The 143,842-nt window shown below is 35.4% G+C and overlaps 11 protein-coding genes and 1 long non-coding RNA gene across 17 annotated transcripts; 6 read left to right on the top strand and 6 right to left on the bottom strand.

The window, feature by feature from the left end:
• The first annotated feature begins 5,692 nt into the window (after nt 1-5,692).
• LOC130747543 (ubiquitin-NEDD8-like protein RUB2) lies at nt 5,693-9,962 on the top strand. Its single transcript, XM_057600513.1, has 3 exons — nt 5,693-5,941; nt 7,849-8,108; nt 9,674-9,962. Exons 1-3 carry the CDS (start codon nt 5,849-5,851, stop codon nt 9,783-9,785), a joined length of 465 nt encoding a protein of 154 aa, XP_057456496.1. The 5' UTR covers nt 5,693-5,848; the 3' UTR covers nt 9,786-9,962.
• A 29,065-nt stretch (nt 9,963-39,027) lies between these two features.
• LOC130749470 (transcription factor MYB63) lies at nt 39,028-41,987 on the top strand. Its single transcript, XM_057602839.1, has 3 exons — nt 39,028-39,324; nt 40,744-40,873; nt 40,959-41,987. Exons 1-3 carry the CDS (start codon nt 39,186-39,188, stop codon nt 41,785-41,787), a joined length of 1,098 nt encoding a protein of 365 aa, XP_057458822.1. The 5' UTR covers nt 39,028-39,185; the 3' UTR covers nt 41,788-41,987.
• A 4,666-nt stretch (nt 41,988-46,653) lies between these two features.
• LOC130748252 (putative Peroxidase 48) lies at nt 46,654-49,507 on the bottom strand. The gene is made up of 4 exons (XM_057601436.1): nt 49,084-49,507; nt 48,425-48,619; nt 47,464-47,629; nt 46,654-47,357 (listed from the first exon to the last, which is right to left on the bottom strand). Exons 1-4 carry the CDS (start codon nt 49,417-49,419, stop codon nt 46,864-46,866), a joined length of 1,191 nt encoding a protein of 396 aa, XP_057457419.1. The 5' UTR covers nt 49,420-49,507; the 3' UTR covers nt 46,654-46,863.
• Nucleotides 49,508-52,420: 2,913 nt separating this feature from the next.
• On the top strand, nt 52,421-55,661 carry LOC130743693 (uncharacterized). Its single transcript, XM_057595924.1, has one exon. It carries the CDS (start codon nt 52,503-52,505, stop codon nt 55,659-55,661), a length of 3,159 nt encoding a protein of 1,052 aa, XP_057451907.1. The 5' UTR covers nt 52,421-52,502.
• A 9,889-nt stretch (nt 55,662-65,550) lies between these two features.
• On the bottom strand, nt 65,551-71,133 carry LOC130749174 (putative Peroxidase 48). Of its 3 annotated transcripts, XM_057602483.1 has the most exons (4): nt 67,420-67,723; nt 66,921-67,091; nt 65,976-66,153; nt 65,551-65,871 (listed from the first exon to the last, which is right to left on the bottom strand). In XM_057602483.1, exons 1-4 carry the CDS (start codon nt 67,645-67,647, stop codon nt 65,576-65,578), a joined length of 873 nt encoding a protein of 290 aa, XP_057458466.1. In that variant the 5' UTR covers nt 67,648-67,723; the 3' UTR covers nt 65,551-65,575. The 3 variants fall into 3 exon arrangements, 1 of the variants encoding a protein (XP_057458466.1); XR_009022871.1 differs by lacking the exon at nt 67,420-67,723 and adding an exon at nt 70,506-71,132 and having other exon boundaries at nt 65,976-67,091; XR_009022870.1 differs by lacking the exons at nt 65,551-65,871; nt 65,976-66,153; nt 66,921-67,091; nt 67,420-67,723 and adding exons at nt 69,587-69,867; nt 70,506-71,133.
• A 631-nt stretch (nt 71,134-71,764) lies between these two features.
• Nucleotides 71,765-76,593, top strand: LOC130743343 (uncharacterized). 3 transcript variants are annotated; one of them, XM_057595551.1, is made up of 4 exons: nt 71,765-72,527; nt 72,613-74,577; nt 74,662-74,737; nt 76,016-76,593. In XM_057595551.1, exons 2-4 carry the CDS (start codon nt 74,416-74,418, stop codon nt 76,585-76,587), a joined length of 810 nt encoding a protein of 269 aa, XP_057451534.1. In that variant the 5' UTR covers nt 71,765-72,527; nt 72,613-74,415; the 3' UTR covers nt 76,588-76,593. The 3 variants fall into 3 exon arrangements, with proteins under 3 accessions (XP_057451534.1, XP_057451533.1, XP_057451535.1); XM_057595552.1 differs by having other exon boundaries at nt 71,774-74,577; nt 76,016-76,092; nt 76,192-76,593; XM_057595550.1 differs by having other exon boundaries at nt 71,765-74,577.
• A 2,272-nt stretch (nt 76,594-78,865) lies between these two features.
• On the bottom strand, nt 78,866-81,648 carry LOC130748233 (uncharacterized). Its single transcript, XM_057601411.1, has 5 exons — nt 81,282-81,648; nt 81,112-81,165; nt 80,705-80,857; nt 79,321-79,474; nt 78,866-79,191 (listed from the first exon to the last, which is right to left on the bottom strand). Exons 1-5 carry the CDS (start codon nt 81,555-81,557, stop codon nt 78,971-78,973), a joined length of 858 nt encoding a protein of 285 aa, XP_057457394.1. The 5' UTR covers nt 81,558-81,648; the 3' UTR covers nt 78,866-78,970.
• Nucleotides 81,649-82,799: 1,151 nt separating this feature from the next.
• LOC130748234 (peroxidase 66-like) lies at nt 82,800-85,610 on the top strand. Its single transcript, XM_057601412.1, has 4 exons — nt 82,800-83,194; nt 83,666-83,806; nt 84,957-85,134; nt 85,259-85,610. The coding sequence occupies exons 1-4, from the start codon at nt 82,889-82,891 to the stop codon at nt 85,465-85,467; spliced, it is 834 nt and encodes a 277-aa protein (XP_057457395.1). The 5' UTR covers nt 82,800-82,888; the 3' UTR covers nt 85,468-85,610.
• A 756-nt stretch (nt 85,611-86,366) lies between these two features.
• On the bottom strand, nt 86,367-89,476 carry LOC130749438 (transcription termination factor MTEF1, chloroplastic). The gene is made up of 2 exons (XM_057602792.1): nt 89,127-89,476; nt 86,367-87,300 (listed from the first exon to the last, which is right to left on the bottom strand). Exons 1-2 carry the CDS (start codon nt 89,304-89,306, stop codon nt 86,437-86,439), a joined length of 1,044 nt encoding a protein of 347 aa, XP_057458775.1. The 5' UTR covers nt 89,307-89,476; the 3' UTR covers nt 86,367-86,436.
• A 1,502-nt stretch (nt 89,477-90,978) lies between these two features.
• LOC130749131 (style cell-cycle inhibitor 1-A) lies at nt 90,979-93,764 on the top strand. The gene is made up of 4 exons (XM_057602427.1): nt 90,979-91,134; nt 91,384-91,500; nt 92,808-92,863; nt 93,399-93,764. Exons 1-4 carry the CDS (start codon nt 91,077-91,079, stop codon nt 93,624-93,626), a joined length of 459 nt encoding a protein of 152 aa, XP_057458410.1. The 5' UTR covers nt 90,979-91,076; the 3' UTR covers nt 93,627-93,764.
• Nucleotides 93,765-103,965: 10,201 nt separating this feature from the next.
• LOC130742483 (uncharacterized) lies at nt 103,966-107,290 on the bottom strand. The gene is made up of 3 exons (XR_009021166.1): nt 107,042-107,290; nt 105,971-106,048; nt 103,966-104,703 (listed from the first exon to the last, which is right to left on the bottom strand). It is a non-coding gene; the product is annotated as an uncharacterized LOC130742483 (long non-coding RNA).
• Nucleotides 107,291-110,255: 2,965 nt separating this feature from the next.
• LOC130745177 (proteasome subunit alpha type-2-A-like) lies at nt 110,256-125,402 on the bottom strand. 2 transcript variants are annotated; one of them, XM_057597325.1, is made up of 12 exons: nt 125,296-125,402; nt 125,150-125,209; nt 124,960-125,036; nt 123,659-123,723; nt 116,694-116,740; nt 116,057-116,132; nt 115,257-115,324; nt 112,536-112,605; nt 112,104-112,189; nt 111,269-111,331; nt 110,694-110,759; nt 110,256-110,562 (listed from the first exon to the last, which is right to left on the bottom strand). In XM_057597325.1, the coding sequence occupies exons 2-12, from the start codon at nt 125,188-125,190 to the stop codon at nt 110,514-110,516; spliced, it is 708 nt and encodes a 235-aa protein (XP_057453308.1). In that variant the 5' UTR covers nt 125,191-125,209; nt 125,296-125,402; the 3' UTR covers nt 110,256-110,513. The 2 variants fall into 2 exon arrangements, with proteins under 2 accessions (XP_057453308.1, XP_057453307.1); XM_057597324.1 differs by lacking the exon at nt 125,296-125,402 and having other exon boundaries at nt 125,150-125,289.
• Nucleotides 125,403-143,842: the final 18,440 nt, after the last annotated feature.

The following is a 143,842-nucleotide window of genomic DNA, read 5'->3' as shown; positions in this document are numbered from 1 at the left end:
AGCCTTCCACCGCCGCCGCCGTTCACGGTTCGCTCTTCTTCTTCTCCAAAGCCTTCCACCGCCGCCGCCGTTCACGGTTCGCTCTTCTTCTTCTCCAAAGCCTTCCGCCGCCGCCGCCGTGTAAGCCCGTCGCCGCCGTTCATGGTTTGCTCTTCTTCTTCTTCGTGGTTAGCTTCTTCTCCTTTCTTGGTGATTTGATGCGTGCGTGCGTGTGCTATCTGCAGACCAAAATCCAATTTTGAAAGACCCTGTTTCTATTTTCTTCTTCTCCACCACGTTTCCTGTTTCTATTTTAATATCTTTCTCTATTTCAGAACCTCAACGAGAGAGAAGAAGAGAAGGTGTAAAAAGGGGAAGATAAGTAACTGATGGGAAAAAAGATTGGAATTGATTCCCATCTATGACCTGATTCCTTTCTTTCTTTTAAATTCTTTTTCTAAACATATGGAAACCGTTTTTGTTTGGCCTGCGAAAAAAAAAATCTTTCTCTATTTCAGTATTTTGTTTTGTTTTCATTAGTTCTTTTTTTTTTGACTTGTATAGTTGTATTGCTTAGCTGCTGTATTATGTGAAGTTTGTCATGTATTATGTGAAGTTTGACAGTTTGATTTCTAATGAACCTGTATTGTAGATGTATCTTTCTCTATTTCAGTGAAATTTTCAATTGTGAGGTCTTGTATAGTTGTATTGTGATATTTTGTTATGGTATTTTGATTTTTTTTTATTATCAACCGAGTCAAACGGTTCAACCAGTGACCCAGTGGTTGAATCATTGACTCATTGACCCAGTGCCTCGACCGAGTCGATCACCGGTCCGAGTCTGATAACACTGGCTAGGAGTTACGAGACATATGAGTTGGGTAGGGGGAGGTACAGAGTTTGATTCATGGCGGGTGCAATTTATCTTTCCGATGTATAAAAAATAAATGTAATTTTGGTCTTTTTTGTCGGACAAACAACAATATATATTATTATTTAACAAGCCAGTACTTTAAAAAAAAAAAACAAGCCAGAGATAAAACATTAAAGAGGCTTATTAATTGGATTTGGTTAGTGAAACATAGCTTAGTTCATTTGCTTATTTTGGGCTTTGCAAGTTGACCCATTTAGACCATCTTAGATAGCAAAAAAAAAAAGAGATCAGGTCCAGTTTTGTTTAAAAAAATAGGTTTAATATAGCTGATTAATCTTTAAAAAAAAGCTAATTAATCATGTTTTCCAGTAATGATCACAATGAATCCCTTTTAAAAAAATAAAACGATGAATCTCTTTTCGGTCAACTTAATAATGATGAATCATTCACAGTGCTTTGGTCAATATGCTGGCCCATTTTGACATACCTCATTGTTCAGAAAATTCAGAAAATCAATCACCTAAATTTCATTCCCATCTATGAAAAATAGCTTTACCTTCTTCCATAAAAAAGTTCGTATGAATTCATCAACAGTTGAATTGGGCTAAAATTTGATATGTTATTCTAGACTCATTGATCTTCAACTTGACTGGTTGGATCATCAAAAAGATATCTTAGCTATGAGAACTATCCCATGCAAGACGCAACAAAATCGCTAAAATTCAACATGTGGACCAAAAACCACTAAAACACATATATATTCTAAAAATATCCTAAGAAAAGTAAGAATACCGATAATGCATGATCAAAGACTAAAATATCTTTAAAATATAAAAATATGCTCATCAACCACACAAACTTCATGAAAAAGTCTTTGCTCTTATAATAAAAAAAAACTTCATGAAAAAGAAACATAAAAACTATCCTCAAACCCGAGTCATAAGCTATTTTGATGAAGCACATATGACGATTATTAAATTCTAGATGTTGCATTAATGAGAAGGAGAAGAGGATCATCTAGGGAGATGATGATGCCGTGAAATATTCTAAGTATGAAAAGGAAAATAGGTAGAGATAGGCATTAGTATTGAAGTAGGATAACTAAGCATGAAAATGGAATCTTGGCATATTTTCTTGCATAAGAGATAAAAGAGTCAATTACTAAATAAGGTTTGTTCCCGACGATAGTACTTAGACATACATGTGTTGTTTTAATCTTTATGATGTGAAGTATTCATCTGGTTAAATGATATATGAACTTGTGATTGATGCAAGTCCAAAAAGACTAACTTGGTAAGAGTTGTACCTATGAGAAGTTAATGATGATAAAGGAAGTATAATGGGGAGATGATTGCAAAAATGATCTATTTGATGCTGATGCATCATTATATTGGGAGGAATAAGGAGTAGAGACGGTCACCCGGTGTGGGACACCGCGATACTTGGGGTGGTGATTATAAGACTTACAGGAATCCCAATGTCCAGATAATAATGTGGGAATGATTATTTGTATCTATATTGTCCTAACATGAGAGATGAAAGGTATTCATGTTCAATAAATATTTTCTTCAAAGCTACCAAAATACATTAATTAAGGGCAGCAGTGAGAAGTTAGGTGCCCACCAGGGTGGGCAACTTTTTTTTGGTCCACCGGTGCACTAGGGGTGTATTCAACTTTATATAAGGGTATTTTTGAAGTTACCCTTTCTTCCTTCTTTTGGATCTCTCTGACCTGGTACCACTATCACTCTGCCTCTCCTCCTCTCTGTTCCTCTTCAAACCCACAATCTTCAACCTCTAGACAGTCCCTGCGCCACCAACCCACCCTTCGACTACAGTCCATTGCAGCTCCACTTGAGTTCCAAAGCTTCGAACTCTGAATCTCCAATTAATAGGTCCTTTTTGGGTTTCAACTAAAGAAGATTAAATATTTCTTCTCCCTTGTTCTTGTTTCTGGGTTTTTAATTTTTAAGGCTAAGATCACACAATTTCTAGCGAAGACCAGATTCAGATTTGGGACTCGATTTGGATCAGGGATTCACACGTTGTCCGCAACAGATGACTCGATCTGGGGAATAAACCCAGTAACCAAAAATACGTTCATTCTCAACAAAACAACAAAGAATATTGAAAGATCAAGAAATTTAATGGCAAATGTTTTTCCCTTTTTTGTGACTGTGACCAATTTGATTTCAAATTCAATTTTTCCACCGACCCACCCAAACCAAATGCTTATCTTCTGCCTCTTTCCTCCTCCTCCTCCTTCCTCCACCAAATGCTTCTCCTCTGCCTCAGCGACGTCGTACTATTCCTCTGCATCTGCATCCGGTCTATGTGAACCGGTTGGATGAAGGTTCGCGGGTTGGAGATTTGGGCGGATTTGGGTCGGGTCTGTTGCAGAACCCTGTGCTGGTGGCGCTTGAGAAGAGAAAGGGGTGACTGTGAGTCCTTGGCGGCTCTGAGGAAGATTCTCACTCCAAAACATTCTTGCCCCCGTGTATAGTAATTTTTTCTTACAAACATCTGAAACTTTCATTGAAACAGAAAGGACACAATGTATGATTGAATACAGAGATGCTCTGAGGAAGATTCTCACTCCAAAACATAAGATAGTGGTGTGTAGCTAATTTCGCTAAATTATGAGCAACATAATTAGCCCCTCGAAGCACATGAGAAAAAATAACACAACCAAAATCCCTAGCTAAGACCAAGATGTCATCAATTAGACTTGCAAAATTATAATACGCTTGCGCCAGAAAAGCCCGCACTCAAAATAGAAAAAAAAAAGCATCCAAGGCACATTAGCATGACGTACTTCTCCTGTTAGAACCGGAGTTTGAAACCAAACTTCGCCTCAGGAGGATAAATGGGGCGATTCAGGTGAGATCCAATGTAGATCCATCTTCAACACCTCCATTGATGACCTTAATGATACGAACACTATCCGACTCGACAATTAAGCTTCCAAGACTCCAATTCTTAGCAAGCACCATGCCATTCTTTATGGCCAAAGCTTCTGCAAACTCCACACCCAAATAAACATTGTCCATATCCACCCCTGCAGCAATAAGCTCTCCCTTCTCGTCCTAATTAAATAAAAAATAATGAAAAAAATTAATATAAAACGTAATGAAAACAGTGTTATCAAATATCCGCCATGCTGCTACCATGACAGTTTCTCATGACAGTTTTTTGCTTTCCGCAATAATCGATATCTCACCATATGACCACAATATGCCGTCAAATTCCGCTATATCCCACTATATTCCGCCATTATTTGTCATGTATGGCGGGATTTTAACTTTTCGCCATAACCTGTCATCTACAATTAACAACACTGAATGAAAAACATAAAATAAGATATGAAACTCTAAGATATGATAAAAATATTGGGTAAATAGCCAACTTGGTCCTTGAATGTGTTCACCGACTTCAACTTCGTCCCTAAACTTTAAAAATGACGCTCGTGGTCCCTGAATGTGCCAAATCTTCCTCATCAGTAGTCCCTGGGTTAGAAAAAGCTCACGGCCGATAACGGAAGTGTGACATGGCTTTTTTTTAGAGCTGACGTGGAAATTAATAAGTTTTCCCCCAAAAATGAAATTGTCAAATTGGTCCCTTCTCAATCTTCTTCTTCTTCCTCTCAACCCTACCTTCAAAATCAGAAATTAAACACCATTGAAGCCCCACCAAGCACCACCACCACCACCACCAAATCCCCCCCTCACCCAACACCACTACCACCACCGAAACCCTCTTCCACCACCACCTTAAAACCACCATTGATTTTTGTTGTTCTTGATTCCCTCCCTTTCTTTCTCAATGCAAATTGTTTTCCGTGAAATGTGTATTCTCCATTTGCAATTGCAGTTCCATAACCTAATATTCTGATGTGTTTATTCTCTTATGCAGTAATCCACCAAATCCCCCATCTCACCCAACACCACCACCACCACCTCAAAACCACTTTGTCTTTGAAAAATTACCAAAAAAAATTGTTTTTTAGCTTTTTTATCAATTACCCATAACATATATCAGGGAAAAGGCGCCATTTTGGAGCAATTTATTCTCCGTCGGTGGGGTCTTGAAGCAATTTTGTATTTCCATGCAGCTTCGGTGGTTACCTTAAATTCTCCTTAATAATTGGGGGTGGATGGTTCCACTTTGTCCTGTGGAATTTGCATTTTTAGATGTTGTGCTTTGACCTCAATTGTCTGCTGTGAACAGGTTGCGAGCAATGTGAGCTCGGAGATCTTTGTGAGTAATGTAATTTTTTATGTAATTTTCCAGAGAAAAAGTAGTTTTGAGGTGGTGGTGGTGGAAGAGGGTTTCGGTGGTGGTGGTGGTGGTGGTGGTGCTTGGTGGGGCTTCAATGGTGTTTAATTTCTGATTTTGAAGGTACGGTTGAGAGGAAGAAGAAGAAGATTGAGCAGGGACCAATTTGATAATTTCATTTTTGGGGGAAAACTTATTAATTTCCACGTCAGCTCTGCCTTAAAAAAAAAAGCCATGACACACTTCCGTTAACGACCGTGAGCTTTTTTTAATCCAGGGACTATTGATGAGGGAGACTTAGCACATCCAGGGACCACGAGCGTCATTTTTAAAGTTTAGGGACGAAGTTGAAGTCGGTGGATACATTCAGAGACCAAGTTGGCTATTTACCCTAAAAATATTACAAGATTTACTCTGTTTATCATAATGATTTGAATTAAAAGATGACATTTCGATTCCCTTCTCAAGAAAAATTTGGGCCCCTACTAACATTGCAACCAATCCAATCCAATCGTTTTATTTTTTTCATCAAATCAAGCACATATACTATCTTTTTCCCAATATTCCAAAACCCCACATATACATAGCTTAAAACTTACAACCAACACACACTCATCACTTTCAATCACTCTTTCGCTTTTCCCCCTTCTCTCTCTCTCGCTCTCGCGCTCTTGCAATTCCAACAAGGGTCAGAAGAAGGGTTCGAAGAAGAAGAAGAAGATGCAGATCTTTGTGAAGACTTTGACTGGAAAGACCATCACCCTCGAGGTTGAGAGCAGCGACACCATCGACAACGTCAAGGCCAAGATCCAGGTTCTCTGATTTTATTTTTCAATTCAATTTTGCAAAATTAAACTGTGTTGATTTCATCGAGTTAGGGTTTGCGAGTTGATTGATTTTCTTGGTTTGTGTTGTTTGATCATGCAATTATAGGGATTATAGGTTAACAATTGAGTTATATGTTATAGGGCACAGAGAGGGTTAGGGTTAATTTATTTTGAAGAAAAAATTATTTGTTTTGGTTTTTGTTAGGATATAATTTGAAAAATTGAGGGATTAGTTCTCAAAAATAAGTTGTAAACCCTATCATCCATTATGTGCCCATAAAAGAAAAAGCTTTATGTGAGTGGTGTTGATCGAACGGTTCCATTGTAGAGGATAAAGTGTAACTAACTATAATGGTTGATTGAAAAATCACTGATTTAAGTTAATAAAATTTCAGTTATTTAACAGTTGGATGTTTGGTTTTCGGTTCAAAACAACATTTGGTACCTCGTAAATCGGAAACATGATTTCCGATGCACAATCACCCAACGGAATGCCCTTTGTTGGATTGGGCGAAAGTACTTTCACATTCACGAAACGGAAATCCAAACAGGTGTAATACACTTTGTAGCTCCTTAATCCTCACTTCCTTACTTTAGGGTATCAAATTCTAGCTGGATAGTTATAGTTTAGTGCCTTTGGTCTCTTAGTATGTTTTAAATTGTGGTCGCGACACAGACACACAGTTGTGTCACGGTTCTTCTTATTACGGAAAATTGTGAACGAATGTGGCTGTCGCAACTGAAATCCGGTCATGTTACAGCATCCGAAACCTCCAAAATCTTGATGTTGTGGCAACCACAATCGTGGACCTTGGTTTAGAATCACGGTCTCTCAATCCCAAGTTTAGTATTAATAGATGTGAAAATGTAAAAGATTATGAGTCAAAAACATCGATCTTAACTGTTTTTAGCTTATGAATATGAAAATAAGTCCGAAAGTTTATGTGTGATTCAAAATCTCTTTTATTAAGTTCATTCTAAGTGTATTGAAGTACTATTCAGTGTTGTCAAATCGCGATCGCGGACCATCGCGGTGAGCCAACAATCCACTATTTCGGCCGCTATTTAGCAGCCAATAGCAGGAATAACGCGCTATAGTGGGCAATAGCGGTGTCGCGATTAGCCAAAAATCAGCTACGCTATAGCGGCGTAGCCGCTATTTGATAACACTGGGACTATTTAAGCGCTTATTGCAATAGATAGGGCCAAACAAATTGAAATGAAGCTCTTTCAAGTGGGCCCTTTATCTGTTTTATATGATATGATGCCTGCTGAGTTGGTGTATAAATGATTGTATAATTTGTAATTTGCATAGTTAATTTGTAAGGATGTTTTTCAGAAAAGGAACTACTTCCCAAAATATTGGCTAAAACAAGCACGTGAAATTTAAAATAAAATAAAAGTATACTTTATGGGACAGGGGTGTTTAGCACAACAATATTTATGTAATTAAGGTTGTTAAATTGTTGTGTTTTTGTTCTAGGAATTACTCTTTAGATATAGAGCATGTTGTGGGCCAATCATAGTTCTAGTGTTTGTGGTTTCTCAATCCTAGATTAGTTGAACAGATTTGAAAGCTGAAAGGTAATGATGGTAGCTAGTTGATAAATTATTGTTATAAAAAAAGCTATCATTACATGAGACGATTGTAGCTTTTGCCAATGTATCTTATGAAAATAAGCCAGAAACAGCTTATGTGGGTTTTGAGAGCTGTTTTACTAAGCTTATTCTAACTGAAATCAAAATACTTTGTTAGCGGTTATTTCAATAAATAGGTCAAAACCTATTCATAGTGATAGCGTTTGAACATAACATTTGAAATTTTGTTCCATTTTTGGTGCATGTAACTTACATCAGTATTTTCTAACAATTACCAGTGGAATGTGTTTGTAGGACAAGGAAGGCATCCCTCCGGATCAGCAAAGGTTGATTTTTGCCGGTAAGCAGCTGGAAGATGGCCGCACTCTTGCTGATTATAACATACAAAAGGAATCGACTCTTCATTCGGTCTTGAGGCTCAGGGGAGGAACTATGATTAAAGTCAAGACTCTAACTGGGAAAGAAATTGAAATTGACATTGAGCCAACTGATACAATTGACCGGATCAAGGAACGTGTTGAAGAAAAAGAGGGAATTCCACCTGTGCAGCAGAGGTTTTTATCTTTTGTTTTTCAACTATGCTTATTGGGCTTGGCTAATTCGTTGCTAAATGATTTAACTCTTATATGACAATGTGCACATCTCTTTTTAGTTACAAAAACTTGTGTTTCTGATCTCATACTTGAATGTTTCTGTCCCTCTTTTTTGTTATACATATAGATAGAGAAGATACATGCTTGTAGATATCATTGATTCATCTCTTGGCTTGTTCTAAACCTTCCTTGTCTAGGGCTTTGCTTAATGGTCATGTGGTGATCCTGTAAACTACATTAACATGTAACATTGTCCTTTATAAAGGGATAAATTTTGTCGGTACAAAATGCAATTTTTAACTTCATGAAAATTTAGTTTCAGAAGATTTTTTCTCTTTTCTACTTTTTTCTCTCCCCATTATTTATTTATTTATTTATTTCTATTCACACACTGTAATTCATCTTGTACTAAATACCTTTGTTGTCAAGAAACAAGATTGCAATCTTAATCGGACGATCTTACATGCTCAGTGCCTCCTCTGATTGCAGTGACCGGCAATGATGATCAGCAACTGGTTTTGACGACCCTTTGTCTGTATCTGTATTTCTAGTCCCGCCCTCATCTTTTCTGTTTCTGTCTCTCAACTGTTGTTCTTCCTTCATTTGTCTCAGTTTCCTTTGTCTCAACTCTTCATCTCTCTATCTATAACACTCAATCATCGTAACTATTTACCGTCTGTCTTTGCCTCCCTGCCTATTGTGTGTTCTTATATCCCCCCCGCTAAATCTCTCTGTCTATTATTGATTTTGGGATGGGCACTGAATTCATGGCAAAACTATACTTTTTTTCTTTATCCTCATTTTTAATTTCATTATAAAATATAAAATAGTTATTAAGATATAATACAATAACTATAAAATAAAGATCTAAATAATTAAATTCTTTATTTCATAACAGATATTAGTTAGCATATATTTTATTTTGAAATATATTTTTATTTTAGTAGGATCTAATGATTTTATTTTCGATCCTCTGATTTACTATCTTTCACCCGCTCCTGGTTCTGAGATCTTAATCTTGATAAAATTGCTAATTAAGAAGCTCACTTTCATGACCTTGTTATAAACTCATATATCACTTGGTTTTTGTTTTGTAAATACTCTGTAAGTACTGTCATTGCTGGATACTATGTCGATGTAAACATATGATCTTGAGATATGTTTGTAATGTTTATACATATTCATTCCTTAGTTGCTGCACCATTTGAGTGAAGTACATATTTTGCTTCTTGTCATTGATATGTTGATACTAGTTCCTTTGAATTGCATTTTCATACTGAAATTGTTAATGTTGGATCTTGTGAACAATGCTCAATTGCTTATGCTGCTTGCCCTTGTCTTTAATTTACCTGATATTGAAGAAAGATCGTGAAATTTTATTCACTTGCTTATCGATTGAAGTGTTTGTCTTGTTTCAGATGATAATCCTTTTATTTTTCTTCCATTGTTACTGTTTCTGAAAATTGAGAGTTTTTTGTATTCTGTTGGAAACATCACAATCTTACAATTCTTTCCACTTGCTTCAGGCTCATATACGCTGGTAAACAGCTTGCTGATGACAAAACTGCTAAAGAGTACAACATTGAGGGTGGTTCTGTACTTCACTTAGTGCTTGCATTGAGGGGTGGTAGTTATTAAAATTAGTTTTTCAGGCATGGTCTTGATAAATGCCTGACTCGCATCTGAACTTTAAGACATGAAAGAAAGTTATATACTGCTCTGTCTCTGAAGACATCATTGGTCTTTTATGTGCTTGGATTTTGTAATTTTAAGGCTACTATTGGGGTTAAATATCTTGAACTTGTATGCTTTTAATCCGGAAGTTCGTTTTTATATTGAATTTTCTAAACCAAAAATTCATTAGCAATAGTTTGGGAACATTGGTGATTAAACTCTCATGCTTCTCTAGGGAGCGGTCTGACCATGAAACAGTCCTGTCATAATATCATTCCAAAGTAATTGGCTAGGTTTTGATGCCATTTTGGTTAAGGTCGTTTTACTAACAACGCTGTATTGCCTGGTACTCAAACGCTGATGGGTATCTTCTCTACCATTTCTTAATTCTGAAAAACCAGATGTACTTTGTGTCATCTCTTGTGTTGCGCTATCTTTGTGGTTGTCTCTATGGTAAAGGGAGGGCAAGGAAGGCTAATGTTATCGGAGGGTTTAAGTCATTTTGGGTTGGTTCATGGATTGTTACTGGATAGGGTCATTGAGATGATTTTATTGTTTATCAAGTTATATTTATTGTTTGGATGCAGCATGTTGAGGCCCATGTCCATGTAGTGTCTTGTTTAAATTTACCATTTTTTTTTTGAGGGGCAAATTACCATTTCAGTTTGGTTCATGCTTTGACAAAAAAAGGAAGGGTTAATGATGTCCATTTGTATGGACCAATTTTGTTGGTTCTATTTGAATATTATTCTTAGCCATTTTGTTTTTTTTTAAAGCAAAAGATATATTAATAGATAGAATGTTGAGAAACAACCCCTCTTAACATGGGTATAGTATAGCCAAACAAGTGGCAAAAACCCAACCACTAACGTAAAAAACCCCACAAAGACCTCAAATCAAACCCCACAAACAACATCATGCTTAAAAGCCAACCAAAAATCTAAATAAAAGAATATGTTGTGGGCTCGTTGGACTTATATGACTATTTTGGGTGTTAAATTTTGCACTCAAGCAACTAAGTTAACACCCTACTTTAAAATTGTAATTGTCCAAAATACTCCTGAAATTAAGTACATTTCGGAATTTGTAATCTCGGAATCCTTGTTGAAATGCACTTTGGGAATTTAAATCTCGGAACTTTCTAGGTTCTATATCCTGAAAGCTTTCGGATTCTAACTCCCGGAACTAAAATTCAACATTCAATCTTTTTTGTGTTCCAAGATTAATTTATATCTCTGAAAATTTCGCGTTCTAATTCCCGGAAGCTTAAAGGGGTTGAAGAAGATGAAGAGTGACGTGAGAAGTTAGAAGTGGAAATGAGGTTTTGAAGTGGAGAGTTTTATGGAGTTTTAGGAAATTAGGTGTAGTGGGAAATTGGGTGAGTGGGGTGTTAAATTATCTTTATACTAAAACTTGAGATGAATTATCTTTGTTTAATAATAGTTGTATATCAATAAGGTCTAGCACAACTAGCAGATAAGTGAGCTTTTTAAGCATTTAGTTCGGGATTCGATTCCTAAATAGTACGTATAAAGAAGGATTTGTTGGAAGAACCTTCCCACTGAATGTGATCTCCGAGTTTTGATGAGATTAATTTCATGACTGGTGGTTGTGTTTTGCAAAACCAACAATCATATATTTTGTTTTGCTTGTAATATACAGTGTTTCTCAATTCGTAGTAACCTCTATATTGACTTCAATGTAGAGAGTTTGTAATTCGTAAACTTTTCATATACTAGTAAATTTGAACCACAAACAAAAAGGTCTAGACGGTTTTTTTATTAAATCTTTTCTGTGTAACAGGGGTTAGTAATTCTCTTTCACTGTTTGATTTTTTTTTTCAGAACTTTATTTCAAGGGTTATTTGGGGGAGGGGGAGGGGCATTTTACATATATTTATATGATTTTAGCATAGGATATTCTTTATTTTTATGAAGAAAGTGGTAGAACGGAGAGAAAACACCTTTAGATTATCGGATAGAGTACTAGTAATACGCTGGGGAGGCCAGCAGAAACTCAATCTCAGGTAGGAGCCTCGGGGGATCTCCTCGAGGAGGGTCGCCCACCAACTAAAATTTTATTTGATGCAGAGGATTCAAACACTCAACCAATGAGAAGGTGAAAGTTGAACCCGAAACTTTTAGACAGTTATTCCAACCCATGAACATAGGATATTTTTGTATCCTTTGTTTTGTATATCTATACAAATTTAATATTACTTACACTGTGCGTTTGTTTGTTGAAATATGTAAGTCAGCTCGATTTAAGTGGTTGCCTCAAAGTGTGTTTGATTTAATAGAGGGGAAAAAGGGAAGGATTTTAAAGGAGGGGAGAGGAGGTTAAAGGAATGGAGGGATTTTAATTCTCATCAATCATCACGATTTAAGAGGGGAGAGGAGGGGAGGGGAGGGAAGGTGAGTGGATATAACCCCTTTCTTGTTTGGTTGTGAGGAGAGGATAAGGGTGGGGTTTTAAAACAAAATTAATTTGCTTACCCCTATTTTTAAAATATTTTAAAACTTAGTAATGATAATTCTGTTTAGTAAAATATTCCCCTCCTATTGCACCCATTTTTGGACGGGAGACAAAATTAAACTGAGGGGTCAAAACCCTCATAAAAACTGAAACAAATATGATAAATTTAAAAAAATTATTCCCCTCATCTTCACTTCTTCCAAGACACTACGGAAACACTATGTTAGGATGCTTGGATTGATAGAATCACGTGAAATAGAGTGGATTTAAATTATGTTTGGTTATTTGGATTGGTTAAAAGCATTCTATTTCAGAATATCTCCTCATTTTTATTCCATCTTAAATTGGGGTATGAGATGGAAACAATAGTGAGCTTGTATCTACAAAAATCAGCGTAAAATTTGCAATGTAAGATAGGAATGAAATGGGTAGGGTACTACAATATCTATTCTCATACCCGCGTGGGTAGCAATATGAATGTCCGCCACCGTATCCTTTGGGTAGCTATATGCTTGTACTCATGCCTGTTATCTGCAATTTAGCTAACCACAATTTAACTTTCACATATCTCATGTAGAAAACCAAAATATAATAGCTATTATAAATTTTAAAATATTAACTAAAAATGAATAAGATCATCATATATTTAACAAGTAAAATCATTTAAATAAGTATTTTTTTAAGAAAAAAATAAGCGAGAAAGTTAAGCTCTAAAATTTGTTAATTTTTTTTGGTAAGCCAAATAATGTATTAAGGAAGCATTATGTGTACTTCAAAACTAAAGAGAATAGAATGAAAGAATGAAAGGGGGAAGAAAAACAAAAACTGAAATGTCCAAAGAAGGACAGATACAGAGCAACAAAATGCCTAGACTATGTAGCAAGAAGCCCTCCCTACAGGAACCAAAAACCGCTGGTCCTTCCTAGTTAATACAAACCAGCAAAAAATTCCAAACAATGATTATAATCCAGGTCTAGGTATCAAGAGGAAAACCACCAAAATTCATCCCACAACAGACAAAGATTATATCAGCAATTCTGAGAGACAGTTGTAGTTATTAATTTACTCTTAGAAATGAATGAGTATAAACTATAAATCATATATATAATATTAACACTTCAACTAAGTTAGAAAGTTATACTTTAAGTTTATTAATATACTATCAATTATGTATGTGTGAGTATAATATGTATGTGCGGATATGAGGCGGGTTGGGTACTATAGTACCATATTTTAGAAAATGAACAGGCTTGATCGTAATGGAAATCACTTTCCTTAAAGTATTTCAAGCACTCTTTAAATTTGTCTTAGAGTTTGGATGCAAGAATACCCAGGATAATCAGCCTTTAGATTCGAGTTTGCACAAGACTAATGAAAACTCGAAATGAGGCGAAGTGGTTTTCTGGAAAATCAGAGGATATAATTGTTTTTTGAATTCTGAACAAGCACTATATTTATAAGCAAAACAGAACAATATATAAGGTTGCGACCCTTCATAAATTGTGTCTGTTACCAACAGTCGCAAAATTCAAATTCAAAAACGAGCAAAACAAACGGACGTTACGGCAACCGCGTTGCCGTTGCCGTCGTTGTGTCGTGCTTAAGTGCCGCCTACAAGCCGTCACTAGCGCCTCTACGCCCACGCCCACACCGGTGTCGCCGGTGGCGACACCGGCCACCGGCGAGGGGTGGTGTGAGTGGAACATGTGACATAAAGTTTGGGACCACCAAACCATGCACATGTGACAATATATCCTCTCTTTGTCTCTTTGTTGAATGATTGACATTTAATGATATATAAATGCTTTGAAAAGTTGCTCCCCTTTCTATTTGAGACTTGTTTCAAATCCATTCAATGCAAAATAAACACACTTGTCATTTTGGAACACTATGTAATTATTACTACTAGAGTAATTATTACAACACCATACCTGCACCCAAATCCACTATTTTTTGCGGGTGACCCATACCAACCTCGTACTTATCTAGCGGGTTTTCATCCTATCCGTTATAGGTATTTTTATGGGTACCAAGACCCATTGCCATCCCTAGGTAAGGGAAATAAAAGAATAAAAAAATCATCATAGTTTCTCTCCCATCTTATTTTCATCCAATTTTTTTTCATCTCTTCGCCCTTTACTATTTAATCACATATTATATAACTTTATTTCTCTATCTTTTCTTTATATATCTCTTCTAATGTGTAAACATAATGAGAAAAAAAATTAAAGAGAAAGAAGCTAATGTATGATTTGATAGAAAAGAGAAATAAAGACAAAAGTGAAATATTTTTTAGATATCTACGCTATTTATATGTTCGAGTATCATTACTCTTTTATTTCATTCCATTTTTTTCCACCGTCCAAATATAGAGTTTTGAGCGAGAGCGAGTGATTAACTTATATATTTTGAGAAATAGAATTAAGAAACTTAAAACCTTATATAAAATTATCCTATTTAACTCAAAAACTTCTAAATAATAATAATAAATGGACAGTATCATGTTTTATATTGAGTGGTAATATGTACCACTAGTTGTGTTGGGACATCTGTTTTTATGCCTGTTTTAGACCTCAACAAAGTGAAAAACTTGAAAACAAAATACATTTTCTAATGGTACAAAATCAGCACAAATGGGTGTTAGAGATGTTTACCATCGTGTAGCTGTTTACCAATGATTAAATGTTTTTACATGAACTTTGGCCTGATACATGTTAACTTGTTGCTGACCTATTTACACATGAGACAGTTGACAAAACCTGCTGACATCCCCTAAATTACACGCATTTAAATGAAACATACCTCAAGAAACCATAATAAAATTAAGGTGAATGCTACCATACCACAATTGTATCATATATGAGTGATGTGGATCAATAGGAGTTGCTTTGACCGTAAAGTTTGACTTCTTTATTTTTCTTTTTAAAAAATAACGAAAAACAAAAAAAAAGATTTGTATTAATTATGTTATGGTCCTAACAGTTTTGTAATTTCGTTAAGTGGTAACCCAATTTTATGAAACTTCTTTTTTGTGAGTTTTAGGGTTTTCACATTCAGGAAAAGAGATTAAGTTTCATCTTAATTAACCCAGAAATTCATCCTTCATCATCATCTTCTTCATCAACATCTCCATTACCAAAGTCAAAACCCCATTTAACCTTCCATAATCAAGATCTGGAAAAAAAGAAAGACAGAAAACATGAACACCAAAACCCAACCACAACACAGATCTAGAAAAGAGAAAAAGAGAAAAACCCAGCCACAACCGGAGCTGCTCACGGGTTTTTCTTCATTCTCCGGCCACGTTTTTATAGGTAAGCCAAATGTGTATGTATAACTAGCACAAGAACTGCCACATGAAAAAGTACAGACCCAAAGGTCAAAAAAGAAATAGAGAAGAAGCTTTACATGAGGAGGAGGAGAAAGCATAGTAGCAAAGATTCAAACCAGAAAAATTAAATCCTACATCAGTAATAAAATACATCAATCTTCTCTGCCCACCGCAGCGAGTGAAAATGCATAGCAGAGTCTCTAGCACCCACATCAGTAATCATTCTCCGGCCACATTGTGGGTGGCTTTAAGAAATTGGTGAGCGCTTCAGGTTCGCGAATCTTGATGGCAACGTGGTCGTACACCATGGCAGCTTCCTCAGCGGTGTTGAAGGTGTCAAGCCACAACCGCACGCGCCGCGCTGGGTCTCTTATCTTCGCCGTCCATTTCCCCCAAAGTTGGAGGAAAAGAAGAACATGAAGAACAAATTTTTTGCTTTTAAAACCCCAGATCTGTTATGTTGTGTAACAGAGAAAGACTCAAGATGTGGGATAAGGGAAACGAAATTGTAGATGACTCAAGATGTGTAACAGAGAATGATTCAAGATGTGCTGAAGATGAAGAGATTTTTTTTTTTGGAGAAGAGAGGTTTGGAGACAAGGCGTATTCTCAATTAATACATTAAATGAGGACTATTTAGTAAATAATGAAATATTTGAAAAGAAAAAAAGAAGTACTTAATTAATTACACACTGGATTTATTTGATTGGAACACATCATCTCATGTATCATACCCAAACTAAATGTTGTGGTATGGTAGCAAGCACCTAAAATTAAATAGGCTAATCCGCAAACTATAACTGTTTTTTTATAAGCGCTATAACTGTTTTATTGATTTATAGTAAATCATATCCTGTTTAGTTTTCTTCTCCAACCGTCTGTTTAAGTTATATATACACATTAAGAACTCATTTTTTGGTATATAAAAAAATATTTTTTTAAAGCTGAGTTATATTAAAGAAAGAAAATTAAAGCTATGAGGATGCCATTCAAATCATAGCTGCTCAAAATAAAGCTCCCAATGCAAGTTGAGACAATGGTGAGAGTATGATCTGTTCTTTCTTGGTTTTGTATTCGGTTTTCAGTGCCTGGCCTTTTTGGGTGCCTTGGGTTGGCTTTTGTGGTGTTTTTTCTTTTGGGGGACTATCTTTGTTAATAGATATGTTCAGCTTTTTTGTTGCTCTATTCACCTTTCTACTATGTGCACTCTCTCTTTTGTTTTGGGTGTTGGCTTCGGTGTGACAGTTAAATACTGAACCACCATGGTTCAGTTCAATATACACCTTTGATATATTAATTAAAAAAACAACGGTTTAGATTCAACTAACTTTAATAACTCAATTCCAATTTTACCCTCTCTCATCTCCTCCAGAATGTTCTTCTCTGTCTCTCCTTTTCCTAGCCCACTAGCCCAGCACCACCGTCCTTCAAGGTCATCATCCTCCATCAAGCACCGTGCAACTTTCAGCCTCCTCCGAACCACCGTTTGGTCCATGGTGCTGCCACCGCAGCCCTCCTTCTTCCTCCTCCTTTTATCCTTTTCTTTTTCTCTATAACTGCGCACATAAACTTGGGTATTTTGATCAACACTTGTACATGGGCTCCCATCAAGGGGTTTAACAGAGGATTTAAGAACCCAGGTTCTTTGAAGACAAGCAAATAAAAAAAATTGGGAAAAAATGTAAAATTTTAGAGAATACACAACTTGAGATGGAGATTTCTCAGCTCCAGCGCATGCTTGAGGAAAAGAATAAAAAGGTAATCAAAAGGTTGTGTTTTTCTTGCATCTAATTATCCATGTTGTTTCCAATTTTGCAATTTTGTTTGGGGAATGAGTTAGGGGAATAAGGCATGCATTTCGATTATGGGTCTTTGGATTTTCAATTAATTGATACCCAGATAAAGCTTGATTGAAATTTACATCTTAATCATCGGCCTAGCTTCTCAGCTGTGGAAATATAATGTGTTCATTGCAATTTTAGAAATATGGGTTCTTTATGCAAGATCACCATGCTACAAATGGTGAAAAGGCTAGGTGGGGGAGAGGATCCAAAGAAGGACTGCAAGATGATAGATAGGAGAAGATTGTTGAGGGCCGGAGTAGTGGTTGGAGGCGGCGACGTGTGGCGCCGGATACATGCTAGGAGAGGTTGTGAGTGTAAAGGAGAAAGAAGGGAAGTGAAAACATAAAATGGGTATTTTCGTAACTTAAGGGAGGAACAGTGACTGTATCACCATGGTTCATTTTTGTATTGTCCCATCGAAGACATCGTCTTTGTTTTGTCCCCAAATCTTTTGCTATGTTCCCAAAACCGCTAACTAATACACATTTTATCTTTTAAAAAATGAAAATTATTGCTTAAGTAATGGATGAGATGGGGGTTTTGGGAGGTTTTTGTGAGGTTCTTTGGGCTTCCTTTCTTCTACTGGTGAGGTTTTTTTTTTGGCTTTGGTTAGGCTAGTTGTGTTCTTATTATTTTTTGTGCCCTTTTGATGAGGGTTTGTACATCTCTTGACTATTTCCTCATTAATATTATTTTGCTTTCGAAAAAAGTAATTGATGAGAATAAGGCATAATAAAAGATATATAATATTAGATGAGAATATAATTAGAGTTTAATGGATATGCACTAACAGTGTAAAATAGTTTTACACAGACATCCAATTGAATTCCGCCAAATCAGAAAAAATATCTTATTCTTTTAATTAAAATTAAAGTCAAATGTAATTATCTCTCTTATGTGGCATGCTTTGATTGGATGACTGTGTAAAACTATTTTACACTGTCAGTGCATATCCATTAAACACATATAATTAATGAAAAAATGTGCGACAAATATTAAAATAGAGAGAGTACCAACTATTAATATTTTTTTTCATTTATATAATACCATATCTTCTTTTTCTCACCTCACGTATTGGGTGTTTATTAGAAGATTAAAGGAAAGGAAGGACAGCGAATTTGGCCCAAATATTGAACTCTAGCCCTCTATAGGTGAGGTGTGATTTAGAAGATATCTTATTATGACCCGCACACTAAAATACTTATACCTAAAGAGAGAAAAAATGGGAGAAAATAAACTAAAAGCTCTCACAAAAGGGAGAAAAATTCATACTTATGAGTATGGATGTAGCCAGGATTTTTGCAATGGGATACCGATATTGAACAAAATTTCAACATATTTGGTTACACAATAGAAGATTACAATAAAGCGAAAATTATATTGGGTAGAAACGAAAAATTGATCTGTTTATTGTGGTTTTCTATTGTGTATCAAAACATTATTATGACTTATAAGAAGATATAATAATTTTTTCACCAACACTACATATGCATATCAATTGATAATTATAATATGAGTGACACAAGATTAAGGATGGTTAGCTCTAGTAACCACAAAGACAATAAATTCTTTTGTATTCTATTTACACAAAAAAAGTTAGGAGTTGGGGGTGACCATGGCATGGGAAGGCACCCTTTCCCTCCCCCTCTGCTTATGAGGGAGCAAAAATTCACCGTGTGAAAACTCTCCTGTGAAGGAAGAAAAGTTCCCTGACGTGGAACGCCAGAATTGGCTGCTAAAATTTTGGAGTGCGGTTTATTATAAAGTACCTAATCCAATTCAAAATAACTGTAGTATATATTTATTTAGAAGAAAAAAATTATTTCATTGTCCACTTATAATTTCAGCATAAAATTAATTGATGTTTTTTCATATGATGCTCCTATGAACAAAATAAATGAAAAGAGATAAAAGTAGAATTTAAAGGATAAACTATGATATGTTTTAAAAAATTAACAATATTAATTGCATTTCTTAATATGCGTGTTTCTTATCTTACTGGATAATTATTTCGTAGGGATAATCTAAATAACAAAAAAAAGGGTGAGTTTTTGGGAGAGGATTTTAGTGTGCGAATATATATTTTCATTATTCTTCTCTCATTTCACATGCTACATTTGACAGCGAGATCCTCTTAAATTAAATCAAAGTAATTATCTAAATTCAAATACATTTTCATGGTTTAACCTTTATTTTCGAATTCACGTAACTTGAAAATTGCCATTTCAAAGTGTATGTTCATGTAACTTTTTTTCGAAATTGTTCATGTAACTTGAAACAAACTCTAGATTTCCCTATATATGATATCAAGTCACTGGAATTTCAACGCATAGTTCTTGCCATCCTCTGCATCAAGTTGGTGTTGCATGCAGCACGCTACTTAACTTGCCAGACGTCGCAACTTGTGCTAGTTAAGTATCTCTGTTTCAATGGCTAACGTAAACCATACCTCACAGACATAGAAGCTTTAATTTTGATATATACACTCCCGGAGTCATTTAGGCACTCATTACTATCAATATTATGTCATCCTTCTACCTGTCATTTCATTTGAAAACTTTGAAAGCGATGACATTAATTATCGTATTTTGAAATTCAAAAAGAGAGTTGATTTTTTTTTTAAAAAAAAATTTAGGGCTCTTTTGGCCATCATGAATAAGATAGAAAATAGGAGGGTTAGATACTAATATCTTCTTTTACTAGTGCTTTTTTACCCGCGCGTTGCACGGGGAATATGTCTATTGTATTTGATACATCGATTCATATTTTAAATTATAAATATTTAAGATGCTAAGAATGTAAGAATAATCATAATAAAGATGTAGATATTTAAAGAGCACAAATTTTGAAAAACACAGAAGTTAATAAACCAAAAGCTTTAATTTTTGCATATGTGAGGTATAACTGAATTTTGTTTGTAAAGATGTATACTCGTGTTGCATAAAGGGTAATGCTTTTGTGTTTTAGATATATAACAATACATAAATATATAATTATTTTTTAAATTATTAAAAATACACTTAAGTTATAGAAAATGAATTTTTTTTTTAACTCGTACAAATTTTCATTTTCATGTAAAATGTTTCTCCCCGTGAGATCTCGTAACTCTAATTTGTTAGCATTAATAAATTCAGGTCATAATTTTATAGTACATATGTATTAATATTTTGTATTCCTCTTACTTTTCTTATTATCAAATTATTATAGTTATATACTTATATAAATATACACTCTTAAAATTTTGAAAATAATACTAAAGTTAATTATATTAAATTTATTCTATTAAAATAATATCAATTAATTAGTTTAGAATATAATGATTGTATAAAAAAAGTATAATGATACTTTTTATATAAAACAAAATCTCACGTAGATAGCATTATAGTACTTTAAAATTAAAACATGCAATTGAAAATTATACGCAAATACAAACAACAACCGCTTTTAGGTTTCAGAGCAGAGTTAAATGCAAATCATCTTACTCAATGGATTCTCATTTATCAGAGAAACAAAATCTTATAAATTTCATAAATCAATATAGAAGGGGAAATTCTAGTGTTTTTTTACCCGCGCGTTGCACGGGGAATATGTCTATCGTATTTGATACATCAATCAATTATTTGATTATTTAAAATATATTAAACAACATATGAAATAGAAGGGTCTCAAATGCTAAGCAAAGTGGACCAAAAGACTTGTCATCTAAGCCTGATTGAGATCAAGATGAAATCGTTTCACATTCTTCATGAACATGAAAACAATGACACAAATAATAGATATAAGGAATCACCAATAAAGCAAACGATAAACACATATTATGGAAAAAAAAAAGGATGTGATAGTAACACTAATTAGGATTGTAAAAGATAAATCATAAAGTATGACATCATTTTGTGTTTATACCAAGTCATCCAAGTTTGAGTCAATATTGCAAGGTACCTACAAAATTTATGAAATATATCAGAATTTTTTTTTTGGTTTGTTTGCTCTGTCCTGTTTTCTTTCTGGCACTTTCTAGGTTTTCCTATATTTCTGTTTGGTTTTTGTCTGGCTCGATCTTTGGGTGTACTTTCGGGTTTTTTCCGCCGGTGTTAGTTGGTTTGTATTTCCTGCTTAAGAGTTTGCTCTCAAGCCTTTTGATATTATATATATATATATATATATATATATATATATATATATATATATATATATATATATTTATCTTTCAAAAAAAAAAGTTTGACTTTTTTATTAGTAGTTTGTCAACACTACTTTAGTTGCATATGATAATAAAATGTGTAAGAAATATATATTGATTCGTCTACTTGAAATTTGTCTTCTAAAGGAGAAGAGCCGAAATATATAGGGAGTTTATGATCTTTTATAGTATATCAAGTAACAATTTTGTGTCTAAGGGTGACGACTGTCCTATTACCACAACGTGATTCCACCCTTAGTACATTCATTAAAAAATTATTCTTTTTTTGAAAATGGAAGAAATAGCACGTGATTCTTTTTCAAAAAAATTCAACGTGTCAATACATTAGATAACAACTGTGATTCTGTTACATATTTAATTTAAAAAAAAAGTGATTATTAAACAATAGATGAAATAGAAGAGTCTGAAATGCTAAGGAAAGTGGACAAAAAAGAATCACCAATAAAGTAGATGATAAATACATATTAATCATGGAAAAAAAAACGTGATAGTAGCACAAATCTGAATTGTGAATGATAAATCATAAAGTATGACCTCATTTTTTTTATTTCAAGTCATCCATGTTTGAGCCAATATTGCAGAGTGCCTACAAAATTTAAGATATATATCAGACTTTGTACATACTTGTTTTAATCAATAAAGAATTATTTCATTGTAAGGGAAAATAGAAGGAACAACCGACAATAATATTTTTGCATCAGATGTTCATCAACTTATAAGATGTCATAGACATCATGTTAACAATGAAATAAAGTTAGGTCACTTAGAAGTCAGTTTGTATTAAAAAAACTATTAAGATAAAAAATTAAACTAACCACTCATATGTTCTCAAAAACTTCTTGGTAGACAACATTGCGCTTGGAGTTTGAAACTACCCCTTGTTTATCCCCTAGTGTTTTTTACCCGTGCGTTGCACGGCAAATTGATTGTTGGAGTTGACATTAATAAGAAAATATAACAAAATGTGATGAGTATAGAGAAATACGTGTGGTATAGAGTAAATTATATAAGTTGTTTGTATGAGAGCTGTGATAGTAGAGAAAGAATGACGTAGATTCTCTCCCATCGTTGGGTTAAATAGAGAATAAGAGAGGGAATTAGTTTGCCATGAATCGACATTTAAATAAAAATAAAAATATCAAAATATAAAAACAATGATAGGCTTAATAAATTAATAATATTACTCCCTCCCAATAACCAAAAAGATTAATAAGATTACAATTGGAAAGCTAAAAAAATTGATCAAACTTTGTTCTATGTCTACTCAAAATGAGAAGATTGAAAAAATATATTGGACCCACAAAATCTGCCCCCTTTATCTCTCATCCCTTGCCAATCAAACACACTAACTCTTATCTCTCTCTCCTCTATTTCTCTCTTCTCTTTCACTACCATATCAAACAAAGCATTAGAGAACCTAGTTGAATAGTTTAGCAAGGCTATAACAAAATGGCATAGGAGTTCTTGGAAAATAATTTTAAAATTTCTTTAAATTATTTTTCAAATCTTATCCAATATAGCTTTTGTTTGAAAGTAACATATCCACTTCATTAGCATTCTTTGTGTGCAATCACTCTCCTCTCTCTGTCTCTCTATTCTCCTGCCTACAACTCATTTCCTTCTTCTAGCTTCTCATACCTTATTTCAAGTAGTGCCTTGATTTCTTTAAGGCATTTGATTCAAATTAGCCTAATTGAACCAACCAAAACACATAAAGAATAAAATTAAAAACAGACACATAAGTAGCTTCAAACCAATACATTAATCTTATGAATCAAATGCTAGACATAAAGAACTTTTAACTAAAAGGATTCATTCTCCTACCTCATAAATTAAAAGCATTAAGCCACATGCTTTTCCTTCCCAAACTCTATCTCGAGCATTTAATGTACTTCAACAATTCTTCTCTAATTTTTTTTTGAAATCTCCTGCATTCTTCATTCCTTAGCATAGTCTGAGAAAACAAATCATAATATGTCTTAGATCAAGAAAATCATTTCAACCTACAATATTATATCAAGAAACTGATTTTGGAGCAACACGCGTAGGTAGATTGGCGGAACCATCACCTATAACCCGAGTCAAAATAAGATTAGACATAAACAAAACTATGCAAAGAAGGAATTTGAAGAGGAAAAGGGAGAATGCTCACCAATTTTTCCGGCCAGCTCTCCAATTGAGTCATGGAACGTGACAAAGAGGGGAGTCGAAGCCATCATTATAAATTTAGTAAGGAGTAGTAGTAAATCTTCTTTCAAAATATAATTTATTTAAATCTTAGATAATTAGGGAAAATCTTTTAAAATTCAGGTTTCAAGATAAAATAACACAACATAAGAGAGGCTATCTAACAAATTGACAATAAAAAAAAACAAAATCTTTAAAAAATATTTAATAAAAATACGATAAAAATTCGGATTTTTTTAGAGTATTAATTAATTTAAATAAAAATAAACAACCTAAATCCTAATTGATTTATACTCTAAAAATAACTCTAAAATAGAATAAAATATTTCCTGTAGAATCACATACAAAGGAGAATCAGAAAACATAAAAAACAAATAAAAATATTGCAAAATTCCATATAGAATATAAAATGGACTCACCATCCATGGCTTCCAAAGAATCTCTTTTGGTGGAATATCTATAAAAAAAAAACCTGAAGAAAAGAATTTGAAATTAGCATGGCAAGTGAAGAACGAAATTGACCTTGAAGTCAAACATGAGTGAATGAAAGTTAAAGGTAAAGTAAAATAAAATTGAAAAAAACCATAACATATTATGCAAGCAAAGGAAGAAAATCATTTGAAACCTCCATCTGCAATCTTCCCAATCAGTCCAAGGCAGCAAATCGGAGGGATGCGATTGCAAGTCGATGGCAAAGTGGTTCCGTTGAGAGATGAGACGATTTTGTGGGGGTGGTTCCGTTCAGTGGAGAGATGAGATGAAAATTGCATGAAGGAGATGAATTTCATGGAGGAGATAGTGGAGGTAGGCAGGGTTTTAAGAGGGTTTTTGCTGATGGGATGTATTATTGATTTAAATCACTTATCACAGATTTTATATTAAGATAAAATCATGAAATAAACAACATAAATCCTAATCAAATCTAAAATTAAAAAATGTACCAAATAAATATAGATAAAAACTATCAAAATCTAGCAAATCACAATAAAAACTCATAAAATCAGGAATTAATTAAAAATCCAAAAATTCAATAAAAATACCATAAAAAAATAAATAATAATATAAATTAAGATAAAATACAGAAATAAACAACATAAATCCTAATCAAATCTAAAATTAAAAAATGTACTAAATAAAAATAGATAAAAACTATCAAAATATAGCAAATCACAATAAAAACTCATAAAATTCGGAATTAATTAAAAATCTGAAAATTCAATAAAAATACCATAAAAATTAATTAATACTCTAAAAATAAATCAAAAATAAATTAAGATAAAATCAAGAAATAAAAAACCTAAATCCTAATCAAATCTAAAATTAAAAAATGTATTTTTTATTAAGGAGAAATAAGGTAAGGAAAAATCATGGCACATGTGGCAAGTGGGGCAAAGGAGAAAGAGCTTACATGTAAAATATTAGGTGAGAATTAATCTGGGAGCGACACGTCACTAACTTGGCATGTGAGAGCGACACGTCATGCTAGAAGTTGTTCTTTTCTAATATATATAAAATTTAAAAATGTTCTAAATAAATATAGATAAAAACTATCAAAATCTAGAAAATCACAATAAAAACTCATAAAATCCGAAATTAATTAAAAATCCGAAAATTCAATAAAAATACCATAAAAAATAATTAATACTCTAAAAATAAATAATAATATAAATTAAGATAAAATACAAAAATAAACAACATAAACCCTAATCAAATCTAAAATTTAAAAATGTACTAAACAAAAATAGATAAAAACTATCAAAATCTAGCAAATCACAATAAAAACTCATAAAATCCGGAATTAATTAAAAATCCGAAAATTCAATAAAAATACCATAAAAATTAATTAATAATCCAAAAATTAATCAAAAATAAATTAAAATAAAATCAAGAAATAAAAAACCTAAATCCTAATCAAATATAAAATTTAAAAATGTATTTTTTTATTAAGGAGAAATAAGGTAAGTAAAAATCAGGGCACATGTGGCAAGTGGGGCCAAGGAGAAAGAGCTTACATGTAAAATATTAGGTGAGAATTAATCTGGGAGCGACACGTCACTAACTTGGCATGTGAGAGCGACACGTCATGCTAGAAGTTGTACTTTTCTATAATATATAAAATTTAAAAATGTTCAAAATAAATATAGATAAAAACTATCAAAATCTAGCAAATCACAATAAAAACTCATAAAATCCGAAATTAATTAAAAATCCGAAAATTCAATAAAAATGCCATAAAAAATAATTAATACTCTAAAAATAAATAATAATATAAATTAAGATAAAATACAAAAATAAACAACATAAACCCTAATCAAATCTAAAATTTTAAAATGTACTAAATAAAAATAGATAAAAACTATCAAAATCTAGCAAATCACAATAAAAACTCATAAAATTCGGAATTAATTAAAAATCCGAAAATTCAATAAAAATACCATAATAATTAATTAATACTCTAAAAATAAATCAAAAATAAATTAAGATAAAATCAAGAAATAAAAAACCTAAATCCTAATCAAATCTAAAATTTAAAAATGTATTTTTTTTATTAAGGAGAAATAAGGTAAGTAAAAATCAGGGCACATGTGGCAAGGGCTCATGTGGCAAGTGGGGCCAAGGAGAAAGAGCTTACATGTAAAATATTATGTGAGAATTAATCTGGGAGCGACACGTCACTAACTTGGCCTGTGAGAGTGACACGTCATGCTAGAAGTTGTTCTTTTCTAATATATATAGATTTTTAAGGTGGACTAAAAAAATATAAGATGTTTAAATATGTTTTTGTCAATTTAAAACTAGAGCCTTTTGGTTTAGGCCCCTCAAAATATTTTTTGTTGGTATACACCCTTATTTTGAAAATAATATGGAGGGATAAGCCCCAGCCGTTATCTTTAACAAACGAAAATTGACGTGACATATTTTAGAGGGGCCTAAACCAAGGAACCTAAATCAAAGAACCATGATTTTAGAGGGACCTAACCTCTAAACGATGTAAGGTGATGGCAGGGGCTGAAACCTCAATATTATTTTACATTTGGGGGTGTATACCTAAAAAAAATATTTTAAGTGGCCTAAACCAAAAACCTTAATCTTAAAGGGACCAAAAACATATTTAAGCCTAATATAAATAATTAGAAATGAATCAAAATTTCCTTCGGATAAAAAATACATATAGTTACGCGGTGGTGACTTTGGAAGTCACGATGGAGCGTCAGTTCCATAGTGTGGAGATGATACCTTTAGAAGACACTGCGATGCTCAAGTCAGTGTTTAAGTGTGAGAGGTTCTCGGAAACTGAGATAAAACTCTAAGTGAAATGTTTAGAATGAATAACTTGTTGTGTAAATGAATGATATAACCCATATTTATAAAGTCAGAGACCTTGGCGGATGTATTAGTAAGTGTGTGGGAAGCCCTTTAAATAGGGCGTCCGAGCGGACAAGTGGACCTAGATCGCCTTGCCTTGACTTTTTTTATCTCGGCCCTCTTGTGGAGTAGACATTGCTGGGCAAGGTGCTTCTTCTTGATCCATTCTGCTAAGCCTTGTGATGAATGCTCTTATACAAGCTTTATGGTCAGTTGAGACATCCTCAGACCGGTTAGCTGAGAAGTCGGTCGAAAAGGAGCCCCACTAGCTTGGCGTGCAAAGAATTGGCATGCCAAGCTTTGTCGACAAGATAAAACCTTTATGTTCATTTCAGAGAATTCACCAGAGCATATACAATTTTCGATGCTCTACTTTCTTTACTCAAATTTCCATTTTCCCCCTCAGGTCACGTTCTTTTTCCTTAAATTTCCGTTAGCTCTTGAAAGCTTCCTTGACAAAAAAGCGTGAACTACGGAGTGGATGGTCACATTTACTTTGCTCTAAGTCTAGTAACAATATCAAATGTACGATTTTTTGCTCCTTTATTATGAAATTTAAATTATGGATATTTTATCTCTCTTGACAAAAAAGGATGTGAAGAGGAAGATCTCTTCTATTCCCGTTCTTTTTATCTCTCGTTTATGCAATTACCCAATAATCTTGATGAAATTCTTCTTTCTGCTCTTGAAAATGAATTGTATTCGACCCTTTCAAGTTTAAGTCCTTTTTTAGAGCTTCCACTTGGGGCCATTCCGAGGGGATCCAAAGAAAAATTGTTCATCTAAACTTACTTTTGATTCCACCACTACATCTTTTTTTTTTGCAGTTTCCTTTCTACGCAAAAAATAGAAACAATCTTCGTTTTTTTTTATAAACCAGAAACAATCTTCGTGACTTACTCTCCCACACATCTAGGGTATTTAAACTATATTGACAACAAAATCTTAACTAGCAGTGGTAATTTCAATTCCCCTGCTAACGCTAGCATTCTGATTATGCCCAACCTTTTCTATTCCGAGTAGGGGAGATCAAATTTTTCCTGGTCAACCTGGTGCATTTTTTATGTACTTGCTCTGTTTCTCCGAACTAGTAGTTAAGGTCCTTTTTTCCGAGCTTGAATCCCATATTTTATCAACCCTTTGCATCTCTCCTTCTAAACTCCACCCCACCTCGTGGAGCCTTATTAGAGGATTTGAGGTGTCATGTGAATTACTTGAGATTTCGACCACTACGACTTTGTTCTTCCACCACTTACAGCTTAATCGAATGTCCGACCATTCGAAGAAAGGTTTCATTCGACTTAAGAGTCGGGACTCTAAAGACATCTTACTACGATATTCAAAACATATGTGGTTCACGAAAATATTCATTTTCTTGGAATTCCACCCTAACATCGATGCTTTTGCCCTTCCTTTTTGGGAGAACATCAATGAAACCAACCTTTTTCCTCGTAGCTGAAATCCTAATCATTATGATATTGATGTAGACGACTTGATAGTGAAGGACAACCTTGATTCAAAAGATCGAGCGTATTCCAAGGTTACCTTAAATTTTGTTTAGATGAACAAGTGCTTCCCTTTCCAAGTGTTACTCCGTATTTCGATTATAGACTTTTCTCGACGCCTCACTGACCATTTCGGACTGAACACTCTTCAACTTCGGCGAGACATCAATGACGCTTGAAAGTCTACTGAAAGTTAATTTCACCAGCTTGGAACCGATCGCAGCATGGCAAATTCCAACCGAACAAAAGAAAAATCTTGTCTCCACTCGTCTTCTAATAAGAACAAGGGTGAGGGCAAAGTTGTCATCCCACAAAACCCGTGAGCATCCCCAATGTCAATTTTCCTGGAGTCACATTCGGTTCCTCTTCCATGCCTTACACTTATGTTTTCAAAATTAAAATAATGGAAAGCTTCCCTCTAATGAAGCCTTTCATAAAAATGAGAGCCAAGAAACTTTAGAACTACTCCTTCTAATCTCTTCTCCATTTGGATCTCGAAAAACTTGATGAGTTCATTATCCAACAATACCCAATGAATTTATATTTGCCTAAACCATGAATTTACCCCTAGAACCGATTCCTTTGCTTAGTTCTATGAGTACGCTAACTGGGACTTCCATGATAATAATTAAGAGTGTCCTTTATTTCTTGTCTCGATCTATGATTTCTTTTGTTTGTTGGCGCAGTCAGAACACCTCCTTGCCCACCTCTTTTTAACAATCCATAAGTCCTTTTATAAATGTTTCTTAAGTTATTTACCCTAGGTCTCCTCTTTTGACCACACCCATTACTGAAGTCTCACACTAACATCTTGTTATAATAAAAATTAACTAAATAAATGGCGATCGATCATGGTGGTTTGGGGATCAAAGATTGGCGTTTATTTAATATGGCTCTCCTTGGAAAGTGGAAATGGAGATTTCTTAATGAGCCAGATAGCCTTTGGTGCAAAGTGATTAAGGCTAGGAGTGGCAAATATGGCGACTCAGCATGGTGGAAAGATGTAGAGGCTGTATGCATGAGTGATGGTTGGAACTGGTTTGAAACTGGTTTACACAAAACAGTTTTTGGGGGTGATGCTACTAAGTTCTGGCTTGAGAATTGGCTTGGAGCTGGTTCCTTGGATCTAAAATATCACAGACTATATAATCTCTCATCCCAAAAACGGGAGTGTGTTCAATCAATGGGGCAGTGGTCAGATGGGGTGTGGAAATGGAAATTCAAGTGGCGAAGGAGGTTACGAGGCCGGGAGGTGGGGTGGTTAGATGATCTGATGAAGGAATTGCAGGCCATTTGCTTAACAGAGAATAAAAATAACAAATGGAGTTGGAGGCTTGATGGGGAAGGGGTTTATTCAGTTAACTCATCTTATTTGTTTTTGCAGGATCAAATTTTGGAGGAAGTAGACCCAGTTTTTAAATTGATTTGGTCAGTACCGGTCCCCTCCAATGTCATAGCATTTTCTTGGAGGATGTTGAAAGACAGAATTCAGACGAGGAATAATCTCCATAGGCGCCGGGTGATCACAAATGAGGATGGTGTTTTATGTCCCCTGTGTGGATTGGAAGAGGAATCTACATCACATCTGTTCTACTTATGTCAGGTCACAAATTCAATATGGTATGCATGTTCTAATTGGTTGGGTGTTCCCTCATCTCTGTTGCCTTCCCCACGGGAACATTTACTTCAATTTTCCTCTATTGGTACCAATAAAGCACAGAGAGTAGGTGAATATGTTATTTGGATGTCAATTGTGTGGACTATATGGTTACTCCGGAATAAAACTGTCTTCAATGGGAAAGAATTTGACAGGAATCAAGTACTAGAACTGGCACAATTTAAGGCTTGGCAGTGGCTACGTACAAAAACGGATGGGTTCACATACTCTTGGTTCGAATGGTTGAGGAACCCAAGTTACTGTATTCAAGCGTTATGAGGGGTTGGGTATGTGTTACTGGAGAGTAACAAGGAGTGATATAGTTGGAGGTTTAGCATGTCTTTCCCATCCCGGTTTGACATAGAATTCTTGTTTGCTTCATGTATTTTCTATTCTCTTTATTTCTTGATGGTTCTAGTAATTTCTAGTCCATTGTTCATTGTATTTGGGTTAGCACCCCTTGTGCTAAATTGAATGCAATATTTTGGCTTATCAAAAAAAAAGGGTTGTTTATCACTATTTCCTCAGCCCAAAATGTCACCGAGGATATAAGCAACTTATAAGTAATTAATGCAAATATTGGTTTGAGTCCTACAATATTCCGTATTTTGGTTTGAGTCCTACAATACTTCATATATCTAAATTTTTTATTTCCACCTAATTTTGATTTAAACCTAAAAATTGGTCCAATCATATCAATGCAAAAATGGGGTCGAACGGTGGCTATTACACCTGTGCTCAAAGAGAGGAATAGATCCGCTGATTGACTTGCTCGTGAGGCTTCTTGGGTGGGGTCACCTTGTCGCATTTGAAGGGCAACTCCTTCCGTGATCAGTGGCGGAATTTGGTGGTGACAGGTGGGAGCCTTGGCTCCTCCATACTTTTGAAGAAACTAATATGTATATATAAAACACGATGGAAAATTTTCATTAATTATGTTGTGTCCTAGTGGTTGTTCGTTTGTAGAATGACTAAGAGGTAACGGGTTCAACTCTTGCTTCTCTTTTATTTAGTATAATTTTAAAATTTCTCAAACTTTATTGCTTGACTACCTGACTAAGTGGCTCCGTGTAACTCTTTTGCTAACAAAGTTAATAATAATTTAATCCTTTTATTGTGTGTGTATATATATAAATAATTATATATGTGTTTATTACTAATAAAATATATTTTAACTTTGGAATTGAAAAATTATTTTGACCCCTGCAATTTTTGTCTTCAAGTTCCGCCACTGTCCGTGATCATCGCTTTGTATATCATGATATATTGTAGCGTAATTTTGTCATCATCCTATGTAACAAAAAAAACTAATTCAATATAATATAATTTATATTTATAACAGTATAATATAATTAAAATTTAATATAGTAAGTTAAGAAAGATAAAAAAAATCACATTATATTATATTAAATAGTATTTTCTATTTATTTTTATTTTTTATCATAAAATTTTAATGAATTCATTTTTGGGATTTTATGATTAAGATATAATTTTGTATTTTATGAAAGATGAAAACATGTTTTTTTTAACAACTTTTAGCAACAAACAATGACATGTTATTTTACTCTAATGGATATTCTAAAATAAACTAGTGTTCTTAATTTAAGGACTAGTGTGAGAATCAGGAATGGAGATGCTCTTAATTACAAATTTACCAACCATTGGTTTCTTTCATCATCTCTCCCAGCAGACTGAAATTAAAATACCTCGCATTGTATAATAGGCTCCGATCCTCATCGATTTTTTTATGAATGAGAAAACATCATTTGCTGTGCTTAGTTATATTTGTCAAACTAGACTATTACACTACCTGAAAAATCACCCGTGTAGGAAATGGACCTTTGTGTGTCTTAGTTCACAACTACCAAACTGACGAAACATGAAAAAGGGTCAAGTACATCCCACATAGGACAGTAACCTGGTAACACATAGATCATACGTCATTCATATGTAATGTACTTTATTAATTTTATAATTTTTAATTTAATTTTGTTGAATTTTTCTCGTTATCTCCATGTTTTTGTTCTGTTTGGTAGAAATTTTAAGTCTTTAGTGTTAAGCGAAACCTTACTGACCTAAAAAAAGATGTCAAAATTAGGTACCCAATGCTATAAAAGCCTTGTCATGTTAGCTTCCCTAACAGAGACTTAATGGGGCATTTGCTATTTTAATTATTAAGCGTTGCTTTCTTATTGTCATTTTCATGGGTAGACATATTACACTGATATTGGATTGCATATGGGGTACAGTTTTGGCATATATAAATTGATTTTTTTTATGTCAGCATTATTATATTATTTATATTATTGTTAACCCAAAATTTTGCTTGATAAGGTTTGTTAGTATAGAGCAGACTGTGAAAGGATTATCGACGCATGTCGAGATTTGGCCTAGGAAGAGCCAGAAAACACCAAGTTATGTTAACAAGTTAAGCCGATCGTGGAATTCGACAAACACAATGCTTGAAGCAGTTACGGGAAAAGCGGGCAGTTGTGAACATGTCTGAGCGCCCACGATGCAAGAAAAACGGTTAAGAGGGTGTGCCTTCACCCACGGCGCAAGCTACCCACGATGCAGGCAAGCGGTTGAGATGCATTCCCATTCCCACGACGCAAGAAGCTTCTGGAGCAAGTATGAGATCGTGGAGTGATAAGCCCACTAATCCATTCAGTGGAAGGAAAAAACCGTCAAGGACATGTGAAGCAATGAAGCACTATAAATAGGAAAAGATCATTCAGAAGAAGGGGTTCCCAACTCAACTCCAAAAACTCACTAAAAAGCTCACATGTCCGCATCAAAGAGACTTCAAGAGCCTAACGTGACAATGAAGGAGTATGTTGCAGAACCAGCCATTTACCTTCCCTGCATTTAGTGCTTTCAAACTTGTTACTTCGTTCGATTTCCTTTTGATTTCCTGTCGATTTCCCGCTTGATGTAATTTCCCTTTGTTTCTAAGTCGCGTTTCCTGTACTTTACGTGTTGTTTAATGAAATTAAGTTTCCAGTTTTTATAAGTTGTTTGTTTTGCTTACAAGTTAACGTTTCACTCTGGTTTATCGAGAAACATCATTAGCACACAACACTTTGGCAAGACGTTTTCCTAAAAGAACCCCATAATCTTAAATTTTTTCCAGTCGAATTTGGAGAATGTTTGTTTACCAAATATCACCATAAACAATTATGCATAATCAAAAGTCAATAATTAGGGCTGGTCACCTAAATCATAAGATTTGCACAGGGTTTCGCCACCATTGTCTTTGACATGCAAGCACACTATAAAAACCGACGACATTCCATTTCCTATAATTTCTAAATTTATAATACTAAGTAAGTTAGAACACTTAACAAGGGAATCTGGAATCACATGACGAATTGGTCTCATAATCGTTAACAGGGCATGCTTCACTCTCTTACTGACACACCATAAGAAAAATTAATGATGAAAATTTCTTACAATGTTCACTTCGATTAAAGTTTTACAAATAGTTAGCCTTAGTTTTGATGTTTATTTTTCCTACTTACTAAAAAAAAAAGTTTTACAAATATTTTCCATTTCATCAATATAATAATATTTTAAATATGAAATGTTTTATGAAACAATAATTCCATTTGAAAATTTTAACTTACATTGATTATTTAATTCATAATTGAATAATAGAAAGTAGATACCCAAATTTTTTTTTTTGTAACAAGCAGAATTTCATTCAAAATAAGAGGAGACATGACGTCTCAAATACAAAAGGAGAAAACGATACACTATAGGAAAAGCGCAACAAAAAACCGACACTACAAATGTTTTATTGTTGCCATTGGGGCAAACGTCAAAAGGTTGAAGCTAACATGTAGAGTCGGCCACAATGAGGACACGAAATGTTAGCATCGGTTTGACCGACTCCTAGCAGACGCAACACACCAGAGACATTGGTTGATGCAAAGAGTCGGTTGTAGAGGCCAACTCTATTTAGCGTCAGCTATAGCCGACGCTACCCTTAATTGTCAATGCAAAATGATCACAGTTTACAGACCTGTAAATTAGTCGCTCTCGACTAGGGAAAACACTACCAGTAACTTGCGAAATAAAATTGAATAACACAAGAAGGGGGTTGAATTGTGTTTGAAAACTTTTCATAAAAATAAACAACTCAATTGAAAGCTTTTCTAAAAAATAACTCTCTTTGTTAGAACAAGAGAAAGCATAAATATCACAGAGTAAAAGGGTTAGAGACAAGTACACAAAGAATTTATCCTGGTTTACCCAAACCTAGGGCTACGTCCAGTCCATGGAATCCACCAATCTTATCCACTCAATCACAAGACAAGTACACAAAGAATCTGTGTTCCTCCTTGTGTCTTTGGTTGTACTTGCTTTGTTCATGATCTTTCACCAGATCATGATAACATGTCTGCTTGAGCTGTCAAACGTTTCTTTTTAGGTTAATCTCGTGTTCAAAAGGGGCTTAAGTGTTACTCGTCTTCCACACATAGGTTCTACACTTATGCAAATGTCACATTCTTTGAAGACACACCTTACTTTGTTACAACTGGTCCACAGTTTGATCCAGATATCTTTCCTTTGGTCATACCTATTTCTCACATATCTACGTCACTATCTCTGATCATTCCTTCCTAAATAGACACTTCCACTCCATCAATGCCAGCTTAAATCTGCCTCGTTATCACATTACTTATGACCGTCACCCGCAACATACGTATTAGATGAGCCCTGATTAGTGTACTAACACTTTGTTTATTATCGAATGGTTTGGAAAGATAGAAACACCAAAGAGGAGTTTGGTGAAAAAGTGCAATATCACCTCTATTTAGTAAGAGATCACAGTGGTGAGAGAAGGAGATTAAATGGAGGGATCGATAATCTTTAAATGAAATTATAAATAATTTTTATATTCATTAATATTTATCAATAAAAACAATTTCAATATTTCATATTTCAATTAACTGTTATTTAAATTTTATCAACAATGAAGTGTTAGAAACACACAACTCAACTTTTTTGGAACATAAAAAGTTTGTCAAATTCATAAATAATTTATTTGCTTATACTATCTATTTCAAGTGAAGACATGTGGTACATGGATATTTTGTTTTTGATTGAACTACATGAATATTTTAGATCTTGGCAGCACAATCAACAATCATACACGCATACACATTGATAATTAAAATTTCTATCGGCAATGCACTGTCCAACACCCCGAGGATATGTAAAACATTTTTGTTGACATTGCGCAAGGTTGCAACCACCTGGATTCAACACTTTCACACATCTTGTAAGTTGTGGTTCAGTTGTCCCTGCCACGACTGAGAAAAAGCAAAATAACTTTAGAAAATACAAGTGATAGCTAGAACATTTTACAAAATGCAAAGGATAAGAAATGTTCGACAGAAAACTACAAAATGTTATATATTTTTTAAGTTTTTATTATTACTCGTACGTTTTTATACTTTATTCATAATTACAATTTTCTCACCATTACTAAATAGTAATCGATTTATACATTTTTAATCATTCACAATAATCAAATTAAATCTAACAATTAACGTTATGTGGGAGAGTCCTGTTTAAATCTTTCAGAAGTTATAATTATGTATTTTCTAATAGTTTTAAACCCACAATATGCTAACAAAGTTGGAGAGTAATTATATATAAAAAAATTGTTAATTATTTAGGTAGTGTGAGAGTATTAAATGAAATGAGAAAGAGAAAAACCAATATAAGTACTATTGTGAATATAAAATGTGAAAAATCACGAGTTTTTAATAAAACATATTCTTAGGGTTATCAATGGAAGTTTAGGTGTTGAGTTGAAATACCCTGAATCCAATCTTTAAATCAATAATATTCTGTTTCTTTTGAATTTGACATTAAAAAAAAGCCAATAATATAAATTATTCTGAACCATCTTCAGTGTTTTGAATTTGATATGAGGCGCATTATATCAATTTAACAACATCCAAAAATTTGGAACGAGTAAAGAACATCTACTAATAAATTGAATTTTAAAGAAAAATCAAACTAGTATTTTTTCAAAGCACATTTGACCTCCATCCTCAAAGAAAGATATGAACGTAAGAGACAATTGAGAGATGAATGAGAAACATGATATGTGACGAGATAGAAAAATAAGAGAAAGTTGGATAGAGAAAATGTGTGAAAATAAGATGAAAATGAAAGTGAGTGTGAACATATAAAATTTGTTAGCATACCTGTGAAGAGAAGCCCAATAAATAAAATTTGTACGAAGGAAATCTTAGCCATTTTCAGTAGCTGCAATGTCAATACCCTTATGTGTTTTGTCTTTGTTGAGATATTGAAAGTAAATTCAAGGATTTATATAACCCGAAGTTGGTCTCATGCTTCAACCGGGTCAATCTATTCAACCTCTTAGAATACAAGTTTCCTTATTGGTTTGGATTTTAATAACTATTTCTATTTATTATAGTCAATAATATTTGCTTGTTTAAGAAATTAAAATATTTAATTGTATTCAATTATTATTTACATTATCAATATATTAGTCTTATAATATACTAAAAAATAATTTAAATATTTAAATTACCTTCCATAACAAGATATTAATAAAGGATACTATATATTGATTATTTCAGTCAAACATGATAGATAATATATTAGTCTTAAACGGAAAAATACAGAAAAATAATTGAAATATGAAACATCAAAACTACTTTCCATGATAAAATATTAATGAATGAATTTATTTGTTATTTCAGTCAAAAGCGATAAATATAATATTATTCTTGAAAAAATAAAAATACTACAAAAATAGTCAAGTTATGAAATTAAGAAACTACTTTCCCTCATAACATATTAATGAATGATATTAATAATTTCTTATTTCAAGAAAAAGCAATTTATTTGGTTTTTAAAATTAAAGAAGAAGTACACAATATTATATTTTTCTGAAAAAAACAATAAAATTATAAACAAATGATATAAAAATGAAACATGGAACAATTGTCCATGAAAAAAATATTTTTGATTATTTAAATTAAAACTGAAAAATACTATATTTATTTTTAGATAAATGCTTAAAAATAATTGAAATATGAAACAAGAAAAATTATTTCTATTTTTTCCCAAAGGGAGGTTGAAAATTAATATTTTAACTACTGCTATTTAACTTTCTAGTTTTATGTACACGAAGTTTTCCAATTAATTAATTAATACATTTTCTAAAAAATGTGTTACAATTAATATATAAATAATAATAAAAATTACAATAAATATATATAGAATTTTTTGGCACAAGTATTCACAAACAATCTCCATTTCTATCATGCTGAGTACAATCGACATTAAAAGAATGTTTGATTTACTCTTCAATTTAAAGGACCTGTAAGAGTCCCCGTAGGATAGCTCAAGTGGTAAGAGCTGGGGGACATATGAGTTGGGTAGGGGAGGTCTAGGGATCGATTCCTAGCGGGTGCAATTTATCTTTCCGATATACCAAAAAAAAAAGGACCTGCAAGAAAATGTAATAATAATCCACATATACGTTATAGTTAAAATTCAATATTTTTTTAGTGACATTTTTTATTTTTAAAAGTATTTTATATCATTTAGTTATTAATAAATATTATATTATTACTAACTAATTTTAATTTTTAATATTTCTCAAACGCAAAAAATTAAGTCAATTTGAGTTTAAAAAAGAAGTCAATTTTAAGTTTATAAATGTTGTTATTTAATGTAAAAATTTGAATAATTTTTGACAATGCAATTTTTTTAGTTCTTAACTATTGTTTTAATATATTTATTACAAAGAAATATTTCTATTTCTTAATGTATTTTACGCGAATTTTTTGATTTAATGAATTTAATGTAAAAATTCAAGTCTTTTTTACCTTACGTATTTAATTATGATTGAGTGTACTTCATTGTTTGTAATGAACTTTAAATATTTTTATATGCATATAATTTAATATTTTTAGTAAAAGATAAAATTGATTATCAAACACTGTCTAGTTAGTTAATGGGATTTGTGACCCCTCAAACAAAATTACTTATAGATTGTACCACTTTAAGAAGGGGTTACCTAATCCCATTTGAACTTGAGAAATGTCTTACAGGTATATTTAGGCATACCTGAAGAGAGAAATCAAAAATAAATAATTGATTGAATTATTTTTTAATTTATATTTAATTTTCAAAAACTTTGTTGAAGGTCAACCATATTATAGTTGGGTTTATCAAGGGAATGTTGACATCATAAAGAAGTGATAAAAAAAATTCATTAGCTTGGTGGCTCTCCCATAAACCTTAAAAAAACAACAAATCCAAACCTGCTTATTTAATTTCCTTAAAAGAATTTCATTTACAACTATCAAATATGTGAACCTAAAATAATTTTAGTGAGAGAAGTAGATACATTGTTTCACTTGACATTGTCAATTCACATGTGTGCATCATAATTAGTTTCACAAAACATTAATTAATTTAATAAATACACTTCACTATTTAAAATTGCTGAAGTCATGGAGGTTTCATTGTAAATAGTCAAAGAGGAAACTCTTTATTACCAATAAATGCATGATAAATATTATAATAAAATACTTCTAGATTTCACTCTATTTATTGCATTGCACTTCAGTAACCTGAGGCATGACTCTTGTGGGTTCAATGCAGAGTATCCCCTCACTGCACCAGCTAGTATATATAGGCTGAGGGGGAACACCTGAGTGAAGCATATTTGAACTGATCCAAACACCATGAAAAACTAAGACTTAAGGAGTTGTAATAAGAGATCATCATCATCACTCATGGGGAAAGGAAGAGCACCATGCTGTGACAAGACTCAAGTGAAGAGAGGTCCTTGGAGCCCTGAAGAGGATCTTAAGCTCATAGCGTTCATCCAGAAACATGGCCATGAGAATTGGCGTTCTCTTCCCAAACAAGCTGGTATATATTTTGATCCCTCCCTCTCTCTTTCGGTGTGTGTTTGTGCTCACTGGGACAAAGTGTGTCAGCATGTGTTATTTTTCTGTTTTCATATTTTTTCAAGATCGGAATTAGGGTGTTTTGGTTGTGAACTGAATTTTGTATGAGAGTCTTTCTCTGGGAATGACATTATTTTGTTAAGTTTCAACCAGTTTTTGTGTTTGATGTCATTCATTTATGTATCTGTGAAAATTTAATTTTTACAATGTCTCTTTGAAATTTGAATTTGCATTTACATTCATGGCTATGATCCGGTGGTGTCGCGTTTGCGTCATGATCCTACAATTGTGGCTGCAATTGCGGTCGCTGCCATAATTGCAATTGCTGACAAGTTATGTTTGCATTGTTGCTTAAACCTGCTGTTTGTGATGAATCACATTTCAAGATTCTGCATTTGCTCTATTGCTCTGTTCCTCCATTGCTCTATTGCTCTGTTTTTAATTGGTATGACATAATTTTATTGTTGAGATAGGCGAAATAAGGTGACAGAAAATCTCAATCCCTTGTGGGGTGGTACACTTGTTTTCCGTTTAAATTAAAAATTTATTCATAATAATAGAGAGAATAAAAACAGAATAGTTTGGCAGGAGTAGGAGACATTTTGCTTGGCTCTGGTTAGTAAGAAAAATTTGAAACGTTCATTTGTCACCAAACTATCATTGTGGTCCCTCATTCAACCAGTAATTGTGACATTTTAAGTCTTGGTTAAAGAAACTCATACATTTTAAATGTCCAATTTCTCAAAATGGTTATCCACCTACCTTTAATAGGCCCCAGCCAGGTTGAGTGTCATTCCACATATGAAAAATTACCATTATGATCATAAACATACATAAAGACTCTGCATAAGCATGTCCCTTTACTATGTGCCAATATGCTACTTGAAAACATTTATTTTCAATTTTCCTTAAAATGAAGGGGATTACGTTTTAATTTGAAGTTTCCTCCTGTAAATTATAATTAACTTCTTGGGTTCCCCTAAGAAGTAGCTGAATGACTATTTTAGCTATTTCATTACAGGTTTATTATGATTCACTTTGTACATTTGCTTCAATTATTTTCTGAATTAGGAGGGATGAGTAGTGACTAGTGAATGGATGATATTTTTAAGCAAAAGACAGAAAAAAAAGTGGGCTAGAGGATTGTAGTCATATAACTATTAATTCATAATAAAATATGAGTACAATCATTTTTAATGTTTAGTAGCTGTTTTTTTTTTCTTTCTGAAATCTAATAGCTGTTTTGACTATAGAAGAAAATGGTTTAAAAGAAGAGTTTGCAATATTCATGCCTTCTTAACCAGGATGTTAGAAAATTGAAGTTGATAATTTTTATCAAACTGAGCCTCACTCATACTTCATATTTGTTATGCTAATTTAGGGCTTCAGAGATGTGGGAAAAGTTGTCGTTTGAGATGGATCAATTATCTGAGGCCAGATGTGAAGAGAGGAAATTTTACACCAGAGGAACAAGAAACCATAATAAGGCTACATAAATCCTTGGGAAACAAGTAAGTGTTTGTGTCTCAAATCAAAATATGCATTGGTTTTGTTTAACATATCTAATTAATTATGGTTTAAAAAATTTGGTTTCAGGTGGTCAAAGATTGCATCTCTTTTGCCTGGTAGGACTGACAATGAGATCAAGAACGTGTGGAACACCCACTTAAAGAAAAAATTGGATCCCAAAAATTCAGAGTCAAGTGGAGATGAGTCCAAGCTGCAATCATCAGTAACATCCTCTGCATCTTCTTCATCAGAATCATTTTTCTCAAATGAGGGATCAAATCTTGCAAATACTCCTCCTGTTAATGAGTTTATGGAACAAGCTTCTGAAGTGACAATGACAGACAAAATTGAGCCAGATTCAGAAAAGCAAGTATCCAATGAAGTTAATGGCATCAATGAGAATCTCAAGGAGTCATCAAATTCATTATCTTCTTTAGAGTCAAGTATCTTGAACTCAAGCCAGGACATTATTTCCTACAAGCCAGAACAACAACTAGCTTCTCCATTAATCTATCCAGGACCTTATGATGTTGACAATACATTACAAGAGGTGGATAAACCAAACCATGATCTGGTTGAAATTCCATGGGAATCAGATTATGATATTTGGAGTTTGTTAGATAGCATTGAATCTTTCCCACCAAATGAAGTACCATTGGGGGCCAGTCAGAATCATGATCTTGGAGTAGAGAGTGTTCAAGTTACTGAAGCCATGAAGTGGTCCCATGAATTTGAAGGCAAGGCTGGAGTAGTTGGTGAAACAAATGAGTCAAACAAGGATCAGTTCCTACCAAAGAATTATGCAGTTGAGCCACAAATAGACCCTCCTCAGACATTTCACTTCAATGACATGACAAGCCCAGCAGAATCTGAATTAGACTTTGATTTTATTCAATTATGGCCCTCTTCCCCTTAAAATACTAGTTTTTAAGTTTAATACATACAAAAAGTACTTCCATCTAAGAATCATGAATCTGATTATACTGACAATGGTAAATTAAGCCATATAGATTAGGTGTCTCTAATTGTATGATGGGTTGGTTTAATTCATGTATGATTCTCAAAATCAAGTGAGAATAGCTTGAAGCACATATATGCAAGTAATTAATGTTTATTGAATAAATTGTTGGACTTGGTAAACTACAACTATCAAAAACTTTGCAAATGGGTAGGTGATATTCTCCACTTACTACCACTAGTGTGACATATTTTCTTTATGTCCCCACAAACGTTATTTTCTACTCAAGTCCATTGAAACGTTCATATTATAAGAAAGGCAATCCAAGGCATAAACTTGAAAGGGAAAAAAATGTAAATTGGTGGTTATCATGCATTGTACAAGGTAATGATTGGGACAAGATCTTACCTAACTAGAACTTTCAACAGAGTGTGGTCATCATTCACTGCTTTCTCATTTGAGTTCATGACAATGTAGTCTACCAAAGTTGGAAGTAGATTTCAAGTTGAGTACTGTTATCAATCATATGGGTCAGAGGTGGACGTCACGTCAAGGTGTGAACGGTGAACCTTATATTTGATTTGCCGTCACAAAACTTAGAAGTAAAGCGTTGATTTGAACAAAGCTATGAAAGACTCTAAGCAATTGTCGTTATAGTACCTTATCTTGGAGTTTACCAACGACTTTGATTGTGTTGATAAAAGTTGGTGTAGTCAGCCACGAAAAACAAATTACTTCGTACTACTAATGTCCAATACACTAACAAATGGAAAAACTAGTATGATCCCCACTCGTTTTTCAATTTGACTAAAGAGGTTCTCCTCTCAATCGTGGTGGTGCACAAGGGTGAGAATGGCCAGAACATGGTGGAGTAGTAAGAATCTACGGCGGAAATGTGTCAGCAAAAAACACTCTAATGTTCAAGTCAATAATGAATTAAAGAGAGAATCCTCTAAATCAATAAGGGTAATATGAAAGCAATTATGAGTAATATTTAACTTACCTATACTATGATCAAACCTGTATATATAAAGGTCGAAGTGGATGAAGATGAGAATGTTTAACCTTTTGTCATGTTGTTATGTAATTGGCATTTAAGGTGTCCTCCCAGTCAAGTGATTTTGACCATCAATTCTATTAACTTAGCCTCATGTTAGATGGTTAGAAAGTGAAAGTTTTAAGTTTGTTCGTCCTTACCGACTAGCTTGGCGATCACTTTATTGTGAAGTCATTTGGGCCTACCAAGAGGATGGTGGGCCATGTGGTCCTATGGGCCGACTAGAAGAGGAACCCTTAACTTGACATGTAAAATATTTTCAATGTCAAGAGGACAAAGTAATGCGAGATAATTGATTTTAAAATTGAAAATTAGTAATATGTTTGTATTCGGAAGAGGATTCACATCGCTTTCTTCCTTTGTGTTGGTCGATAAACACAGCTCTAATCTTTGTATTTGGTTTATCTTTTATTTTGAAACTTAAACTGTTATGATTAAGAAATAGTCATGTTTCAACAGTTATGGTTTGACATTTAAGATTTTATATTTTGAAATGCATTTAAGATTAAATCGCAATGACGTGCAAGAAAGTTGTGACCTAAACGTAGGCACGTTTTCAGCTTCTAGTCTCATTTTAAGCTCGTACACCCTTTCACATTTCTTTACAAATTTTTAAAATGAGGGGCAATGTTGTTGTTTTTTTTATAGACAAATGTTAGTTATTAGAAATGATAGTAAACTAATCATTCATCCGGGTTCGAACCCGAGACCCTTCAACCTTTATCCCACCCCAACCCTTATGAGGGGCAATGTTGTATTGTAGAGTGTTACCATTTTTCCCGACATTTACAAATATATACATTTGGCTGATCAGTCATCCTTCTTCCTTCATACTTAGCATTTCCCTTTTCAGGATCGGATATACTCCCTCTTTTTTTATTCTCTTTACTCTTTGTAAATTCAAAAAAATGTTGAAATTCATTTATTAGAGGGAAGTACGAGTGAGAGAAGTAATAATAGCTATTATACTTGTGAATTCACTATTGAGATTTTTCATGTTTCTCTCTGAATTGTGGGACCCTTTCCATTATAAAAAGAGACTAAGAATAACTTTCCACAAAGCTTACACGACTAAACAAAGAGATATTTGATGATATTAGGGACATTGAGAGATATTGGAGTGGTTCTGCTTCTGAGGAAGACGCTATTGACCCCTTTTTGCATCAAACCTTATTGATTTTCCATCCATGGGTCGTCGAAAAGATGCTCACCTTATAATTCCAGCCTCTATAAAATGAAAAGACTAGGTAGATAATGAGAAATAATGCAGGGACACAAGAACAAAGGGTTTGAATTTTGTCTTTTAAACCAACCTTTTAAAAATATATCAGTTCTTAAAAACTTTTTTGAAATAGAGAGTTAATGTAGCGGATAAGATTCAATAGGTTAAAGCTTTATTGTTCAAATTTCTTGAGGCATTAAATATGGGAAAATTTGAAAAGATGATAAACTAAGGGATTTTTTTTTTCAAAAGCAAAAATTTATTCATAAATGGAAATCTGAAAACAACTCTCTCAAATGAGTTGGGGATACAGACAGAGAGCACCTGCCACAGGAAAACCAAAACAAACACCGACAATCTAAAAAGAAAAAGAAAGAAGAAAAAAAACCCCAATAACCAAAATCTCCCACCAAAATACCCAAGGAAGCCATCAATGCCACAACAGATAAGAAATTTAGATTTGGCACAAAATACAAGCCATAAACTAAGGAATCTTGAACCCGTGAAAATAGAGTGCAAATGGAACAAAATGCATTATTGAGGAAAAAAAATGTATTATTGGTTGAAAATTTGTTCAATGAGAATCTATTACAGAGAGTGAGACAGTTTTGTAACAGCTACTCAGTTAGTAGCTAACTAACTGATCTCATACATAGTTAGTGAATAACTAACTGGTAACCTCATCTCAACTGGTAAGCATTGCTGTCATCTAGTTGATGAAGATGCCAACAATGCATAGATGCATGCCAAAGCCAGAACTGTCCTGGCAGTAGATAACTTTGCAACTGGAGAGAACGTGTCAAAGTAATCTGGTCCTTCTTGTTGTGTATACTCTTTTGCAGTTTGCTTCTATATGGGCTTTATACCGTGTAATACTTCCATCAGCATATATTTTAATTTTGTATACCCAATTGTTCCCATTAGGCATAATTCCCACCGGAATATCTACAGTTCTCCAAGTACCATTGGATTCAAGAGCTATAATTTCCTCACTCTTAGCATGTCTCCAACTTTCATGCTTGCTTGCTTTACCATAAGTAGTTGGTTCCCTATCTGTTAGAATGGAAAGTGCACAACCACAATGATCACTAGAAAGTTTATCATAAGATACATATGGTATGAGTTGATTTTGTGTTTGGTAGAAGAAGGAGATATGGTTGAAGTCACAATGCAGACATAATCTTTTACGTGCATGGGGGATTTTGAAGTCCGAACAAATTTTCTTGATGATAATGTAGGTTGAAATTCGAAAGTTGTTGCTGAATTTCCTAATATAACAGAATCAGATTGTGGAAGCACATGAGATTGTTGTTCTAAATAAGACCAATTCTACACACCTGAACTGAAACATCAGAAGAAAGCTGGCAATTGGGAAATATGAGCTCTTGAAAAATGAGATCCCTAGAAACTCGAATACCATTTGTTTGCAAATTGAGAAGTACATAGCCCTTGAGTCCTTGTTTGTAACCAAGAAAAGCACACTTTATGCTCTCAGATCAATCTTGGTTCGATCAGAAACCAAGATAGAAGCACAGTACGAACATTCAAAGGGTCTCAAGCCTCAACTCATGTGGCTTTACACCATATAAACATTCATGGGGAGACTTGTTCTTTATAACACCAGAAGGAACCCGATTCATCAAATAAACTGCATGTCACACTGATAAGACCAAAACTTCTTTGGAAACTTTTCTTGAAATAAGAGTCCTTGTGCTATATTCAAAAATAGTTGATGTTTTCGTTCAACACATCCATTTTGTTGTGGACTAGACAAAACTTCTTGATGAACAATACCTGAGGAAGAATAAAACTCAAGCATGATGTACTCTTGCCTGTTATCACTGAATATCTTTTTCACATTTTTTGCCGGATTGTATTTCTACATGCTGCACAAAGATTTTGCATGTTGTTTACATTCACCTTTATTTTTCATCAGCATTATCCAAACAAATAGACTATAAATGCACTGAAGGTGCCAAATAAGGACCCCACATGCAACAAGTCAACAACATTCACCATTTGTTTCTTGGTTTGATAATCCATTACAATTAGTAGCTCTATATTTTTCTTTTCTTTACCAACTTGGGCTTGGAAACTTTTATGCAGGTTATGGTTTTCCAGTTTTAGGCATGGCTTTCTTATGTAAAGGGGATTGTTGGATGTAAGGTTTGGAGTACCCTCCGCACTCCCTTATATTATATTGTTCTCTGTTGCTTACCAATGAAAAAAAAAGGAACAAAAGAGAAAGTGATTATAAATATATCAAAACTTATTTAAGAAAGATGGGAACAGCCCTGTACACATCTTGGCGCTCTGCAGTTTTATTTATTATGGTTTCTTCAGATAGCGTCTCACTCTCTTGCATTCCCATTTCATTTAGTTTTGTTAATCAGTGAAAGTGAAGTCTCTGGTGATGGCACAAAGAGCACATCATCATCTTCAGGGTGGGATGCATCCCCATATTTGAACTAATTTTCATAACGGCTGGTTTTCTCTTTTTTTAAATTGTACAAATTTTAGTTATGTAAAAACAATTGACCAAAATCTATAAATTTTGTAACTCACTGCCGCTTTTCACGGTCAAACTATCCTCAAATGTACATGAGATCTTTTCTGTTAGTAACCCTGCCACATTACATACAGGACAAAAATTTGCTATACCAAACTGTACAATACTGAATTCAGACATATTGACAAGGAAAACCAGACACTAAGAGAATGACATATCTACACTTCCAAAGGGAACAAATCTCAGTTAAGAACTTATCAGTTGCGAGCATTTCAGACGAATCTGACCTTGAGCTCCAGTCAAAACATCTAGATTAGACATTTTCAACATGACCCTGGCAAAATCCATGCGAAAGGTTGATCCATCATCTGAAGCATAAGCAGAAACCAATCTGGCAGTCCTCTCCTCGGCCATCAGTTGCTGATCAGCGAATAGTAGCCCTCTTCCTCTTAACAAGCTCTGGTAGTAGTGAGTGTCGAATGCTGCCCCTGATGATACTGCAGACGACAATGCTTGCTTGTAAGACATGCTTTGGTCAGAGTGAACAGGCATTGGCTTTGAAATCTCGAGCGTGGAAAACTCATCACTGCTGCTGATATTGTGGTTGTTGTCTGGGCAGTTTAGCCTCATCTGATGAAGGAAATCAAGAGGTATGCTGGGGTCTGGGTTCCTTGTGCCCTGGAAGTTGTAGAGCCTTTGCTGAATGAAATCACAGCCTATTTTCCCAATGTTATGTCCTCCTTCATATGATCAAGAAACCAATGGAGCTCATTTAGTCAGATTCTATTCATTGAAAACCATTAGAAATAAGGGTGAAAACAAATGTTATCATTAAATCCTACTTACCAAGAAGGCTGACTGTTTCTCTTTCATTAAATCCTCTGAGATTAAAGAGATGCAGTGTGCGCGTAACGTTATCGTCAGGTCTTGGAATCTGATCAGTTGCTTCCACGAAATAAGATTGACGGCTATCACGTCTTCCCGTTAAAACTGGATAGAATGGTCCTCCAGCCTGCCATGGCCATGTCCAGAAAACATATCAAAGGTGCAATCATGCTGAACTATCAAGAAATGTATAATGCTGAACTTTCAAGATGTGTAAGACAAGCAACAAAAAGTGGTATTCAGCTTTGCTACACCGAAATCAGAATATCAATATATGAACTAAGGAATTGAAGAGTTTACTTGCTTCAATTATCAAGGTTAAAGATGATTGAACATGAGATGAGACAGACCAAAAATGCAGCAAAGTAGAAGCGGGAGGGACATGGTCAAGGGAAAACATGCACAAATGGGACAAGCCATTCCTAGAAAGAGGATGAACAAGTTATAGTTAAATGGTTTAGTGAACAAGTTTGGTTTTCCAGAGGACAACAATCATGTGAGCATAGATAATAAGAAAAAGAAGTTGGCATCACTCTGTGTCTAGCAGAGGATGGTGTTGCAGACATAAACAATTCCACAAAGATATTATCATAGCATCAATCATTATGCATATCAACACAGCCATTCACAACAGTTTCAACTTTCCACAATTGCAATTAAAGCCAAAATACAGCATAACACAGATATTTAACAGATAAACTCGCTTACGACACAATCATTTACAACAGTCCACTTTCCACAATTGCTATTACAGCAACGATACAGCATAATTCAGATATCTAACTGACAAACTCTCTTACTATTCTCATTTGCACAATCAAAAAGTCCTCAAATATCAATACATATTGAAACTTGTGATATAGTAACTACAAAAGTCAGTGCATTGGAAACAAAGAAGAAGATTATAGGCACAGAAACAAACCAAAAGGACGGAATCTCTTGCGGCGAGAGCTAGTATGTCAGCACAAGACACAGTCCCAGGACATGCTTGCTCCACCTCCTCCTTAATCAAGTCAATTTGGTCAAAGCCTCTCAAGGTCTGATTTGGAATAGCCTGCTTCTCAACTGAACTGTTTCTATCACCATTTTCATCCAACAGCAATGAAGCATCACAACCCTGAATCAGCAACAACCAAGCAATAAGAATACCAAAACAAAACCAAAAACAACTAGCTTCTTTAAAGAAAAGCATCTAATAAATCAACAAGAAAGGTAATCTTAGATAATAGTACAAGATGATCAAAATTCACTATTCCAATTTCCACAAAACAGAGATATTGACCCAATTCCTATTATAGAAACTGAAAAATTGAAAAACACAGCAGAATCAAGCAAAGTATTCAAGACCCATTTGAATTAATGTAACAAAAAGACTGCGATTATGATATTGGAACAAAATCACAGAGAAAAAACCCATGTCTTCAGGATCAAAATACGAAACAAAAAATTGACCCAGATGAAAATAACACCAAAAGATCAATACCCATTTGAATTCAGATAACAAAAAGACCAAATTGATGACCTTGAAAGCAAAACACAGCAAAATGAAAACATTTGATGAAAAACAAGAAACCCTAAAACCTCGATGAAGCAATCATGGAAGAGGAGGCGGAGAAGAGCAGGGGAAACATCACGGTGGTCGAAGTAGATGCGAGTGACGGCGGAGCGGACAATGTCCTCCGCCTGAGGACAAGTGTCTCTGTAAAAGTCATATTCAAGATTGGAGCCATCTCTGATCCTCTCATTGAACTCGAAGGTTCTGGTGGTGGAGGCTAGCTTCACCGTATACGAAGAAGGTGGAGTTGAAGAAGCTTTGCGGGTTCCAGTGCTATCGGTTTCACCTCGTGGGTTCCTGAGAGAGAGAAGCACTGGGATGACGAGCGCCACCACTAGCCATGCGGTGAAGGAGCTTCGCATTTTGCAGAATCTTGATCGGAGAAAGAAGAGGGAAGATGAAAGAAAAGAAGCGGGAATTGAGAAATTGCTATAACTGACTGACACCAAATCGCAATCAATGATCTTATGAGTATATATGAAATATGAATAATATGATGGTTATATAGGAATAAATAGTTAGTTATTATTATTATTATATGTGAGACCTTTCAAATTATGAGAAACTTTTTTTTTTAATTAAAGGAAAGCTAAATAAAGAAAGAGACTAACCTAATACATCATAGCAAAGAAGCATTATAATAGATAATGAAGGGTTTGACCAAACACAACGAGACTGACCAAGCCGAGAAGCCTGAGTCTCACCTTCTTTATTTATGCTTGTTTCACTCTTAAGAAGAAAAGTAAATCATGAATTATAGAATAATGATAATACTCTAGTAGAAGATTGTGTTTTATCATATGTCGTATGCTATGAAAAAGAAGTGAAGATTTTTAGAGTAGGAAGCTGAAAATACTCTTAAATTGGCTATGTCTAACATGAACTAGTTAAAAGAGTGATTCATGATGCACCACTAAGAAAAATATAAAAATTCAAAATTAAATAACATTCAATTTACTAAAATGTATCTTTCTTCAACTTCTGATTTTCCGAATCTTAAATCTCTATCACCGCAATCAGCCCTACGGCTGCCAGATCCACAGGGGCTACGTCGCTGACACCATAACCACATTATTCCTCACACAAAACGATGAGACAGAGAATTTGTAATGCTTGATTGAGGGAGAGAGAGGGGTGCGATGGTCATTTAGTACGCAAAGAAAGGTTGGTGCGCGGATCTGCAATCACAAATCTCAGCATCGCATCCCACTAATTGGGTGGTCATTCGGTACTCAGATATGCAATTATTGACGCTACTACATTGTCTCCTCCCCCCTCTCCAGCTCCCATCTCAATACTCTCTGGTATTCTTACACTAGCTCACATCCCTCAATAAAGAAATAAGAAACGAAGGTTAGTTTCACGCTTGTTATGCTTCCATGTTCGAAAGCAACCACGCACTCATCGATCGTGTCGTCTGAATCCAAATTGGTGCTCTGTGGTAGGTTGTTTCAAACTGTGATATGGGTAGCTATGGTGTGGCAGATCTGAAGGTCTAGGAAAGGGGAAGGTAGTTCGTAGGGAGAGAGGGAGAGGGATATGCTTACAAGCTTATTTAAAAGATAATTCCATCTAAAGAAGGTCAATGGGCCGCAGACTATAAACTATGGGCTAATAGTCCAGCGGGATAATATGTCTTTTTATATATCATTGCATTTCATTTTCAAATTATAAAATTTATCTGTATATTGCATTTCAAAAAACAAAACCTTCGCTTATTTAAAACAAACACAACTAAAAAGAAGTGGTATGTGATTTGTATAAACATGAAAACCAAAAAGTATTTTATTTTGGTGCTAGAGCTTCTAAAGTATATTTCAGTTATGATATTATATTTATTTATATTACCAATAAAAATAATATTATATAAATAAAAGCTATATAGGTTTTTTTTGATAGCTTAGGTCTAGCTTTTTAGTTCATCATGCCTTTTAATTAAAAGCCAAGGCACAACCTTTTTAGTAAACGAGTCAAGCGTCTGCCAAGTCGAGCCGTATGCACCTGACAAGCCGCCCGGCTTATTTCCACCCGCATTCCCCATAGAGTTAGCTTTATTGAAGAACCTCCCTATGAGTGTGTGCTTTTGCCCTTTTAATATGTCACGAGAATTCATTTCCCAACGTCTATGTTGATTTAGTTGTCTATGTTGTTTTGAGCTTATTGCTTTGCTTCTTATTAAAAAAAACATTTCTTCACCATGGACAATATGAGATACATAATTACTCACCTTAAACTTAGCATAAGGGACTTTTTTAACACCTTAAATTTTTCTATTTGCACACCTAAAAACTTTCTTACAAAAATACACTACTAGAAAAAGTATATTTCACATCGAGGTTTTCACATCGGTTGATGTCATAACCGATGTGAAAGGCAACGCGGTGGTAGTTTTGAAATTATGGTGAACTTTCTGAGACTTTTCACATCGGTTGGGATTAGGCCCGATGGGAAAAGTCATTTATTACATCGGTTTCTATATAACCCGATGTAAAAGGTCTAGGCGGTGGCAATTTTGAAATTTTAGTGAAGTACCTTTTCACATCGGTTGGGATTATGCCCGATGTGAAAAGTCTCTCACACAACAAAACCCCAACACGCACAAATCTCAGTTCACCAAAACCCCAACACGCACAAGTCTCTCGCCGCCGCAAGCAACTCAGTCTCTCGCCGCCGCTCTGGTCGTTGCTCGCCGCCGCTCTACTCGTGACTGGCCGCCGCTCCTGCTCGTGGCTCTTGATTTGCCGCCACTCCTGCTTCGTGGGTTTTGCCGATTAAGGAAGAAGATGGAAACCTAGCTTGTGGGTTTTGCCGATTCAGGAAGAAGATGGAAAACTAAGTTTGCTACAAGGTAAGTTTGCTGGAATTTGGGCTTCTCTGTAATCAGTTAACTACGTCCCTGCTTTAAGCTAATTTTCGTGTTCATTGGTTGCTGAGATTTTTGCTGCATTTTTCCCTAAACAACAGAAACGAGCAAGAAAAAGGGAAAAAAATGATTAAAATTCCAAAACTTAGGGTTTCGATTTTTGTTTGTTGGCGTGGAATCAATCTCAAATTCTGAATCCATTTCACGTTTTTGTGAAGTAGAAGCAACACGCACGCACGCCATTGCCCTGCGAGTTTCAACTATTAAGCATCGCGTTCTGCGTTTCCCTTTTCCTTCACCACTTTTGTTTGTCTCATCGGTGTTGCTGGTAAATTTTGCTTTCTATTGTTCTTTGGATTCGGTTAATTGCTTCATTTTAAAATCGTGTTTGGTTCTCTGTTTTGTATTCTGTTGTGTTTGGTTGAATTGGGGGTTACAGAAAGAAGACTCTGTTTTGGGTTGTCTTTAGTTTATGATTTGGAAAATGTTGATGAGTTTGGTTCTAGTGTCAATAATGTTAAGTTTGTATCTAGTTTATCACAATTCTCTAATTTAGTATGTGTTAATTTTCAGAACGTAGTTATGGATCGTAGTTGGATGAGAGCTAATCGATTAAGTGATGAGTTTGATAAAGGAGTGGTAGAATTTCTAGAATTTGCTGAAAAGAATCTTCCAAACAATAAGGGGCTTTTTCCATGTCCTTGTGTTTCTTGTGGGAACCGGGACCCAAAACTTACTAAGGCTGAAATAAGGGACCATCTAGCTTGGAAAGGGATTTGTCAAAATTATACACGATGGATATGGCATGGTGAAGTAGTAACTCCAAGTGTATCACAAAGAGAGAAAGTATGTGTAGATACGGATGATCGGCTGGAAGACATGATACATGATATTGGAGAAGAATCATTCAAGAGAGCGCATGTGTATGATACTTTATGTAAAGACAAGGAAGAACCTTTGTACCCGGGATGCACAAACTTTACACGGTTGTCAGCTGTGTTAAGATTGTTTAATTTGAAGGCGAAAAATGGATGGAGTGATAAAAGTTTCACTGATTTGCTTGGATTGTTGAAAGAAATGCTTCCAGAAGGTAACACAATGCCGAATCGTCATTATGAAGCCAAGAAAGTATTGTGTCCGATGGGCATGGAGTATGAAAAAATACATGCATGCCCTAATGATTGCATCTTATACAGAAAAGAGTTTGAAAACTATGATCATTGTCCGAAGTGCAAGGCCTCACGCTACAAAAAGAAAGATGGTGATTCCAATGATGATGTGAGCACAAAGGGTCCTCCTGCAAAAGTGTTATGGTACCTACCAATAATTTCAAGGTTCAAGAGATTGTTCTCTAATGCAAATGACGCAAAGAACCTTAGATGGCATGCAGAAGAGAGAATTGATGATGGAAAAATTCGCCATGTAGCTGATTCTTTGCAATGGAAGAATATTGATGGGAATTTTGCCAAAGAGTCGAGAAACCTTAGACTTGGACTTGCTACCGATGGAATGAATCCATATGGTAATCTAAGTTGTAACCATAGTTCATGGCTTGTTCTCTTGATAATTTACAACCTATCTCCTTCGTTGTGCATGAAGCGTAAATATATGATGTTATCTATGATGATTCCGGGCCCAAAACAACCAGGAAACGACATAGATGTTTATCTAAGTCCATTGATTGATGATTTAAGATTGTTGTGGGAGCAAGGAGTTGATGTTCTTGATGCGTATTCCGGTGAACATTTCAATATGCGTGCCATGTTGTTTTGCACCATCAACGACTTTCCGGCATATGGTAATTTGTCTGGTTACAGTGTTAAAGGGCATAAAGCGTGTCCTATTTGTGAGAAAGATACAAGTTACCATCAACTTAATAATGGAAGGAAGACTGTTTATCTTGGGCATCGAAAATTCTTAGACCGTTATCATCCATATCGTAAAATGAAGAAAGCTTTCAACGGAAAAGCAGAGCATGGTCTTGCTCCAAAACCCTTGACTGGAGAGGAAGTTTATCAACGACAACAACATGTGAATGTTGTCTTTGGAAAGAAACAAAAGAAGCCTGCTGAAAAAAATATATGGAAAAAGAGGTCGGTGTTCTTTGATCTTCCATATTGGTCAAGTCTTGATGTAAGACATTGTATTGATTTGATGCATGTAGAGAAAAATGTTTGTGATAGTCTCATTGGAACACTTCTTCACATTAAAGGAAAGACAAAAGATGGGTTAAGTGCTCGTTTGGATTTGGCTGATATGGGTATACGACAGCAATTAACTCCACAACAGATAGGTAACAAGACATATTTGCCTCCAGCATGTCACACTTTGTCTAAAAAAGAGAAAATAAGTTTTTGTGAGTGTTTAGAGGGTATCAAAGTACCGCAAGGTTACTCATCAAATATCAAGAGACTTGTATCAATGAAAGATCTCAAGTTAAATGGCTTAAAATCCCATGACTTTCATGTTCTGATGCAGCAACTACTACCAGTTGCTATTCGTGGAATACTGCCTATTAAAGTTAGGAAAACTATAACTAGGCTGTGCTTATTCTTCAATGCAATATGTAGTAAAGTCATTGATCCATCGAAGTTAGACGAGTTGGAAAATGAGGCTGCAGTCATCTTGTGTCAGTTGGAGATGCATTTTCCTCCTTCATTTTTTGACATTATGGAACACTTGATTGTTCATTTGGTAAGGGAGATTAGATTGTGTGGTCCAGTTTGTTTAAGGTGGATGTATCCAGTAGAGCGGTACATGAAGATCCTAAAAGGATATACTATGAATCCCTACCGTCCTGAAGCTTCGATTGTTGAAAGGTACATTGCAGAAGAAGCTATTGAGTTTTGTTCAAACTATTTGTCAGAAGTGGATGCTATAGGGGTTCCAAAGTCTCGTCATGATGGAAGATGTGAAGGTATGGGTACGCAAGGTTTAAATGTCAAGTGCATGACTTGGAAGGTACTTCATCCAGCGCATTTGTATATATTGAATAACACCGATGAAGTTCAACCTTACTTAGCTGCCCACAAAAGCTTTCTAAAGGAAAGCTACCCCAAGATGAATGAAAAAGTGTTGTTAAAAGAGCATAATAAGAGTTTCTCTGAATGGTTTAAAGAAAGAATTGCTAATGATGATAGTGCTTCTGATACAATAAAACGACTCTCACTTGAACCTAAATGTAATGTTATGACTTGGAGTGCATATGATATTAATAAAACTTCTTTTTATACAAAATCAAAGGATGATAGAAGTACTATGCAAAATAGTGGGGTTATGGTTGTGGCTGAGTCCATGCACTTCTCTAGTTCAAAAGATAAAAGACCTATTATGGCATCTACACCGTACTTTGGGGTGATTGAAGAGATTTGGGAGGTTGATTATGTTACATTTAGAGTGCCTGTATTTAAATGCAAGTGGGTTGATATTTCTAGTGGTGTAAGAATTGATGAATTTGGATACACACTGGTTGATCTTTCCAAGGTAGCTTATAGGGATGAACCTTTCATTATGGCATCCCAAGCAAAACAAGTGTTTTATGTCACAGATCCTTCTAACAAAAGGTGGTCGGTGGCTCTACAACCAAAAACCACACATGGTAGTGATGAAACCCTTCATATTTCTGAGATTCCTTCTTCTGCAACAAATGTGCTTACCTCCAATGAAGAAAATGAAGAAAATGAAGTAGACGATGTGCAAGTTACTCGTTTGGATCATGAAGAAGGGATATGGGAGAGTTAGTAAGTTTTCATTTTTTGTTGGAATAAGTTAGTAAATTCAGATTATATGCTTGATTAATTAGTTTATATGTCATTAGTTTATTTGCTACTGATATTGCTATTATTGCATTTATTTGTGCTTTCATTCTGACATCTTTTTATTTTGTTTAAACAGATACATGGCTGATTCAACCAACACCCCTCTTTCGTCTGGTGAACCTAGTCATTCGTCTAGTGAACCTAAAAAGAGAATGGTTAGAGGTTGCACTAAGATGAAAAAAATTGAAAAAGTTCGAAAAACAGGTGTGAAATTGAAGATTGAGTTTGATCCACAAACTGGGAAATGTTTTGGTGAAAATTCAAACGAGTTCAAAACCTTAGTACTCCTTTGTTCATTACACAAGGATCTTCATTCACCAATGAAGGATATTGTTATGAGGTAAGTGTATATTTTATGTCGCTTTTGTTATATATTTATGTCCTATTACCCTGAAATGTTTAATTTTCTTTGTTGATTGTTTTCAATTTTTTTGATATAGAGCTATGGAGATTTATCAATTGGCTGAGGGTAGTAAAAAAAGGGCTGAATTGGTTCGTCCCAAAGTAAGTGTAGGGTAGATTATGGTTGCGTCTTGTTGTTGTTGTTTTGATATATATTAAGTGTATAAACATCGAATTCATTTGTAGGCAAGGTTGCAGCCTAATGGGAATGATTGTGGATATTATGTGATGAAGAATATGCTTGACATTGTCTCTGCTAATATTACTAAGTCTTGGAATGAGGTATTTTAATTTTATGATAAGTTAAATGTTTGTCTCTTAATTAGTTTGTCTCACTGTTTGAGTTCTTCATCAAAATGTCACAAACCTTGTATTTTAACCCATTGTACAAATTGTAGGTATTCAATGATCCAACGGCATTAACAGAAGAAGAGTTGTATGATTTGCGAAACAGTTGGGCAACTTGTTTTCTAGAGTTGATTAAACCTTAGAATTTATCAGGTTTATGCCTAAACTGTCTGAAAAACCTTAGCTCTCTTTGTATTGTGCTTTTTTCTGCACCTGCATTTGTCTTTGCTGCACTTGATGCGTGCGTACGTACCTTGTTATACTCTAGTTTTTTATTCTCTTTTGTCTTTGTTTTGGCTATATGTTGCTTGTTGAGTTTGTTTAGCTGATATACTGATCATATCATTAGTTTGTTTATGCTAGATTGATTGAATTGCTGGGAATTTTGCTGATATGGACAGTAGATTGGTGGAGAGATGATTGAATGGATTCATATGAGGCACTTTTTCTGCTGAATTGTGTGGCTCAGAATTTCAAGTGGTAGTGAATCTCTTTTTGTTGTATTGGTGGTCTTGGAGGCTTGGTAAAATTTGGGATAGGCAGTAACATTTGGGCAGTTTGTTGCCTTTGGATTAGTAGCTTTAGAGTTCTTACTATCTTATTGCTTTAGTAGTTCGAGACTTTACTACCTTAGTCTTTTCTTTAGCTTAGCTAGTTTATCTTTAGCTTAGCTAGTTTTGGTTACTTTGTATTTTGGCTTTGGACCGTTTCCTTGGTTTTTTCCAAAAAATATTTGGCAATGCATGATCAATTATTAATGATCAATGAATATTCAGCTCAAATTACTGTAAAAAAAACTGAAAAAAAAAGGAAAAAAAAGGACATTTCACCTCGGTTAGAAAATCAGCTGATGTAAAATATGTATATATAAAAAAAAAAAGAGTATTCACATCGGTTGCGAAAAGAACCGATGTGAAATGTCTAACTTTCCACATCGGTTATTTCCTACCAACCGATGTGAAATGTATACTTTTCACATCGGTTATTTGATTCGCCCGATGTGAAAAATTACTTTTCACATCGGTTGTACAACCGATGTGAAAAGGTGGTGACATACTACATCACCCTTACTTACATCGGTTATGAACCGATGTAAAAAGTGATTTTGGCCCGATGTTAAAAGTAGTTTTTCTAGTAGTGATACCCTTACAATCAATACACACTCTTTGACTATTTCCCACTGAAAAAATAACTATCAACTAAAGGTTCATGAAAGAAAGACCAACTCTACTCTACCCTAGTATGGGCAGCCAACACACACTCTCTCTTTCTCTCCCATTGAAACATTCCCTCACTCTCCTATAAAAAAGGCACCAGTCTTCCTCTCCTACTCTCATCCATAAATTTTCCTAAGAAAAATCATATTCCTAAGGGCGAGAAGTCTCCGCAGCCAACACTCTCTTTCCCATTGAAAGTTTGACACATTCCCTCACTCTACTATAAAAAAGGCATCAACCTTTCACTCCTTCTCTCATCCATAAATTTTCGTCTCACCCACCTTCAACCTTACAAAAAACTTGACTCTCAACCTGAATCACGAATCCCAGTCACGACGTCTGGCCTAATCCAATCCGTTTTATCATCTCCGTTCAAACTCCTCCGCCGACCACCACACGCCACGTGTTCGGCCACCGCACCACCACGCTGTCAGCGTCATGTGACACTATATGAGGATCACCTCTGATCAGGTTACCACTGGTTTGTCTAGCCTAATCTCTACTGGTGTTTAATTTTTTTTTGAAAGGATGTTTAATTTCCTCTTACTATGTCTGCTTCACATGTTTTTTGTTGTGTATCTTTACTTGTTATTAGTCACATTGATTTTGCTTGGTGGACCAACTAATGAATAAGAAAGGAATAATTGATAAAATCAAATAGAAAATGAATGATTCATGGTTGTTATTGATTGATTCGTGAAGTATTACCCCTTTTATTTGACAATATTCCTTGATTGAGTAGTTATAGTTATGATTATGGGTGTTTTGCTTCTTCAAATTATGATCGCTTCTTTTTCTGTTCATTTTAATCAAATACAAAAAATGCCTTGCCTTGCTTTGTTGTTCTTTATTTTCATTTTAACTTTGGGACTGACTAGGTATCGCATGGCGTCAACGTGTTTCGATTTATGTTTTTATCAGTCTCTCACGGCATTTATGTTCTTTAACTTCTTTTCATATTGCTAGAAATATTGAATCATTTTCAGAAAAATCCTCTGTGGGTTTTGTACTTTTGTTCAATATGATTTTGCTAATTTTAATTTACATTTTAATTTGTTCCCTAGGGCTTGCACGCACACACAACACGATCCAAACACCCTCTGCGTATTGCCAATTCAGATTTTCGATTTATGTATCCTGATTGGTCTCTCTCTCTCTTCTTTGATATAAATAATGCAACATTTCGATAAAAAACACAAAAAATATAAATAATAGTAATATGCTTTGACAAAACAAAATCAAACACATTTTTCAAAAAAAAAAACTTTCAAATTTTTTATACATAAAATTAATTGTATTATGTTCTTTTACTTCATGGGATGATTGTCAATGCCATCAATTCATTTGGTGTTGTACATACATTCATAGAAAGTAAAAAGTAATGTAGTTGTAGATACTTTGTGAAAACATGAGTTGTCCGTCATAGATCAAACTATAATTTATGATGCGAATTCAACCTCTTCTCTTATTATTTTTATGTTTCATAGCATCTCTACTTGTATTAAACATGTAGTGTTTTTGTGTTTCTTGATGGGTTTTTCCTAGTTTCTTCTAAAAAATAATTTTCAGTTTTCTTTTAAAGAGAAAAAGGGATTGAACACTAAGAAGTTAGAGATACAAAAGCTCATAGCATGAGGAAGAACACTCTATAGAGGTCTGCCAAAGCAAAGACAAGTTCCCAACCTAAAATAAAAGGATATTGGAACAAGAAAGAAAAAACAGCCTATAGAACAAGGTGTATATATAACAAATGAGAGCGCAACAGACAAATTCGCATACTACCAAACCAGAACTCAGCAATCAACAAAACTAGTAAAGGAACATTAGTTGAGAGAAACTGAAGGACAAGAAAACTAAATTTTTATCTAACAATAGCTTGAGTTACGGAAACTTCTTAGGAAATATGTTTCTTCTTCCTCCTCTTCCCTTTCCTCTATCTCTACGAGGCATTTATGTTCTGTTGTAGTAGCAACTAGTCCTAAAACTTGCTCTTCATTCGTTTCCTCAACCTAGCTGTTATCGCCAATAGCAGACGCTGCTACTGGTTCTCCTTTTTTTCTCGTCTTTTCGTGGTGGATTGAGACGTGCAGAAAAATAGAGGTTGTTGAGTACGTTTTGAAAAAGGAGCTTGAGATTTTGTGACCCTTTGTCCTCTAAATGAGGTAAATCGGCAACTATGCTTCTCAACAGGTTTATTCAAGGAAAAGAGAAGCATAGTTGTTGATAAACCTCATTCGAAGAAGAAAGGGCTGCAAAAGCTGAAGCTCCTTTTTTAAAAACACACTCAACAACCTCTATTTCTCTACACATCTCAATTCACCACCAAAAGACAAGGAAAAGGAAGAAGAAGTGGCAGCCCCTGCTATCGATGATGACAGCCAGATTGAGGAAACAAATGAAGAGCAAGTTTCAGAACCAGCTATTACCACAGCGGAAGCTAACTACCTTGCAAAGATAGAGTATAAGGAAGAGGATGAGGAATAAATTTTTTTCCTACGAAATTTCCGTAACTCAACTAATTGTTAGATAAAAAATTGATTTTTCTGTCGTTTGGTTCCTCTCAACTGATGTTCCTCTACTGGTTTCCTTGATTGTTGGGTTCTAGTTTGGTAGTCTGCAAATTTGTTTGTTGCTCTGTTATCTGCACCTTGTTCCATAGGTTGTTTTTTCTTTCATGTTCCATTATCCTTTTATTTTGAATTGGGGACTTGTCTCAGCTTTGACATACCTCTATGGGTTATTTTTACTACATTCACTTTATTATTCGTTATATTAATTATTAATTGTTAAACTTTTTTTTTGAAAAATAAAGGATTAAATATATTATTATCCACAAAAAAACCTTAAGGACAAAACCCTTAAGGAGCGAAGCAAATCCCAAAAAACACGAGGCAACTCACAAAGCCAAAAAACCCCTAACCATTACCCAAGAAAAAGCCAACACAAGGCAGAAAAAGTAATACAGCCCAGCCACCAAGGGTAACAAGCTAAAATGACACCCCTAAGACTACACCTTGAGGTGAATTGTTAAACTTTGCAATTTCTCATATTTAAAATTAATTAATAAAATTTAAAAGTTTTCATTTTTTATATTTAAATTAAATTTTAAAATTACTAAAATTTTAATTATTAATTACAACTTGAGGTGAATTTTTAAATACTAACAATGATAATAAATGAAAATGTCTACCTTTACATTAATAACAATAATAGATGTTTGGGACCTGATTTTAGCACATGTGTATTGGCGGGGGGAATTTTTCATACTCACTGGAACAATTTGTTGGGGGTTGAGTTTGTTAGGCTGCAAAAACTAGATGTACCGCGTGTTGAAGTGGTTTGGCAGCCTCCGCCCAATGGTATTTTAAAGTTTAATGTTGGTGGTGCTTCAAAATGGAACCTAGTTGTTAGTGGAATTGGCGAACAATCAGGTGTATCATGCAAGAACAAAGCACATTGATGTGAGGTTTCACAATATCAGAGAATTACTTGTGTCAAGATTAATACGACTTGAGAAGGTTCACACATCAGAGAACGTAGCGGACATGTTGACCAAGTCAGTCACCATTGACAAGTTTAAGCATTGTTTGAACTTGTTGCACGTTCTCCAATGTTAAGCAGAGGAGACTCACAATCTCAGAAGTTGGAATCAGAAAACTAAAGCAGTAAATCTTCATAGGGGAGTTCGGAATTCCCCAAGGTGGAGATTGTTGAGATTAACTCATTCTATTTTGGGCTTAAGTCTTCGGTTTATTATGATTTGATTTAAGAGGGTTGTGATAGAGCTTATAAGGATTTTATTGTAAAATAATGATCAGTATAATCCACTATAAATAGGATAACATTGTAACCCTAAAGAAACACAAGAGACATTTATGCAATTGCTGAGTAATTGATTATACAAATCAATAAAGGGAGCTATAACTACTCTATAGTAAGTACAATAACGAAACTGTGTGACCAAAGTTTTATATGCTTGTTTTTATTGCTTTTTCGTTCTCGTTCTATTATACTCTATGCAATCCAAGTGTTTTTCCCATCATTTTTCAATCTTATTGGTAGAGAGTCAAAGTTTGATATATTAATAGCCTAATAATATCTAAAAACTTAGTGTGGATCTCTGTGTTATGTAGACTTACGGTAATTTAACATTTTCTTTAACACAACATCCGATTGAGTATAGTGTATCAAGTCAGTCTTTAATTATGGTATTTTAATCACTTTTCATGCAATCTGGATTCATTTTATGCAAAACTGTATTTTTTAGTTAAATTAGTATTTTATTAAATCTATTAGATTTTTTTTATGGTTCTTATTGTATTATAATAAAAAATTAGAAGATAAAAAAGATTGAAGGTGAATTTAGAAAATAGTTATTTGAAAAGAATATCAAAAGATTTTAAAGATAAAATTATTTGAAAAGAAAATCAAAGACAAATTTTACTCAAGGGTGTGGTTGTATCTTGCGTTTGCTGGTTCTCATAGCCCATACATTTCCTTGACGATCCAACTGGTTAGATTGAAGACAATGTATTGTGAAGAAGATATCAAAATTTTAGTCTAACACAACGATTTATGAGTCCAACCAATTATTTTACGAGAAGAGGTCAAAATTGTAAGCTTCATGTATAAGCTCGGATTTTGCTTCTTTTACGACATCTTTTGTCATTATAAACCTAGTGGAGACTCTTAGAAGGTACTTTATAGCAGCTGAGACACTCTCTTGGTGGAGAGAAAGGTCGGGCCCTTAGAGGTCAGGGCCGGGGAACATGGAGATGTTGACTGCTTCTCTTGACGATCATGGCTATGTTCTATCTTAGGTTCCACTTCCCCTTTATCTCGTTTTTTTTTTATGTTTTGACTCTATTTTGGTATCTGGGATGATGTAATTTGATTTTACTATTATTCAATACATCTTATGCAGTTATAATCAATGGATTTTCATTGTTCAGTATTTCTCCTAACACTAAATGCTTTTATTTGCTGATTGGTGATTTAAGTGTTTCATGGATTCATAGATAGATTGAAAAATCAATATGGATTGATATATGCTTAGTTAATAGAAAGAAAAGAAAAAACACATATGGACTGGGTGAGCCCCCCAGAGAGCCTCGCCCAGGGCAGCCCGCCTCGTGGCGGTCACACATGCACAGGGTTAGACCTCCTCTGCGAGGCCCAACTGGCTCAATAGGAGCAATTAAACTCACAAGGCCTAGCCCCTAGCCTATAAATAGAGAGCGGTTATCACATGTAAAGGACTCTTAGCTCATTTCTCAATAACAAACTCTAAATTTAGTTACTCTCTCTCTCTCTCTCTCTCCCTCTCTCTAAGCGGTTATTTTCTCTCTCTAGGCAGTTACACACTCCCTCTTTAGATTCTCTCTCATTGCAATCCCTTCACTATAGGTACTATACCCTATCTCTATGTTCTTGGAAGGAACAACCTATGTCTTAGGTTTATTGATTCTCTTTGCGCGTTCATATATCTATTGACTACATGATGATTCTTAAGATTTGCATGACAATTGATAAGTTGATGTTAATCTAGTTTATGAGAGTAACCACCATTGTATCAGACATCTTTAGCAAGGCTTGTCTTAGGCTATGTTGAGGTTTTCTAAGAGACAATAGGAGACGCTCACCCTTATATATGAATATCTTGAGTAAGGAATGAGATTCAAACATAGTGATTAGTTGTGACCCTCACCACTATCTTGAATAGGGACCGATTATGATTTCTTGAGTGTCAGTCAAAAATTCTATCCACTAGGACATAAACGTTTTGGGTTAGTAATAGAGCTTGGAAATGTCTCATAGAGTAAGTTTGTGCTATAATGGTCCTTTTGCGATCAATAGGACTTAAGACAATAAGGCTATGATTTCAACAGGTAGATTCCTTGACTACGATATTAGGAACTAATAACATTTATCAACATCTTAAATGTTTATTCCACCTTATAAAATTGTGTAAACACCCAAACTTTGTCTAGTTTTTTAGTGGTTATTTAGTTAAAAGTTCATAAAAATAGATCTTAAAAGACACAAACATGATTAATATCTAAAAAATACAAAAATAGTTTATCTCAATGAAATTTAATTTTTGTAAATTTAATTTTATTTGTGTTTAATTAATCTTTTAAGTTGTCCTCAAATGATAACGCAAGTGGTAAGAGGTAGATAAAATGTCCCATCTTGAGTTATCATTTGTCTAGTTTTTTAGTGGAATATCAACCGGTGACTCGGTTGATTTTTTATTGAACTGGCGAGTCACCCATTTCATGTTTTTTAATTTTTTTTATTAACTTTTTGAGGATGGGCTATTTATGGAAGCCCATTTTCCAATTGTCCAATTCAAACACAGGCCATAGAGGAAATGTGGAGGAAAACTAACCACTGCACCATCACGTTGTTATTGATTGGAGACGTATTTTATCATTTATATATTACCTTTATATTGCATTGGACATTTTTTTATACTTTTTAATATACACTGAGTCAAGCAATTGAACCAGTGACCCACTGGTCCGACCAATGACTCAGTTAGAGGCAGATCTAACTTTAAGGCAGGGGGTTCAGATGAACCCTTGAACAAAAAATATTTCACTTAATTTCCTATATAATATTTTTTTGAACCCCCTGAAAAATTTTAAATTATACTAGTAGACTAAGTTTTACACTTATTTGCACCAAAGACCCACCTATTTGCACAACTATGACTTGTATAATTTCTGATGTATAAACATATTAAAGTTGTTTTTAATTATATTTTTACTGATGTGTTCATTTGAAAAATTTAAACCCCCTGACCCCGGGTCCTGTATCTGCCACTGGACTCAGTACCCCGATTGAGTCGATGACCGAGTCGAGTTTTAAAACATTGGGTCCATGTTTAATCTCTGAGAGGTACAATTTATCTTTTTTATGTAAAAAAAAATCTTTTCAGGGTGAAGTTTAGATATTGTTCCTTATCCACTAAAAAAGGAAGCAAATGAAGGTGCGCACACCAAAAAATAAAATGTACCAAGTTATCGAAAAAATCTCTACAAAAGGTATCTAATTTCTCCTTTTAGAAGTAAAATCATAGTTTTAAAACTCGACTCGGACCGGCCGGTACGACCGGTTGGACCGGAACTCGGTGACCTGACGGGTCTGAGCCTCTAAACAAATCGGTTATGCAAGCAGTTCGGTATGAACCGGTTTGACCCGGCCGGTTCAATGGTTAACTCCGTGAATCGGCCGATTTTTTGTCAGACCGGCGAGTCACCCATTTTATTTTTCTAAATTATTTTCTTTCATTCTATTAATGGATCATGCAATATTGTGATACAATGGGCCTTTCAATTTTTTTAAACTCTGCCCACATTAGTTTGATTACAGTGAGCCTTACGTGTTTTTTTACAACAGTTTGATTGGAGTGGTTCCCGTAGGATTCGAATAAGGAACCTGAAAGTAATATGGCAAAGCCTTTGCCACTGTACCATGAAGTTATTTGTTGATATTAACACGTTTTTTTATTATTTATAACTTAATTTCACAGTGCAAGGATTTTTATAATTTTTTAATATGCACCGAGTGAAGCATTCGACCCAGTGACTTACTGGTCCGACCAGTAACCCATTAACTCAGTACCCTCACCGAATCGATGACTGAGCCGAGTTTTAAAACACTGAGTAAAACATTAGGATAAAACAAACGAGACAGTGGGTGGAAAGTGAAATTCAAGAGTCTTCGTCGCATGTCGTTCTAAATTTATGGAAAATGAAAATATAAAGTGATGAGATTCAACATTTTGAGTCTTTAAAGTGTAAACTAATTATGGAAGAGAGAAGATTGAAACGCTGGAGAAATAATTTTTAAAGACTAAAATGAATCAAATCAAATTTATCAAAAAGTTGTACACCTTAGTCGGAGCCCCTAACGGCGAAGATACAAAGCTAAAAGAAAAGGAATTGGAAAAATGCAAAAAAAAAGCAATTCCACTATCAATATGATTTGGTTTTGGCTTTGGCTTTGACATCACAAGCGGGGAAAGCTTATCACTGCAGATATTGTTATTCTTCATGTTATGCTTCTTGCAGTGTAGCTTTATCTGACGAACCAAATCAAGAGCAATTATGGTGGGGTGAGGCTCTTGCTGAATGAAATCACACCTAATTTTGCCAATTTCTTCATCACATGATCAACAAAACAGTGAACCCTCATTAATTAGTCATATATATTCTACTTGAAGAAAACCATTAGAAATATGTAGAGTCAATACTACTACTTACCAGCAAGGCTCATTGTTTCCCTTTCATTAGCTCTTCTGAGACTAAAGAGATGCAGTGTGCATGTAATGTTGTCCATGTCATCACTTTTCGGATTCTCATCAGTTGCTAATGCTTCCTCAATAAAAGATTCATTGCTATCCCTTTTGCCTATTAAAACTGGATACAATGGTCCACCATCCTGCAATTGTCATGTCCACAAAACACATTACAGGTGCAATGCAATAAAGATCAAGTTTCAAGCATCAAAAAGTGGTATTCAGCTTTGCTACCCCCAAATCCGGGTTCCAACATAGAAATTAAGGAATTAAAGTGTGTACACTTTTGCATCAACAGTGTTAAGTTTAAATGGCTGGTTTTCCCAATAATATCAATCATGTGAACAAAGATAACATGAAGAAAAAAAATGGCATCAGTAATTAGGATCAAGATCTTCTGTCCTAAATGGTGCCTCAATTTTCTGTTCCACCAATTGAACATTGTAATGTTAATTACAAAGTACATGGGTGGGGTCTTACATGGTGATTTTTAATTTAAAGTCCAAATTATATTAGTGAGCCAGAGCATGTGATACAGTTTTGGAATAAGAGATTTCAATCTATCTTAGGCTCTTAGCCAGTACAAAATGGTGTTGCCTACAACAATAAACCAATCATTATTGTTTTCTGTTTCAGTATATTAATTTGTAGGGTAGCTACTCATTCATTGGACAGATAAACAGGTCCATCCATGCATATCAAGTTATCAACACAACCATGTGCTATTTGTTTCTACAATTAATTGAAATTAAAGCCAAATTATATCAGAATTTTGACCTTTAACAGATAAACTCTTGCTGTTCTCTTTAGCAAAATCAGAAGAAATCCTTATAAATCAATACCCATTGAACCTTGAGATATAGGAAGTACCCAAGTCAATGAATTGGAAACAAATAAGTAGGAAACAAACCAGAAGAACAGGATTTCTAGCTGCAAGAGGTAGTATGTCAGCACAAGACACAGTCCCAGGGCATGCTTCCTTCTTAATTAAGCCTCTCAAGGTCTGATTTGGAATAGCCTGCTTCTCCATGGAAAGGTTCCTATCACCATTTTCACCCAACAGCAGTGAAGCATAACAGTCCTGATTCAGCAACAGCCCAAGCAATAAGAACACAAAATCAAAACTAGGATTATAGCAACCAGAAAGAAAAGAAAGACAAATTTAAATAGTAGTGTACTAATGCAAGATTTCAAAATATAGGATATCTATCCATTATCCACTACTCCAATTTACACAGAACTTGGATATTGACCCAATGGCAAGTACAAAGAGTCAGTAATATTAAGAAGCACAGCAGAACATGCATGTAACAAATGGAGAAGAAACGAAGAAACCCATTTGAATTTAGTTAGCAAAAAGACCAAAAATTCATCTTGAAAGCAGAAGACAGCAAAACAAAGATAACAACCTCGTCCTCGTCAATGAAGCTGTCAAGGTAGAAGAGGCGCAGAAGAGCAGGGGAGATATCCCTGTGGACAATGTCCTCTGAAAACGGAGAACAGGAGAAAGAAGAAGGAGAAGTAGTTGGAGCAAAATCTTGATGCAAGAAGAACAAGGACCTGAGAGGGAAGAGGGAAGATGAAAGAAGCGGGAAGAACCAGTTGGGAATTTGGATTCGTTGCAATGAATGAATCATATAAGACCATGTACAATGGCATGTTGAATGCCATGTTGAAACATGTTGAGAGTTGTTGAAACCATGCAATGGTTGGTTGAAAGCTGTTGAAAGTGGGAAAATGTTGAACGGGTTCAACAAAGTTGAGAGGAGCCTCCGGAGCCACGTGGCAGCTCCGGATTGGAGAGAGCAAGGCGCGTGCACGACACGCGCCGACAAGGCGCGTGGCGTGTCAGTGGGAGAGGAGAGAGAAGACCGAGTGGGTGAGGATGGGACGCGTGGCAGCGTCCCATTGGCCAGCCGGATTTTTTTTTTAAAAAACTTTAAACTGAATTATCTTGTTGAAAATGTTTTTTTTTTTTTTTTTTTTTTTTTACCAAAATTCATAACTTTTTTTTCTCTATAAATAGAGACTTGGTTTGATAGATTTGGACACAGAAAAAAAAACCAAGTTTTTCCCCATCTTTATTATCTCTCTCACCATCTTATTATCCTTCTATTAGCATTTGTTTTGAAATGGATCCCAACAATCACCATTACAACACCCAGAATTCTTCAAGCTACCCAATTTCCAACCAAAATCCCAACACCCAGAATTCTTCAAGCTACCCATTTCATTGTGAATCAACGTCCCTATAATATGGCATACTATCTAGCTGATGGTATATACCCTTCTTATCCAACTTTCGTCAAATCGATCAGACTTCCTCAAAGTGAACCGGATAAGTTGTTTGCACAAGTTCAGGAGAGATGTCGGAAGGACATCGAACGTGCATTTGGAGTTCTTCAAGCTCGTTTTAAAATCATCCGTGAACCAGCTCGTTTGTGGGACATAGCTGATTTGGGTATCATTATGAGGTCATGCATCATATTACATAATATGATTGTTGAGGATGAACGAGATACATTTGCTCAACGTTGGACCGATTTTGAGCAATCTGGGGAAGGTGGATCTAGTACACCGCAACCATACTCGACCGAGGTGTTACCCGCTTTTGCAAATCATGTGCGTGCTAGATCCGAGTTGCGTGATTCGAACGTTCATCACGAACTGCAAGCAGATCTAGTGAAGCACATATGGACAAAGTTTGCAAATGCTTCGTGATGGAAGATGATTTGTATCGTACTAATTACGTTATTTGTGTGTTGTGTGCTTAGTTTGTTGTCTTGCATTTTAAGTTAAGAAAATAAAATAAATTATTGTGTGCTTCGTTTATCGTCTTCCATTTTTTAGTTAAGGAAATAAAATAAATTATTATCTATATTAAAAAAAATTAATTCGTTAAGTGTTTATTATTTAATTTAATTTAAAATAATAATTGTAATTTTATGTAAATAAAAAAAACAAAAACATAAAATTAAATAAAAATATGAAATAAAAAGTGGTGGGGTAGGGTGAGTGGTGGGGTAGGGTGTTGAGAGAGAAAACCATTGGAGTGGGTATTTGTTGAAAGTGTGTTGAATTGGAGAGAGAAGATGATGTGGAGTGTTGGGAAGATAAAAAGTGGTGTTGAATGGGAATTTTTTGTTTAAACCATTGTACATGGTCTAATGAGTACGGATAAATAGTCATTTTTAATTAAAATTTAAATGACGTGGATAATTAATTAAGAATTAAAATAAAATAAATAATTACAATTTATAAAAATGAGTGGTGGTGGTGGTGGTCAGTGGCGGATCGAGGACCCTATCTTGTATTGTTTCTTTCTAATCCAAACACTAAAAGCAAATTGAAATCTAAAAACAAATTGAAATCACTTTCAATTGAAATCTAAAAGCAGAATTTTGGTGGCTCGGAATACTTTTTCTTTGACAAAAAACAATGGACTATGATCTTAATTACATTTTGCAATGAGTTGTTTACATATTTATCTTACATGTATACATCAGCCATCAATGTATGTAAGAAAAAACAACTAAAAGAACACAGAAGATCTTTTTTTTATAAGCCAAAGTAACATTAAAATGCAAAGGGGTGCCCATCCATTTACAAAAGAAATCAGATACAATCAAGCAATTAAAGAAAAGAAGAAAACCAGATACAGGGAGAAAGAAAACCAAAACAAAACAAGGGAAAAAAAATGAGAAATGCACAGAGGTGCTAACATGAAGTACAAGTTGAAATTAAATCATCAACCAGCACACTTTCCCCACAATCCAAACCAAAACCAACATATTCTTCAATCATCACCCAAATAACCAGCCGTTGTAAAAAAGAATTCACATTGCTCACTTGATGACCTAGACCATAATCAGAATTCTTAATATATCTTATGGCCAATAATCAAGATCAAGATTGTGTTGTCCAAACAGCACTTACATAGCACAATCACATTCACATAAGCAGTTTGCTTCAACCCAGTATACAAAGAGTAATCAAAACAAAAGAAAAGAAAGAAAAGAATAGGGGAAAGGAATGAAAAGAAACAGATCAGGGTAGCAATTAGAGGATAAAAGAAACTACCTATATAAACCAAGAGTATATATATGATTAAAAGCACACGTAGTGCCATCATAATACAAAGTAGACCCAAAGGACAAAGATAAACATACAGCAGCAAAAAAGAGAAAAAACAAAACCAGAGGAGAGATTGGGGGTCGCAGCAAGTGAGCATTGGAACAAAAGTTTCAAGAGTCAAAGCTTCAAATCCCCAACAAAGTCTGCTTAAGCAATGGTACACCACCTCAACAAAGACTCAAATTTCATCTCCTTAAATCTACCCGATGTTGGAAATCAGATTGCAGCCTTTAGACATAATAGTGAGAGCATCAAAAATTCAAAATTGCTTTCTTATGTTTCTGAAAAATTATCCCGTTTTGCATAAACATAAGAGAGAGCAAGGAAAATTCAAAACCAAAAATCAATTTAGCAACCTTACCTTACCCACCCAGTAACCCTCTGATAGAGATAGAGAGGCATGAGTAGTGAGACAGAGACTGCGAGAGTAAGAGGTGGCCGCTTGGCCGGTGGACGGGTGTTTGACGGCTTAACCTAGGGTAGAGAGAGACATGCCAGACTACGAGAGAAAGAGGGTGAGGTTGTGTCGCTGTGAGTACGTGTGAGAGAGAGGAGTAAGTGGGGTTCAAGGTGCAAAATAAAAATCTCAGGGGGTTCAAAAAAAAAACCTATACAAGGGAATAAGTGAAATTTATATTTTTCCAGGGGGTTCAGTTGAACCCCCTCACTATAGTGTGGGTCCGCCCCTGGTGGTGGTGGTAGAGATAGCAGTGGTGGCGGCAATGACAATAGCAATGGTGCACGGTGGTTGTAGAGCAATGGTGATGGTAGTAGCAATGGTGGTGGTGGAGGCGGTTGTTAAACCTTTCTTTAAGACTTATATGCAATAAGTCACAGCTGTTGATTAAAATCCAAGTCGTGAACTTTTTCAGCTCAACTCGGTGTTGACACGCCCAAATTGGCACCTACCTTCCTGGCCCAACGTCGACCCACCCTGGACCCTAAACCATAACCCGACTTAAACCTTGATATCAACCCTAAACCCTATATTCGACTCGCCCATGATAAAGGTTAGCTCCCTTAGGTCGTGTCGAATGACAAACCATCGTCGTTAAAAAATGAGTAGTTGGCACAATAAGTTAAACAAAATACAATGGGATAAAAACACTACAATAACTAGTTCTCTCCTTTCGTTAGGTTGAATAGAAAGTGAGAAGTGAGAAGATTTCTTTTATGTAAAATGTCATTTTTACCCTTAATATTAAATGCTAAGAAAGATTACAAATAATTTGAAAATCGGACCGGCCGGTCGACCCGGTTCAACCGGGAACCGAACCATTGGCCGGTTCGATCAGGGTAATTAAACCGGAGATTACTGAACCGGTCTCTTGATCGGCGAACCGGGAAAACCGGTCTAAACCGGCCAGTCAACCGGTCTACACCGGATGGTCAACTGTTTGAGAAAAAATTATTTTGAGAATAAATTTTGTCCTCACTATGGGTTGAACCTGGGACCTTGGAGTTCCAAAATGGTATGTATACCACTAGGCCACAAGTTCTATTGGAATAAACTGTGTGTATTTTTATATTTATTATAAGTACATAGTGATTGAGGAAACAAATCTTGCATTCAAGGCACATATCTACATACACTTATGGGCTGTTAGAAAAGCACTATTCATAAGAGAACTTCCAATCTTGGCCATTCAATTCAGTTTCTGATCTAATGGTAATGGTTGATTTTCATTCCTCACCTAACCACAGTACCACACCTTCCATCCTACCAGCCTACCACGAACTCCACTCCCATCATTCGTCAGAGGTGAAAGGAGGAAGAAGCAAAGGCAAGCTTGCATCAACAAAAGCATAAATAAGAGGCAAACTTGCATCAACAACCACGAATCCTTCTCCACCACTGTAGTAAACCCCAGAGGTCAGAACAAAGCTCACTTTCGCTCGCTCCGCCGCCGTATCTCCGGTCACCGCTCGCCGTGCAATCTCTGCCCAGCCACCAATCGCTTACTTTCAATCTCAGCCGTCCATTTGACTCTCTCTCCATTTGATTTGTTTAATCGTGGCCCTTCCTTTGTGAGACTTTTTTCATCTGTAATTCTGTATTCTACTCTAGCTGCTCAATTTCGCTGACGTCGCAGAACGTCGTGATGGAGTATGCGATGGAGAGGAGTTTGATTTCGTGGGTATTCATCACCCTTGCAGCACCTGTCCCTGTAGGATGCATATGTTGCGAGGAAGGAGATGACCTCACTGCTTGCGTTGAAGAAGTACTGGATGAAGGCGAAGCGTGTGTCCATCGTCTTCACTGCATACCCCATGTCCTGTAGCAGTTGTTAGGTTTAGGTGTAGTTGTAGAAGGAAGGATCGGTCTAAGTTTGGTTGAAGGAGGAAGTCCAAATTATAGGTTTTCCTGTTGACCAGGATTTGGGTAAATTTCGTCACCCTGACCTAAGTTTCTGATAATAGAACTTTTGATGAAGGTGTTTGATTTGTTCAGAATGTGTTGTCTGAAGGAGTAGAATAGATGTGTATCAGAAGCCATGTCATGTCAGGTTAGTACAAAGAGGTTTGGTATGCATAGTTGTGAAGCAGGTTTGCTACTGAAACTCAATTCAATTTAATTAAATTTTTGAAATGCTCAAATGTTTCTCACTTGCATTGCACTTGTCTATAAATACTCCTATCAAGAATGTGAGATGATGATGGAAGGGGAAGTACAATTTTCTAAACATACATTAACTTACATTAACTGCTATTGTCAAGATTGCCTATCTGTGAAGAGAAATCCGTTGTTTTTTTTTCTTTTTCTAAACATACATTAACTTACATTTTAGATGAAGATTTCTAAATATAAACACACTATAGCTAGGTGAAACAAGATTGGTTTGAACCAAAGTTCCTCTCACTCTAATCTATTCTTGAATATCTCCCAGCCTTGACACTGTGTATGTTTCTCTTCTATTTGGTCTTATAGCATGTTTTTTCCTTCAACTTCCAGATCAATTCTTTATTTATGCAAAAATATTATAGATTATTATATTTTGTCAAGTATCAAAAAAAATATTATAGTTTAGTTTTTTTTGATGAAAACAAGTGTTATTTATTTCTTGCTGGTGTTAAATCAGTATATTTTGTTAGTAGCTACACATTGATTTGGTTGGAACTATCTCAAAAGATCAAAGTTTGAATATTTTGGGTCTCTACACGGCATGGCCTCTCCTTTTAGAGGTTTGATCTATTATTTATTTGTGTTATTTAAGTATTACTTAGTCCCATTCCTTTCTTTATATGTTCCTATATCTGCAATTAAGTTTTTAACCTGTGATTTTTTAGTAACTTCATTTTGCTCACTGTTAATTTATTTCATACTAATCTTTTAATTCCTTTTTTTTGTGCTGATCGTATCTAAGAATGATCGATTTTTTTTTCTATATTTACCTATTTAACATCTTAGACTCCAATTTTCTATAGTAGTTGTTTAAACATATTTGTTAATTGCACTAATTGTGTGCTCCCCTGTTTATTTTGACTAATTTGTAGATATTACCAATGAAATTCATTACTCAAGTTATGTAAAAGGGAATAATAGTAGTAGTATAATTTTTTTCTGAATATTTCTTATTCAAATTTTAATTGATTATTTGTTAACTAAATTTGGTTAATTTTAAAAATTTATGAGTTGTTGATATTTTGCATACTATGAACAGGTTCAAATGAGAGCAAGGGCAAAAGGATATGTATTGTTTCTTAATCAAATTTAGTAGTTCCACATATGGGTTGGGGATGGGGATGGGTTGGGGTGGGGAGGTCCAGGGTTCAATCTTTAGAGGGTGTAATTTATCTTTCCGATGTACCAAAGAAAAGACTTATAATTTCAACCTTTGTACATTTCTAACAAAAACTATATATAACATTGTCATTGTATTGAAGTTATATTGAAAAAAAAATGTAAAACACATTTGTATACATATTAAAGTTCATAATCGGTTTACTGTCACCTATTTGTCGGCTAAACCACATTTGTTACGTTATTCATATGTGAGTTAATTTATTCAATTTAATAAACTAAATAAATAAATATGATTAATCATAGAATTGCTCGTCCGTGCTCTTCATTATCTTCATGACTAATATAGAATATATAATTTACACATTACATAACTCAAGACAAACAGTTATGACTGTCATGATATTGAGAACTTTACTCTTAGGATCAGTTCCCAAGTACTGCAAATACGGAACTGTAATGACGTAACCAATTCATTTAATGCTGAAAACTTATTTTCATATTTTGTTGTGTTCTCTTGCTGGTTTTAATGGCTGGATCATTGAATCCCCTTCGTTCCATATGCATTGGGATCGATCCTAAAATAGATACTTGGAGAGTGAAGGTTCGGGTTCTTCGTGTTTGGGTTATGTTTCCAGTTGGTGAACCCTCAAAACCTTACGTTATCCATGTTGTGCTTATTGATGTAGAGGTTGTATAACATTGCTGTCATTTGTTTGAAGTTAGTCATGTTATAGTTTCTACATGTATATGACGCTTAATTTCTGTTTTACAGGGTGTGAAAATTGAGGGCATCATTAAGAAAGCCTTTTTGCCCAATTGTTTGCGTTCTAGCGTCGCCATTCTGATAGGTATGCCAAGGAACAACCTTTTTTGTTGGTTTTATGTTATTAATCAATTTATTGCTTACACTGAAGTAATATTCTTCCTTAACCCTAATTTGTATGCTGCATGTTCAAAGTAAAATTGCATGTGTATTTGATGTTGAGGTGTTGATTCGCTGTAGATTTTGCATGTTAAAATTGGTATAGGCTTTATGTTTCTGAACCAAAGTCAGGATCAGATATGTTTCAAATTCAGTCCTTGATGTGTAGCATTTTGAAATTGTGGTTAGATTGTTAGTTTATCTGTATAATTAATTTTTCATTTGATTTCGTGAATTGCTTGATTTTTGACAGTTTCGTATGATGGAAGTGTTAAAATTGAATTAGTTACTAATTCAAACTATTTTTGACAGTTGGACTGCCCTACCCATTCAAAGATTGTGTGGTATATTGTGATGTGTGGAAGTGTCTTTAGTTCATGAAAAACTCTTTTTTGATAGGCAGAATGGCACAGAAGCTAGAGCAAAGAGGGATGGAAATTTTATGATATGTGATAATGAATAGCTTAATTAGATTATGTTCTCTATTACAGAGTTAGGAGATGGAGTTACTTTTTGTATCAGTTTTAAGATCTTATTTTTTAGCTTTGTTACGAACCTGTTGGTCACATTACACAGAATACAAAAATGAAACCACTCAGAATGGTTGAGGCCAATGTATAAAAGATTATTTATTTGGTTGTTTTTGTAAACACTGGTGGTAGATGGAATTTATAGATCTGACATGTTTCTTAATTGCTATCTTAAAGGAATACTATCATGTGTGCGTGTGTATAGAGTAAGAAGAGATAAAATTTACCTCTATTACCTCTTCTCATTCACCTACACATTCACATGATGTACTCTTTCTATTCATTAGTTTCTAACTTAACAGATATTTAATGGAGCTATTGGTTTAATTAATCACAAGCAATTTTTTGTAGTTTAGTTATTATTGAAGAAATTTGAATATTTGGACATGTTGCCGTGTCCATTAACCAAAGTGAATAATTTGTTGTTCTACCTATTAGTGATTTAGTTGTAGCTTCATTAATTGTACTCACCTAATGCTTGATATGGAGATTTTCTCATATAATGTTAGGACTTAGGACTTGATATCGTATTTGGGCTGTGATTCTTCAATATTTCCCACTTGATCTATTTGAGTTTTGAAATTGGATTTATCTCTTATGTTATAGTTAATATTTGACCCTTATTCCATTTTTCTATCTTACATTTAGAGGTTGTCATCGGGTTTTTTGTGTAGTTACTATGCATCAGTACACCTTAAGAAGTTCTAAGTCTAAGCAACAGATTTTTGCCAAAGTATTTCATCCGGAGGAGGTAACTATGAAATTTGTTTTTTATGTTTGGAGTGAGATGAAAATATTGGACACTGATCATATTTTTTTCTTTTTATGTTTATTTTTGTGGAATATTCAGGTGTATATTGTTGTACCAAGACAATTCTTGAATGATTTTGAAGAAAGTCTCTCTAAATATGTTGAATTAGTGGATCCTGTAGGGAATAAATTCTGTGTTAGCTTTTATTTTGATCGTGATGAACCAAGATTTGGTGCTAATATTTCAGAGTTACGAACTGTGCACCAAATACAGGGAAGTGTGATAATTTGTTTTATTTATCTTGGTGATAGTAGATTTGACATCCAAATTAGTGATCTGAACTTGTTTGAGATTGAGTATAGGAAAAGAACTGCTCATGTTGCATCTAATGTTGCAAGTTCAAGTCATATGAATTTTCATGAAGTAGATGGTTCGGTTATAAATTTAATTAGTGATGATGATTCTGAGAATGAAGTTGAAGATATTGTGAATTAGGAGATGTTAATTTGGTCAGTTGATCTCACTGCTGATCTCATTATTCCCCGTCATCATCTGGTTCGTTTTCTTTTTTTGGAATTTTGTGATTTAATTTTTAGTATTACTATTTTTTCTTTACTTATGCAGTGAAATTAAAATTTTGCAGATTATTCCTGATTATATTCAGGAAAAGGTTTTCAACGACATGAGTCCAGAAATCAATGTACTTCTTCCAGATGGTTCTTGGACTAGATGAGAAATCGTCTGGTACTCACTTAGTGAGGGGATAAGTGTATGGGTGCCATTTTTGGGCGGTGGTATGAGTTCTATAAGGAAACATTTTTCAGACTTGGAAATTCCGTTGCAAGACACAAGATGCAGCTATGGAAAATGGTTCTTCTCAATTTTTACAGAGTTGCTGTTTTGACGGAGTAATTTAACATCAAAAGTTACATATTTTTGTTCTTTTTTTGTACTACATAATATAACATGATGTGGTTGTAAACATCACTTGAACGGTGCTACTTTATTTGTTCACTGTGAATGGTTGTTTATTTTGTCTATAACTATATCATTTTTTTTTTACCTTAGGTTTGATTCTCTCTATTTTCATGGGTAATTTAAGACACTATATTTTTGTCATCTATCCATGAAGAGCTAAATACTATTCCTTGATTAACATAGTCAACAAGGACTTTTATTGTATTTTCTGATATTGAATCTATATATATATTTTTAAATTAAAACGAGTTTGTTTTATATTTCAGATTAATAATTATATAATTATTTTAAATAATTAAATGTTTATGTATTATCTAATATACACTAAAGTTAAAAAATAATTAAATATCACCTATCTTTTCATAGCTGCAAACATTATTAATATTAATTACCATAGGTATGTAAATAAATCTATTTATTTTATAAATTATTGAATTAAAAATTATAACTCGTAGAATCGCTCGTCCGTGCATCGCACGGCAACGGGCTATAATCCTAGTTTAACTTAAGTAACAATTTTTAATAATATATGCATATTACTTAATATATATTTGTTTTTATTTATCAAACATTAAAATATATTTTTTATTATATTTTTTATTTATTATTATATAGAAGAAAAATAAATTTACAAGTATGTACATATTAATGACATAAACTAAGTAATAATTTGAGTAAATTTATAATATTATATTTCTTTTATTTTTATATTTAATAAAAAGTATTTTATTATAATTTATCAATAAAATATTCATTATTCACTAAAATAACATATATTATCTATATTAATATATATGTAATGTATTATTTATATTACCACGGGTTGAACCCCAATTTAACCCCGGTTTGACCTTTGAACCTTGAACCTGTGCCTCGATCGGTTTGATGACCGGTCCGGTTTTCAGAACATTGCAAATAATAGTTGGAAAAGGTTTATAGAGCAATGTTATATAGCTGGAATACTTTCCTCCACGAATTCAACGAATAGTCAATTCAATCAATCACTTTTATTTGACAATAAATTGCATTTAAGCTGATATCTAAACTAGAATTTAATAGCCAATAGGAATGGGAGAAGGCACAGAGACGAATTTTCTCTCGTGTCACACAGTATTTTATCATCCTTTGCTCAAAGTTCTTCTCAAATTGAGAAAATTGATAAAAGTTGCGGACCAAACACTTCTATCATCCTCGCTTCACCCACTTAAATGAGTATGGTTTTTCTCATTTTGCTTATGTATTTGCATGGCGATATCACTTTTTAATATTTATTCTCATAGTGTTAGCATTGTTAGGCAACCCTTTTGATATTCCAAACATCGACATTGTTTTCAAACAGGAGTAATGATATATACACACTTCATTTTTTAAACACTCTATTTCCACCTCTTTTTATTTCTATCTCTCTCCTCTTATCATCTATCACATCTCATACTTTCTCTCTCTTACTTTTTCTTTTCTTCCTATCTCTCCCTTCCTTCCACCTCTTTCCACCTCTCAAAGAGGTGTGTACATAACATTATTTCTTTCAAACAGGTATGCAGCTATGAAAGTTCAGGACATTTGAGTTTCAATTGCGATGATTACATGCGAATTAATTTACTCTCAAGTCTTAACAGAAGTGAGGTGGAAGTCTTTTACTTTTGTTGGAGTCACAAAATATTGTTGCATTTACTGTATTCTTGTATATATACCTAAAGAATTCCATCTTACTCTCCAAACAAACAAAAAATTAAACTTACTTTCCCAATATCATTTTCAAACGAGATGGAGAAATAATTTTTCAAGACTAAAATAAATCAAATGAAATGAAATTTAGTAAAAATTTGTAACCTATTATAACAGGTTACACTGGATGGTATTGTACTGGTACACCATTGTCGGAGCCCCTAACGACTATTTAGTTTTGTAAATCATAAAGAAGAGCAATTGCAAAAGCATAAAGAACTGCAATTACAAAATCATTTGAGATCACAAGCGGGGCAGCAACCTTATCACTGCAGGTATTGTTATTCTTCATGTTATGCGTGCAGTTTGGTCTCATCTCACGAACCAAATCAATAGCAATAAGGCTCGAGTAAGGCTCTTCCTGAATGAAATCACACCCAGTTTTGCTAAAATCTTCATCACATGATCAACAAAACAAATGGATCCTCATTAATTAGTCATGTATATTCTATTTGAAGATGACATTGAAACAAAAACCATTATAAAAATGTGTAGGTAGGGTAAGTAGTAATTACTACTTACCAAGAAGGGCCATTGTGTGTCTTTCATTAATTGTTCTGAGATTATAGAGATGCAGTGTGCATGTAATGTTATCCATATCATCAGATCTGGGATTCTCATCAGTTGCTTCCTCATTAAAAGATTGAAGAGATTCATTGCTATCCCTTCCACCAGCCTGCAATTGTCATGTCCATAAAATGTGGTTATCACTTTTCAGCTTTGCTATCCCAAATCAGGATATCAATATAGGATAAAGGTGAACATGAGACACAGACCAAACAGCCAGCAAAGTGAAAGGGGGGAATAAACTTGCAAGTAAGGGACAAGCAATTGTTGGAAAGAGAAACAACAGTGCTAAATTTAAATGGCTGGTTCTCTCAATAAAAACAATCATATGAACAAAGGTAATCTGAAAACAAAACTTGGCATTACTAATTAGGATCAAGATCTTCTATTCCACAAATGAAACATTGTCGTTTCAATTAAAAAGTACATGGGTGGGGCAGTTACAAACATACATGGTGATTTTTAGTTGAAATGTCCAAATTTAATTAGTGAGCCAAAGAATGTGATACAGTTTGGGAATGAGAGATTTCAATCTATTGCCAGTACAAAATGGTGTTGCCTACAACAAAAAATCAATCCAGTATAATATTATCATAGCATCAATCATTATTAATTTGTAGGGCAGTAATACCTTGGACAGAGAAACAGGACCATCCAGATCAATTTATCAATACAACCATGTACTATTTTCCACAATTAATTGCAATTAAAGCCAAATTACATCAGAATTCAGACCTTTATTAACATATAAACTCTTGCTGTTCTCATCAGCACAATCAGAAGAAATCCTTAAAAATCAATGTACATTGAAACTAAAGATAGTAAGGACCCAATGGACTTGAAATCGAAATGAGTCATGGAAAACTTGCAAGAAGGGAACAAGGAATTGTTGTAAAGATAATCTTTTGTGTAAAATTTTAATGGTTTAGTGAACAAGTTATTTATAGCAGGTTTTCCCAAGGACAACAATCATGTGAGCAAAGCAAACATGAAATGGAACTAGGCTACACTAAGGGATGGTCTTTTGGACAACAATAAACTAATCTACAAATATACTATCATAGCATCAGTCATTAGTCATTACTGTTCTGCATTTTAGTATATTAAATTGTAGGATACAAATTCCTTGGGGAGAAAAACAACTAATGCAGATCAATTTATCAACACAACCATGTAAAATTTTCCACAATTGCAATCAAAGCCAACATACATAAGATAAACTCTTGTTGTTCTCATTAGCACAATCAGAAGAAATCCTTAAAATCAATACACATTGAAACTTGAGATACAGGCATACAGCAAGGATAACTGGAAACAAATATTGGCGCAGGAAACAAACCAGAAAAACGGATTCTGTTGCTGCAAGAACATCAGCACAAGACATAGTCCCCGAGCTGCCGCATGCTTGTTTCATGGTCCCATTTCGAATGGCCTGCTTCTCTATGGAACGGTTCCTATCACCGTCAGCCAACACCGGTGAAGCATAATAGCCCTGATTCAGCAACAAGTCCAAGCAGTAAAAAAATCAAATCAAAACTAGGATTAGAGCAACCAGAAAGAAAAAATGTCAATTTTAGATAGTAATGTAGTAATGTGAGATTTCAAAATTTAGGATACCCATTATTCAGCTTACACAAAACACACAAAAACAAGCCAAACACAAAATTACAAGCCAGTAAAATTGAAAAGCACAGCAGAACATGCAACACAAAAACAAGCAAATTAGGGCAAAATGAAAAGAAGAACCTTGTTGAAGCCAAGAACCAATTTGAACATAGATAGCACCTTGTTGAACCATGTCTGCATAAAAACAACACATAGAAATCATGAGCCATTTGAATTCATGATCATGGAAGCAAAAAACACAGAAAATAGACACCAATTTCAATTTGGGCATAGTGAAAAGAAGAAGGTACCTTGTTGAAGCAGTCATGGCAGACGTGGCGGCGGAGAACGGCAGGGGAGGCATCCCTGTGGTGGCAGTGAATGCGAATGACGGCGGAACGGACAGTGGTAAATTCGACACTCTGGTTGAAGGAAAAGGGTTTGGTGGTGGTGGCCACATTCACCAAAAATGGAAAACCAGAGCAAATAGAATCAGTTTCATCTTGCTGGTTGCTGAGAGAGAGTAGCAGAGAAATCACGAGTGCCACCTCCATTGATAACAACATGAGCTTGATGCGGTTCTGCATTTTGAAGAAGAAGGAACGAAGAAGAGGGAAGAAGAAGAAGAAAGAAGCGGGAAGAACCAGTTTGGGAATTTGGGTAACGAAATCGCAATGAATGAATCATCTAATGGGTATGGTTAAATAATAAATAGTTAAATACTCCTAGATAGTTCTTTCTTGAGAAAATAGGAGATGCACTGACAGTGTAAACTTGTTTTACACATGCACCCAATTGATTTCCGCCACATCAGCAATTTATTAATTTACTAACTAAAATTAAAAAGATTTGTAACTACTTAGTCTTATGTGGCATAATGTGATTGGACGTCAGTGTAAAACTTCTTTACACTGATGGTGCATATCCATTAATCTCTTTTTTCTTTCTTTCAAAAGGTGCATGCATTAAGACTATAGGATTGGTCCATCAAAAAAAAAATGACTATAGAATCAGAAAAAAAAATGATGAGAGGAAAGAACACTCAATTTGTTACACATAATAGTTTAAACTTAGTTCATAGTCATACAATTAAACTATTTAACACAACTCAAATTTGTTAAAGCTGCTTAATTTTCTTTATCCTCATACATGCACATGACATACTCACAAACTCATTTTTTCTCTCTTTTTATTCTTCACCAAGACACACTTATAAGAACTCTTTGAAGTTCCTTTCACTCTCCCAATTATATGGCTCAACTACAGTCTACATGGTATACAACAAGCTAATTGGGTTTAGGCCAGTCTTCCTATTGGGGCGGATCGACCTATACTCAAGTCACCTTGGCTCCTCCGGGTTGGCTTGGCACATTCAAGTCGTCTCGTCTCATTTGCGTTGGCTCAACTAGTTTGAGTAGGATTTAGTATTTCGGGACTAAGGTTTAGAGTTTAGGGTCAAGTTAAGTGTCAACCTCGGCCTAGCCTGTTTAGGTTAGCCCGACTAATTCAGGTCGACCTAACCACCTCAGTTTGACCGAACCTATTCAAGTTAGCCTAGTTGGTTCAGGTCGACTATGACTGTTGAGGTCAGTCCATCTCATTCAAGTTGAAATTTATATTATGATTATTGTATAATATTAAAAAAGTTTAAAAGGAATATTTATTATGAAAATTATCATTATTTTAAATAATAAAAAATTAACTTTAGATGCTGCTATAGGTTAGTTATAGTTTCCTACTCTTAACTCACTAGGAGTATTTACTATTTAACCATATAATCATTAGATGATTCATTCATTGTGATTTGGTTGCAACGAACCCAAATTGCCAACTGGTTTTTCCCGCTTCTTTCTTCTTTCTTCTTCTTCCTCTTCTTCCCTCTTCGTTCCTTCTTCTTCCTGCATCAAGAAATTGCAAAATGCAGGGTTGCATCAACTTCACGTTATCTATAGTGATACTCCTGATTCCTGTGCTACTCTCTCTCAGAAACCAGCGAGGAACAGAAGCTCCAACTACTTCTCCTCCTTCTTCTTGCTTTGGTTCTTCGTTTACCATGAACCTGGTCATCAACGAAACCTTTTCCTTCAACCAGAGGATTCGAAGTGGCTCCAATCTTGAATATGACCTTAACATTATGTCTCGCCGTTCCACTTCCACCGTCATTCGCATTTGCTGCCACCACAGGGATGTGTCGCCTTCACTTTTCCATCACTGCTTCACCGAGGTTCTTCCTTTCATTCTGCACAAACTGGTGTCTATTTTCTGTTTCTTTTGCTTCCAAGATCATAAATGTAGTCTTTTCGTTATCTAAATTCAAAAGGGTATCTCATTTCTTAGTGTTATTTTTACCTATGTCCTTCTTTTTCTAGCTTCTTGTTCTTCTTTCTTTTTTTGTTCCAAGATCATATATGTAGTATTTTCATTGTTTTTGCTTTGTTTTGGGGTTTTGGGGTGTTTTTACTTTTGGGTATTTCTTCTCCATTTGTTACATGCATGTTCTGCTGTGCTTTTTAATTTGTAATTGGGTCAATATCCAAGTTCTGTGTGAATTAGCACAGTGAACAATGGATAGATATCCTAAATTTTGAAATCTTGCATTAGTACATTACTATCTAAATTTTGATTTGAAGTTTCTAGTTGCTCTAATCCTAGTTATAATTAAGTGTTCTGATTGCTTGGGTTGTTGCTGAATCAGGGCTGTAATGCTTCACTGCTGTTGGGTGAAAATGGTGATAGGAACCTTTCCATGGCGAAGCAGGAGGTGGAACAAGCAGGCCCTGGGACTGTGTCTTGTGCTGACATGCTAGCTCTTGTAGCTAGAAATCCTGTCATTCAGGTTTCTTTCCTGTGCTTATAACCTACTTATCTCAAGGTTCAATGATAAATTGATTTATAAGGATTTGTTCTGATTGTGCTAATAAGAACAACAAGAGTTTATCTGTTAAAAGTCTGAATTCTGATGTATCTTGGCTTTAATTGCAATTTTGGAAAATAGTACATGGTTGTGTTGTGTTGATAAATTGATCTGCATTGTTTGTTTTCCTGTCCAAGGATTTTGTATCCTACAATTTAATATGCTAAAATGCAGAACAATAATGATTGTATATTTTTGGAGTGGTTTATTGTTGCCCAAAAGCTAGTTCCATTTCATGTTATCTTTGCTCACATGATTGTTGTTCTTGGGAAAACCTGCTATAAATAACTTGTTCACTAAACCATTAAAGTTTAACACAAAAATTTTCTCTTCACAACATCTCCTTGTTCCCTTCTTGCAAATTTGCCATATGACTCATTTGGTTTTCCAGTCCATTGACTTGGGTCCTTACTATATCTCAAGTTTCAATATATAGTGATTTTTAAGGATTTCTTCTGATTGTGCTAATGAGAACAGTATAGTTTATATGTTACTAAAGGTCTGCATTCTGATGTAATTTGGCTTTAATTGCAATTAATTGTGGAAAGTAGTACACGGTTCTGTTTTCAAAAAAAAAAGTAGTACACGGTTGTGTTGATAGCTTGATCTGCATGGTCCTGTTTCTCTGTCCAAGGAATGACTGACTTACAAATTAATAATGATTGATGGTTTGTTATCTGCAACAGAAATTTGTAATGGCTAGATAGTGAATTAGTGATGTGAGGCCAACTTAATTTTCATGTTATCTTTGCTCGCATGATTGGGAAAACCAGACATAAATAACTTGTTCACTAAACCATTTAAATTCAACACAGTTTTTATCCTCCATCCAACAATTGCTTGTTCCTTTACCTGCAAAGTTTGCTGCATGTGTGGTCTGTGTGTCATGTTGTTTGCATACACATCTCATGTTCAACATCTTTATGTTTGATAAGTGAAACAAAAGTTTACACTCTTTAATTCCTATGTCGGAATCCTGATTTGGGGGAAATCTGAATACCACTTTTTGTTGCTGCAAACTTCATCTTTATTGCACCTGTAATGATATGTATTGTGAACATGGAAATTGCAGGATGGTGGACCTGTGTATCCAGTTTTAATAGGCAAAAGGGATAGCAATCAATCTATTATTGAGGAAGCATTAGCAGCTGATGAGAATCCCAGAAGTGATGATATGGATAACACTACATGCACACTGCATCTCTATAATCTCAGAAGAACTAATGAAAGAGAAACAGTGGGCTTTGTTGGTAAGTAGTAATTACCCTACCTACACATTTTTATAATGGTTATTGTTTCAATGTCATCTTCAAATAGAATATGCATGACTAATTAATGAGGGTCCATTGTTTTGTTGTTGATCATGTGATGAAGAAATTAGCAAAACTGGCTGTGATTTCATTCTGCAAGAGCCTCACCCCAGCATTCTTACTATTCACTCTGCAAGCAGCATGCATAACATGAAGAATAACAATATCTGCAGTGATAAGGTTGTTGCCCCGCTTGCGATCTCAAAGCCAAAGCTTCTGAGTCTAGATGATATTGCAAGGATAATTGGTTATCTTTTCTTTTTGATTTTGTAATTGCTTTTCTTTATGCTTTATAATTCTAAATAGCCGTTAGGGGCTCCAACTAAGGTGTACCAGTACCATCCAGTGTAACCAGTGTAGCCGGTTATAATAGGTTACAAATTTTTAATAAATTTCACTTCATTTGATTCATTTTAGTAAATTTTACTTGTCTTGTGTCTCACTCTCCCTCTCCCATCACATGATTAGTATCTCCTCAATGGTAAAAAACACTTGATCATGTAAGGTTCACCATCTTTTTTTTTGGTACAAGTAAAGTTCACCATCTCATCATTGATTTAATTCCCATTTACTTCTTTAATCATTAAAGACACAATAATCAATGGTAAGATGATGAAACTTAATATGGTCAATTTTTTTTTACAATTGAGAGGACCCAAACCCGGGACTAGTATATACTAGCACTAGTTAGGATAAATTAGGCAGTTGATCTACACAATTTGTATTTTGTAGTAGCATATTAGCACTACTATATTGTGTAATACTAAATTAATAATTGTATCTGATAAGTTAGTTTACATATGCTAAAAGATATTTTATTTTCTAACAAATTATTCCTACATTTATGTATGTGAAAAACACACGAAACATCAAATTCAAATTCCAAAGGTTAAATATCGCATACTAGTGCATGTTTATTTGTTCTTTAGAGACTGAGCTGTGCAGTTGTTTTTTGCTTGTGCCAGAAAACTAACGTGCATGTTTGGTTGTATATTTGGAATCCACGTTTAGACTCTAAAATCACATTAATTCATAAAGTTACAATATAGAGCTTCTTTCCTCTGTTTAAGATCACATTGAGTGACCCCTTTTGGTGAAGCGGGTGCTAGAATTGTTTCCGACCAAAAATAAACTGATCCAGACCTACTATAACTATCTTTGCTGAAAGACCAAGAGCACCTAACAGCTATTTAGAAATTCACAAAAGCAATGTACATTTACAAAGTAATTTTGTCTGTATACTTAATCAACATGAAAACCAGTACACCACAGAGGAGATGTTTCCAAGGGTGTTGAAGAATTTACACATAAGTCTAATCTATTTCTAAATGTCACTTCACTTGTCTTTAATAACACAGGGAGAGTGAAACACACCCCCAATTCTACACATTGTTTATGTCTAGGCTTAATTCTATTTTCTAAGCTAAATGAGAAATACTGTGGAAATTCTTTCAGCTCCTTCAAATCTCTCCCCATCTCCACCACAAAGTAATTGTATTTGGGCTCCAAATTATTCTTAATACTACAACAAAACAACTGAGGAAATCTTCGAAACATTGAAGTTGCATCATCGCGAGAAAACCCAATATTCTCAAAGTAATCAATCCTGGGTAAAAACTTATCTTCGACACTACATGATAGCAAATCAGTGTGCTTACTTACCTCTTCTATGCCAATACTTTGGAGGAAGTATAAGGTAGGGCGGAGTCGGTTATTAACACTGCAGACAATCAACCTGGGACGACGATTTATGACCCGCTTAATATCTGAGCCTTTTACATGAACTTCACGGTGAAGGAACGTGAAGACAGGTATGATGTCTGAGACTTTGGTAGTTAGAATCTCAGGACACATGCCAACTATACGCTGAAACTCAATTGCAGAGAAATCCATGGAGGTAATGTATTCTACAGTGGATTTTATGTCAGCCAGTGATGCAGTGATCAGCATTGGATGATTTTCAATGAGTGAGAAAGAGTCAATACCGATAGACTCAAGATATAGGACTTTTTCTTCAAAACCGGTATCGTTGGGAGGGATGACTTTTTCTTTGAAAACGGTATCTTTGGGAGGGAGGGTTTGCTTTGGACATCGCCACTTTATAACCTGCAATACAGCAGAAGCACAGGAAATTTCAAGCTCATGACAATTTATTCAGCAATCACCAATTCAACATGCAAGCAATAGTCCATTCTCTAGCTAAAACATGTAATTAACGTGGGTGTTATACCAGAGACACAGACCAAACAAGAGTATTATTGGCACACGTAAGTCTACCATTTAGACTCATAATAAATAACAGCATCTGTTTCAAAAAATATGTTTCTTCATTCAAATGGATGTTTACTATTTGAAAGATAGATTGGAATTAATATGCATTTGATAGGCTAAACCAGACCAGACTGTTAGTTTTCCCAAAGAAGATTTGTCACTATTATAGTCTTATCATTAAAAGTGATTTTTTTGTCTCACAGTTGACGGTTTTCAGTTAACAATAAGATATTCTTCGAATGAAAATTTCGACAACCAATGCCAATGTCCCAATCGAACCGTTGTTCAAGTTTTTTACTCCCAAGTAGCTTTTTAGTCTTACAGCTAAATCTTGATTTTCCAATTCCACACAAAAACTAACTTAAAATCTTTTTCAGTATCTGAGTATAATGGGGACTATGAAAATTGGGAGAGGAGGGGGGGGGGGGGGGTGGCTGTTGAACATACTGAAAGCATATAAGAGACCATCTCCTCATTCCAAGCCTAAGGGTAACATGTAAAACACTAAGGGATTGTTTGTGTTAGATGCTGTTCAGTGCCAACAGAATTAAAGCAAATGGAAGAACTAACTCCCTTCCTCTAAGGTTGTCACCAAAACTCACGATTCTACCTAAACTAGTTTAAAGTCAGTAGACTCTACTCTTAAACTCGTAAGAGTTTACCAAAAATGAAAAAATACTGAAGAAATCATGTCATGGCATACAAAGATAGTAGACTAGTACCATTTAAGACTAACCGAATAAGTACAACATACCAACTCATAATAAGCAAAGTTCAACAAACCACAAAAATAGAGTGCAATACTACTTAGTACATCTCATAAAGCTTACATAAATAACCAAATCAGGAGCATTCGTCCTAGATTTAGAGGCAAAAACAGAATAGAAGTCAAGTCTGCAAACTCGGCTATTCTACGGATTCTTCCCGAGTTTGAAACTTCGAGCGATTCCACCCAAGTCAAATAAAAAACAAGTTTATGGCCAAGTTAACTCGATTTCCCTTGAAGAATCACAAACCCGTTCGATTTACGAGTGGGCTCGCAAGTTTGACAACAATGCCTATAACTGCTATCTAAATGCATGAAAAGTCCAATGTTAGAAACCCCACTTTTTACAATCGTGTTGGTTAAAATATGAAGCAAACATACTGTAAGACAATGCCAAATCACAAAGGCCATAAATACCATGTAACTATCCTGAAGCCAAGGAATCATTAGGCATTTCAAAATGAAAAGCTATTAACAAAGGTAGCACCGGATGAAATGGACACTTCGAGACAAAAAGTGAACGAAACTCTATGGACTGAGGAACAAAACAAGTACTTCCACTTTAGGTTTAAGTTGTATCCAAACATACACTAACAAATGCATAAAACAAAAATATACACCATTCAGTACTTGAGATATTTTGAGGTAGCAACTAGCAAGTGGCAACTTTGTTCAAAAACACTAAAAAAGTAAATATTATATCAATTCAAGGAGCAAAGAACACTATAATTCAACAATGAATGACAACAACAGCCTAAAACACAAGTAAATGCACTTTGCAGGTAAAGTAATAAAGCTTAATTGCTCAAATAAGCAGAGACCCAGTAAGAAAAATCGAAACTTGAGCATTATTAAGCAGAGCCCAGATAAAAATAAACTAAATTTGAATACTCACAGTGGCCCTGACGAAGAAGGATGGTCGAGCGCAATGGAAGTGAATGGAGGTGGGAACTCTTGAATGGAAGGGTTTGCAGAGGCGAGTGAAGGATTTGGGAATGGTTGGAGAAGGAGAGAGGGGAACATGGTGATCGGTGGAGAACAAGAGGGTTGTTGCAGTGGCAGAAGAGGACGACATTGAAATGGTGTTTGGGTTTCTCTTTCTTTCTCAGGTGATAGAAGAAGAGTGTTGTGGTGTGGTGCTTTCGATTGGAATCGTTGGCGTGTGCTGCTTTCGATTGGAGAAGTGGAGGATGAGAAGATAGAGAGAAGGCTTGCGTGTCATCTCTTGGGGGACCATGGTTCTATAAACTTCACTATGTGCTCCAACACAAACCATACACTTGGAAAATCATAAAATGCATATATATATGATGTGTTATTTTTTTTTTTAAATGTATGATGTGTTATTATTGTTATGAAAAATTATATTTGAACATATTTTGGTAGGCATATAACATACATGCATATAGTTTTACGAAAGTTAAAAATCGTTATTAATGTGTGTGTCACTTGTATGTATGCCAAAAAGTATGTGTAGACATATAAGAGTCTTGTTGTTAGGGACGGTAATGGTAAGGTATTTCTAAGGTAATACAGCATTCATTCACCTTTTCATATTTTGAAAAGATTTAGGTTGATGGAACATGTCCAATCCACTCAAATGGGTGTTTGATGGTGGAGTAGATGTGGCTCAAAGTGGTTATGAGGACGGCTGAGGTAGTGTAGAGGTGGAGGGGATGGAAGTGCTTTGTCCTTCATCATGGGGTTGGGCAGTGGGGAAGCTGCAAAGATTCACTTCAACACTGAAGTCAGTACATGGGTGATAAGCAAGGGGATATGAGATATTGGATAGATATGTGTCTATATATAGGTAAGGATTTGTGGTTTTCTAGGTGGTGGAGTACAAGGTTGAAGCGCTAGTGCGCTACTCTAAGGGGTGGGGTTCCAAGGGTACTCTGATTGAGGAGCATCGTTGGATTGCTCTGACAGTTGTTTCATTATGTAGTCAAGGGTTAGTTTGTGTGAGGCTCGACTTCTCGAGTGTAGTGTTGCGACTTCTGAAGAGTATTGTTGACATTGGATGAGACATAAATAGAGGGGCTTCAGGCATCGTAGTGTGGCAGTTGCATCTGATTGTGGTGTACGGACGTTGGTTTTATTAAGGATCAATAACAAGTTGCAGTCGTCGCCTACCTTCTTTTTCTCCATGTCATTGCTAAACTTAAATCTTCATCTTTTCCTTCATTTTCCGATTCAACAACAACACTCACCATGGAAGTATGCCTTAACTTAGCAGTTCGAGATGCCATGAGTTAGAGACGCATGGTTTGAACCTTTGACGTGGCTAGATTTCACGGTTCATGGATGGGAATGGTTGCAAGTGTGCTTAGACACAAATAATGACAAAGTTTTTTTTCAACAATATAACTCTTCGTCTGAGTCACCCGTACGTTTGAAAAATGGCTCGTTCGCTCCGATCCATACCAAATCAATTGCAAAATTAACCTATTACATTTTTTTATAGGCAAATGTTAGTTGTTAGTAAATTAGTCATCCTCAGGGTTTGAACCATGGACCCTTCACCCTCCCAACCCTTATGTCGCTCTTACAACTTGAGCTAACTCAAAACCGATAATATAGTCGGTTCCTGTAAGACCCGCAGGTCCGAACATATTTTATTTTGGTACATAAAGCATGGAAAATTGGAAATTGTGTCATGTTATGCTTACAATTATCACAAATTAAAAATTTTGAAAATAAAAAATTAGAGAAATAAATCAAAATTATATTTTACTTTGGCAGCTGAGGTTTCCCATGAAATAAATAGTTAAATTGATTAGCAGCACAAGCTTTGCACATTCTCTACCCCCTGCATCTGTGAGACTTTGAGAAGCAATCATCAACCATGGGAAGCGACAGAAAATCGAAGCGACCTTCTCATTCTTCACCTTCCGATTCTCAAGGTACTTCATCGTTTTCTTCTACTCTGTTCTCCCCTATTGATTCACTGTGCAACCTGTTTTGCGATCAATAACACGGAAATTTTTTTTAGGGGTTTTAGAAATATTGGATTTTTTGCACTAAACCCTACTTATGAACTGAAATTCTCAAGTATTTCGATTTATGGGTATTGCAAAAATTGGATTTTTTTTTGTCTAGTATGTTTATATTAAATATTATTATTGTTTGTTAATTGTAGTGTTAATTAACAGATGAGAAGAAGAGTAAGAGGAAGAGAACGGTGGAGGATGAGGAAAGGAAGAGCCTGAGGAGGGAAAAGAAGGAGAAAAGGAAGGACAAGAAGCATTCCAAAGAAAAATCTGATAAGGGTGAGCATGATGTGTGTTTTCTTTTTCTTTTGAGTTTGGTTTGAATTTTGATTCTTCATTTAGCCAATATTGTAAGCATGTGTGTGAAGTGGTGCTTGAAGTGCAACATGGTTATCAAATAGATATCATGTTCTTAACAATATGAATACTTTGCCTGAAGTGCAATGTGCTCATAAAATTGATTTCCTAAGGTAATAGGCCAAACAGGCAAACATAAGTACATAACACATCGTTGTCATGCACCATTTCAAAGCAAATTCAAGATGTTATGATGGTATACTACCCATTTGGATGCATTTCAAACTGCACTTATTAAAGCTTATTATGTGCATGTTTAGTAGATAAGCTTCAATAAGCTCTTATAAGCCCATATCCAAATGGGCTTTATAATCATAGCGATTGAGTTTTTTAGGATTATGGAATTTCATTTGTGTGGTTAGGGATCTATAAATATTGATTGCAATTAGGGATTGGCGGGGGGTTCTCTTTCCCAATAATTTGGTTTAATTGGGATGTTTAGTAATTAGGATTCCTTTGCTATCAATTTGGATTTTCTCTTTAATGGATCAGTAGTCAGTCTATAATTTACAACTGAAATTTCATTGATTCTCCCTTTTCTCCTTCTCGCCCCCTTGTTTTATACTCTCTCTTAGATTCTCACCTCTCAATTGCCACCAGATTATCTTCCTTCCCTATTCTGTTTGGTTCTTCCTACTTGAATATTACAAGTATTTGAGCCTAAGTTTTCAAATTACCTTAATAGTAGATAATCCCTGAATGTTCATCTTTTGATGGGAACACTGCTGTGGATAGTTTATCTCTTGATCTACAACTTCCATTATTTAGTATAAACTCAAAACACATGTTACCTTCTACTATTGCCTACAACTGGCACTAAAGATTGCTTTCGTATCCCTTCCACCATCTTTCTTTGGAAATGCTTGCTTCAATTTTAAGAATAAAGCGTTTGCTGAAATACTTCTCTCCTTTCTATATTGTTTTCCACAAAACAATGGAATATTTTAGGAATGACAGAAATGTGTGTAAAGTATAAACTTTTTCCTTTTGATATTTTTTTTTTTTAAATTGGTATATTACTTGATTTTTGTAACATACTTGAAGAAGAGATGTTCATGATCTTTCTCTCTATGACAATTATTCTAGTCCTTAATATTATATCTGATGGGCAATAACTTTGACTCATGTCTGTTGCTCCCTAGACAAGGGTTATGTTTAACCACTATACTCCTTTATGGAATGGGATTCTTCTCATGGCTAAATTTATCTGCATTCTATTTTTATTTCAGGGAAGAAGTCAAAAGACACGGACAAAAGGAAACGTAGTAAAGGTGATGGCCATATGGTGAGTTGCTATTCAATATTACTTGTTAGTTTTGATGCTTCATGCAAAAAAATCTTGTAAAACTTCTTGCAGTGTGGATATTTGTGTCGTGCAGCCACGCTTTTTATTTTTTAACGTTTAATTCTATTGTCCCACCCCCAGCTTTTCCAGCACTGTCTTTGTAGTTTATACTGAGTTTTATTATATGAGCTAGAAAAGCTTTAAACGTACCAGACAGAAAGGAATGTAGAAAAGTAACAACAAAAGTAGTTCATGGCTTCATGCTGCAATGTCCAGAAGTCCAAAAGTGTTCTTTGACTTCAGTATTCAATTGGTTGCCCCTGTGTTGATACTTGATAGTAATACTTATCAAATAATTTTAAACTTTGAACATAGACCATTCCTTGTCTAATCATGATACTCCTTTGAAAAACTGAATGTTTTCTTGTTGATTATCATATATGAATATCTAGTCTGAAACCGTGATTGTTTGAGATTATTCATCTATTAGTTCATTGGTAGTTACGGAGTATAATCTTCGTTATTTCAAATTTAGGAATTCCAAGATTTGTCCAATGAGGACTATTTTGCTAAGAATAATGAGTTTGCTACCTGGCTGAAAGAAGAGAAGAATGTGTTTTTCTCTGATCTTTCATCTGAGTCGGCACGTGAGATGTTTGGCGATTTTGTCAAGGCTTGGAATAGAGGAAAACTCGAATCGAATTACTATGAAGGCATTGCAAGCGGACCTCGCACAGCCCATAACTGGAAAATCAAGAAGTAGCTGAGTAACAAGAACATTTATTTGGATTCAGTGTAGACCCTTTGTTTAGCTTTGCTTTCTAACCACTGACATAAAAGTTAGTAAGTATATATGTTTTTATTTGTGTAAATGACATTTGTATCAATCTTTGAGGGAGAAGAGTAGTTCATGGCACCAAAGTAAAGGTCTAAGAGAACAGAGGAGTTAAAACAAAAATATTAAGAAGCTTGACTAACCTGAGATATGTGAGGAGGTTTTGTTAGTAAAATAATGGAAAATAAAAATGTTTTTAGTTGTAACATTGTGGTGGGGTGTATGGATTGTGGTCCACAAATTTTGTTGGTTTGGTTTCCCCCCACACATTGGGGCTTGTCAAATGTTTGACGAGGTTAACAACCAGGTGAATGAACAATGTCGTGTGTATGATGTACTATGGAAGAGAGTGCTAGAAACACTCACTTTGACTTTTTCCTTCTAACACTCTCTACATGAATTTTAACCAATCAATGAGAGTGCTAGAAAAATAGTGATTAGTGACAAAGTGACTGTTCCTAGCATTTCTTAAACTCATTTCAATATCAAATGTTAGGGTATTGTTAAAAACACCACCCTTACCTATATATAAAAAAACACCACCCTTACCTCTGACATGTGCCTAGTCATTTCTCATAATACTAGTGTTTAAGTTGTGTTCTGAAATTAAATTCCGGAATACGTGTTTTTCACATTCGGAAATAAGAATTTGATAGTGTAAATCTTATAATGGCTTTCAAATTCTGATTTTTGCTATACCTTTGTTCATGATCTATTTTGTGGGGTGTGGGGAGTAGCTCACTTGGTGAGCTAAGGGAAATGAAGGAATTTGCATGGAGAAGGGCCAGGGTTCAAACCCTGGTGAAGAAACTAATTTACTATAACAACTAACATTTGCATATAAAAAAATGTTCTATTTTGTGAATTGAATTCTTCGGAATTGAAACAAATCTCTCAGAGATTCTTCAATTTTAACAAATCGGAATTAAAAAATTTAAAATTAGATAATAAAAATACAAACCTTGGTTCGTCGGGGCATTCCCATGCTTGAGCTTTGTCTATGCTGCAAGCGGGCGCCAGAGAGCCTTATCCACTGTTTGCGGGATTGCGAGGTTTCCAGGCAAGTGTGGCATTCGTCGGGCTTTGGTGTGGGGAGTTTCTGGACCTGCACTACGTTTCGTTCTTGGGTTGACGTGATCCCTCAGGAGAATCGAGGTATCTTCTTCGTTATTCTCTGGTGCATCTGGCGGTCCCGTTGTTCTCAGGTTCTTGACAGTGCGGCGCGTTCCTTGCATTCGGTGTGGGGTTTGGCTAACCCGCTTATTCGCGTTTTGGACAGTGGTCGGGATGGGGTGGTTCCGTCATCTCCGCGTTGGGTGCGTTGGCGTTTTCCGCCGCTGGGTTGGATTTCTTTGTTGGTGGATGGTAGCTCCAAAGGTAATCCTGGGCCAGCTGGCTTTGGCGGGGTGTTGCGGACAGATACTGGTGGATTTATTTGCTGCTTTGCTGGTTCCATTGGGCACTCTGAAATTTTGCAGGCCGAGTTAATGGCGCTTTTCCAGGGTCTGGCGGTAGCGGTTTCTTCTAATTCTACTCTAGCCATTGCGGCTGTGCTTGGGCCGGTGTCGCGATTCCATGTGCATGCAGCGTTAATTCGTCGTATCCAAGCTTTGATTGGTCAGGCTTGGTTTGTTGATGTGCAGCATATGCTTCGGGAGGGTAATGGTCCAGCGGATTTCATGGCTAAACATGGCGCTGATCTGCCTTCCGTTCAGGTGGAGATTTTCCAGGTTCCTCCGCAAGGATTGGCATCGCTCCTTCTTGCTGATAGGATGAGTGTTCCTCACTTGAGGCCTTAGTTTTTCTTTTCTTTAGCGTCATCTACAAAAAAAAAAATTAGGTAGTTGTATTTTTGTTTATTTAATTTAAATTCAGGTAATGTAGTGCCAGAAAGAAGTGCGAAAATAATACAACTATTGAAATTTAAGATGAGGGATGGTGTGTTTGAGGGTGAGGGTGGTGTTTTTAACAACTCCCCCAATGTTATATCAATCGGTTTTGACGTTTGACTGATTTAAATTTCACAATTAGTTTTGTTATAATTTAAATTTCTTTTAGGTTTTAATTAAGGTATCCACAACCTTAGCTGTGAGATTAAATCTCTTATTTTACTATCAGTGCACTCAGCGGTAAGTGTAAGACCCAAGATTTTAGAATTAAATAAATAAATAATTTCCAACTCACGCATAGGATTATGTGTAAGTGTGAGAGGAACTTGACTTTCGTTTGATGGTTGGATTAATATTATGGAAAAGGAAGTTCAGGAAATGACTAAGAATAGTACTATAGTCGATATAATTTATAGCACAAGGAGTATTCGTTTATGCCTAGGACGAGAGCGTCAGTAAACGACTAATTTGCACTTAAAGACACGATGGAAACTAATTTCAAAATCTTCAGAGAAATGTTATAACTTCTCTTAATCTTTCCATGACAAGCGTTTCGATACGAAACCCTGGGATGTACGAACGTCCGATTCTAGTTCTCGGAGGTTTGCCGAAACTAAAACCCTGATAGCTCAAGAAACCTAAAATAAACGGTTGATTAAGATTTTTTCTATTCGGAGCTTCAAACGAAGATTCCACACGCGTACACCCATTTCTTTCAATGTTTCCAATCTTTCTTCAGAAAGAAGTTTTCTCATCCGACATTCACTACAAAAAGTAGTTTTTCGGGTAAAATAGATTTACACCGACTTTGGATTGTTTACCTTAATTCCAAGAAACCTCTTTTGAGTTTTGGAATTCTGTCGCCAGAACCTATCTTAGGATTCACGGAGGAATGTGCAGGAAAAATCGGAATCGCGAAATTTTCATTTTTCCGCGTTTTCCATTTCCTATAAATAGCTTGGAAAATGAAAAAAAAAAACAAAACAAAAAGATCCCCAACACACACACCCAAACCCGCGGCTTCAAGAGGAGAAGGAGGAGAAGAGTTTTTCGCCGATTCTTGCCTGATCGTCCCACAGTTCGTTGCTACGCGTAGGCCTCAAGGTACTGATGTTTTTCCTTACCTCTGATCGTAAATTCTGTCGCTTTTCCCTATGTCTTTCTGTGCTCAAAGTTTTGAGCTTTTTGTAAAACTATCCAAATAACTCGATATCTCTATCTAAACTTATTCCCTGTATGCCCAAGAGCATGTTTAGCGGATTACATTTCGCCGATTCTCGCCGAACTGCCGCCGAGTTTCAATTCTGCTTGAAATACCCATTTTTGGCTAAAGTTTCACCCTTTAGGCTTAAAACCCTCGGCTGAGCTTAGCGTTAGTAGGATTAGTCATCATAATCGTCGTTGGTATCGACCCCATCTAATTTGTTTTTCGAAATTCTGATTTTGAGTTTCCGAGCTAAAAATATTGACCAAAATACCCCTGCGACATTTTTCGACCCGATAATTTTTCTGAGAGTTTCCCTGGCCTAGATATTGCCTAAGAATACCTAGGAATTGATTTAGATCGAAGAAAAAGTTCGGAAACCTTATTTTTGAGAGTGGCCGAAACCTATTTGTTAGGGTACCGTGTCCAGAAATAATTTTTGGGTCTCTATGACCTGAGCTATAGCGTAGCTCTTTCAATTGTCGAAATTTTGGCGTTGGTTTCGTGTCAATCCGAGTTCTGTAGCTCGAGTTATGCTCGTTTTAGCGAACAAAGTCTCCGTTGTCAATTTGTGCTTAAATAGGAACTCTGAAGCTTTAAAAGCTTTCTTTCCGGTTTCGATTAGTATTATTAGATCGTGTTGCTCCTAGTGAAGCTTGTGTTGATGATTGTGTTTCCTTGTTCTAGGTTCACAACTTCCATGCATAACTTCTACTCACGAAGGTAAGGGTAACTCAGTTTTAGCGTGTCTTGAGTCTTGCCTGCTTTTATCGCACTACCTGCGTTTGAGATGAAGATGTTTATATTGATTGACACTGGATTATGATTATTATGCTCGCAATGTTGTATGCTTGCTTATGTTGACTGTTTCTGAGGCTTGTGCCAAATATTTTCTGAAGGCTTCGGCCGAGTAAACTTATTGAGACGTGTGTCACCGTTTTCTGAGAGGCTTCGGCCGTTTACTGGTTTCTGTCATTGAGCTGAGTTGGTATGCAATTGAATTGAGTTATGTTCGTTGATAATAGGAATAACAAGTGGTTACTCCGAATAAATCATTGGTTTGGGCATTGTTGTTGATTGACTTGGCATTTAGGGCTTGGTCTTGAAGTGGCAATGTGGTGGTGATTGTCCCACGTGATTGTCCCGTCTTTTAAGGCGTTATAAAGTGGCGGTGTGGTGGTGATTGTCCCACGTGATCGTCCCATCTTTCGAGATGTCCTAAAGTGGCAGTGTGGTGGTGATTGTCCCACGTGATTGTCCCGTCCATAGTGGCGTTAAGTGGCGGTGTGGTGGTGATTGTCCCACGTGATCGTCCCGTCTTTAGAGACGTTGCTGATCGATCCATTTTGGTAGTAGCATATAGTTGCATTATAGGGAACTAACACCTGACCCTATGTTGTTGGGTTTTAATTATTGGTTTATTGATATCTGATTTGATGTTACATTGTTGAGGTTATTATTATCTGAGTTAATTTATGTTAAGTTGATATATGAGTTGAGTTATGTTGCTAGTTTATCTACCATGCTAGGTAATTAAATTTGAATAGCATGATTTTCTCTTTTATACATGGTAATTGCATGGAGTTAACCCTTTCTGTTTGTTATTTGTTGTTTAGGCGTTTAACGCTATTAGGCGATGTAGAGCCTTCCGCTGAAGCTTTACTGTTCGAGTTGGAGACTGTGACCGTGGGCGGTCGAGTAAAGGTGGATAAAGCAGTTGCTTCTCCCTTTTTGGAGGACTATGTCTGAGTTTCTTTCTCCATCTGAAAACTCTGTTGTTTAAACCTTATCTTCGCCACTTGTCTAAGTGAGCGTACTTATTTTGGAAACTTGCTTATGATATTGTAAGACACTATTATTATATGTCGAGAACGGGTTGTTTAATTAAGACTATGTTATGTATTAAACTGTGTTTAGTTGCTTTGAAAAGGAAAAAAATTATCGTGTTTTCTTAGGATTACGAAATAGTCCCTAGATTTTGTTAGGTAACTAATGTGACTCCTCAGTTGAGAAACCGGGGTGTTACAATTGTGGTATCAGAGCTTTGGTTGAGAAAACCAGAGCTTTTGGGTAGAGTGTCTGCTTAAGATGTTTGAACTCTGAGACCGATTGATGGGGTGTCAATTGGAGGAAGAGTGTGCTTGATTACTGTTTATATAGATTATTTTTTTAAGGTTGTTCGTAAGTGAATAACCTTATGCTAGTTATTGTTAATTATACATTTGATATAAGTATATACATAGTTAGTTATTATAGAACAACATGTATTAGGTAGAGAACGTTGTAGCTAACTTAACCTACTTACCCCTCTAGGGATTGGATGTGATCATATGCATGGATTGGCTGTCCCACCACCATGTGCTTCCATTAACGTAATAACAATTAACACGACTCGTCACAAGATGTTACCAATTCCCACTATCATAATTATACTCCACTAGAAAATAAACCAACACATTACTCTGCACTTCCACCAAAAGTACATGAGCTGCTCGACTAATGACACAAGAACCAGTATGAACAGCTACAAAGAGGCCTGTTAACGTTGACGTCTGAGGTGGTGCCTCCATATAGTCTCTCTCACTTGCGGCCAATCAACCAACCACAAATCAAAACTCCTTGCGCAACCCCTCGACCACCAACCTCTGACTACAATTAGTGCAAATCCCACAAACCTTAATCCGAGTCTCTACCACCCAAACCATCAATGAAACTCTTGAGCGTCCATTAAAAACCACCCAAATCGCGCCCTCCATAATTGACTTAAACTTGGATTTCAATAAAGAAGGAATATGGATATACTAAACCAATTTAAATTATGATATCACATAAATATATAACTCACAGTCGGAAGGCTAGAGAGCGGGTGAAAGTTGAACTTAGATTTATTTTTTAAGCTTTATAAAGTAATCCTCCAAGACTAATCCCCTGGAGGTTCTGAGATCATATTAAATTGATAGATTTTTCCGACAATTTTTTCACCAAACACACTACACACTTGCTTAAATACTTAAGAAGTCAAGCGAACAACCAACTGTGTTGGACTTGTTGGAATTTGAACTTGTATTTCACGCTTTCAAGTGAGTTAGACATGTATAACAAATTATTATAAAATCCAACATTTTTCAATGAACCACGTTTGTAAACATTCACTATTTTGAAATCCAAATAATTACCTTACGTATTTTTGCAAGAGAAGGAAAAGAAAACCCTGAATCTGAATAGCAACACAATATAGACTAATAATGATGGTTGTTTTCTTAATATCATTATGAATCATATATTTATTCTTTTAGAAGACAAAGCCATAAGTTAAAACATAAAAGAAAAAACACACCCAAAAAGGAAAATAAAATTTCAAGTATTAAGACATTAATGTTGTGGAGGAAGATTTATTTGATATAATTATTTATTTCAAAATTTCAACCTCTTATTACAACAATTAATATAAGAGACACTGAATCATTAAAGTAGCTTTATCATAACTCTTATTTTGTTGAACATTTTTTTTCATCAAACTTGTTCTTTGTGTGGAGGATAAGGGCAAGCGCAAAATTCTCGAATACAAGTCGCGGGACAATGACCGCATTGTAAAGAAACACAATCTTTATCCATTGTGCACTTTATTTGTGCACTGACTTGGACCTTAAAACCTGCAAAATTCATTCACTTGTCAAAACCTTAATATTCATTGCACACGATTTTACATAGCATGCAACCAAGCTAATTAATGTACACATCCTACTTAAACTTTTTAGCTTAGATAATTGTATAAAAAAAACAACAAATGAAGAAAAATATCAGGCTCAGTTGCTATGAGAAATAACACAGTGAAGCAAAGAAACAAAAATGAAGCTTTAACTGCCATCCTTCACTTGAGAATAAAATAATTTTGAGAATATAGGTTTTTTTCAAGAATGCATTGGTGAGTTCAACTAGCCTATATTTATCATGAAAACTAGTTTGGTGGTTAGAATATGATAAGAGTAAGATATGATAGAGTTGGATAAAATTATGATATGATAAGAGGAGGATAAGCTCATATCCTATCCTGTGTTTGAGGTGGATACAGATATCATATGATATAAATAATAAATGTACATAATTGTTTTTCCAAACAAAGATCATCTTATTAGTAAGAAAAAACTTGAGTGGAGTACGTAGTGTTTTTCAAAATTTAATTCTATTTTGACAAAAAAAAAATTCTATAAATTTTATAATTTTCAAATTAATTAGTATACTATTTTTTATTTTTATAAAAGAGTCTATATATTTTTTTGTAATTAACTAAATCTAAATTATTTTTAATTTACTAGCCAATTTAAATTTAAATTATAGAAATAGCCAATTAATTCTAATTTAATAGTAGAAAGTAATAAATTCTATATTTTTTAATTTTTAAAAATATTATTAATATTATTAAAAAAATTAAATTAAAATTATAAATAATTATACAAGTAAATTTGTTATGACTAATTAATAGTAGATGTTAAGAGAAAACTAATCTTTACTTACTGTTAAAAAATTAATATTAATCGTGTTAGTGAATAATTAGTTTATAATTTTAATATCATAATATAAGTAAAAAAAATAAATATTAGCAGAGTGTTAGCAAGTGATAAGGAAAACAAATGCTTATTTTTATACGATTAAGTGAAATATTTTCACCATTTATAAGAGTGTCCATTTTTTAATGAAATCTATATGAGTAAATAAGTAATTTTAACCTTATATTAAAACTATAATTGATAATTAATTAAATTGATTTATTATTAAAATTAATATTTTTATATTAATTAAAAATTAAAAAATATAAATATTAAAATAATTTAATTTGGGGTCAGGTACTGAAAAATAATAGAAAACTCTTATCATATCCTCTAAAGATAAGTTAAAACCTAGCTCATTTACTATAATTAATGAGAAATTAAAGTCAGGTGAAGAAGGGGAAATAAACGTGGCTCATTTACTTCTAGGAATTTGGTCACAAAAAAATCAACGGGTCAACAGATCTTGGGTGATCTAGGTTCCAATGATGAAAATGCCAAAGAACTTGCAAAACCAATTGATGGAGATATTGACTTGAGTTACAGGAAAACAACATAGAAGATATTTTTCGACAAAGGTTGATTGATAGCTATTGACCCTTGGTGTTGCAAGCATAGTTATAAAACTTGGACCGGACCGGCCGGTTGAACTGGGAATCGGACCCCTTACCGGTCCGATCCATTAATTAGATCGGTCAAGTAATCAAACCGGTATAAACCGGTTTAAACCGGCCGGTTCAGGGGATAAACCGGCGACTCGGCCGGTTTTTTGATGGACCGGTCAGTTTTTTTTTTTTTTTTTTTTTTTTCTGATTTTGCCTTTTTTTTGTCAAAACTGTTTTTAATGGACAAAGTGTAATTAATTTACATTTAATGTTAATTATTTGGTCAAATGATATTCAATTGAGAGTTATTTAAAAAAATTGCCATGGCTAGGACTTGAACACAGGACCTAGAGGAGGAAAACTAATCCAAATTTCCACTACACCACCTTGCTTCTTATTAGGAAGAATGCATATTATTTTATATATATGATATACTAAGGTTATATTTTAAATTATTATAATTTTATAATATAAACCGAGTCAAGCAATCGAACCAATGACCCAGTGGTTGAACCATTGACTCATTGACCCAGTGCCTCGACCGAGTCGATCACCGGTCCGAGTCTGATAACACTGGTTGCAAGGGAAATTAACAATGCTCTTCCTCAATTTTATCAAAAAGTGCCTGCAAGCATTGATGTCCTTTTAGACTTTTGTGTCAAATATGTTGTACACGGATTACCAGTTGGGGATGATGCATTTCTTATTCTTAAGGTATACAAGTTTTGTGAAAGTCAGATCTTTAAGTAGGGTTTGATGGTTGAACTACAGTCTTACTCAACATTATTCTCCCCTTGTAACGTTATTCCCCTCTTAGAATTTGAGGTTTCTCTATACCATTTTCCTAACATCCAAGCCTTTTCATCATAAAATTAAATGTAATGAACCATTAAAAGAATATAAGATGCAAAAATATTGATTTGTTTCAAAAAAAAAAAGTTAAAACCTAGCTCCCCCTCAGGATAAAATATACACATGATGGACATGATATTATAAGGGATCACAAGATTGCATTATCATATTCCGCTAGCGTAACAAACAACGAATTACATGAGAATATGATTACATTATCCTATCACGTCTCCTTATCCTTACCACCAAACAGACTCTAAGTGTCAATCCAATCAATATGAACAATTTCTTAGACGTTATTTCAAATGTTATCTTTTATAATATTTATATTCATTTAAACTTGATTACTATGTATTTGTTTATATTCACTTAATTGGTTACTATGTATTTCGTTAAAACCATTGTCAGGTGCACCTTATTTTAAACTTGATTATCTATCTGTTTTTAAGCTAACAACATAACCTTCTTTTATGGATATTGACTTCGTTCTTAACAAAATATTTTTACGTTACTGTTACAGTGACAAGTAGGAATTAAGAATAGTTGAAATTCTTGATTGTCAGGTGCTGATGGGTTCAATGGAAAATCTCAATTGATTGGTGTTTCTCAATTGAATCCACTCTTATGACATATTTGTTTGTCTTAACACTTTTTTATAAGCAAATATTATATATTGAATGGAAGTATAAGAGGCACTTCAACCCATACAGATCAAAGAGACAAGGAAACATCAAGTATTGATATTAGCTAACTACAAACCTAGCGAATGGAGCCAATAATGCATAGCTTCCTACAAACCCATTCTAATTGAAAAAGAGTGTCAGTTACACATATACAAGACAAACTAACTGATTTATTGCCCCTTATTTACCAGGACCCTACCACTAACATCCTGCCCAATTTTTCTTGTCATGGACACAAGGGAGAAACCAACAAATATAAAGGTAAGTCATAGTGATTCCTTCGCATCCCTCGGTGCTAGATATGAGATATTGCAACATGCGATTCCAACCCAACCAAATAAACCATTGTCCATGTACCAAGTTGCCCTCCTAATCAACAACCACAACATACAAGACAGCAAGGAGACATTTATAATATCATCAATCATATTTTCCCACCCTCCATACCTCCACATTTCCTACCTTCATGAACTGCACAAACAATAAGCTAGGTTTGAAATCCAAGCATATAATAATAGGATGTGGATACGAAATGTGAAATAGCATAATACATATGCCCACATGAAGTCATAAAACATTTTTACAAATTGGCACACATCTATAATGTGGTCATGATCAACAACGTGCCACAAGGGTTGACTCAACAACATATACAAGTGCGTTCATTTCCAATTCTTAACCATACAATGTAACGCCCCGACTTTCAGGGGTTACAATAGTAACTTGCCTCAAATAAATATGCAACATGTTTTCATAATTAATCCTCAAAAGCGAGTTATTTTTTTCTTTTATTTCCTTTCCAAAGGAAACTTTTCTCAACATGCAATGCATAATTCTTAAATAATTTAAACAACCCACCAAGCTATGAACATAGGCCTGAAGGCAAGGTTTAAAAGTTCTCAGAAAACATCAGTAGTTTCAAATATATTACAAGTGATGAAAGAAATAATCAGCCACAAATGGCCTCCTCTAGACTCCTACGTCCGACTACTCCCTACGATTCCAATCCAGGGAGAACCACCCAAAAGCTATGTGTTGGGAACCTACCCTGCCCCAAAATATAGACACATGCTGATCAAACCCTACAAGTATTGCACTGACATGGCCACACTCTACCCGAGAGGACATGTCCACAATGCTCCTTGACTCTATCAAGGTCCACCATTGGATGACGCGCTTCCTCGTTCATCCAATCCAATCAACTCTATTCTCCATCCTTCATCACCTGGCAATTGTCGGCCGCCCAAGCACAAACATACAAACAATAGCGTGCGAGGGTCAACTTCCAAATAATAGTGTATAATATAGCACAAAGATATACAATTTATAATTAAAACATATAATATAACTAAACATAGGCATCATAAGGTATATAGTCATATCATAATACTCAGTCGAGGTCTAATATCATTCCACATGATCGCATGAAAGGCTTATCAACACATCAAAGTTAGTTGCATATTTGTGCTCATGCCATGGATACTCGAATATGATCTAGAAAACACGCCTCCGCGTAAGGAAGACAGGGCAAGATAGTAGAATTGTCACTTAATGGGTCGGACACCTCGCAGTCGATCTAAGACACAGTTGACCATGCAGACTCGAGTGTTACTTACCGTCCAAACATCGCCAAAACAACTCGACACATAGCTGGCCATAGAGTACTCTCTTGGTATAATTCTATTGAAGGCCCAATCTACGATCGTCTCAACCTTCATGAGGCCCGGTTTTTCGATCGTCCCAACCTCAACAGATATACATGCATGTATGCATCATAGTTAACCGCATAGGAGAACGTCCTCACAAGGGTACACATCTCTAGCCAATAGTTATTGTCTCTACAATACACTGAAACAACGACAGTTTCCCATAAAATTTGCTTAACAAGTAAGGAGTGCCTCATGCACCCTGGTGACTTCCCGCGCCATAGCAGTCCATCCCCTTGATAACCGAAATCAGTTCACTTTAGATTATAAAAGTTTTATCACTTGGATTAGTTTCATTATGAGGTTTCTTTCTCAAAACTTCGAAGTCTTATTTCTTTTTGTTTCAAAACTTAACATTTCGAAAGATCCCTTTCCCCAAGGTATTCTTCCCGATAAAGTTTCGATGCTCAACGTCAGCAGTAGCTTAGACCTCCTGTCGGATCCTACTTGTTAACTCTCATAAACACTGTGTTTACAGTCAACATAATCATAAGCTCTTAACATAATTCAACAATTATGCATATACAACTATTCAATGATTTAATAATATGGCATAAGCCTCAACAATTCAATAATCTTGCATAAGCCTCAATAATTCAGTAATTCAATAATCCGGCATAAGCCTCAAAAATTCAGTAATTCAATAATCCGACATAAGCCTCAACAATTCAGTAATTCACCATATGCATCAACAATTCAGCAAGCATGCATTATTTCATAATCATCAAGCAATCGTCGATACTTCGACATCTAATCATATAGCTAGTAAAGGTAAGTTTCCCTCACCTTTGGTGATTCTTCTTTCTTCGTTGTCTTTAAACGATCGCTCCAACTCCTTGGTTCCCAAGCCTGCACGTTCCAATCCTTAAGAAAAAGTAGGATTACTTAGCCACTAAGTAACTACTCGACTTAAAGCGACTTATCAAACTGGAAAGCTCTATGCTGTAGGAATGTAGCACTTAGGCATAAACAAAGAGATTACCCCAAATAGGTAACTTGGCCCAAAACTCAAGTTTCAAATAAACAAGTAACAATTAAGCTACTAAAGCTCTAACTTCGCATTTAAGGCACAAAACATGTCAGCATCCATAAGTGATTATCCTAGTCATGTTCCTAGTGCTTCCGACATTTTCTCTTCTCATTCACTCCTTTATGGCCCACGACCTCAAGCTCTTTTTAAGCCTAAAATTTCATTTTCATTTTATTTCCTAAGTCATCAATCTAAGCTCATGTGAGATCATTTCAAGCAATTGCACATACATGACTTAGCTAACTTAAAGAACAATTAATCACTCATGTTTCAAATAACGCTTAGCATATTCAATATTTTCATTTCTAAACTTAACCCAACATTCTCTTGAACTCAACCTAAGCTCATGCATCAATTTTAAGCTCCAAAAAGTGATTTTCCTCCCCCAAAATCACATGCATACCACGGGCATACAAGGTCTAATTGGAAGTTGACATTTTCTTTCACAAAAAGTTAACTCTTATGCATCGTCCATCATTATTAGGGTCTAAGAATAGTTTAAAGCATGCATATTCACCTCCCAAGGTTCTAGAATAAAAAAAGCCCCAAATTGGAAAGCCCTAAACTCAAAATTGTGCTTTCTATAAAATTGATTCCATAAAACTCAAATTAAAGGTCATATAATCGATAAACGTGAAGACACTTAGCATGCATCAAGTTCTAACACAATTAGACACCTAAAAAGTTGCTAACTTTGGGTGCTTTCAACTTTCCATGCATCAACTATCAAACTACATAGATCAAAGACATAGAAAAGCATTTTGACCATAGAAATATACTCCCAAGCGGCCAAGCCTATCAACTCAAAGCTTGGAGCCAATACTAACCTTTACTCACAAAGCTCAAAGATTGGGATGAGAAAATGGTTGAAAGAGATGTTGAAGATGGAGGCTATGATGAAGATCCCAGACTCTTCAAGCAATCCACTCCCAAGCCTTCAAGAATCCACTCCAAGCTCTCAAGAATCAAGCAAGAAAATCAAATTTTCTCTCTTGCCCCACTCTCTCTATAACTCGTGGTTTTGAAAAAGGAAATGAGGGTGAATAGTGCTTCTCCTCTTTAAATAGAGGAGAATAGGAAAAAGGATGGGTGTGTGCAGGTGTTTTGGTATTTTTGTCCACTTATTTAAGCTAAGTATCCATCTATAAAAGGTCGATACTTTTCTTGGATTCACTTAAGTGAGAAAATATTTTGGAAGCAGCTTGCTCCAAAATCTGACGCTGAACTCATTAAGGAAATCTTCTCCGGATGAGAAAACTTCCTTCGCGGAAAAGATTCCTTGTGGAAAAAGAATCAAGACACCATCGACGTAAACTCCCGAAGGAGCCCCGAACACTCTTACTCGTGGCCCGAAAATTCACTAAAGTCTCTACGGTGTTTAAATAATTCTCCTTCAGGATTCCTGGAAGCAAACCCTATCGATATTATAGTCAAAAGTTCCGGAATTTCACACACATCCACAAACAATACCCTGACGGGTCTGAATATGACACAGACTAGCATTCAAAATGGCTATAACTCCATAACTATACATATATAAAATCTTTTATATCATTTTGCTTGTCAATTTTAACATACATTTTTCACAGTCCCCTCACGCCTAGCACAGAACCTTGGGCGTAAATCGGAGTTTAATTAAGAATAATACTCCAAGAAATCTGGGTTTTACATACAACCCACAAAAAATCAAAATGAATTCTTTCACTCATAGTCATGATTGTGTACTAGAATAATTCACTCTTCTACACCAAATCCCTCCCTAGTTCATTGTGCAATCCCCTTAACAAATAAGAATTGTCTTCATCCTCATACTTGGATTGCATAAAATAAATTTTCATCCACTCAATGTATATGGTTTTCAAGTGAGTAAAATGTCATGTAATGTATACCTAAATAAATATTTTTTACTCACGACGCAGGTATGATGTGAGTTAAACTCATTTTCCATTTTGAGCCACTCGAGCAACCAGAAAGTAGAATTCACACTAACAATCATCAAGCCACAAATATTAGTTAATATCAAGTAAAATCAGATAATAAATAGTAAAAGAAAGTATAATTATTTTGGTGTTAGACATTAACCTTGTGACATAGTTTAGAATGCCCATTGCCTCTTTAAAATCCTATGCACAAAATTTTGACCCCATGGTAATCAACCTCTTTGAGTACATGTTGTTAGATAATAGATACGATATTTGAGATTGCAACACACTATAAACAATTGTGATTAGTATATTGAGCTAATATTTTCCAGCTATGTGTTAAAATGCTAGAGTTCATAAAATATGCATATGTTGTAGGGGCTAGCACAATGGCACACATCAAACAAACATATAGCACACATCACCGACAAAATGCACTCTATGACCGAAATGCCCTTACCTTAATCGCTTTCCTTCACAAGCTCACGTTCTAGATCCTCAAGCTTCCCGCTTACTAAATCTACTCCACTACTATTTATAATGAAATTCAGCAGCTAATTTGTGACTTTTCTGCCCCTCTTCAGTGCTTCACGAGTCCATACCCAATAGGAGTAAGCGACAGAGTATTCTGGCGGGCCAACAACGCGCAACAACATCAGATACTTGTAGACCTATACGAGACCCACTTAATGGTCGAATTTTCACTAAAGTTCTTCATAAATGTTGCAGCCCTTTAATTTAGCTTGAGATATATCATTTTAATCCACATTGTTCAGGCTCGCAGGTTTTAGCGACAACAAGCTTGCAAATGGACTTTGACCAAGATTGAGACTGATCCAGAAATGAAGCTCAACATGAAAGTTGTGGAGATTTCTTCTATCTTTCCATTGACTTCTTATTTATCTCATTCTAACCACTGAAGCTTCAGATTTGACATGGTGATTTAAAGGAAGAAAAGAAGAAGAAAAAGCTTTTCTTCCCCAAAGAGAAAAAACAGTGTATGGTGAGGAGAGAGTAATTCTGAGTTATTTTTCTGAGCACTAGGAGACTCATTTCACACTTGAACTGAAGACCTTTTTACATAACACCACAAGAGGGCACTGATAACCAAACACAATGTCTTAGATGAACTTTACTACAACATTCTACGTGAACAACTCATGTCATGAACAGACAGAAACATTCTCAACAATGTTCATCAAATACACCACTTCCAACTTACCACTACTGCACTTATACTCGCAGCAACACTAACAATCAACCGAAATACAATTTCAAACATATACAGAACATTGATTTCTCACTAACCACACCATATGTGTGATGTTCATAAATAAGGGGACCCTGAAAATAATTGAGAAGATTCTCATTATTAGTAGCAGCAAATTAATATTTTATACTATCCGTAAACATCATGTAATGTAATCTAGACTAAGAAATGTTTCTTCCAATCATCTCACCAATACCACTCATCATAAAACTATATTCATTAACCCAGTAATTCTTACTTACTACAACACCCCAACCTAAGTCTTACTTAACAGATAAATCAAATACAAAAAAGAAGATCAAGCTAACCACACCACAATTCCAGACTCAGAATCGGAATAAATTCGTTTATTCTTCCTTTATTCAGTAGCTAACACAGTTACAAAAACCATAACATAAACACATACATGTCAATGAATTAATTATACCAGTTTGAGAATGAATTTCAGTTTAACACTATCAAATTCAACACAACATGAATCCACAAATTTAACCTCATAATTCGTCAGTAGCAGCACTCTATTCTGACTTCTGAGACATTAACCATATAACTACATGATTCTATTTGAACTTAATCTATTACGTCAGCCTTTTATCAAAACCTAATGTTACGTCTCTCAATTCATGTTCTAGAGTTTGTGATTACTATCAATGTCTTTCTTTGAGCACTTTTTAGGAAATTTTAAAGCATAGCATGATTTGGACTGAAAATATGTTTCAGATATTTGTTTTAAGTTTGAAAGAGGTAAAATTATGTAGAGGTTCAGGTGAGATACATATTTCTCTTGTTATAGAGCATTTATCCTACCCCGCAAGAGCTAAAATAATAGATAAGGAACTATGAGATAAGTAAAGAGGGGAAATAAGAAGAATATTCATTGAAAGTCATCGCCACATCATATATTTAAACAATCTAGGTTTGTATGCTAAAATGCTGATGCCTTTGGGAAAATATTTTTCTGAAGGCATGCTGGGTCACAAGTAGCTCACAAATTCGACTGTGCCATCAAAGTTTTCATTTAAGCAAAACCCATCTTGAAATTCAATTAAACTCAACCGCGAAAAAAACACCAACATGGGGGGAACATAAGGATTTCTTCATTGCACTTTATTCTACTTCACCCAAATAATCATCAATTTCAGCTGGTGTCAATACCCTGCAGTAAGATTAACAAACTATTAGTAAGAACCCAATGAAACAATCCAAGGATTTAAGTCTAACCAGAGAAGCTAGTAACTTTGAGCCTATCTGTCAAACTAGGTATTTTAAGTAAATAAAGATATGCACCTGAACTTTTTGTCTGCGCCAATTATGCCAATCTCAATATTTTTCGCTGAGATCTGTCCCTCAAACCTGAAAAAAAAAAACAAACAAAAAAAAGAGAATGGTTTCAAAGACTAAAGACTGGATAGGTTCAAAAATAAAGTACTGTAGACAAAGTATAAAATAACAGAAAACATAAATAAAGGTGAATATGAACAATTGTCAACCCATGTCAATTTCAAATTATTGAATGACATAAGCTAGCAACAATATAGCCAGATCATGTAATTGTCAGGATCACACTAGGCTACAACGAAACATGCTTCAATAATCAATATGCAAGATGGGATTTGCTTCGATATATTTTCTCATTCGAACCAATAAACCGATCTTCATTGCATTTTCCTTCACCAGATCATAATTTTGAAAAGCTGAAGCTATAAATATCATGCACTATTTAAGGAAAGAGAAAACATATTTTAACTGCAAGGACAAAACCCAAAATAACATTTTAACCTCTTAATGGATAATAATAATTAAATATGATATTTTCACTAAGGTTTTATTAAGTGCATAGACATGAAAAGGCATGCTCCTACCCTTCCTTCAGGGTCAATAGTGCAGTGTGGACTGCATCATCAAGCTCCATTTCATCGGTGTACCTGCAAGTGGACGATCAAATCAACCATTGAAATTATGATAAGGAAAAAACAGAGGAATAAATGGAATAATACATTAAAGGAAGAAACATATCATCACAATAATCTTATAAACAAAAATTCCAAACCACAAAATTGAAAAAATATGAAGAGAATTCATGCACATAAATAAACACAGACCAATCTACATCATGGCATATATATATATATATATATATATATATATGAAACAGGTCTTTTTATCCAATGATTTCTTATCTGTTTTTTCCGTTTCCTGTCTAATATGAAACAGGTCTTTTTATTGGGTAATAATATTCAGGACTGTACAAGTAAATGAAAAACATAATGAAATGTTTCAAGAATGTGCCAGAATTATATGCACATCACATGACAGAAACCATGAGATACTGAAGCCAAGCTCAGAACCTCCATGTTAGTAACACTCAGTTCAGTCACTAATGTATCTGTTGTATTCGGTCCGAATTCAGTTAAAATTAGGACAGTTAAGGAAGTATTTACTGACAGCTGTAAAGCAGTAATGGTATTAGTTAGGGTAGTTAATCATAGCTCTTTTTACAACACCCAGTATATAAGATCACACTTATACTGTTTGAACAGTAATGAAATCAGAATCATTCCATGCAATCCTCATTTTCTCACTTTCCATCAGTTTATTCTTAATACTACAGAAGTGGGGATACAGCATTCTACACACACATATAATGGTTTACTCCACACGTTTGCTGAAAGCATTGCAATTAATGTCAAAGCATACCTCTTCTCAAGAAATGTTTTTGCATTAGAAACATTTTTCCCCATAGCAGAAGCTTTCCAAGAAAAGTACGAACCTGATGGATCTACCTACAGAAAAAAACAAATTGCACCAAACCACACAACCTTCAATTTTCTCCTCTTTTCTGTAATCCAAGCTATTAATTTTTAACAATTATAAGTGCAAGCAAAAAGAAATCCCAGTACAAACTCATCAAACAAACAAACATAAAGATCATTTATTCATTTCACCAATGAATTTTTTTTTTTGAAATGTTGTTACTTGTACTGTATATGCCACAGCTACTTAGTTCAATTTCGCATCAAAAAGTAATACAGTATAATGTAATCAATGATCAAAATTGCAAATGAAGTTCACCTTACAAGGGTTCAAAAGCAACAGTATAGTTCTATCAGAAAAAGAAAATTAATATACCTGATATAATTGTGGTCCATTATCATCAAACCCAGCAATCAGCAGGGACACTCCAAAAGGCCTAACACCACTATCAGGACAAATATATATTTATGTTTAGGAGCTCATTAAGAAATTATACACGAATGAAAATGTTTATCTAACATGTACATTCAGAAGCAAATGAAAACAATTAGAGTCCCTAACAACTGCATAAACTAACTCATTCTGAAATTGGACTCATAAATACTGGTTCTTTCAAAGAGATGAAGGCCCAAGTTTCAGGCACCTTCTATTAGCTTTATTCCAAACTTCCAATATCCATGGATTAAGAAAAAAGAAGTTCCAGCACCCAGACAACTGCAATTAAGTTCCAGGCTTCCAGCAGCTAATGATAACTGTTGTTTAACCTAATCGGTCCATCAACATTTACTATAACACTTAATCTCTACGGTCTTTTGAAAGGCATCTCAATGGGTAACTAAAGAAATTTCCGTATCTTAATCATAATAAAACTCAAAAATATTATGTTGTCAAGTTAAGGTTAGAAAATTCCAGCAAGGGATGATAAGACAAAATGAAAAAAGGAAACACCTAGAAGTGGCTAATATCTTAGGGATCTGTCAGGCATCAGCTGCTCCATGACTACAATCTATCCAGGACTACGTTGCTGCTTCTGAAGCTGGCTTTTCTGGCAGACAAACTTGATATCTGGATTCAGCTGTAAGCCACCATGTCAATACAGATCCTAATAATCCAATGAATAGCAATAGCAACTCCATATCAGTGTTGTTAATTGCGGATGGTGGGTCATTGCAGAAAGCCGAAATCCCGCCATACATGACAAATAATGGCAGAATATGGCGGGATATGAAGAAATATGGCGGGATATCGGCCATGACGGAAAGCCATAAAACCGCCATGGGAAACTGCCATGGCGGATATTTGATAACACTGCTCCATATAGGATCTGAAGAAATTCATGTTGGCAATGGGCAAGATATACCTATTAAGGCTGTTAGTTCCACTTTCTGAAGGGCACCACTTCCCCCACAAGCTACACTTACATGCAAAAATTTCCTTAGTCCCTTCCATTAACAAAAAACTAATTTGCTCATGACAATCGTGTTTACTTCAAATTTCATCCTTCATTTTGTTTTGTCAAATATCAGGATTATTCTGATGCCTTGCTAATAGATTGGGCAACTTGCTTCCTGCTTAGCTGCAAAGTTCTTACCAATTGATATCAAATCCTTCCACCACATCTCTTAGCTGCAAATGAGCGGCATGGGTGTTGACACCCGCATTGCAGTCCTCACCCAAGACTAATCAAAGAGGCTAGTGTACAGCCAGCCCGCGTGGGCATTGGGGCTGTGAAGCGTGATGGGATGATGGAATCCACTTGCAAGGTACAGGACTTGTGTCTCACATTGGAAGTATGGGATTCAAAGGTGGGGTTTATAAGACTTTGGGCTCTCCAGCTACAATGGCTAGCTTTTGTGGTATGGTTCTCGAAGGTCGTTCTTATCACTGCTACTTCATGTTCTGGGGCATTCTATTCTACCTCAATTCCTTTGTACCTAATATGCCAAATGTTTTCCCGACTTCAGTACCTACTACCTACTGCTTTTGTTAATAATGCCACATGTAATGCTGATATATCATCATCAGTTCATCACACACTGTATAATTTATGGGATTGTAGATTATTAGGTCACCCTCACCATGATTAATAAATATAAAGCCAGCTTAGTGGCTAAAGGTTTTCTCATCAGCGACCTGGTTGTGATTTTGCCAAGACATTTATCCAATTGTATCGCCTGTTACAATTAGAACATTATTGACTTTGGCTGCACCTCATATTCAGTCAATACACCAAATTGATGTGAATAATGCATTCCTAACTATGTACATGAAGAGGTTTACATGGAGCAACCTCAGTTTTGAGTCTTCAAACACGTGACTTTTTTGTAAACTCATCAACAAGGTTCTCTATTGCCCGAAACAGGTCCCACAGGCTTGGCTTCATCACCTAGCATCTACTCTCCTCAGTTTTTGGTTAAAAGCCAACAAATGTGACCCTTTTCTGTTCATCTTACATGGGTCTAAGCATTGCATCTTTGTTTTCGTCTATGTTGATGATATAACATGGAATTCTGAGCATGCTATTCATCAACTCATCCTACCACTAGATTCTTCATATTCTCTTAAACAGCTTGGTTCTCTGGAATACTTACAGTCTGTCATGTACCAGCAGATGTACAGAATATTTGATACATACCATGTAGCTCACCCACCCTAAATTTGAGAGAGGGGGGGGGGGATGTTAGTGTAATCAGCCGAAAGTAGCTATGCTTTTATAACTCTTTTAACAGTAAACACTGAGTTATAGTTAAACTGCTGTTAGAATTATGTTATCATTATTAAGGGTTTCTTCCGAAGTAACTAACTTACAGTTATACACACTTGTCAACCACTTCAGTTTCATTAATGACATATACATCAGAATTATTCAGAGAAGAATCTCTATTTCTCACTCTTTTCAGTTTTCACCCTTTTAATTAACTTGCTAAAGCCTCAAAGTTGAGGAGAATAATGTAAGCTGCATTTTTGCCCCATCATCCCTTTTTTCAGGGGGTAGGGGGTGGGGGGATGTATGTATGGTATGAGCAGACAAGTAAAAAGTACAACAGTCAAAAAAAAATCTGAGAAAGGACGCTTCACAAAGAAATTAATAATTACCCAGACTGAGTAAATTCCTGCATAACAGCAGCAACTTCCCTAACAAGTTGAGTGACAGGGATTGGTTCCTGCAAATTTCCTTTACAATATCAGTAAAGCCCACACGTAACAGAAGATCCATAATACAATAACAAAAGAAAACAGGACAAGAGCAAAAAGGACATATACATCAAGATTATAAGTAGCGAGTAATTCACGCTAAAGAAGTGCTTCCCTAATGCAAATACAGGTCCTCAAGATTAATTACTGTGTAAAAGGTGTCACTAGATGCAAATTCCTTAGCTAATGAGAGAATTTGAGCTTATTAGACCATGAACATAACGGACTGTTGTAATTTTACCATCTCAATTATGTCTTTGTATCTACCTTTGATGAATCCTATTTTAATAAATGAATTCCAGCAATCAGTACCATCATATATAGAATTTAATACTTTTATTTTCCTACAAACATTATTTCATTATATCTAACTTCTTATGTCCCTTTTCACAGTCAACACAGAATGAAAGGAGTTGGTTTAAATTACAGCCCAATCAGTTGTAAGTCTCAAAAATGATAAATAAACAACAACTCTGGAATGACTATTTCAGTAAAAAAAAACGTGCATTCCATGGAAAATGAAGAAAACAACTAAAATATATGCTTTACCAACTAACAAAATTGAAACAGTAAAATTTATTTCAATGCCAAAATCAAAGTGAAATTGTCTTTATAAATAATTTATTAACCAAATATAGGCAGAACAGGAACTCAGTAATAAGAAAGAAACATATATTTCAGAAGAAAATTATATGCCATACTTTGTATAATCGATGATACTGCTCAGCCTGTTTCCTGCTTTTTCGAACCAAAACTCGGAAATCAGGACCCATGCCACTGAGAAATAAGAAATTAGCAGACTATTTAAAGAAAATAACTGTAAAAACGTATACCAAAAGATCAACAGAAATGGAAAAGATACGCTAAGAGACTGTTTATAAAGTTTCGAAGACAAAGTAAACATCAGAATTCAGAAAACAAGTTATTTCAACATTCTCACCTCTTACAAAGAAGTAAATTCACATCAGTTCATATGCAATAGTTTTCTCTTTACCAATGACAACACACTCTATTATATTTTGACTGAACTATATAGTTTCCTCTATCAAGTCTTTGATAAGTTTTAAGCAATGCCATATCAATTTCCATATTATACTTGTTTAAGAAGAAAATTTCCCCAACATAATTGTGTCACTTCCCTGAGACAGTTACCTCGCCTCCCATCTCAGTTGATAATGTATCTAGGTAAGTTAAATAGCATCGCACATTTAAGAAACAAATTCGAAACTCAACCATCAACTGTCATAACGTAAAGCAACTGTCGATGTGCAAAGAATTAACGATGTCAAGTAAATATATTAAAATTAGAATGATGTAAACATGTACAAAGAAACAAACCTGTATACAACACCTATATTTGGTGTTAACAACTGAATTTTTTGGACCTGCAGTCATATAGATCAAAGAGTAAAGACCCAGAATGAGTCCAATCTTGAACTAAAGAAGTGATGAACTAAAAAATTTCGAATTTTTTCAAAGTGGTGAATTCACAAACCTCTTGCAAAAGCTAGATTATTTTATCAGCGGTCATTCTTTCAAACATCCTTAACTATCAAATTATAATAACATAATTCCACTTAACAAATACTTTTGAAAAAAGAATATACCACATATTATACTTTTGAGAGCTAGGCAGAGAAGGGAACGTTAAATTGCTCCATAAGCAGCATGCAGCAGATTTTTGAGGTCTACATTCATTATATTCCTCAGTATGCTCAATAGGTCGTGTTGAGAAGTCCCAATTAACTAGAGATACGGCTAAATTTTTGTTTATAAAGGTAGGGAATCCTCACTCCTAAGCAAGTTTTTGGGATAGGGTTAGGCCTAACCTGAATTCTAAGATGGTATCAAATTCTATCTTAGATCCGCTTAATTGGGCTAACCATATATGGGCCACCTGCAGATGTTCATTCTGCAAATTCAACACTCCAGATATTCAGTCTTGGGCGTGAGTGAGTGTGTTGAGAAGTCCCACATTGACTAGAGATATGGTCAAATAATTACTTACAAAAGATAGAGTCACTCTCATCCCTAAGCTAGTTTTTGAGGTAGAGTTAGGCCTAGTCTAAATTTTAAGATTTACATATCTATTAGAGTAGAGTACACATTACTCTGATTAAGAAGTTAGTTACTGATAGTAGTATAGTTAACAACTCTTACGATGATCGATCTTATGATAATCGTGGTGGATATGATGATTCTCGTTCCCGCGGTGGTTATGGTGGTAGATCTGGTGGTCGTAACTCTCGTGGCTATGCTTACTGGTCCTACTACTTCTCCTGCTGCAGCACATCTCAGCTCCTGGTTTCCTGACTCTGGAGCAACACATCATGTTACCAATGATGCATCTGTGATTTCTGATAGTGTCTCTCTCACTGGTAATGATCACATTCTAATGGGGAATGGACAAGGTTTGCCAATCCACTCTATTGGTTCAGCTTCTTTTCCTTCTCCTTATCACAAAAATACTACACTCACTCTTAGTGATCTTCTTTTAGTTCCTAATATCACAAAGAATCTAGTCAGTGTTAGTAAATTTGCAAAGGATAATAATGTCTATTTTGAGTTTCACTCATCCTATTGTGTTGTGAAATTTCAGGAAACTTCTAGAGTTCTACTCAAGGGTACTGTTGGTCCAGATGGTCTATACATCTTTGAGGGGATGCATACTCCAACTTTTCCTCCAGCCAGTTCTGTTAAAGCTTCCTCAGTTCCCATTCCAGTTGCTGTTTCCTCTGTTAATACTGCTTCTTTACCTATTTCTAATGTACCTAGTCCTAGTATTTCTACTCATAATACTACTTCTGATGTAACTACTACTTCTTATGCCTTGTGGCACAATAGGCTAGGTCATCCTCATCATGAGGCTTTGCATTCTGCTTTAACTGTTTGTAAGATACCAGTACCTAATAAAGCAAAGTTTTCAGTGTGTTCAGCTTGTTGTTTGGCAAAGTCTCACAAATTACCTTCTTCTTCCTCTCATACTGTTTATACTGCACCTCTAGAACTTGTCTTTGCTGATCTATGGGGTCCTGCCTCAACTGTTTCTTCATGTGGATATTCTTATTTTTTGACATGTGTGGATGCTTATTCTAGGTTCACTTGGATTTTTCCCCTAAGACAAAAATCTGAAACCTATTCTGTTTTTCTTCAGTTTCAAGCCATGGTTGAATTAAAGTTTAGCTTGAAACTGAAATCTGTCCAAACAGATAATGGTACTGAGTTCAAACCTCTTACCCCTCATTTTACCAAACTTGGTATTGTCCATAGGCTCACTTGTCCCTACACACACCATCAAAATGGTAGTGTTGAAAGGAAGCATAGACATATCATAGAAACTGGTTTATCTTTGCTGGCTTATGCTAACATGCCTTCCCAATACTGGGATCATGCTTTCTTGGCTGCTGTTTTTCTAATTAATAGGCTTCCTACTGTGGTTTTGGGCAATGAGAGTCCTTATTCTAAGTTGTTTAAGACTCTCCCTGATTATAAGATTCTCAAAGTGTTTGGCTGTGCATGTTACCCTCATTTAAGACCTTACACTCACAACAAGCTCTCCTTGAGGTCTAAGGAATGTGTGTTTATTGGATATTCTTCCTCTCATCAAGGGTACAAATGCATGGACAGTGATGGCAGAATTTTTATCTCTCGAGATGTGATTTTTGATGAAGTAAAGTTTCCTTATCCTGCCATGTTTGCCTCCACTGACTCTGACCTCCCAGATAGTGGCATTCTTTCAACAATACCTGTTGTTCCAGTTCCAGTTGCTGCTCAGCCTACAACCTCCAATTCAGACTCTGATTTGTCTTCAGGACCTGTCTCTCTGGCTCAGATTTCTGCACAAGAGCAAGTCCAAGCTTCTCCTGCAGCCTCAGGCACAGCTTCAGCACCTTCTTCTCCTGTTGAGCCTTCACCTCCAGTGGGCAATATTCATCCTATGCAGACAAGAGCAAAATCTGGCATAATCATGCCCAGATTGCATCCTACCTTGCTCCTCACTCAGGCAGAACCTACTATAGCCAAGCAAGCACTCAAAGACCCTAAGTGGTTGGCAGCCATGAAGGCTGAGTATAATGCATTACTAGCTAATGATACCTGGACATTGGTTCCTCTACCCAAAGATCGGACACCAATAGGATGCAAATGGGTGTTTAGAGTGAAGGAGAATGCAGATGGTTCTTTCAATAGATATAAAGCAAGGCTTGTAGCCAAAGGTTATCATCAAGTGAAGGGTTTTGATTATTCTGAGACATTTTCCCCTGTGGTCAAACCTATTACTATTAGGCTCATTCTTTCTCTTGCAATCACTAAACAGTGGCATATTCATCAGCTTGATGTCAATAATGCCTTTCTCAATGGTGCACTTCAGGAGGAGGTGTACATGACACAACCTTCTGGATTTCAGAATGAGGATAAGACACTTGTTTGCAAGTTGAACAAAGCTCTCTATGGCCTCAAACAGGCCCCTAGAGCTTGGTTTGAAAGGTTAAAGTCAGCTCTTGTGAAGTATGGCTTCAAACCTAGTAGATGTGACCCCTCTTTGTTCACTTTTCACAATGCAACTTGCTGCATTTACATCCTAGTCTATGTAGATGACATTATCATTACAGGCAACTCTTTGCCTCTTGTGCAGAAAGTGGTTGAGAATCTCAATTCTGAGTTCTCTTTGAAGCAGCTAGGACTGCTAGATTATTTTCTTGGTGTTCAGGTGCATCATCTTCAGGACAGGTCATTATTGTTGACCCAGACAAAGTACATCACTGATCTACTTGAAAGAGCAGATATGGGAGAAGCAAAGGGCATATCTACTCCTATGGTTGGTGGTGCAAAATTGAGCAAATATGGAGCAGATTACTTTGCTGATCCTACCCTTTACAGATCCATTGTAGGGGCACTTCAATATGCCACCTTAACCAGACCTGAGATAAGCTTTGCTGTGAACAAAGTTTGTCAATTTCTAAGTCAGCCGTTGGAAGATCATTGGAAGGCTGTTAAGAGAATATTAAGGTATCTTAAGGGTACTATTCATCATGGGCTGCATCTTAAGCCTTGTTCTCTTCATTCTCCTGTTTCTCTAGTGGCCTTTTGTGATGCTGATTGGGCATCAGACCCTGATGACAGAAGGTCAACATCAGGATCATGTGTTTTCTTTGGCCCTAATCTTGTGTCTTGGAGCTCCAAGAAGCAGACCTTAGTGGCTCGTTCCAGTACTGAAGCAGAATACAGAAGCCTAGCCAATACCTCTGCTGAGCTGCTATGGGTTCAGTCACTTTTGCAGGAGTTGCAGATTCCTTTTTCTCCTCCTAAAATCTTTTGTGACAACATGGGTGCAGTGGCTTTGACCCATAATCCAGTTCTACACACCCGCACTAAACACATGGAGCTTGACATCTTCTTTGTGAGGGAAAAAGTTCTCAACAAGTCTCTTTTTGTGCATCACATTCCTTCAGTTGACCAACTGGCAGATCTCTTTACAAAGGCTCTTTCACCTCTTCGTTTTGAAACTCTTCGTGACAAACTCAATGTGATTGAGAAATCCATTTCTCACCCACCTTGAGTTTGAGGGGGCCTATTAGAGTAGAGTACACATTACTCTGATTAAGAAGTTAGTTACTGATAGTAGTATAGTTAATATTTGAGTTGGTTACATTCTGTTAGAATGAGCTGTCAATACAGCTGTCATGTGAGCTGTCATTACAGCTGTCACATAACTGATTCTGTTAGAGTTGGTAGCTTGCTTAGCAAGCCTTGTATTCTCTATAAATACTGAGATCACTCATTGTAATCTTTAGCTTTTCAATAATGAAATTCAGTTACATATCTTAGAGAGTTTAACAATATCCGTTTATTGGAGACCACCCATATATGGGCCACCCGCAGATATTCATTCCTGCAAATTACACACTCCATATGTTCAGCCTTGAGCGTGAGGGGGTGTGTTGAGAAGTCCCATGTTGACTAGAGATATGGCCGGTATAGTCCTAATAAAGGGTAGAGCAATCCTCGCCACTAAGCTAGCTTTTGATGTGGAGTTGGGCCTAACTTGAATTCCAATAAGCATAAAAAGGATAATATTCCTAAAAAAAACAAGTTCTTCTTGTCTGAAACTGAACACAAAGAGTATCTCAGGTTAAAGGCTTCTCAATCCGGTAATAATTCATCATCCCAGTATGCTTTTCTCAATCCTTGCTTTCAGGTCTTGGATCCTAGACTCTGGTGCATCTATTCCAATTGAAGGAAAGCCTTCTTTTCCTCAGAATTATCTCCACAAAAATCCATCAGTCCATCACCCTAGCTTGGATATGGTACTAAGGTTTAAAGCCTCTGAAATAGGCCAAAACTCTCTTCCTCCTTACCTTAATATGGGCACTTTTTTTTCAGTCCTGGCAGTCTGAAGTACAAGATGGATTATTGATGTAGGCTGTGAATCAAATGGGCTTTATTACCTCGTTCAATCTTCATCATCAACCATCTGTGCTATGCATAACTCTCCAAATATTCTCCATAATCATATGAGTTATTCATGTTTGAATAAATTAAAGAAGATGGTTCTTGTCCTGTCTTATTTACAGTATCTTCAATGTGAAACATGTCAACTAGAAAAGCATGCTCATTCCTCTTTTCAGTGTAAAGAGAGTAGTTAGTCCAAGTACCCATTTGAACTAGTTCACTCAGACATTGGAGGGCCTATCCATGTTCCTTCCATTCTAGACTTCAATTATTTTGTAGCTTGAATGCTATGATTTACATTTCCTATTTCTTCATGTTCATTCCTCTTTTCAAAGTAAAGAGCGTAATTAGTCCATGTACCCATTACAGCTAGTTCACTTAGACATTTGGGGGCCTATCCATGTTCCTATGATTCTAGAATCTAGACTTTAATTGTTATGTAATTTTCACCATTGATGCAACCTAGCTTGAATCCTTTGATTGACATTTCCTATTTCTTCACTGCTTTGTATGATTGATCCAAGATACCTAAAAGTGATTAGGATGACCTCCAATTTTAACCCTATGTCAAAGGGAGATCCAGCCCAATCTGCATCAGAATAGGCAACAATGTCCTATTGTCCCCTATTTCTCATAGACTAACCCTTCTCCTGGTGATCCTTTGATAAACCTCAAAATTTTAATAACTGCATTCCCATGGTCAACTCTAGGAGAACTACGGAACTAACCTACCGCAACAACAAAAGAAATATCTGATCTGGTCAAATAATTCAGCTTTTCTACTAATCTCCGTTAGCTTCTTAGGTCTGAGAGAAGTTCTCTTGCGTGTCTTATTTGTGATGGAAAGATGGCTCATGAGCTAAAAGGATAATCTTACGGTATAGCCATAAGTCTAGCAATGTTTTGCGGAACTGATTGTTGTGTGTTAATTGCGACAGAAAGTTGCCCCTCAAGCTAAAAGGAAAGTCCCGCAGTATAGCCATAAGTCTAACAATACATTATGGTACTGATCGTTAAGCAACAAAGGGCCAACAAGAGGGCAAGATAAGTATTGTAAAGATTAAAATATTCTGTTACGTGAGTGGTCATATAAAAATAAGATAAAGAATGAGTGTTTTAAAGAGAATGTTGAAATTGAACATATACATATTCTGGTAAAATCACACCTAAGATGGACTGAACATGAGAGAAGACAACCAATAACTAGAGGATAGCCAAATAATTTGAGGTAACGGTAAACCATATAAGACTTTAAGTGAAACCATTGAAAATTTAGATATGAATGGCCTCTAAGAAGAATTGGTTTTTTGACACAACATCAATTCATCCTAACCAAGTGAAAGAAAAAAGGCTTTTAGTGGGTGTTTGTGGAGTGGCAGTTCACTATGCTACTGTATTACCGTATGAATATTCTACAAACTCTAAAGCACCCTCCCAAATGATAATGATATTTCTTCACTAGTGCGTAAAAGCCGTAGTATCACATAAGGCAGGTTCAACCCAAAAGCATATTATCCTTCACATAGGAAACAATGACAGTGCATTGATGCCCAAATAATTCTTCAATGCACAATTCTCACAGGCATATGCTAATAACGATAGGCAAGGATGCAAAATATACTGTTTATCCAGATGTGGTGAAGCAAAACTTGTCATTCAAGGACCTCTTCATAATGCATAATTACCCAAAATAAGATATTAGAAAAGAGCGCTGAATAAATTCTTGCAGACGGTAAAAAGGCAGGAGGGAAATGATAGCAGAACCGAATTGAGTACAAAAATTGGACAGGACAATTTTAGAATTTTTATATTAATTATGAACAACATAAGGATCCAAAGAATAACCAACTTACCGATGTTTCATCAACCAATATAGATGGTAATTTCTTCTCCGTTGCAATGACAACTCCATTTGCAGCTGCAAGAATTAAGTATCAAATATGTAAGTACGAAAAACAAAAGCTACAAGCCATCAACTTATATTACAAGAAACAAGTCCTCCACAAGACACTTTCTTAATCGGTTAAGAAAGTAAATGCTACGAAGTATATATAATGAAGAAAATATTTGCAAGAAAAAAGGACCCCAAATATGCAAAGGTCGGTAAGTTATAACAATACGTTATCAAAACATAAGATTAAATCACAAACTAAGATATCCCTAACTCCAGCCTCCTTTAAAACCTTCTCATTCCTAAATTTCTACATTTCCGAGAGCATTGTTTTCTCAGAGCATAACATATCCTCCGCATCATGCCAAAGCCACTAACACAGCCTCATAAGAACAATAAAGCATAACGAAAGGAACCCAGAAAAATATGGAAGTATTATTGACAAAAAACCTAATTCCCAATTAGGGAACCAGAGCATGATACAAGAGAGAGAATCCCAACTCCCTAACCCAAATCCCAAATGATCTCCAAAATACAAAAGCCCCATACTCTCTCCAGCTATCTTATTTGTAGTCTAACTCTCTTAACGAACTCCCACCCCCATCTAACTAACTATTAACCACTAACTACTAAGAGATACCGGTACCTATCACTTTTCTATACAGAAACACATGAAAGCAACCTTCTGCTCATTTACCAGATGACAATCAAACATGTTCATTCCACCTTAAAGGGACGAAACATTGATCATTCTTATAATATTGAAAAATGTAATAACAAAGACAGATGATCTTAGGAAAAAACAAAACAAGAACAAGTCAGAATTTCTTCAGTGATTACTTGCACATAGTCACACACCACTGGCTTCCATAATCCATAGAGTAAATAGTGGTAAAACTTGATATGTCATTGAAGCATATACCACCACTCGAAGTAACAAATTCTACCAACGTGCCAGCACCCTCTGCGACCTCACTCCTGCTAAATTTACTTTAAAACCCATAATACTTCTGAAACTAAGGCATAAAATAAGAAACCCAGTTGTTTTACGACACCCAAGTTCTAGTACTTCCCCCCCCCCCCTCTAGTTCCTCCGAACGAGTACTCACCTCATTAATTTGTTATATCAGTGAAAAATTAAAACACTTTGAAATTTAAGAACAACAACTTAGCTCAGTGAAATATCACTTATTTATTTTAAAGTGTCATCTATTGGTATTCCTTAAAAGATCCATTGAAATAAAAGGGTCATCAAAATATCACCTTTAATTCCAAGAGAAGTTTGTCCGGACCCAACAGCAGTCAATGCATGTTCAATCTGAACAAGCTTTCCAGAAGGGCTATTCAACAACACAACAAAATCAGTTGAAACATAAACTAATACTAACATTATCAACAGCAAAAAAGGAACATAGAGAGAAAAAGAGATGATCATATCATCAATAGAGATTACCTAAAAGTGGTAAGAGAAAATGAGTACTGACTATCCCCCATGATAAAACCTTACAAGATCCTGCACATACAGCTTTACTAGCAAGTTACAATCACAGTACAAGGAAGATGAAACACTTCAATACCATGGATTTTCAGTTTTCATACCTGCCCAAGTCGAAAAGATCAAATTTTTTTGCTTCTCGAAATGTGAATTTTTGGTCGTATAGGGCACCGGTCTGTTTGGGGAGTTGGGTTTGGCACCCCACCTATGGGGCTTGGCACCCCACTTTATCAAATACGGAATTTAAAGTTCCGTATTCTCCATATTGAATACGGAACTTAAAATTCCGTACTGTATTTAAGCATGCGTGTCACATTTTCAACCACTCATTATATACTAAAACAGATACGAAATTTTATTTTCCGTATTGATACGGAAATTTAAATTCCGTATCTGTTTTAGTGGGGTGCAAAGCCTAAGGGGTGGGGCTCCAAACCCAACTCCCGTCTGTTTGGGAGCAGAGAAAGCAAGAGAAAATTAGTGAGAAAACAGCGGTAATTTTCTAGGTAGGGTTAACCTGAGAAAGAGAACACGAGATGGTACTTGTTTGGTTTGTAAAATAAAGGAGGCAAGAAAAGTGCTACATTTTTTAATTATTTAAAAATGAAGGGAATTGTCACCGTCCCACATCTATTCATGTCCTCTTTTGTTAACCTGAATATTTTCGCTAAGTTATTAAAAGTCGACTTGCAAGGTTGGCATGGTTTAGAGTCGGAGACACGGTTAATTTCGACATAGTTATCGAAGACCTGGTTAATTTCAACTCAGTTGTAGTCGAATCAAAGCGCGCCCTTGAGGATTGTGTTGGAACATGTTGCCATGCATTTTGTCAAAACAACCGATTGTTGAAGCAGATGTCGTGGCATCTGTCCTCGTGAAGCTAGGGCATCAGTCCTCAGCTTGTGTTTCTGTTGTGGGCCCTCTGAAGATTTACTGAAGATATGTTTTTGAGTTACTTGAGGAGCAAGGAGTTATTCCAGAAGGGTTTTATTTGTTGGGTTGTTATTTGTTGAAACAATCTTTGTTAAAAGATTGATTTCTATCTTTACTTGTGCAATAAGAAACCGAATCTATCAAGATTGCGTTTTTGAATTGCTGTTACTGCAATCTGTTTCTTCAGCCCGTGCCAACTCTAAAGTCCATGCTACCGCTGCTGAAGTCTATAAAAGGATGAAGACCTAAAACATGAAGGGTGTCGAAGTTGATAGAGAGAGATCGAGTGTTTTAGGATTTGTTAATTGTGTTTTGTCCTTTGTTAGTTGTGAATTTGTCTTTGCTCACTGATTCTATAAAGCAAAGAGATATTCTGTGTGTTTGATTGCGTTCAAACTCTACTTGTTCATTGTGTTCACCAATCACTGTGGCAGTGATTGAGAGAAAGTGAGAGGGGCTCTCATACTTAGGTTGAGATTCTAAGTAGAAATACACTGGGTAGATTAGGAAGTGAACTATGAACTGAGTTGTTCATGAGTGTCTGTAATTCCTGAATCTTGAGATAGTGGATTTCCTTTCTTTGGGTGCAAACCCTCCAGACGTAGGTGAAAGTTTTCACTGAACTGGGTTAACAATTACTGTGTGTTATTGTTTCTGTTGTTAAGTTTTGTTTTATTGTTAAACGATTGTCGAACCTCTTGTCCCAGCATCGTGCAGGACAATCGTATCAGAGGGAACCTGAATTACAATTGGCATCAGAGCAGGCACCCTGTTCTGGTTGGGTGAGCTCCAGGGAGTTTTATTCAAGTTTTCATGGATAACAAGGAGGGAGGATCAGTCAATAGGCCACCCATTCTGGATGGTACTAACTATGACTACTGGAAGGTTCGCATGACAGCCTTTCTCAAATCAATTGACAACAAGACTTGGAAAGCTATTGTCAAGGGTTGGAAGCACCCCACTAAGGCTGAGGTTGAAGGCACCTCTACTACTGTTGTGGAAAAACCTGAAGAAGAATGGACCAGTGTTGAAGATGAAGCTGCTCTTGGAAATTCAAAGGCTCTAAATGCTATCTTTAATGGAGTTGACAAGAATATGTTTAGGCTGATCAATACGTGTACTGTGGCAAAGGATGCTTGGGAAATTCTGAAAACTGCACATGAAGGAACTACTCGAGTAAGGATGTCAAGGCTTCAGATGCTTACTACTCAATTTGAAAATTTGATGATGACTGAAGAAGAGACTATTTCAGAATTCCACATGCGTGTCCGTGACTTGTCTAATGCTTCATTTGCTTTGGGAGAACCTATGTCAGATGAGAAGCTTGTAAGGAAGATCTTGAGATCTCTTCCTCAGAAGTTTGCTATGAAAGTCACTGCAATTGAGGAGGCTCAAGACATTGAGAACATGAAGGTTGATGAACTTATTGGTTCTTTGCAGACATTTGAGTTGAAACTGAGTGGAAAATCTGAGAAGAAGAATAATAGTATTGCTTTTGTGTCAAACACTGATGAAGGTGATGATGAAGATTGTGAGGGTGAAAATCTTTCTGAGGCTCTGACCATGCTAGCAAGAAAATTCAACAGAGCATTGAGAAAGATTGACAAAAGAACCAGGCCTAATGTCCAGGACATGAAGTTCGATAACAAACCCAAGTTTTCTAATTCACAGAGGAAGACCAAAGAAGAAGAAAGATCTGGTCAGAATAAAGGAGTGCAGTGTCATGAATGTGAAGGATATGGCCATATCAGGTCTGAATGCGCCATCTATCTAAAGAAGCAGAAGAAATGTATGATGGTAACTTGGTCAGATGAAGACACTGAAGATGAGGAGGAGATATCTGCAAACAAAGTCAATGCTTTCTCTGGAACCATCTATGAGTCTGATACAAGTGATGAGGACATTACAGATGAGGAACTGGCTGAGACTTACAAGCTGCTACACGTCAAGTGGGAAGAAGCATGTAAACTTGTGAGAGAAAAGCAAAGTGAGATAGAACAACTTGTCTCTCAGAATGAAAGGCTGAAAGAGCTCAGCACAAAGCTGAAGGAAGATCTGGAGGAATGGCAAAGTAAGTTTAATAATGCTGATGTTATGGAAAAGGCTAATCTAGTGTTGATTAATGCAGGACTTCAAGAGGAAGTGGCAACTCTGACAAGAAAGCTTGAAGCTACTCACAAATCTGTTAGAATGCTGAACAGTGGTTCTGATATGCTTGATGAAATTCTGAAAGAAACTAGCAAGCAAGGAGGGAGTTTGAAGGGAATTGGCTTTGACTATAGAACAACAAACAAAGAAAATCAGAAAGGTTCAAAGAAATTTGTGTCTGCTGCAAAACAAACTGAATTCAAGAAGCCCAGAAATTATCAGCTGTCAGATTCATTGCCTCGACATGTACCTCTGCATGTGAAACCTCAACTTAAGCTTGACAAAACTGTACCTTGGAAGTGTCACTATTGTGGTAAGAATGGTCATATAAAGCCCTACTATTACAGGTTATATGGTTATCCTCAGATGCACGATAAAAAGCCTGTTCAAATGAGGAAGCAATGGAAGCCCAAGGGTGAAGTAAGATGTCAGGTAGCCTACACGTCTTTCAGAGCATCATCAAAGGAAGATTGGTATTTTGATAGTGGCTGCTCAAAGCACATGACAGGGAACAAGAGCATCTTGCAAGACATCAGAAGTCACTCCACCAACTATGTTACTTTTGGAGATGGAGCTAAAGGAAAGATCAAGGGAGTGGGAAAACTTGTTAGCACAGAATCTCCTAACTTGAACAATGTGTTACTTGTAAATGGTTTAACAGCCAACCTAATCAGCATAAGTCAACTGTGTGATCAAGGATATGATGTGAAGTTCAATAAGATAGAATGTGTTGTGACCACTGATGATGAGAGAGTTGTGATGAGAGGAGTCAGATCAAAAGACAATTGTTATATGTGGACATCAGAAGAAAAAGCTCATGTTTCCAGATGTTTGTTAACTAAAGAAGATGAGGTGAATGTATGGCATCAAAGACTAGGACATCTCAACTACAGGAGCATGCAAAAGATTCTTGCAGATGAAGCAATAAGGGGATTGCCCAATTTGAGCTTGGGAGAAGGAAAGCTATGTGGAGAATGTCAGATTGGTAAGCAAACCAAGGTGCCACACAAGATGCTCCAGCATCAGACCACGACAAAGGTTCTAGAATTGCTTCACATGGATCTCATGGGTCCTATGCAGGTTGAAAGCTTGGGAGGAAAAAGGTATATGTTTGTCTGTGTAGATGATTTTTCAAGGTATACATGGGTTGAATTTATGAGAGAAAAATCAGAGACTTTTGAAATATTCAAGAATCTATGTGTGAGACTTCAGAATGAGAAGGACTGTGTGATTGTGAGAATCAGAAGTGATCATGGAAGGGAGTTTGAGAATTCAAAATTCTTGGAGTTCTGTGGAACAGAAGGTATTAGTCATGAATTTTCTGCCCCCATTACTCCACAGCAGAATGGAATAGTTGAAAGGAAAAATAGAACTCTCCAGGAATCAGCTAGAGTAATGTTACATGCTAAGAAGATTCCACACCAGTTCTGGGCTGAAGCTATAAGTACTGCCTGTTACATACATAATAGAGTCACCATCAGGGCAGGGACATCCTCCACACAGTATGAGCTATGGAAAGGTAGAAAACCGTCTGTAAAATACTTTCACATATTTGGAAGTAAATGTTATATCCTTGCAGATCGTGATCCTAAGAGGAAGCTTGATCCTAGAAGTGATGAAGGAATTTTCATGGGATATTCTATGAACAGCAAAGCTTATAGAGTTTTTAACTCTCGCACAAGGACCATGATGGAATCTGTGAATGTGACTGTGGATGATGAACCAAGCAAGAAGGAAGAAGCAGTTTTGAATGAAGAAGATGATGGTGCTGATGTTCCAGCCGATGCTCCAGCTACCGCCCTCGACAATGAGTCAGAAACAAGTGCTGATGAAAAGGAAGACAAAGATATCACATCAAACAAAGCTCCATCAATCAGGGTTCAGAAGAATCATCCTCAAGAAAACATTATTGGTAATCTTCAAGAAGGGGTGACTACCAGATCCAGAAGTATAATTGCTCACAGTTGTTTCATCTCTAAGATAGAACCCAAGAATGTCAATGAAGCTCTCACTGATGAATACTGGATAAATGCTATGCAAGAGGAGTTAGAGCAGTTCAGAAGAAATGAAGTGTGGGAGTTAGTGCCTAGACCTGAAGAAGTAAACATCATTGGCACTAAGTGGATCTTCAAGAACAAATCAGATGAAACTGGAACAGTCACAAGGAATAAAGCAAGGCTAGTTGCTCAAGGATATACTCAGATAGAAGGAGTTGATTTTGATGAAACCTTTGCTCCAGTAGCTAGACTGGAATCTATAAGACTCTTGTTAGGTGTTGCTTGTCTCTTGAAGTTCAGACTATATCAGATGGATGTGAAGAGTGCTTTTCTGAATGGCTATTTGAGTGAAGAAGTTTATGTTGAACAGCCTAAAGGATTTACAGATCCACATCATCCAGATCATGTGTACAAGTTGAGGAAGACCTTGTATGGCTTGAAGCAAGCACCTAGGGCTTGGTATGAAAGGTTAACTGAATTCCTTGTAAGCAATGGTTACAGTAAGGGTGGAATTGATAAAACTCTGTTTGTGAAGAATGACAAAGGTAAGCTCATGATAGCACAGATTTATGTAGATGACATTGTCTTTGGAGGAATGTCGAACTCAATGGTGGAGCATTTCGTCCGACAAATGAAATCTGAATTTGAGATGAGCCTAGTTGGTGAATTGAATTATTTTCTAGGACTACAAGTCAAACAAATGGAGGATTCTATGTTCATATCACAGAGTAAGTATGCTAAAGGATTAGTCAAGAAGTTTGGCCTTGAAAAGGCTGGTCACAAGAGAACTCCTGCTGCTACACACATCAAACTTTCCAAGGATGAGCAGGGGGAAGATGTTGATCAAAGTCTCTATAGAAGCATGATTGGAAGCTTGTTGTATCTCACTGCTAGCAGACCAGACATCACATTTGCTGTCGGAGTTTGTGCTAGATATCAGGCAGCTCCTAAAGCCAGTCATCTGCTACAAGTCAAGAGAATTATCAAATACATCAATGGCACAAGTGACTATGGTATTCTCTATACTCATGATACAAATTCCTCTTTAGTTGGATTCTGTGATGCAGATTGGGCAGGTAGTGCAGATGATCGAAAGAGCACATCTGGTGGATGTTTCTTCCTAGGGAATAATTTGATTTCATGGTTTAGCAAGAAGCAGAATTGTGTCTCATTGTCTACAGCTGAAGCAGAATATATTGCAGCAGGAAGTAGTTGTACACAACTCATGTGGATGAAGCAAATGCTGAAGGAGTATGATGTTGAACAGGATGTCATGACATTGTACTGCGACAATCTCAGTGCAATTAACATTTCTAAGAATCCCATACAGCATAGCAGGACCAAGCATATTGACATTAGACATCATTTTATTAGAGACTTGGTGGAGGATAAAATTGTTAATTTGGATCATGTTACAACTGACAAGCAATTGGCTGATATTTTCACAAAACCCCTTGATGCAATCACTTTTGAAAAATTAAGAGGAAGTCTAGGGATTTGTCTTTCTGATGCATAGAAATTAGCGTGCCCCAGTGTGTTAACGGCTAGTTTATTCTTGGTCATCATTAACTGCCGTTGTGACATCAGCAGAGAGAAAGTTACTTCATGATTCACTTATCCTATAACTACCTCCAACGGGCAAATTGTGTTCTCTCAACCGCTTGTGCATCTATCTTCTTCAAGACTTATCATCTCTCTTTTGCACTTCTGTTTCGTTGGTCTGTACTCTGTTTGTATTTACTCTCAATTCATCATGTCTCAAAGTTCAGGAAAGAAGGAATCTGTCAAGGCCAAGATTGAAAGGACTGCTAAAGGAGTCAAGTGTATGGGTTTGAAGAGTGATTCTTCTCAACCATCTTCTGTGTCCAAGAAAGCTCCCAAGAAGATGAGATCACGAAACCCAACGTGTAAGGTCTACAAATCACAGGTCAAGAATAGCAAAGCCCCAAATGTTCCTATCCTTGAGGATGTTCCTGACGAAGAGGAAATCAATGATGAAGATTCTCCTGTGAAATCGCCCCCTGATGTTGTGCCTGATGTTGAGACATCTGGGTCTATGGAAAGTTCTGCTCAAGAAAAACCTGGAAAGGATTCCACTTCTCATGAAGATTCAGGTGGTGCTACCTAGCCTGATATCTCTGTTTTATCCTCTTCAAAGGATGCTGATCCAAAGAATGATAACTCTGAGGGTATCAATTCTGAAGAGCCAATCCAGGCTCCAGCCTCTGTTCAGAACATCTCTGATGATGATTCTGATGATGTTCCTCTGACCGAGTCCTTTGCTGATAGTGTTGCTGCAAGGATGAAGAAGAAAAGAAGGGGTTCTTCTCCTGAAGTCACTCTTACTCCATCAAAGAAATCCAAGTCTTCACCTATAACCTACAAGTCACGACAGGCCAGTGTGAAGAGTAAGGGGAAGCAAAAGGAAGACAAGACTCCCACTGAGAAGAAGAAGAGGAAGATTCCAGTTGAAGACTCTGAGTCAGATGTTGAAGTCGGTGTCCAGGACATTCGATCTTCTGAGAAAAAGAAGTTTTCTGGTAAGCGTATTCCTCAGAATGTTCCTGTTGTTCCTATTGATAGAGTGTCTTTCCACTTAGAAGAGAATGTTCAGAAGTGGAAGTTTGTTTGCAAGAGGAGAATGGCCAAGGAAAGGGAAGTTGGTTCTGATGTTCTTGAATGCAGAGATGTAATTGCACTAATTGAGAAAGCAGGTCTGATGAAGACTATTCAGAATGTTGGAAGGTGCTATGAGAAGCTTGTGAGAGAGTTCTTGGTGAATCTCTCTGTTGATGTGGGACTTCCTGATAGTGCAGAATTCAGGAAAGTTTATGTGCGGTCTGAATGTGTGATGTTCTCACCTGCTGTGGTCAATCAAGCACTTGGAAGAAGTGCTATTGAATTTGTTGATGAAGAAGTGTCCATGGATGATGTTGACAAGGAGCTTACTGCAGGTCATGTGAAGAAGTGGTCGAGCAAGAAGTTGTTGTCTACTGGAAATCTCAGTGTGAAGTATGCTATTCTTAACAGGATTGGTGCTGTGAATTGGGTTCCTACTCAACATACCTCTGGTGTTTCTGTAACGCTTGCCAAATTGATCTATAGGATTGGCAAGTCTATTGCTTTTGATTTTGGAACTTTTGTGTTTGAGCAGACATTGAAGCATGCTGATACTTGTGCTGTGAAGCTGCCTGTTTCATTTCCTTCCCTTCTCTCTGAGATCATTCTTAAGCAGCATCCTCAGATTCTCAGGGCTGATGATGTGGCTATGTCTCGTGGTGTTCCAATCACTTTGGATCAACGTTTGTTTATGGAGCCACATGTTCTAGACATTGCCTTACCAACCAGCAGGACATCTGCTCCTCCTGTGACTGAATCTGGCACTCAGGCCATAATTGCTGAATTACAGGAAGTTTCCAAGGCTTTGCAGGAGACAATCAGGGTGAGCACTGCCAGGAAGCTCAAAGTTGATGCGTTGCTACACAAGCTTCAAGAAGAAGAACGTCAAGGTGGTGAGCACAGTGTTGCTGCTACAGCAGCTCAGAAAGCGAGTAATGCAGAGGAGGAAGGATCTGAAGAAAGTGGAGAAGGGTATGGGGAGGAATCATGTTCTGAAGACTAGTTTGCTTTGATCTTGTGCTATTTTATTTTGTTTTTGGATGCACCCTTTGCAAATTTGTGCTAAAAAGGGGGAGTAGTTTGAGTTTGCGTTGAGATTGAAGATTCTATCTGCTATGTGTGGTACTGCTGTGAAGACCTATGTTTCTACTGTGAAGTTGCTTCTGCTATGTGTGTTCTGATAGTGTTAGCTTTGGTCTGTTTAATTTGAAGACAAGTTCAAGACAATGGCTATGTTTGTTTCAAGAGGCATTTTTTCTGATAGCAGTATTTCTGAAACGTTGCCTCTGATTAGCAGTATATCTGAAACGTTGCCTCTGATTAGCAGTATTTCTGATAGCTTATGTGTTGCTAACTTCTGATGGCAGTATTTCTGAAACGTTGATGTTTTAAGCTGATCTACTTTGGTGTCATCATATGCTAAGGCCTGATTGTACTTCTGGTTGTGTGTTTGTGCTGCTAAGTGTTTTTTGTTCCAACTATGTCTTTTGAAGAATGGTAGTTGGTTGTGTAGTTGCATCAGTTGAGGGGAAGCTCTGACTAAGGGGGAGAATTGTTTCTCTAGTTTTTATCCTCTCTGGCTGTAAGTTGTTTTAGACAAAATTTGACAAAGGGGGAGATTGTTGGAACATGTTGCCATGCATTTTGTCAAAACAACCGATTGTTGAAGCAGATGTCGTGGCATCTGTCCTCGTGAAGCTAGGGCATCAGTCCTCAGCTTGTGTTTCTGTTGTGGGCCCTCTGAAGATTTACTGAAGATATGTTTTTGAGTTACTTGAGGAGCAAGGAGTTATTCCAGAAGGGTTTTATTTGTTGGGTTGTTATTTGTTGAAACAATCTTTGTTAAAAGATTGATTTCTATCTTTACTTGTGCAATAAGAAACCGAATCTATCAAGATTGCGTTTTTGAATTGCTGTTACTGCAATCTGTTTCTTCAGCCCGTGCCAACCCTAAAGCCCATGCTACCGCTGCTGAAGTCTATAAAAGGATGAAGACCTAAAACATGAAGGGTGTCGAAGTTGATAGAGAGAGTTCGAGTGTTTTAGGATTTGTTAATTGTGTTTTGTCCTTTGTTAGTTGTGAATTTGTCTTTGCTCACTGATTCTATAAAGCAAAGAGAGATTATGTGTGTTTGATTGCGTTCAAACTCTACTTGTTCATTGTGTTCACCAATCACTGTGGCAGTGATTGAGAGAAAGTGAGAGGGGCTCTCATACTTAGGTTGAGATTCTAAGTAGAAATACACTGGGTAGATTAGGAAGTGAACTATGAACTGAGTTGTTCATGAGTGTCTGTAATTCCTGAATCTTGAGATAGTGGATTTCCTTTCTTTGGGTGCAAACCCTCCAGACGTAGGTGAAAGTTTTCACTGAACTGGGTTAACAATTACTGTGTGTTATTGTTTGTGTTGTTAAGTTTTGTTTTATTGTTAAGCGATTGTCGAACCTCTTGTCCCAGCATCGTGCAGGACAATCGTATCAGAGGGAACCTGAATTACAGATTGGTTGCTTGGATGAGGCTTTCGATCAAATGTTTAAGGCAATTGTACATGGCATTTCGACTGGCGGTTTGGAGCGATTGAGGATCAGCGAGACGTGTGTGAATTACGTGGAGTGATTAGGACACGTGTAAGGTCGAGGTTTCTTAACCGTTAATTGTCAGTTTATGTTTTTGCCAATAACTAGCCAAGTTGTAATTTGGACCAGGGTTCGCAAACTTTTGCTCGAAATTGTTCTTTAAGAATGCTCAAAGTCCAAGCAAGTGTGGCTAATAGCAAACTGAGAACTTTTGAGTATGTTCAATGCGAAACCACACTTAAATTTATGCAAATTTTATCTTGTTTAAACTATATTTTCACTTTTCTTGCAATTTCGTTTACTTCCAATGACTTCAAACTTGATGTTTGGGCACAATAATTTTAGTTAAATAACCCAATAAGAGGATCTAAATCCAAGGTTTGCAATTTCGTTAAAACCATGCTAAGGTGCACTTCATTTTAAACTTGATTTTATCTATCTATTTTTAAGCTAAAAACATTACCTTCTTTTATGGATATTCATTTGGTTCCTAACAAGATTTTTACGTTACTATTACAGAGGCAAGTGGGAATTAAGAATAGTTAAAAATATTTGATTGTCGGGTGTTGTTGGGTTTCAATGGAGGATCCTAATTGGGTGGTGTTTCTTAATTGAATCCACAATTATTACAAATATGTTTGTCTTAAAACTATTTTGTATGTAAAATGATATATTGAATGGAAGTATAAGACATACTTCAACTCATACAAATCCAAGAGACAAGGAAACATCAAGTAATGACATTAGCTAACTACAAACCCAACAAATAGAGCCAAAAGCGCATAAATAGCTTCCTACAAACATATCCCAATTGAAAAAGAGTCTCAATTACACATATGCAAGACAAACTAATTGATCAACTGTTCATTTTCCAACTGCTCCCTTTCATTTCTCGTAATGATGGTTTTTTTCTTAATATCATTTATGAAGCATATAATTATCCTTTTAGTAGACAAAGCCATAAATTAAAAACAAAAAAAACATACATACACAAAAAGCAAAATAAAATCTCAAATATTAAGACAATAATGATTTTGAGGAAGATATATTTGATATAATTAATTATCTCAACATTTCAACCTCTTGTTACAACAATAAATTTAAGAGGCGCTAAACTTTTATTTTAAAACTTAAAACTAGCTTTATCATAATTTTTTTTTTGTTGAACATTTTTTCATCAAACGTGTTCTTTGTGTGGAGGACAAGGGCAAGCGCATGCTCCTCGAATGCAACTCGGAGGACAACGACCGCATAGTAAAGAAACACAATCTTTATCAATTGCGCACTGGGTGTATGCACTAACTTGGACCTTAAAACCTGCAAAATTCATCCACCTTGTCAAAACCATAATATTCATTGCACACAATTTTACATATCATGTCATCAAGCTAATTAATGTACATATACTACTTAATTTTGTAGCTTAGATAATTGTACAAGAAAAATCAAACAAAGAGAAATACCAGGCTCAGTTGCTACGAGAAATAATACAGTGAAGCAAAGAAACAAAAATGAAGCTTTAACTGCCATCTTCCGCTTGAAAATGTAATAATTTTGAGAATATAGGTGTTTCTTTTTTGCAAGAATGAATAACTGAGTTCAACAAGGCTATATTTATAATGAAAACTCGTTTGGTGGTAAGGATATACTATGAGTAAGATATGATAGAGAGTTGGATAAGAATAAGATATGATAAGAGGAGAATAAGCTCTTATCCTACCCTGTTTTTTAGGTGGATATAATATGATATAAACAATGAAAGTACATAATTATTTTTTCAAACTACGACATCATAAGAAAAAACTTGAGTTACTAGTATTTTTTAAAATTTAATTCTCTAAATTAATAGTTTTTAAATTGATTATTATAGTATTTTAATTTTTATAAATGAGTCTATATATATATTGTAATTAACTAAAATTAAATTGTTTCTAATTCACTAGTCTGTTTAAATTTAATAGTAGAAAGTTATAAATAATTAAATTATTTAATTTTAAAAAAATTATTTATTTTAAAAATTATTTAATACTTAAGTTACAAATAATTATACAAGTAAATTTGTTTCAAATAATTAGCGGCAAATGATAAGAGAAAACTAATTTATTTGTACTATTGACTAAATAAATACTTATTATGTTAGTGAATGTTTAGTTTATAATTTTAATATCAGTTTTTTAAAACAAAAGATTAAACTTTATTGAAATAAAGAAGGCTTGGGATAAAAACTCTCCCAAGTGAGCACTCAAAGTCAACAAAAAACCCTCACATAATCAAACCAGATTCTGCGTAAACAACTAATGTTTAACCTAAGAAAGAGAAGGCGAGAGACGGTATTGGTTTGTCTAATGTTTTGTTTGATTTGTAAGATAAACAAGGCAAGAAAAATGATAATTTTTAATTTTTTAAAATAAAGGGAATTGTTATTATAACCACCCCGCATCTATTCATGTCACTCTTTGCTAATCTGAAAATTTTCGCGAAGTTATTAAAAGTTGAGTTGCAAGGTTGGCATGGTTTAGAGTCGGAGACACGGTTAATTCGACATAGCTATCGAAGACCTGGTTAATTTCAACTCAGTTGTGTGAGACGTTTAAGTCGAATCAAAGCGTGCCCTTGAGGATTGGTTGCTTGGATGAAGCTTTCGATCAAATGTTTCAAGGCGTTGTACGTGGCATTTCGACTGGCGGTTTGGAGCGATTGAGTATCAGCGAGACATGTGTGAATTACGTGGGGTGATAAGGACACGTGTAAGGTCGAGGTTTCTTGACCGCTAGTTCTCAGTTTATGTTTTTGCCAACAAATATCCAAGTTGTAATTTGGATTGGGGTTCGCAAACTTTTACTCGAAATTGTTCTTTGAGAATGCTCAAAGTCCAAGCAAGCGTGACTTGAAAGACCTAGATTTTTATAATTAATATAATTTGTTAAATTTTGACGTACGCCTAGGTTTCTGTGTTAGCGTAAGGATGGTGTGCGAAGTGTGTGCTAAAACTTGCAAGTGAAATGATATAAAATACTTTATCTCTCTCTCTCTCTCTATATATATATATATATATATATATATATATATATATTTTCCATTTCGAATGCTAAGTCTATGACTTCCTCCAACGAATAACCAGCATCAATCAAGTAATTTACCTCAATTTGTAACTTATTTCTTTGACTCATGCCCCATCTATTCAGAACAGTAACACCACTGGCGTAACAAATGACGGATTACAGTTAAATATGATTACATTATCCTATCACGTCTCCTTATTCGGACCACCAAACGGACCCTGAGTGTCAATCAATATGGAACAATTCCTTAAATGATATTTCAAATGCTATCCGTTATAAGATTTATATTCATTTAAACTTGATCAATCTGTATTTGTTTATATTCATTTAAATGGTTACTATGTATTTCATTAAAACCATGGTCAGGTGCACTTCATTTTAAACTTACTTTATCTATCAGCTAAAAACATTTCCTTCTTTTATGGATATTGACTTGGTTCCTAACAAGATTTTACGTTACTATTACAAAGACAAGTGGGAATTAAGAATAGTTGAAAATACTTGATTGTCGGGTGCGATTGAGTTTAAATGGAGAATCCTAATTGAGTGATGTTTCTCATTTGAATATACTGTTATTGCAAATTTGTTTGTCTTAAAACTTTTTTTATATGCAAAATGATATACTGAATGGAAGTATAAAGGGTACTTCAACCCATACAAATCATGATTTTAGCTAACTACAAACCCAACAGATGGAGCCAAAAAAGCATAAATAGCTTCCTACAAACCCATCCCAATTGAAAAAGAGTCTCAATTACCCAAATGCAAGACAAACTAATTGATCTATTGTTCGTTTTTTCACTACTCCCTTTCATTTCTCCATGGTTCTTTTCTTAATATCATTGATGAAGCATATAATTATCCTTTTAGTAGACAAAACCGTAAATTAAAACACAAAAAAATACATGCACAAAAAGTAAAATAAATCTCAAATATTAAGATATTAATGATTTTGAGGAATATATATTTGATATAATAAATTATCTCAACACTTCAACCTCTTATTACAACAATTAATTTAAGAGGCACTTAACTATTATTATTTTAAATCATAAAACTAGCTTTATCATAACTTTAATTTTGTTGAACAATTTTTTCATCAAACGTGTTCTTTGAGTGGAGGACAAGGGCAAGCGCATGCTCCTCGAATGCAACTCGCAGGACAACGACCGCATTGTAAAGAAACACAATCATTATCAGTTGTGCATGAGGTGTATGCACTGACTTGGACCTTAAAACCTGCAAAATTCATCCACCTTGTCAAAACCATAATATTCATTGCACACAATTTTACATAGCATGTCATCAAGCTAATTAAGGTACATATACTACTTAATTTTGTAGCTTAGATAATTGTACAAAAAACATCAAACTAAGAGAAATACCGGGCTCACTTGCTACGAGAAATAAAACAGTGAAGCAAAGCAACAAAAATGAAGCTTTAACTGCCATCTTGCGCTTGAGAATATAATAATTTTGAGAATATAAGTTTTTTTTTGCAAAGATGAATAGCTGAGTTCAACAAGGCTATATTTATAATGAAAACTCGTTTGGTGGTAAGAATATGCTACGAGTAAGATATGATAGAGAGTTGGATAAGGATTGGATATGATAAGAGGAGGATAAGCTCTTATCCTACCTTGAGTTTGAGGTGGATATAATATGATATAAACAATGAAAGTACATAAATATTTTTTCAAACAACGACATTATTTTATTAGCAAGAAAAACTTGAGTGAGTACATAGTATTTTATAAATTTAATTCTCTAAATTAATAATTTTTAAATTGATTAGTATAGTATTTTTTATTTTTATAAATGAGTCTATATATATTTTGTAATTAACTAAAATTAAATTGTTTCTAATTAACTAGTCTATTTAAATTTCAATTATAAAAATAACCAATTAATTATAATTTAGTAGTAGAAAGTTATACATAATTAAATTATTTAATTTTAAAAATATTATTACTATTTATTTTAAAAAATATTTAATACTTAAATTACAAATAATTATACAAGTAAATTTGTTTTAAATAATTAGTGGGAGATGATAAGAGAAAACTAATCTATTTTTACTATTGACTAAATCAATATCTTTCATGTTAGTGAATATCTAGTTTATAATTTTAATATAAGTTTTTTAAAACGAAAGATAAAACTTTATTGAAATAAAAAAGACTTGGGACAAAAACTCTCCCCAGTGAGCATTCAAAGACAACAAAAAACCCTCACATAATCAAACCAAATTTTGCGGATACAACTAAGAACATTAATCCACCAAAGAAGCAACCCCTATGCCTTAGAGAATAGAAAAACTCCACCTAAAAAGAATTCATGAAGAAGTATCACCTCCCCACCAAACAACCACAACCCAAGGATCCGAAAACAAACCATCACCACACCTCACAAAACAATGACAACAACACCACCACAAACAAACAACCACCAAATACTACAGCATAAATGACTCCCAACTCCCAACCTACTCCAAAACAATCGCTTCCTACTTTGCCACAACCTCTTACTACGCTCCGCAACTCCCAATCTGACGTGCCAAACTTTGAATAAACAACTCATTAGGACAATCCAGCACATCGTTCAACTTGCTGGCTTGCAAAACACGCTCTCCTTGCTCGAGTTTCAACCCCATAAGAGCTATGTATATCTCTAGACACAGCTATTGCGTTGTCTCAGAACTGCCATATAACTTTCTTGCGTTATTCTCACCCTAGTCCTTCCTTGATTGTCCCCTTGGATGCTTTGATGTATTCGCTTTCTCACTATCATGCACCTTTGAACACCCTTTTCCTTTTCATGGTCTACCCAAGGGACGCTTTGGCATCTCCCCAATAGACTTGATTTTTCATTGATTCTTTGAAAAAGCGATATGAGTCGAGTCAAATAAACATGAAAGACCAACCTCCCCCTCAAAATAGCTTATGGATGAATCATACATGTCTAATTTAGAGTACTCAAACACCTGTGTTGGTCCTGAGCATGTTGTGTTTTACTTTTGACAGACCCCACAAAACACTTGGTATTTTCTCACCTCTTGGCCCAGCAAATTCTACCAAATACAAGTGTACCTCCATTGATTCAATCTGACGTTGGCACATCATATTGTGAAATTGGGACCATCCTGTTGCATATTCAAAAACACCTTATGGACCCATTATATTAAAACCTTGCCAACTCAACGCAAGATTATTGCTGGACCTTAAATAAATTGAAATATAAGGATTTCAAGTTTTAAAATTTGAAACTTAATCAATTCCATGATTTCCTCCAATGAATAACCAACCTCAATCAAGTGATTAGCCTAAATTTGTAACTCATTTCTTTGATTCACTCCCCACCTATTTACAACAACAACACCGTCAGCGTTCCTTTGATCCTCCTCATCCGTTAACGTTCGACGCCGCACTAAGTTAGAGAATTGGTCCGTTGTTTCCCTCATTCTGCAATCTTCTTCATATTGTACATGAGCCTCAAGTTCAACATCGTCTAGTAGCACCATGTCAACCTCCTTCTCGGAGTCCCCAAAACTAAACCTCGTCGGTTAGTCGTCATTGCCGAGAGATGATTCCTATATGTCATCACCGGGACGCGAAATCCTTGGGAAAATAGAAGGTTGATGTTTGTCATAATTTGTTCAAACCAAACCTAAACATTGTCGTCGTCAATGCTTACCGTCACTTATTGACATACAATCTCATGCGTTGACGAATCTACCAAAACCCGTGCCACATCAAACCATGTTTTCACAGCCGAGTGGGCATCCAAGTACACCAATCGTCTCATGGAGCGCACCACATTTTCAGGGAGAAATCATACCCCAAAACGAACATTATTACTTTTTTCAACTGAAGCCATATCAAATTGCTACAAGAACCGTTGTGTATTGTACACGGTATTACAATTCATAATTTTTGTTTCAGAAAATTCATCCTCTCACCAAGAATCTCCATCATATCTTCATGTGTTTGAAACTCCAAAATTACTTCCTTTGCACCCAAGGGCTTGACCTTTATTGAGATCTTACCATTTACCACAAAAATCCTCCAGAACTTCAATCGTATAGACCTCCCAAGTAGGGGTGGGAATAGGCCAGGCCAGACTTTGCATGGCCCAAGCCTGGCCTGCATTATAATTCTTCGGCCTAAGCCTGGCCTGTTTTAGGTCTGGCCGGGCCTTTTTGATGGCATGACTTGGCCTACTGATTTCTGGCAAGATATTTGGGCTGCAACAGAACCTCTGTCTGTTATATTTCCCAGAGTCTATGCTTTGTGCGTCAATAAACAAATAAAAGTAAGCGAAGCTGGAACATTTTCTGATGGTAAATGGAGCTGGAACTTCTCTTTCAGAAGACCTTTTCTTGGTTGGGAGACAGGGATTTATGAGGAATTCTTGAACTGCATAAACAGCATCATCCCGGCATCTAGTCAAAGGGATTCCATAATTTGGTGTCTCAATCACAGTGGTTCCTTCTTAGTAAAAGATTTATGCAAATGGGCTGAGGATCAAATATATATCAAAGATTGGCAAGTCCCCAGAGACATCAGTAAACTACTCCCACCCAAGGTGAGCCTTTTTATTTGGCAAGCCCAGAAAAATAGAATTGCCACAAAAGATAACTTGATCTGTCGAGGCGTTGAGTTGGTTGGACAAGCGTACTGTGTGCTGTGCAATCAGGTTAGTGAAACTGTACCTCACTTATTCCTTCACTGCAAAGTTGCGTGGTCCTTATGGACAGCTATATTTATGCGTGAAGGTGTGGTATGGGTGATCCCTAGGTCCATTCATGATCTATTGTTGGAATGGGACCACCTTCCCAAACTGTCTGACAGTGTGTTGTGGAAGATGATTCCCTACTCCCTAATATGGGCTCTATGGATAGAAAGAAATGAAGCTTGCTTTAATGGGAAAAATGTGCATGCATCACAGATTTGGGATATGCATTTGGTAAGAATTGGTTGGTGGTCAAAAGCCTTGTCTAACCGGTGCTCGTACAGTATGGAGGATTTCTCCAGAAATTTCACCAATATCAGATTGAATCAGAAAAGATTTATTCAGCGGCGAGATCATTGGTGTCCTCCATCCCGCGGAATATTGAAAATCAATGTTGATGGTGCCACGAAGGGCTGCCCGGGTCCTAGTGGGATTGGTGGAGTCCTAAGGAACTCAAACAATGAGATCAAAGGTTTCTTCTCTAAGAACTCGGGGCTGGGGTTCTCCTTTGAAGCTGAGGTAATTGCTATCTTTGAGGCCCTGAAACTTAGCCACCAATATCTGATCCGCAACATCATAATAGA

This window comes from Lotus japonicus, chromosome 3 (genome assembly GCF_012489685.1).
Source record: "Lotus japonicus ecotype B-129 chromosome 3, LjGifu_v1.2".
NCBI classification, from domain to species: Eukaryota; Viridiplantae; Streptophyta; class Magnoliopsida; order Fabales; family Fabaceae; genus Lotus; species Lotus japonicus.
The sequence above is the reverse complement of the archived record's forward strand: the minus strand, read 5'-3'. Positions and strand labels throughout refer to the sequence as shown.

Bases quoted from the DNA above. Each gene is read 5' to 3' on its own strand.
- LOC130747543 (XM_057600513.1), top strand. From the start codon at position 5,849: ATGCAGATCTTTGTGAAGACTTTGACTGGAAAGACCATCACCCTCGAG. The intron at 5,942-7,848 runs GTTCTCTGATTT...ATGTGTTTGTAG, and splicing joins ACGTCAAGGCCAAGATCCAG to GACAAGGAAGGCATCCCTCC. The intron at 8,109-9,673 runs GTTTTTATCTTT...CACTTGCTTCAG, and splicing joins ATTCCACCTGTGCAGCAGAG to GCTCATATACGCTGGTAAAC.
- LOC130749470 (XM_057602839.1), top strand. From the start codon at position 39,186: ATGGGGAAAGGAAGAGCACCATGCTGTGACAAGACTCAAGTGAAGAGA. The intron at 39,325-40,743 runs GTATATATTTTG...ATGCTAATTTAG, and splicing joins TTCTCTTCCCAAACAAGCTG to GGCTTCAGAGATGTGGGAAA. The intron at 40,874-40,958 runs GTAAGTGTTTGT...ATTTGGTTTCAG, and splicing joins CATAAATCCTTGGGAAACAA to GTGGTCAAAGATTGCATCTC.
- LOC130748252 (XM_057601436.1), bottom strand. From the start codon at position 49,419: ATGCGAAGCTCCTTCACCGCATGGCTAGTGGTGGCGCTCGTCATCCCA. The intron at 48,620-49,083 runs GTTTTAGGGTTT...TTGCTGATTCAG, and splicing joins TCCATGATTGCTTCATCGAG to GGTTGTGATGCTTCATTGCT. The intron at 47,630-48,424 runs GTTTGTTTCTGT...TGGCCATGGCAG, and splicing joins CAAGAGATTCCGTCCTTTTG to GCTGGAGGACCATTCTATCC.
- LOC130743693 (XM_057595924.1), top strand. From the start codon at position 52,503: ATGGATCGTAGTTGGATGAGAGCTAATCGATTAAGTGATGAGTTTGAT.
- LOC130749174 (XM_057602483.1), bottom strand. From the start codon at position 67,647: ATGATTCATTCATTGCAACGAATCCAAATTCCCAACTGGTTCTTCCCG. The intron at 67,092-67,419 runs GTTGTTATCTTT...TTGCTGAATCAG, and splicing joins GCTTCATTGACGAGGACGAG to GACTGTTATGCTTCACTGCT. The intron at 65,872-65,975 runs GTAAGTAGTAGT...CATGTGATGAAG, and splicing joins GGAAACAATGAGCCTTGCTG to AAATTGGCAAAATTAGGTGT.
- LOC130743343 (XM_057595551.1), top strand. From the start codon at position 74,416: ATGGCTGGATCATTGAATCCCCTTCGTTCCATATGCATTGGGATCGAT. The intron at 74,578-74,661 runs GTTGTATAACAT...TCTGTTTTACAG, and splicing joins TTGTGCTTATTGATGTAGAG to GGTGTGAAAATTGAGGGCAT. The intron at 74,738-76,015 runs GTATGCCAAGGA...TTTTTTGTGTAG, and splicing joins TAGCGTCGCCATTCTGATAG to TTACTATGCATCAGTACACC.
- LOC130748233 (XM_057601411.1), bottom strand. From the start codon at position 81,557: ATGCAGAACCGCATCAAGCTCATGTTGTTATCAATGGAGGTGGCACTC. The intron at 81,166-81,281 runs GTACCTTCTTCT...GTTTTTATGCAG, and splicing joins GCCATGACTGCTTCAACAAG to ACATGGTTCAACAAGGTGCT. The intron at 80,858-81,111 runs GTTCTTCTTTTC...TTGCTGAATCAG, and splicing joins TGGTTCTTGGCTTCAACAAG to GGCTATTATGCTTCACCGGT.
- LOC130748234 (XM_057601412.1), top strand. From the start codon at position 82,889: ATGCAGGGTTGCATCAACTTCACGTTATCTATAGTGATACTCCTGATT. The intron at 83,195-83,665 runs GTTCTTCCTTTC...TTGCTGAATCAG, and splicing joins TCCATCACTGCTTCACCGAG to GGCTGTAATGCTTCACTGCT. The intron at 83,807-84,956 runs GTTTCTTTCCTG...TGGAAATTGCAG, and splicing joins CTAGAAATCCTGTCATTCAG to GATGGTGGACCTGTGTATCC.
- LOC130749438 (XM_057602792.1), bottom strand. From the start codon at position 89,306: ATGTCGTCCTCTTCTGCCACTGCAACAACCCTCTTGTTCTCCACCGAT. The intron at 87,301-89,126 runs GTGAGTATTCAA...GCTGTATTGCAG, and splicing joins CCTTCTTCGTCAGGGCCACT to GTTATAAAGTGGCGATGTCC.
- LOC130749131 (XM_057602427.1), top strand. From the start codon at position 91,077: ATGGGAAGCGACAGAAAATCGAAGCGACCTTCTCATTCTTCACCTTCC. The intron at 91,501-92,807 runs GTGAGCATGATG...TTTTTATTTCAG, and splicing joins CAAAGAAAAATCTGATAAGG to GGAAGAAGTCAAAAGACACG. The intron at 92,864-93,398 runs GTGAGTTGCTAT...TTTCAAATTTAG, and splicing joins GTAAAGGTGATGGCCATATG to GAATTCCAAGATTTGTCCAA.
- LOC130745177 (XM_057597325.1), bottom strand. From the start codon at position 125,190: ATGGGGGATAGTCAGTACTCATTTTCTCTTACCACTTTTAG. The intron at 123,724-124,959 runs GTGATATTTTGA...TAATTCTTGCAG, and splicing joins AACTTCTCTTGGAATTAAAG to CTGCAAATGGAGTTGTCATT. The intron at 112,190-112,535 runs GTATATTAATTT...TTTTTTCTGTAG, and splicing joins ATGGACCACAATTATATCAG to GTAGATCCATCAGGTTCGTA.